General features: G+C 36.4%; 1 protein-coding gene across 4 annotated transcripts; it reads right to left on the bottom strand.

Moving 5' to 3' along the window:
- Positions 1–23,960: 23,960 nt before the first annotated feature.
- Positions 23,961–105,535, bottom strand: LOC149805763 (muscarinic acetylcholine receptor M1-like). 4 transcript variants are annotated; one of them, XM_089950433.1, is made up of 6 exons: positions 105,306–105,535; positions 104,307–104,439; positions 93,178–93,276; positions 62,523–62,708; positions 59,969–61,916; positions 23,961–24,687 (listed from the first exon to the last, which is right to left on the bottom strand). In XM_089950433.1, the coding sequence occupies exons 5-6, from the start codon at positions 61,878–61,880 to the stop codon at positions 24,521–24,523; spliced, it is 2,079 nt and encodes a 692-aa protein (XP_089806559.1). In that variant the 5' UTR covers positions 61,881–61,916; positions 62,523–62,708; positions 93,178–93,276; positions 104,307–104,439; positions 105,306–105,535; the 3' UTR covers positions 23,961–24,520. The 4 variants fall into 4 exon arrangements, with proteins under 4 accessions (XP_089806559.1, XP_089806558.1, XP_089806560.1 ...); XM_089950432.1 differs by lacking the exon at positions 104,307–104,439; XM_089950434.1 differs by lacking the exons at positions 93,178–93,276; positions 104,307–104,439; positions 105,306–105,535 and adding an exon at positions 76,652–76,770.
- Positions 105,536–107,185: the final 1,650 nt, after the last annotated feature.

Raw genomic sequence — 107,185 nt, 5'->3', positions numbered from 1 at the left:
GTGTGTTTCATGCATTTAAATTTATAATAATAAAGTTCTTCCAAAAATGTATTGTTTTATTTGTGTGAAAGATCTAACTTTTGTCTAGCCCACCTTGTTGGAATCTACCTTGTCAGTATACAAACAATAGAACTGCAAGTCTGCTTGGATACTAGCTTGCAACCCGTAGGGTATGGGTTTGAATCCAGCCTAAGCTGGGAAGAGTCACCCACCCCAGTATATATCTGAATGAAGCTCTTTACACCAATTGCCTGGGCACTGCATAACCTTGCATATGTTAATGTATCATTAGTTGCCAAACCAATCTGTCAGATTACATTTGCTGTATTAACTACAAGACCTAATAACAATTAGTATACAAATGTTTACAAATAGGGTGGGTGGGTAAACCTGCATTTAGTGGAATGTCAAGACATATTTCATTGCTTTTCAAGCCAGCGATTGCAAAGGCAGCAACAAGGGTAAATTCTGTGTTAGCTTTTATCAAGGTGTGTACAATTGAGGTTCACCATAGGTGAGATATTACATTTCACTCTGACCCAGTACAGGTGACACTACTTGCATTCCTGAGGTTATAGTGTAAATCAAAGTTGGCATAATTCAATCAAAGTTGGCATAATTCAATCAAAGTTGGCATAATTCAAAAGTAATGTAGATGCATTATGTGAACTGCACACAAGTCACAGCACATGATGCCAGTGACAGCAAAAGCAGTTGCACAAATTGAATGGTATTTCTTCAGCATTAATAGCATTGAAATGAAAGCATTTAAATCAAATTGGCATAAATTGAGTGTTACCTGTACTAATATTGACCCATTTGGTGTCGTTATTTTCACGTTTCAACTTCACTGTGCACGTTATGTAATTTTATTCTTCGAATTTTGTATCAAAAAGTTTTAATGAACCAGAAACCTAAGTTTTGCAGCAAGTTGCTACATTTTTTAAACTGTCCAATTTTGTTAGACATCTTTGACAATAGCTTGACATAACAATCACTTTGGCATCAGTACATGTGTCTATCCAGGCTTATGTCCTTGACAATACATGTGTTCATCCAGACCTTTGTCTTTGATTAAACTTTAAATGTTCAATGGTGGACTTTTTGCTGTTATTACCAGTAAGTTCAGTTAGTTGAAGAAAATAACAAGACTTCTACTAGACAGCACATATTGACTTTGGAGTGTTCCTTTCAAATCTACCAGGGGCAGAGGGATGTTTTTTGTTTTTTTACCCCTTCCATAATGCAGAACATATTATGTTTGATGAACATCCATTTGTCTGCTTCCCTTTTTGTTACAACTTTTATTTTGTGCAGTAACTTGAGTTCTCCACCAACTATAGTTAACCAAACCTTGGTAATGGCTTGCACTTTACATAAGGAAGAAGCCTATTGATTTCGGGGTTTAAAGTCAAGGGTCACTGTGCTTGGTTTCAATAGACCTTTTAGATCGGCTTTTTTCATACCCTGAGTGGCTGGCTTGCACTTTGGGTAAGGAAGAAACTTACTGATTTTGAGGATCAAAATATCAAAAGTGACGGTCATTGACCAAAAGAAGAAAAATGTCTTCTGCACTGATATTTTTTTCAGTTCTGTGCCACTTACCTTCATCAAAGTTTGTGGATGACTTGCACATAGGGTAATAAAGAAACCTATTGATTTTGGGGTCCAAAGGTCAATGGTCACTATCTCTGAAAAAAAGAAGTGGTTTTGCTTAGTAACTCTGTTCTAGACCATGTACCTTGTCCAGTGTTTGAGGAGGGCTTTCACTTAAGATTGGAAGATGCCTGTTGATTCAGTTGTCAGATGTGTCATTCATGATTTTCATTTTTATTTTAAATGGTCAGGTATGACACTTTGGGGTTTCTTTTGGTATAGTTCTCATTATTTTCTTTTAGTGGTACTCCAACAAAACAGTGGCATTCCCTTCTCTGGCAGTAGATTTAAATGGAATAACTCATAATCACTTGTAATAATCATCAGAAAAAGTTGTGAGTCCTCTACTTTTGTCAGCTGATTGTCAGTACCCACACATTTATCCTAAACAAACTCAAAACAAAGTTATTTGTTAATTGTAGCATGGACCGCTCCGGTGGCCTAGAGGTTAGAGCATCTGCCTCAGATGCAGGAGGTTGTGGGTTCGATCCCTGGCCGAGTCATACCAAAGACTTAAAAAAGTTGTACTGACAGCTGCCTCACTTGGTGCTCAGCATTAAGAGGTTAGTGTTATGACTGGTTGGCCTGGTGTCAGGATAATGTGATGACTGGGTGGGACATCATGCTTCATGTCTGCGGCATGATACCCCAGTGCTAGACATCACTATAAACTGTCACACTGCAGACATCTTAGCAATATGACTGAAAAATTGTTAAAGCTATGTGAAAATCTAAATCACACACTCCTACCCATATAACAAAATAGTTTTTAAAAATTTTTTAATTAGCAATTAGTAGGTATGTAAATATTACATATTTTTAGCAAGAATAATACTTTCTGCGCTTTTGATAATGTTTGCTTTATGGCTGTGTGAAATTGTCAGATCTTTCTTAGAAGAACCCAACATAAATGTTTTCATAACATGTTCCATTTATCATATTACCTTTATATATAAAGTCAAAATACCCCTCTTATAATTTTTACTGAAAATTAGCACTTTTGTTTTTGTTCACGTTCACTATTATATGTACACTATCCATGTCATATTTTTACATTGTTAGATGATACAAGTGTTACAGAAGCCTGGTTAAACATAGTGGATATTTACGATTTTTTAGTAGATGTAGGGAAATATTTGACATGTGAAGTGGAAACACCGTGTTGTCATGAGTGGCAATACAAAATATTTCCCCTTCATGAATGAACTACTACCTTTTATTGTATGATAGGCCATGAAACACTGGATTTTCTGAGAGAATTACTTTTGATATTTCATTGGAGTGCAAAAATAAAAAATTTCACTGACCATCAGTACACATGGTTAACATTATAACCATGAAATTCAAAGTTTTCTTTGACACTGTTGTGGTCAACCAGTATATATGGCCACCTCCCATTAAAGATGGCTCAAATAAATCAATGAAGGGATGAGTTTTTGTTAGCGTTCATATTTTTGTGTGCAAAAAATGACGGAACATAATTCGTCAATTGCTTCATCTCTCAGGATCGGCAACTTTAATATGTTTTACCAATTCAGGGGTATTCATACCATTGGGTGGAACTGGACACTCCAACTTCACATCATACTAGTTTGTTGGTAGGCGAATGTTTTATGTTCATGTGCATTTATGACTTGTGTCAACTTCCTCTTTCCATCTACACATCCTCTGCTTGAAACCATTGGAAAATCCATCTTTCTTTGCTATGCATCATTCTAGGAGCATATGTTATGCATTCGCTATGGACAACAGAATGAACACTTAAGCCAATCAGTCACAAGTACATGTATTTATATTTACACCCATGGTTAATGTCATACACATTGGTCACTGATGGGGGCTACTCATGGGCTAGAATCTGAATGTAAAAGACTGGTGCTAGGCTGATCCCAGCATTACAGTGTATTCTGGGCTGATCCCAGCTCACATAAAATCTTTGCCAGGCTGATCCCAGCATTATTGTGTATTCTGGGCTGATCCCAACTCAAGGATAATTGGTGCTAGGCTGATCCCAGCATTAAAGTGTAATCTGGGCTGGTCCCAGCTTCCATAGACTATGCTATGCTGATCCCAGCTCAAGTAAAATACGTGCTAGGCTGATTCCAGCATTCAAGTGTATTATGGGCTGATCCCAGCTTATTATATAAGTAGACTATGTGCTAGGTTGATCTCAGCATGCTAATCTATTCTGAGCTGATCCCATCTTAACTAAATCTATGCTATGCTGATCCCCGCATAAGAGCGTATTCTGGGTTGATCCCAGATTTGTGGAATAGAGCATGAAGAAAATATTTTTCTTTTTTAAAACTGTAAAAGAAATGTATTTAACAGGCATGACCTGTATGTTATTAGTGTAGCTTATGAGTATCTGACTGGGGAAAAATATCCTATCCCATGTTAGCCCCATGCACATGAACAATGTAAGGACACAACCCATGATATATTCATTAATGGGTGGTGATTGGGAGGGGGCAGGCCAGCACAAATCCATAAGAAAAATATGATGCCAAGACTCAAAATCCATTGTCTGTACCTTTGAAAAGCCAGAGAAGTGACTGATCATGTGGTACTCTGTATGATCATGCAATGTTACGTAAGATTGTCTAATTTGGTTGGCTCTTTGAATTCAGCTGCCAATTCCAACCAATAGGAATAGTTCTGTCATGCCCCCCACATGTAATCTATCAACAAGCCCCATGAAGGCATCAAGTAAGAGGCTAATAATAGTTTTTTGCATAATACCCTGTCTGCCTCTCAGTTTCAAGGTACATGTACAACACCCCCATCCAAGTGTTAGCCACTGACTAAGCCTTATAATTTGATATTACATCATCTTACCATACCACCATTTCTTCCATTAATGGTCATTATCAGACAAACCCCATTGCAAAACTGGCAATATGGACCTAAACTAACTCTCAAGATCATCATGTTGTGCATAAATTAAAATTTAATAAATTATCATATTATGCAAATGACATCATGTAATTGTGCTTTGTATAAGAACCATCATCTGCATAGACATCATTGTTGAATGGGGTGATAAGAAATTTAGGGAACAACAGCAACAGTAGTAAGATAAAGGAAAGTAACTTATTTTTTCCATCTTACTATTATTGTTCTCTAAATTATACAAAACAATGCATACACAACAACAGTAACTATATGCAACAAACACAGCAACAGCTATGCTTTATTTAAATTTGTTAAAATGCACTTATTTGCACAATTTTTTTTCTTTATATAAAAATAATCTTGTTTGTGGTTGTGATGATCACAGTGATGGTTGTTATTATTGTTATTGATAATGATAACAGTGAGGAAGATCATTTATATTTGTACAATGCTGGACTGAACTTTCTGTAAAAAGTCAAATATTAATTTTGGATTGCATAAAATATTCTTCATTTTTGTTAAGATTTTGTAAAGTAAAAAGCTATTTCTTTTGACACATTGTGCTTCAGAGATACATCTCATGATCCTGTTGAACGTACAACATGTAATTCATATACTTTTGTAACACAACTACATTAAATTATACGGTGTAATGCACAGACATGTACTCCTTTCAGTCACAAGAAACAAATTGCTAGAAGGTTGGTGGTCAGTAGTGTTCCGTTTTTTAACCTATGCATGTGACTGCATAGTAAGCTTTAGATCGTCAGGGTATAAATAGATATACTTATTATCAAATGTTTTTACTATCATTTCAATTCGAAAAATATTTCTAAAAAAATATATATCTATCCCATGAGACCTGACAGTATGTCTAGATTAACATTAAACTGTCCAATCAGACACAGCAAGTATTAGTCCAATGGTGTGAAATATCATGTGATTAAATTTCTAAAAATATTTAAGCAATTAAGCATAAAATAAAAAGAAAATATGCTTGCTACAAGTGAATAATGGATATATTTCATATCATGGATGATAAATTGAACTATTTGCATTCATGGATTTGCAACTCGTGAAAGTAGTTTTTCCCCATTGATGAAATGTATGTTATTTGCTATATCCTCTATATATCTACATCATAGATTTTCCCTTTCATATATCTTTGATGGCAAAAACCTTCAATTTGCATGGATTAGTTTCTCCATTATGTGTTAGTGAGATTAATGGCTGCATTACTACATTAACAAAAAGAAGTCAGAAGTTTATAATAATTGTAGGACAGTGAGGTTTTATAAATGTAGGTCGTTAAGTTTGAATTTGACACTAAGTACTGAAATAAGATAAATAAAAGGATGTTCCTAATGCCCTGACCTCAGTAGCATCCCCTACACATTGGCTAGAGCACTAAAAAACTGTGCTATGTATTATTAATCTTCATTTTTTACTATTTTATTCAATATAGAATACTTATTTGAATGAGAGCTTGTAACCAAAAGTGTTGTTTTTTTTAATGAAAAAAAAATGCTTATACCAGTATTCCCATTTTGTTTGACTAAAAAATATTTGTACCAGTATGCCCTTTTTGTTATGTTTGAAAAATTACTCCTTTATCCAAAAATGTGCCACTTTTGTAATAGAGGCCTCTACTGCATACCCCTCTGAAATTTGATGTTCACACAATTTTTTATATATGCTTAAGCATGCATTTTTATCTATACATATAAAAAGTTGGAGACTCTTTCCATCGCTCTATATATATATATATATATATATATATATATATATATATATATATATATATATATATATATATATATATATGAATACCAGGTTTATTGAAACTCGTATCCACACTTGAAATGCAAATATTTATTTTAGCAACTGATACAAGTCAAGTTCATTTTTCTTTATTTTGACAACTGTCTGTTTTGGGGCTTATTATCACAAAGTCAAAAGAGTATGCACTTCTTTTCTGATTATGTTCTCCAAAATACAGATATAAAAACCATGTGCTGCCAGACAAACTACAGATTAGATTTCCTAATATATTCTTTGCACCTGGTCGAATATTATCAATACCAAATTCAAAGTTGATTCTCATTGCCAGAAAGTACTGTAGTTTTGTCAAGCTAGTTTATACCCAAAACATACTTTTTTTTATTTTGATCTTTGAATTCATATTACTTTAAATCTGCCAGTTTCTACTCGTTGATGCTCTGTTAATCAATAGTACTGATCTGGAGTTTAAAACTTGGGTTGAACTGCTTTCTGACATCTTGAATACATACACATTTACATGGTTTATACATATCAAATTTTGTTATGGCTCCGGTAGCCTAGTGGTTAGAGTGCCCACCTGAGATGCAGGAGGTTGTGGGTTCGATCCCCGGCCGAGTCATACCAAAGACTTATAAAAATGGTACTAACAGCTGCCTCGCTTGGTGCTCAGCAATAAGAGGTTAGTGTTAGGACTGGTCGGCCTGGTGTCAGGGTAATATGACTGGCTGGGACTACATGTTTGCGGTATGATGCCCCAGTGCGAGAGATCACTATAAGTTGCCACACTGCAGACACCGTAGCGATATGACTGAAAATTGTTAAAGCTACGTTAAAAATCCAAATCACACACACACACATCAAAATTTTGTTACAAGACAGCAACTTTTCAGATATTGCATACAAAACAGAGATGCAATGGAATGGCATGCTTAAAGTGTTGGGTTAAAAAAAATACTCTGTAGAGTTTTATGAATAAACAATATATTTAAAAGAGGAACATACTTGAATATATTTAAAAGAGGAACATACTTGAATTTTGAGGACTGTTTAATAAATTTAAGTTTGTTTTTTTGTATGTAAATTTAAGGCATTCATCAAAACTTCTATTTGCTTCCATGATGCAACTTAAATCCACGATTATATATAATAATTCCCACTTTTCTAAAGTGTGCATCAACAGGAAAATCCTGTAACTCGTGTAAAATTTGATCTCAGTTTTTCTTGATAAAATTTTTTTAAGTCTTAGTATTAGAGCTTGGTTCATCGTCAGTGGTCATCTTGGTATATTCTTTGAGTCTGGATCAAAATAATGCAGTACCAAGATACATTGTATGTATGTATGTATGTATGTATGTATGTATGTATGGGTGGATGGATGGATAGAGGCATTGCTGTTAGGGAGATTTGGTGTAAAATCAAAATTGTCTCTAAGATCGTAATATTATCAGTCCATTTTTTTTGTTTGTTGCCATAGTAACCAAGCTATTGGTATAAATTCAGCAAATTAAATGATGGGCCAAAATACTTTTTATATATTTGAAATGTTTAAGAACAATGTTAGTACATCCTCGAAAATTATCAGCACAGAATATAAAGCCTTAACTTTATTGATTTTAATTGTTCAAATTTTAACACTTAACTGAAAGCAAAACACCTGGTGGGCCTATATTTGGTGCAACATGGATAATCCAAGCCAAATAATCAGAAAATCTCACTTTTCACTATCATAAATTGAAAAAATCAAAGCCTGACTGATATGGCAAGAAAGAAGAAAGCTTAATATAAATGACTACTAAGAATATCTAACTTTGTCATGCTTCTACACATTCTAGGCTGGATTTTTTTGCCATGGCAACCAATGATATCATCTTCCCCTGCATGCTGAAATAAAGTATACTCAATACCCATCCAGTATCAACAATAAATTTACCACTCTAAAGAAAATTAATATTGCACAAGAAATAGATGCTAAATTACTCAATGGATAAATCCTGCACAAATAAGAAAGTTAAACCTCCAGACTGATATGCAGTAAAGGGTTCAGAATTACTACTATCTGTAATCAGTAGTTTTTTCTTTAAAAAAAGAGATTCTGAAGTTGTGTGATGCCCGAAGAGAACTCAAAAACACCAGACACACAACAGGGGCAATGGAGTACCGAGAAATAAACAAGAATATCAGAAAAAACTTGAGCAAAGCAAAAGAAAATTGGATTGGACAAAAGTGCACAGAAATGGAGAACAGTCTGATAAAGAATAACAGCAAAAAGGCATTGCAAATTGTGAAAGACCTCACCAGACAGAAACAACCAAGGGTCAGTACCATTCAAGACAAAAATGGAAAATGCCTCACAGAAGCGAGTGACATTGCAGAAAGATGGACTGAGTATTGCAAAGAACTCTACAACCATCAGTCCACAGGAGACCCAGAGGTGCTTGAAGTTCCAAACTCCTCAAATGATGATGACTTCCCCATTCTCAAAGAAGAGGTGGAGTCAGCAATAAGAGCACTGAAGAATGGGAAGGCAGCTGGAGTAGACAACATCCCAGCTGAACTTATCAAGAATGGGGGAGAATCAGTGAAAGAGCTACTAACAAAAAAATCTGCAACAAGATCTGGCAGACAGGTGAATGGCCAACACAATGGACCCAGTCACTGATTATAACACTTCCCAAAAAAGGCAATCTCCAGCTGTGCCAAAATTACAGAACTATCAGTTTGATCAGCCATGCTAGTACGGTAATGCTGAAGATCATCTTGAACAGACTGAAACCACAAGCAGAAGAAATAATCGCTGAAGAACAGGCCGGGTTCTGGAGTGGAAGAAGCACAACAGAACAAATATTCAATCTCGGGGTTCAAAAAGTACTCGCAACACCAGCAAGACATCTATCATGTGTTCATAGATTTCAAAAAGGCCTTTGACAGAGTGTGGCATGAGGCATTGTGGGCCACAATGAAGAAGTATAACATGGGTCAAAAGTTAGCCAATACCATCAAGCAGTTGTATGCCAAGGCTACCAGTGCAGCAATTGCCCAAGGTTCTGTGGGGGACTGGTTCCAGACAACAATGGGAGTGCGTCAAGGCATTCTCCTGTCACCCACGCTTTTCAGCATCTACTTAGAGTGCATCATGAGTGAAGTCCTGGAATCACTGTGGGACAGTCAGCATTGGAGGGCGTAACATCACCAACCTCCGCTTTGCAGACGACATTGATGGGCTGGCAGGCAGTGAAGACGAGCTTGCCACCTTAGTGAAGAACCTGGATGAAACATCTTCCAGATTTGACATGGAGATAAGCGCTGATCAGACAAAGCTGATGACAAATAGTGGCAAACAAATCTCAGCCACGATTAAAGTCAGAGGACATGAACTGGAAACAGTGAGCCTGTTCAAATATCTTGGTTCCATAATCACTGAAGAGGGATCAAGAGCAGAAATTTTGTCAAGAGCAGCACAAACAATGGCAGCTATGTCAAAGCTAAGACCCATCTGGAGAGACAAGAATATGTCTGAAAACTAAAATCAGACTATTGCGAGCTCTAGTCATCTCAGTCTTTTTGTACTCATGTGAGGCATGGACCCTGACAGCAGAATTACAACGAAGAATCCAGTCACTTGAAATGAGATGCTACATAACCATCCTTGGCATCTCTTACATGGACCACATCACAAATGAAGAAGTGCATAACACCATCAGGCGCGAAGTAGGCCAATATGAGGACCTCCTCACCACCATCAAAAAGAGAAAGCTGAAATGGTATGGCCATGTCACTAAAGCCAACAGACTATCCACAACAGTCCTGCTGGGCAGCGTCCAGGGTGGCAGAAGGAGAGGTAGACAGAGAAAAATGTGGACTGACAACATTACAGAATGGACCAGGAAAAGTTTTGCGGAGACACAGGCATTGGCACATGATCGAGACAAGTGGAGGGAACTGGTCAGATGTTCAGCAGCACAGTGCCTCGACGACCACACTAGGTCATGAGACTGATGATGATGATGATGATGATGATGAAAGGCTAAAACATTTGGATTGCATGGATTTGCTCCTCTATTCTGTGTCAGTGTGATTAATGACTGCATTACTATAACAATAAAAAGTTAAGAAATTGTTACAAATTTAGATTGTACATTAATTTTATAACGCTTCAGATTGTGTGTTTTGTAAAATTAATGAAAGTTTTCATGCAAAAATGAAGAGATTTTTTATTTTTGTTAGCACAACATTGTGAGTTTAATTTTAAAGAGTTTAGCTGAAGTTTTTTTGTTGTTGCATGCATTTGAGAATTTTATGTATTGTCAGACTTGCCAAATTTCAATTGTCACTGCATTTCGATTGCAGTCAACACTAATCAACCCATAGTTTCTCCATTGTTTTCAGTCATGTTTATGATTCTGATGACAGTTAACATCACATCTTAAACAATTTTATACGTAATCAATATCTTTTCTTAAACAATCTGTACCATTTGTTGCTGAGTGTAACGTATATGATAATGTATGGGTGACACAGAATATCAGATAGCATTGTAAGTTCATTTAGTTAATAATGCTACAGTCACTTAATATTTGAAGTCTTACTTTCTTTTAGTTAATAATAATTATAATTATAATGTAGACTTAGTACAACACCTAATCTTTATAAGCTCTAAGCACTTTACAGTCTTTGAAAACACATAAAAATGTATACAACAACAAGTTTACGGAAACAAACACTATAAACTTAAAAAACTAAAACATACTGACAACATTTAAAGAAGTAAACAGCAAGTCTTTAAGTCTGTTCTTGTAGCCATAATAGGTGAATTCTGTGATCACTCATTAATGCAATCACAGTATACTTGTGTCTTAGATCTATGGGCAATTTATTCCATGTAGCTGGAACCTGGTATGCAAATGAACGTTGTCCATATGATTTTGTTTAAACAGTGGGAACAATGAGAACACGAGTGTCAGAAGAGGATCATAGCTTTTATGATGGGGTGTGCACATGGATGTTGTCAGATAGGTACCAGTATATTGAACTGGAGTCGATGAACGAAATGTAGCATAGTTAACAGATTTTGTGTTTGATTCTGGATTGAACAGGTAGCCAGTGGAGGTTACATAGGTGAGTGAGTGAGCTCAGTTCTTCATACTCCAAGGATAATCTGAACAGCTGTGTTTTGAAGTTTCTGTAGTAGATACTGAGTTGAACCATATAGAGGTGAATTTAAATAGTCTTGAAACTACTAAGGAGCACAAAAGTGTTCTAGTGGCATCAACCAAAAGAAAATTGCGAATGCAGCTGATGCTTCTCAGCTCCAGATATGCTGCCTTGCATATGTTCATGACATGTTGGTGTAATGAGAGTACTGTCGAGAGGGACAGCTAGGTTTTATACTGGCTGTTTGAATTTAATGTTGGTATAATTGCTGATACTTATTGTTTGAGGTAAAGGACGTGAATGAGAAAGTCTTTGCATGGTGATCAGGATGGCTTCAGTTTTATCATCATTCATGCACATCTTGTTACATGTCATCCCTGTTTTAACATCAGAAATGCACCTCTGTATGCCTTGGATTTTTGCTTCAACATAAGTTGGGCAGCAAGATTTGTATATTTGTGTTCATCAGCATACAATTGGTGAGGCATGAGATGTCGATATGCAACATTTGAGAGCGACTGAGTGTATAGAATGAAGAGAATGGGACCAAGAACATACCCTGTGGAACACAACAACATAGATTAGGTGGACTGGAATGCTTTACATTTACGACACAATTTGTGTAGTGTTGACTAAGTAGGATTTAAATCATAAGAAGGCTTTATTGTCACTACCATATACATGCTAGAGACAGTGAAGTAATATATTATGGTCTATTGTGTCAAATGCTGCAGACGAGTCAAGGAAGGTGACGACTATAATCTTTCCACTATCCAAAGCAAAGAGAAGGTCATTAACTACTCAGAAGGGCAGTTTCATTACTATGGGTAGGATGATATGTGGACTCCACATAGCTGAAAAGACAATTTGAATTCAGATGAAATACAAGTTGGGATAGAAGAACTTATTCTAGGATTTTTACATGAATGGGAGGTTTGAAACAGGATGATAGTTCTTTAAATAATTATGGTCAAGCATCAGTTTCTTCAACAGAGGCTTTACAATGAAAGTTTTGATTGGAATTCTCTGGATGAGAGAGATAACATCATTAACATCAGTTGGTGAAGGAAATATTGAATTTAAGCACTCGAGCAGCAGTGATGTTTGAATCAGATCGAGTTAATGCCTTTGGGGTGATTTTCATCGCAATTGTATGTACCAAATCCATAGAGACAGGTTCCAATGCTGTTGATAGTTGCCATTGACATTCTCTGTCTCAAATGTATGGTGATAACGAGTCATTTGAAATGGTGCTGGCAAGCTAATCTCTGATGGATTGTACTTTGTCATGGAAGAAATTTGTAATCAAGTCCAGAAGGTCAGCAGGAGACGATGTCATTGGAAGTCATGTACATTTATTCCTTGAAATTAGCTTGTTCAAAATCTTGAAGAGCTCTTTGGAGTTAGAACTGTCAGTGATCTTAGTACTTTAGTAGCCTGATTTTGCTGCATGAACTGTGACATTCTTCTTAGCAGCTTCATGGATCTGCTTACGAATAGTGATGCTGGTGGAAAGCAAATTTCCCTCAGCCTTACGGCGTTCTCTTTTAGCAGTGTGAAGCCTGTCCCTAACACTACTTATACCATGATATTCTGTACTTGGTTGCTGGGGTATATTTGTCAAGCAATAAAGCATTTATTAAGTTGTACTGTTGTCGGAGTTAACGAAGTTGTTAGGTCTGATGGATGTCATGCATCGGATCACACTTAGAGTACCACGATCAGAGCACAACTCCCCGCTGCTCTCTACCCTACACTGCCTATCCATTCGATCCAGAATCTAACACAAAATTTGTTCTCGGTGCTACGTTTCATTGACGGACTCTAGTCCAATATACCTATCCGACCTAACCCATGTGTACACACCAGCAAGATACTTACGCTCCTCTTCTGACAATTGTATACTCATTATTCCCACTATGAAAACAAAGTCATATGGACAGCGTTCTTTTGCATACCAGGGCCCAGCAACGTGGAATGAATTGCCCACTGAACTTAGACACAAAGACACAGTGATACCATTCAAGAGTGTTCTCATAACTCACTTATTTCGACTGCAGAACAAACTTAAAGACCTAATAATATTTCCTACCTTAAATATTCTCAGCATGTTTTTTATGTTTTCTAATTTCATGGTGTTTGCTTTTGTAATTATATCATTATATGTTTTTTTATCGTAAAGGTTTCTAATGTTGTAAAGTGCTTAGAGCTTCTAAAGATTAGGCTCTATACAAAGGCATTATTATTATTATTATTATTATTAGTTGAGTTCTGTTTATGATACAGAGGTTTCTCTTAGTAGCAGAGATGGAGGGTTAGGGACTGAGACATACGATGGCATATGATGATGAGGTGATCTTATGCAAGTTCATGGGTAACCAATTAAGACTTGAATAGTATCACGAGGTCTATGAAGAATCCAATCTAAAATGTGACCATGTTTATGGGTGGGTTGGCTAACTAACTGTTCTTGGTTGAAAATGTGAACAGAATCCTGTTTTGTTTATGTGTGAGGTTCCATGACAATCGGTGCGAAAGTTGAAATCTGCGAGAATAATCAGGTTGCCACCTATTTAATTTCCATACTCCAGGAGGTTAGGAAACTGTTCCAAAAAAAGAGATTCAGCCAACATGTTTTTTTCCACTCGGAAGAGGGTGGTAGAGACAGAAAAAATGGACTTTGTTCCATTGTGAGTGAGGCTTGGACCAGTTCATATGATGTGTGGTTGAAACTGAAAGTTGTTGTGTACTGGTAGTTAAGACATTGGATGATGGGGCTCTTTGCTATGACAGCAATTCAACCTCCACAGCAGTGGTATGGGAACAACTTTATGGAGTAACTAAAGGATGTTGTTAGATTAGCGTATTCTGGCTCATCACTTGAGTTTGTCAGCCATATTTCTGTTAGGAAAAATATATTGATGTCATGTCCGTTGATAAAGTTACATATTTCTGTGCACCTTTCCAGTGGTTGTACTGATTGGATGTTTAATAATGCAGTACAAAGTGGTTCCTCAGATATCAAGGTTTGTTGATAAATTGGGGTTAATTTCTGAAGAACATACATAAGGATAGACATATACATCTAACTAGATAAAGAAAGTAGTTCTAAAAGGTACTGCCAGTGTGGCAATAAAAATGGTATCGCCACTTTGGTAATGCAATATTTTTCACACTGAGTTTATGACAAATAGAATAAAGGACGTACTTTACATTGCATGGCTAAGTACTGTAATTTACTTTACATTTTTTTAAAAAAATTGTATATCAGGGTTATTGAACAGACTATTAAAAATGTTTTACTACCTGAATGAATCTCTCTCTCTCAGTTGGACAGTCAGCCTTTCAGTTTTACCTCCATTGATCTGAATCTGAGTGTGTGTGTGTGTGTGTGCATGCGCGCTATATTCTGATTGGAAGACAGAATACATACCCTGACTAAATTATGTCACTCTCTTAACCTCCAGATTAGTTTTGATCCATCTGAAGACTATAGCGGCCTGTTCATCCTTTGTAGCACTTATTTTCAACATCAGTCAAGATGTGCACCAATGTGGAGTTGTTGACTAACACTTCAAGCGTTCTGTTTGGATCCAGACAGCCTTATATATTGAAGTCATCATGGGCCATCACCAAGATCATAGACACTGCTATCTGGAAGAATGTACATTGAAAAGCAAGGGTGCTGTAATTAAATTTTGGTCTATGGACTTGCAATGCAGAGAGGCTTGTTATGAAGAATAGTGAAGTGGTACCACAGGTTTTAACCATCTTTGGTTAACCACCCCAATAGTATTTTTCAGGGCCACCCATTTCTCTCAGAAACAGAGATACTGCTCAGCTAGTGCCAAAAATCTGTTTTATACATGTATGTTTTTGTCTTTAGACTTCGATAACTAAAATGAAATCCCCATGGATATTTGTGAGTATGTGCGAGCATTCATATTCTCGTGTGTGATAGTATATATTTGTGTTATGTGTAAACACTCCCACCCTTTTTTCTGCTGAAACTCCATGTATGATAGAATATAAGTATGTTTGTGTTCATTGTGTGTGAATATTCTGAGCTTTTCTTTGGATAGTATGTATAGGTATTGGTCTGTAGATGAATGGGTGATGCCTAGTAGATGTGAGTACTTGTGAGTCAATCTGTGAGGCCATAATGACACATTTGAGGCTACCATAGCCCCCTGACTACTTACGCTTACATTGCTCTGTTTTTGTCTCTGCAGATTTGTATATATTGTTCTATTGAATTTTTCTCTGAAATAAGAATTTCATTATTTATTTGCATTGCAGTTTTTATTTTTATTTTACATCAATGAACAGTTGCATGATATTTGCTTAGACTTGAATATAAAAGGAATATCCATTATCAAATGATTTCTGTGTTATTTAAGTTTGTAAAACTATATTTTATTTGTTTCACAAACCTGTACACCATGCCCTGACAACTCGCGAGCCCTCTTATAACGCTGGGTCAGGCTTGGATCCTATTTATTTTTTAAGGTAGAAAATGTCCCCCAAAAATTATCCCTATTTTTTGAACTTGAAAGAAAAATCGCGACAAAAAATTTGTAACAGAAACGTTGATATATCGCTTGATTTGTGGTCGAAAACGGTAGATATGACCTGGAAACTTTAACATTTTGAAATTATCAACTTTGAATAAGAAGTCATAATTGGTTACATTTTCCTCCTAATTGACATTCTTAGTACACCGTAATTAAAGATATTCAAGGAAATTTTGATCAATGTAAATGTCACTTACACCTAGTGTATGCAGTACATTAATATTTAAATGCCAATTAAATAATTTTTATTAAGTGAAATTTGTGTTTTAATTCTATCTTTTAGTTTCACTTAAGCGTAATCATCATAAATGCAATGTGTATTTAAACGTAAAATGTGTCACTCCACCGTATCAGTTATGTTCGCAAGCGTTTCTCTGAGAACCTAATTGAGTGCCCACTGTATTTTGATAACTGACTTGTGGAAGTATTTGTTGTATTGTTGCTGTTGTTGTTGTAGCACAAGATAGGCTATACATGGCGGTCCGTATAAATGGTCGAGGAAGAACCCTGGAAACCTCCGGAAAGAACCACCGACCCACGAGAACCTACTGGCAAGCTTTCTCTCATAACCACATTAGCCGAATCCGAGACTCGAACTCACGCAGACATGTGAGATGGAGTGATCCGTAACGGTGATCGCTTTAGACCACTTGAATCAAATAAAGGAGGTGGATTTTTTTTTTTTTAAAGTTAAAAGGAACGTAAATCCAACATACTTAAAATCTAATGGCCCCGGTCGTATGTCAGGTAAATTCACTTCAATTGATTAATCGACCACTGTTATAAATTTTATTGTGCATGTAACACAAAATACCTTAAATTAACAGACTCTTTGATCAAAGATAGCAAGGCAACCAAGCAAAACGAAAACTTCGCAAAAATAAAGAGCTTGGTTTCATAGATACGGACCCTTGTGGGCAAGCGATTTTCTGAGAATTTCTGAACTGAAGCTTAGAAATATCATCAAGGATGATGAGAAGTTTCACTATTACTTTCAATGAAATCACAACATCAATACTGTTCTAATTGAACAATACAAAAATCGAGTTTTGATGTAGGCGATATTCTCACGATATAAATGTCGGTAGTTTTTGAAATAAAGGAATCTTGTTTGGTGGTATATCAACAGATAGTATAGTTTCCGACTACTCTGACTCCCTACTTGCTATATAATACCACTCAGAGAACCAGACTAATCAACAAAACAAAAAGCAGTGACGTAATACACGTTTTTGCGTACACGTGATCGTTGATGAAACCAGGTGGAACGATCTTTTCCATTTTCGAAATTTTGAAAGTAATTGTTATTTATACAGAATAACAAACGACTTCATTAGAAAAAGCGCGTTATTAACAAGTATCGACGTGATTGTAAAAAGAGGATTCAGTCATTAAACAGCCCAGTTCCCTACCCCACCCCACGGTTTTCTTGATGCACTAGCTGATTATTTCGATTTTTGGAGGTCCACGATAACTCGCGCCCTCGCTTATAATGTGGTCTATGTTTGTGGACCCCGTTGTGCGCGAGTTATCGGGGGGAGAGGTGTTAATGTAACAAAACCTCCTCACATCACATATGATGTTATGACAGTATACAAGACATAGGCATGTATCCCAACATCCAAACGGACTTCAAAACAATATCACTACCCTTGTATGTTCTTTATTGACTACATCTGTAATTACTTGCAATGTAATAAAAGCTTACATTAGTACTCATTTGCAATATGTTAACATCTTAAATAATTACGATATTGTGCTAACCTATGCTTTTAAAATAATGTATTCATCTCATTTCCTGAATTTCATTTGAAATCAGAATATTTGTAACTTACTCAAAGTATTAATTAGAGACATTATAAATGAGAAAGAACAGTATAATAATATATTATGCTTTATGTAGTATTCCTTCAAAATCTTGCATTAGACCTGATTGAAATGCAAGGAACATGTATTGTACAAATATTTAATATGGTTGAAATGGATATTTTGGTTTTTAACAATTTGTGATAAGAACAATGATCACTTTCTACATAAAACAATACGCCTCTATGTTTATGAACTTAATATCAGGATTGTTATTCAGGCAAACTAAAAGAAGTAATTACGTTGATTTGGGTCAGGGTTTTGAAGTTTCCTACGTGAATTTTACAGGTTACTATGTTTTAAGTAAACAAGGCGCATGAGATCATTCGAGAAGGTTATTTTCCTTTAGGCAATTGTTTTTTTTAAAGAAGTAGTTGTTGTTCTAGGGTTTAACGCCATTCTTCAGCACAAGATAGGCCTTACATGGCGGCCAGTATAACTGGTGGAGGAAGAACCCTAGAAAACCCAGGGAAGAACCACCAACCCACGAGAAGCTACTGGCAGGCTTTCCCACGTACACACGCTAGCCGAGCCTTGGACTCGAACCCACGCGGACAGAGGTGAGATGGCAGTGATCCGTAACAGTGAGCGCTTTAGACCACTCGGCCACTCAGGGCCCCTTAAAGAAGTAGAAAACTATATATATATATATATATATATATATATATATATATATATATATATATATATATATATATATAGTAACTGAGGATTCGTGCTTTAACGTCTAGCACTTTCAAGCTGTATTATGCTGTGACCAGTTTGAGGTGACTTTTATTTTCTTCAAATTATTGAATTCAAGTACGCCTTTCGAATCGACTTAAAGTCATCGGCACCGTGCCGATTAGGATATCGTCCACAGTTTTCAGCTCGTGAATCAAAATATGCATGTCAGATTTGGCTCCTCTCAAATACGATCTAATTTTACTGAGCACTTTCTGGTACGCCAGAAAAGCCGGCTTGGCTTTTGTTATTTTTTGTTGGTTTTCTTTTTTAGGCCACTATCGTGGGCTCCATGCGTTTGACCATCGTTTGTAAAGCTAGCCCAGCTCCCGATAAAATAAGCATGAATGGATTGATTGTGGATCACGCGAACACGATCCCGGACGCTGTCACGATGAGCGCCACCGTTGCTGTGATTTTCAACTGGCGTCGATAATGCTGATATGAACGCTTATACACGTAGGCCTTTGGGTGGTAATAACTGTAAAACGATTCGAGTTCGCGTCGGTCTTCATCTGGTAAATGTTCGTTGATGTGATTAAAATCGACAATAGGTTTTCACCTTATTCTTCTACATCGACTAAACTTTTCAGCAAAAGATACAGCTGAGGTAAGTGCGTTTTCAAGAATGTCAGGTGTTTACCAAAGCTTTCTTCGCTCAACTTGAGATCCTGAAGTGATTCTTCCGCTACCCACATTGGATGTCTATTTAAGCCTTTTATGATTTTTGTCATCTGACAGCTTGACAAGATCAGCTAATGTATCAGGAGTTGATACCTAGATACCTCTGTGACTCCACGACGTGCAATAATCTAAAATCGTCACCGGAATAAAGTATTTTTCGATGACATTTGGAAAGCCAAAGCGATTTTTTCCACATTGAGTTGGACCTTTTTGAAGTCCCTCACTGCTGAAAATATAAATCTTTGGTCTAGAGGGGCCCAGCGTGTTCAATATTTGTCTCGATAGTTTTCTCAATCATTTATTTTTTTCAAGCAGATCCGGGGTGACTTTTGGAGGGTTATCAAAATATCCACTAAAAGGATAATGGAATATGTCAGGTACAACGCTCAGAATTTTCTCAGTTTCATCCGGCAGAAAATGTTCAAGATAAGTGTACGCCGCTGAAACTTTGTCGATGCTCACCTCTCCATGCACGCTTTAAATGAGCACGTCAATCAAAGCATCCATGACATTATGTCCATTAAAAACCAATGGATCTGGAACCAACGGTTCAGAAGCTGAGAGGCTCTGGAGCCTGTATCAGAGATACCACATCATCGTCTGGAGCATTTCCAGGTCAATCGTCGAGCGACATCACTATCAAGATCGTTTCCATATCCTCGTAATCCAACCCAACCTGCTCTAATAATTCCGTTTGTTGTTAGCATCGTGCAGTTTTCGGTTTCCCTTAAAGTGCTTTCGCGACACTCCTTTATCCATATACTCATGGTCTTTTCGGTCTAAAATTTACGTCGTCTTACATGGTTGATTTCACGATTTATGAATGAAATTAAGGTAAATGAATAATTTCATCCACGATTTTACTCATCCGAGCAGATTATCTATCGTTACAAAAATAATATACGCTTTCAGCTTGTTAACCGCTTCCTGAAGCTGATGATGTCTCATTTCATCCACGGCCACAAAATGTTTGGCTACCGTAGATTGATCGCTATTGAAAGCTTATCTTGATCGGATTTAAGTAAATCACAAGCCTTTTTAAATTATTTGATGTTCTTCTGAGCCGCCTTGACATTGTCTTGCTCATTAACTGGCACGTACACATGATCTGAGGGGCCCCGAGTGGCCGAGTGGTCTAAAGCGCTCTCCGTTACGGAACACTGCCATCTCACCTCTGTCTGCGTGGGTTCGAGTCTCGGATTTGGCTAATGTGGGTATGTGAGAAGCTTGCCAGTAGCTTCTCGAGGGTCGGTGGTTCTTTCCGGGGTTTTCCCGGGTTCTTCCTCCACCATTAATACGGGCCGCCATGTATATGCTATCGTGTGCTGAAAAATGGCGTTAAACCCTACAACAACAACAACAACAATACATGCTCTGATGTAAATAATAGCTTTATTAAATCTCTTGCGATGCCTACTGTGACCGACATCGTTTATACAATACCGTGCACCGAAAACAACTGAACGTCCGGGATTGAATGGTTCAGCAGTGACACAATATATCCTGTATATATTGTATTGCAGCGATGGTGCCGTAAACGTAAATTCCTGAACTGTGCTTCCAACGATGTCGTGCTTACGTACAAAGTAGTACATGACGAGTTCGCGGGTTTTATTTAACTTCTAATCTCTAGCTGGTTAACCTTTCCGTGTTATTAGTACGTCCACATAAATTAAATTTCCACACTGAAAACTCAAACGGAGCTGTGATTGGCAGCCAGAAATTGCTGTACGCATCAAGAAGGATTCACTTGTTGACGTGATTGGAAGGATTGGCTTGTTTGCCAAAAGCGAAATAAGATGGCGTGGACGTTAAATATGCTGATGACCCACTGCCGGATGAATTCTGTTTTGCGTCCAGTGTTGGAAGTTAGTGAGAGTATTACACCCACATTATTTTTCACGCGGCGTGCATCCACGTAAAGATTGTTTCCTACATCAATTCCGCTTAGTGGTGTCGACGGTATGTAAATCTTATCGTAATCCATATTGAGATCGTCCGTCATGTATCCAACAGCACGTGCCAACGCATAATCAGTCACGTGTTATCCTGCGATGGCGTTCCCGTCGTCGGCAACCCAGTCACGGAAAATTGTCGCTTGGCAATATTTCAAGTCATGGTTCCTCCGTACAAGATCAATTTAGTATCACCAAACGATTTTACCTGAATGCCTGATATCGCTTGGGTGTCTTCGGGGATCGACAACGTCGTGGGGATCCCTGTCAGAGCCTTAATGGACATCGATGCATGGATGTTATCTAATATTCCGTCAACAACTAAGTTTCCAGAAATGGCTCCACCTGTTTTATCATGCTTATACGCGAATGCCAGTTCGAGATCTACTGCAGACACAGCATGCGTCGAGACCAGAAAGTGCTCGGTCACACCAGGACACGAACATCACCAACCTCAGCGCGAATACACACCGAAAAATCGAGACATGGAGCGAGGATGTGTACCTTCTTCCCCACAAAGCTTTCCTGAAAGTCCAGGGAAAAATTCAGCCTGCCACAGGTGTAAATTATGGAGCCGGAGATCAGATAACGCTGCAGAACAAAAGGGTTGTTGCTGTTCAAGCCGGTATAGTATCAGCTTAATTAACCGCTACTTACAACAGGCATGCACGATCCTGAAATTGATCGTCTTCAGCCATTATTATGTTAAGTCATGCGCCATCAGCATGTGGTGGTACAGAGATGTGGCCATGGGCGCGGCAATGAGTAGCGAATTTCGCACAAGTGCATCACCTTTAAACGCCGCATATCTGACTAAAACAGAAGCCTCTATTCTTTCTCGATCCGCAGTAGCTGATGATAATGTTTATACAATACAGTTGAAGCGATGATCACAGATGTCGCAGGATCCATTAATGTTAAGACTGCCATTGTCTCCGCGTTAGCATAGGCATACTGAAAATTACAATTAGGGTTTGCACATGGCGCACTCTCCCCGATCCGAGCAGGGAAATTTAAATGATGGCTCCTCTCAGTAGAACTTTGAAGTATGCTGCGATATCTGCATGGTGTTCAGAGGCGTCCGCAACACATACTGGAAAGAGGTTTTTCTGCGCAGTACATACACAAGGCTTCTAGAATGGTCGATATCGTGTTCACCTTGACATGGCTCGCGTTTTAAATGCCTAAAATCAGTATTTTGATTCTTCTGGTTTACCTCCTCCTGACGAGGTGAGTCGGTACCTAAAAACGGGTCACGAGAAACACCGTGACGTGTATAATTTAGTATATAGAATGTGGAACATCCTGGAAAAACAGCGTGGATGCCATTGTGCTGGAGCACGATATTTGTTACAGGAAACTAATCGACGACAAAGCTGAATGTGAAATCCGATGCCAGTGAGAATCAGTAGACAAAAAGCACGTTTGAGAAAGGATACACACCCTAATCGACCGAAGAAGTGTTTGTGGTAGATAAAATAAAGAAAACGATGCCGGTTACGTACACACTTAACGACATCTCAGGAGAGTCCATAGAGGGTTCTTTTTATAAGCAGGAATTACAGAAAGCAACCAGTATGTTTTCAGGATCGAAGTCATTTCGATAAAAGGTAAAAAAATATCTTGTCAGATGGTTTGGTTATCCTGACCAATTTAACTTCTGGATCCCGGCTCCAGTACCAGTGCCTCGCAGCTGATACGTTTTTGCCGGAAACGGGATTGCATTTCGCAGCCTGTTCTTGTAACCCCATCATCTAAAAAAAATACGCTTAAACACGTAATCGAACTTAATAAAGTTCACACAGTCCGGAAGTGGAGTACGCGTAACCAGGTTGGGCCACTGGCAAACTTGATCTCGTTGTGAAGCGGTCAAGTTAAAACTCTTGAGTTTATTCTGGAAGTGATATTGCTGTTTTTAATCGGTGCGTGGGTCTTTGATGATCATACACATTCTCCTCCACTGGTCTTCTTCGTACACATCCTGATCATCCTCCTTCTCCAAAACAATCATCTCTGGGATATAACTCAAATCCTTATTGGCCATCACAATCGCCGCATCAAAATGATTCAAAACATCATCTTAGTCATCCAACTATTCTGGAGAAGCTGATGACCATGTCCAAGGAGGTGGCGATGACGCCTCAGGAAACAAAGTTTCCTGAATCAAGGTTTTTTTAAACGAGGTTTCCTGAAACGAAGTTTCCAGATCCATGGTGTATACTAACGATAACCAGGCCCCCTTTTGCACAGAACACAAACCAACACCACCCTTTTATTTATTGTGCATGGTCCAGAATCCCCCATGGCACAAATCCCATGGGTTTCCTGATCTTGGACTAGAACAACCATTTTACTATAAAATAACATGGGTCTCCTATGTTTGGTCTAGAATCTCCATCAAAATAATCTACTAGCGCTAACTTTCCCTCCTTCCTGTTCGTGGACATGTTAATTGGTTTTGTAGTTGGTTCCGGTAAGTCCAGATATCAGTAAATATCTATGAAAGATCAAAGATTTATTTCAGTTTCTCCAGTTACCATCATCTCAAAGTTAGACTAAACGTAGTCTTTGAATGGACGCGGTGTAGGTTCTTGAAACTTCTTGTACAACACAACGTAAATTAAATAAAATGCATGCTTAAAACAAGTGACTCAGCATAATGTATATCATTTTTATTGACAGATATCAGTAATTTTTTCTTCCTTAAAGACTGACGCGAATGTGCAATTGTATTGTTGGTTTTAACATAACATACAAGAATAAGTTAATAATAATAATAATAATAATAATAATACACATTAACACATACAAAACCTACACCCACCCACGTAAATTTGGAAGTGCATTAAAAGAGGCAATGAGTATATTCTCCGAAAATCTAGAAATTAAACTCATAGCAACTACGTGAAATGTTAATAAATATTTCAGAAATAATGAAATCGATTGATATGTCTGTGAAAAATGGTCACTAATGATGCATATGTTATTTTCATAGCATTTGCTTAACGCATCACTGATTTTTTTTAAAGTGCGCATAATTTCGTAACTTTTGAAAAGCTTTCACCAATAAATTGTGTGTATGCGTGTGGGTACAGAGTTTCTCAGTCTAATTATGGAAATAAGAAAAGAAATTGTCAAAAGTATTCTGTTCAAAATAACTTCAAATACGTGTACATAGAAAGAATATTTCTTAAAAGACTCTCTACGTATTATTCACTTCGAGTGCCCTTGACATCATCGTTGGAAGCTTTGTGAATTACTAGAAGCCATATTGCCTCGCCTGATGTGTTTTTGCGTCCATTTACAGGTCAGAATCTTCCAGTAAGTTTTCCGGAAGTTGGCATTGCAAAGAGCGTAGCAAAGGGGATTAACTGTGCTGTTGATGTAGCATAACCAGTAACCTGCAACAGATACACGGTGGTAAGTAAATTCTTGACAAATATTTATATTATTGTATCTAATTTAGTTACGGTTTGATCATCTCGTCTAGAAATAACTAGGAATAAAATAAAACAGTACACAAATATAGCTGTGTGCATGTTTGTTGGCTCTTGTGCAAGACATATATGGTCTGACGATATTTTTCACTGCGTGATAGACTACGTGGCGGTAAGTATAACTGGTGGAGGGAAACCCCGGTAACAATTATAGACTCACGAGAGAGCGTAGGTACTAGGAAGCATCTATTACAACACGATGGTCGAGCCAAAGACTCGAACCCACGCAAACAGAGGTGACATGGCAGTGATTGGTAAAAGCGAGCGCTTTTAAGCACTCGGCCACCCTTAATACTTGTGTAAAACAAACAAAAATGACATAAATACACGGTGTAAGAAGATCGATAAACAAGTAGATTACTAGATAGCTGATGGTAAGCAATAATAGTCTTAAACCTTCAAACCCTCTTTCTAGAGAGCTAAGATTTCATGACAAATATAATTCTGAACTTAAATGAATTAATTTTGTACACATATGTCACTGAATTTTGCATACTTAATGTTTATTCACAATATCTAAACTAAATTGTGCTCAATTTCCATTTCCCCGTACAATTTTAGACGAAAGCGGTTTATTTACGTCCTATCTGTTTCAAAGTACTAAATTTGGTTTACCCTATGCCCCACGAGCAAAATTGCTTGTAATGATAAAACCGATAAACTTAAGCTCTCTGGCCGTAGATTGCATAATAGCCAGGGTACTTCTGACTTTCTGACTAGAGTTAAAAAGTAAAACACAAAAGGTTTTGCCTGGAAGCTGTCCACTTTACCGGAGCAATTTCATCGGCAGAGTTGTCTGAATTTGGAGGGGATATCTTAATTTGGCTTTCTGAATTTAGAAAGAGGTGTGACGATGGGTCTTGATTTGGAAGTATGATTTTGTATTCAGTATCACTATTTGAGCGAAAATCTATAGTTCAAACACCATAACTATTATATTGATCATTGTTTATTTGATGTTTGATTTTTAAACGTTAATCATCCGGGTGATATTTCCATAACTCAGTCATATTTGTTTTATTTGCATTAATCATGTTCATTACATGTTATGAGTTGTTCCAGTTAGGAATAGTATCATTTTCCTGAAATCATTTGTTTAGCTCGAAGTGCATTTTTGTGTGAAAGCAATTGTTGAAATTTATCCGCACGAGTTTGGTGTCAGATTTAATATTTGTTCATTAAAAACAATCATCTTGGGTCACGAAATTGCCTTTTGCGTCATCGCTGTAATATGATCACAACCCGGATTATGTCCTGTTACAATGTTTTTGCAGCAGCTATTTATTTATGGCCTTACTGCGTCTAATTCGTGCTTTCTCTAGGGATTTTTTAAAATCATTTTTTAAACAATAAAATCTTTTGTACGACGAGAATATTATTATAGATAATCTCAGACTGGCTTTAGATCATATTATGGAACGAATCATACAATTAATAGTTGCACTACATTTTATAACTCCCGCCCAACCTCACTTGCAAGGAACTATCTTTATTGATGTGATAAACATCGTAAAATTTCAGATTTATTCGTACATACAAGAGTAAACGAATCTTGAAGTCGTCGCTTTTAAAACCTTTTTCTAGCATTAGAACCTCAATACGCTACTGACAGGACTTTGATGCATAACTGTCCAGACAATCATTTTATTGATCTGCAAATTAATTGTTGTCTTCTTTCTGCCTAAAAGCTAATCGAACATCACGAATGTTCTTTCGTTGTAAAGCTGACACAGTAACACGCGCTGCCTTATGGGTCAAAGAGATAAAAAATTAGTATGTATATCGCTTTCAATTTTTTTATATCAATTTCAAAAGACTTTGTTTTTGCAAAAATATCCCTCAAGTTTTCCTTTTTATCAAGACACAGTCAGTAACTTTTAGCGCCTTAAGGATACCACAAGCAATGTAAAGAAGGCATTTAAAAATCGACTCTGGGCAAAATTTTAAAAATAAACAAGACCACAACACTAACGTAACTTAAGAAAAGCGGCAACCTAATAGAAATTCAAATTAGGATTCATCTTCCCAATATAGTCTTTTTTAAAAACATTGAAAGGTAGAGTTCGCATGTAATGTAAATTTTACTGCATTTTGCTTGGCAGGATTTTAATTTTTATTAGCATGCTTAATAGTTTGCTGAGCAGGTTTAGATCGTATTTCTATTGGCAGGTTTTAACATTTAGGCAAGGTGGGTTCTGACTTTGATTTCATTAGCTACTTTTGACTGTTTTAATGGTATTTTGCTGAGCAGCTTTCACCGTTTTCCTATTAAATTTACAAATTCTGTTTCAATTTACTGCTAGTTGTTATCTTTGCCATACTTAAAGTAAACTTTCATTTCAATTGACAACCATTTGCTGTTTAGACGATTACGAATGAAAGACTGTGTCGGAAGTTTCTAGCAATGTACTGAAACGTTATAAAGCACTTATCGATCTCTGAAATTGTTTCTGCTTCCTTGTTTCCAAAGAAGAACAGTTAGGATTGACCTGGTATTCGAGCAAATCTACCGCGACACAAAATCTCAGCAGGAAATGCTTGTTGAAAAATGAAACAATTAGTGTGAAAAACACAAGGATATGCAGATTTTACAAAACTCTTAAAAATACTTTGTTGATACAACAGACGAATTTGATTATCGAATATTTGAAAACTCATCAAAATAGGAGTTGTATTTTGGTCACCGGGCGTATAAATTTGGTAACCATTAACATATTTGTGAATAAAATGAATAAGAATAAAGTCAAGGTAAATATTTGATTGGATAATATGCTGAAAAGGCGAATTTATCGTTGTAAAGGTGTTCCTGTCTGACAGTACGTACATATTTTTAATGTATATTAATTTTAATGTACCATCTACCAGAAAAGGTTTATTACAAACCCGTCTCATTTACTCATGATTTCTTTTTGTAATCTATTATTGTAGTGTTTTGTATTGTAATGATTCATGTTCTATTCTATTCTGTTAGCATCTTATTTTATTTTGCCTTATTCCGCCCTATTATATTATATTCTAACGTATTCAATGCTATTTCAATATAATCTCTAATATTGACACATTCACTAAATAAATCAGCAAAACTAGTATGACTACACAGTTTGGTGCCAGAAAATGAATTCCTTTTTTAGTTTCAGCCTTAAAATTCCCGTGTCAGATTCTTTTGTGCCAAGGAGACCTAAATATAGTAGGGAGAGAATAAACAAGCTTTTAATAAGCAATTTGTATGATAGTCTAAAATGACCTGATATTTAAGTGTTTCATAGTATCTTTTAAATAGCTGAGGCAATTATGAGAGAGAGAGAGATATGATTATCAGAAACTATATTTTAATTAATCTGATGTTGAAATACATATAATCTTGAATCATGAAGCAAATTTATGGAAATCACAATCTTAACATGGTCGTGAGAGAGTTGCAGTGAAATATGCCAGCCGAATGTTGCATTTTTGACATAACGTTTCATCTCCTTTTACATAAATGTTTTTACTTCCCTTTAGGCGAAATTAATAATATATATGTTGGGGTTAATACTTAGACGAAGAAATACAAGTTCAGCAATCATTATTTGTTTTTTGCGAGTTTTTACCGACCAAAGGACAAAGTAATTCGGAGAATAAGATCTCCCAGTTTCGGTGCTAATCCTTAGCTTGATTTAAAAAAATAAATACCTATTGATGTTTTAGACAGGTAAACAATAATTCAGTTCTATTTCATCATTATCTACTTGCTTTTCATAGACAATACACGTGGTTAGAAGTGGAACTAAAAAAAGCTAAAATTTAATTTTGACCTTAGAAACCTAAGACGTGCCATTTTATTAGTGAAAGTACTGAACTGGTGGGGAAAAAATGCGGCTGACTGTTTTTGTAGGAACGTAAAGTCCTCAGAGCCAACAAGCCAGTACGATTAAAAATTCTTATATTCTCTGGCTGAATGGATTGTCACATGTTTCTTGTTGCCATTGCGAATATCACATTCCTTCCTTTGTGACTAAGTGAACTAGTCCACATCATTAACTTTGTCATCTCTACATTCTAATGGACGATAGAGCTTGTGTGATCCATTCACAAACGAATCGGATCTACCAAATGCTAAAGCGCCTAATACATGAGTGTGCATGGTACACTATACTATTTTTAGTAACACCTGTCATGCATTATGAAGTCGTGTAAATATTGAACGATTCTGACAATGTCAAGTTAACGTGTAAGAAATAGGTTTCTCGCATTTGTACATGTTGTGTGTTATTTAGTGTAAAACACAGGCGCAGGATAGTTATTTCTCAAAATCCTAAATGTGTATGATCTAGTGTGTAACTCTGACAAGCAGCAGAGAGGGTGAACAGACCTTTTGCTAGAACGTCATTTTTGAAAAAATAAAGCTTCCTACGAAAACAAAAAAATAAGGCCAATAACTCCAAATCAAAGCCTCTAACTTACGGAGCGTTTTTCTAATTGGGTTAGTTTATTTTGTTACTTTATTTTTGTGTTTTTTGTAAAGGTCTGCGTGTTTTCGTTTACCCGCCGGACGTTTTATTTAGGTTGCACCCTCTCTGCTGCTATAATTAAATGTCTTTCATCCAAAGATTGATCAAGTCCTATGCGATATCGCGATCAAGGATCCTGTAAATTTATTGTTTTAAATCAGTGTGGAGTAATTAAATCTTACTGATATAATAATGACACCGGGTACGGAGTCTTACACAGCTAGACTGGCTAGAGAAAGATTAAAAGCAATCAAAACATTTCTTCCTTTTCGTGATTTGTCAAACAAAAATTGCAAGAACGACAAGAAGCACAAGTTGAATTTGCGGAAAGTGCAGAATAGTTGTTTAAACCTATTACAGAGGTTACTGAAAGAGTTGCTTAAGCAACAGAAGAAAAAAAAAACAGTAGAAAGAACTAAACAAACAAAGTTTTTTTTTAAGAGATCTTCCAGCTGAAATAGCTGCTGCTCAACCACAACAAAAGCAACCTCCTCAACCACATTCGCAGCGATCTCCTCTATCACAACCTGAAGTTCAACCATAACCTGAAGTTCAACCACAACCTAAAGTTCAACCACAACCTTCTCCAAAATTTAGAACTAACATCACGTGAAATTTCAGCCTGAAGGTATTGCCGCCATTAAAGACCCAAAACAAGTACTTGATATTGCCGCGTTTGGATATCGTGAAAGAGAAAAATATGTAAAACTCAAATATGTTAAAACTTCGAAATTCTGAATTGCGGAAAAAAATGCTGGAAATAATTTTCCAGAAATAATTAATGAGATTTCTGATATTTGTCGACGATTGTTTACAGGCGGTTTCATCCACAGCAATGTTTATCGATCTCTCATCGATGAAATTGCTGATGATTTTCACAGTGATTAGATAAATGAGTAACAAATAAGATGATTACACATAATGCTCAACAAAGACAGATTATGGTCAGAGTTAAAATTTGCGATTACCAGTCTATAGAGCAATTTACGGTAATCAACTTGGTGATGATGTTGAAGGTTTATTTAGAAGGGTAGCCAAAAAACCAATACCGATAGTAAAACAACTATGAATGAAAGCTGTTGATTTTGTTCAGGAAAAAATTCCCGTAGCGATTAGTAATGTTGCCGGTAAAGCGTTTTCTGCAATCAAGGATAGATTATCACGTTTAGTACAACGAAAACACCAGCTACCAGTGACACTGGCCGGCACTGAGGATATGCCTGCCAAGACCAGTAAAATAATAAATCAGGCCGCAAATCAAAAGCTAGCAAAGATCACTGATGAAGTAGGAATATCCACGCCAAAGAAAAAAATGAGTACAAGTTTTTTTTCAGGAGGTCGTCTTCGTTTTAGACGATAATAAATATAATAAAAATGCTTATGCGTATATCCGATCCAGCGTTTGATGTGGACGCACCAGTCCTTAAAGATGAATCAGTGCGTGATTATCAGTTTTATTCTTATGACGCACGACAAACAGATCAGCGAGGAAGGATTGAAATGCATGTTCAAGATACAAGCAGATACTTTCTACTCGCTGAGGCTTTTATCGAGTAGAAGGTGAAGTTATAGAAACAGATTATACTGCATAGAAGCTAATTACAGCATCGGTTTTGTCAGTAATGGTATCATGGCGTTGTTTGACAGTGCTACGTATATGATTTATGGAGAAATATTGAAACGATTCAGAAAGACGTTGATGTTACTACAACTTAATAGGTTTAGCAAGATACTTTGATGATTATACAAGATCAGCTGGTCCGTCAATGATATTCGCTAAAGATGATTCTAACGACCCTGATTATAATCAATTTATAATAGCATGACCAAAAAACTTTGCTGGAACCGCAAATGCTGATGAGGAAACTATGATTATTTCTCCTAATCCAGATTTTAATATAGGATTTGCAAACTTCGATTTGCGTTGAAGGGTGAACGTAAAAGTTTTTCATGCGTAATTCCACTGTCACACATCTTTGGATTTTGCAGAAATGTTAGAAAAGTTATTTTTTTTAGCTAAACATACAGTTGTGCTTCTTAGAAAGGGTGATGATAATAATGCTATCTGGAGAGCTCCAGTAGTCGATGCTGGTAAAGTAATATTGACACAACTTTCATTGTGGATGCCGGTAATGACTCCAACAATTTGCTGAATAACAAAAAATACTTTCTTCTATGGATTCAGGTGGTAAATCGTTGTTTTCATGGTTAACAGTAACCACGAACAGTGTTCAAAGTAATATTAGTGGTTTATTTACATGGCATATATTATCCCAGCATGGTATTTCTGCACCAAAACATATCTTTATTACTTTTCAGAATTCTGAGCGATTAAACTCACAAAATCATAGTTATATGATATTTGACGATCTTGGAGTTAGTGAGGTTTCCTTAAAAATAAACGGACATCAAGAACCATCTGAAGATATATTATGGAATTTTGAAACTAATCATGTACCGTGTGCATATCTTCGTTTGACGACATTTATGGGACGTGATCAAAATATAGATACTGGTTCGCAAATATCACAGATAGATTTTATAAATCGGTATCCGATCTCTCACTTCTCTTTGGAACAACTTGATTTAAGTAGACAATCTGTTGCTGATGTCCATTTTCGAACTCGTCTAAACCCAGGCGGTGGTGTTAATTACAGAGCAATCGCCGTTTTACCCAGCGACAGATCAATGTGGCTTGAGGGTGCTGGTGGACCAATGAAAGTTATTGATGCCCCCGTAGAGAACATGTAATTAAATCGTTCATCATATTTATAATGTCATATCATCATGTCAATGTTAGTCTGACTCAAGATCAGATTAAAAGGCTTCAATCAAGTTCAGCAATGAACTGCGGAATAAAAATATCACTAAAAATGATCAGATCACAGGTGGTCAAAATAAATTATCACTAACTGAACGTCAACTTAAACATTTCAATAGCGCCAAACAATTAAAAACATGCGTTAAACTCAATCTTTCTTCTGGTGCGATTAAATACAATTACAACAGGTGGTATATTTCTACTTCTTGCAGTTATATCAGCGTTAATAGCCGCTGAAGCTCCAGTTGTTGCAAAAGCAGCTGCAATGGTCGCTATTGGAACTGCTGCTGGAATGGCATTAAAGAAAGCAGCAGGACAAGGATTTAAATGAGAGAGAGAGAAGTCTAAGATTTCCAGGAACCCATTATTAATACGGAAAAGATCTGAGACTTCCAGGAAGATTTTGTTAATCCGTCCAGTGTCAAATGTTCATTTACTTGATGCTGCTAAAAATTAAATATAAAAAAATTTCAGAGGTGTTTTTATGCGTGATGAATTACCAGACCAACCAAACAATGTTGAAACAGGTATCATTAATCTTGATAACACTGGTCAACAGTGAAATCATTACTGACTTGAAAAGGCCCTAATCTGTAGTATTTTGGTGTGCCGAACACGAATATAACCGTGAAAAATTTGTATTGGCTCTCGTTTTGAAGATATTCATATACCTCATTTTCTATGTTTCACTGTGTAAATTTCTCCAGTAGGACTGCAGCAACATCCGGAATAATGATGTAACATTGCATAATACCATCATGCTCACATCATCCACAGTTGATTGCATCATTTTCTGATGCAATGCAATACTAATGCCATGCGGCTGCTGAAGTAAGTTGACGTCAGCAGTGTACTATACATGTGTAGGCCTATTATACTAATGCCAGGCGGCTGCTGAAGCTGACGTAAGCAGTGTACTATATAAAGCCCAATCAGATAGGTTCAGCATTTAAAATATTTTAGACGTTGTGCGAGACAGTTCAAGCTACTGTTACATAAAACTTATTATTTTATCCATTTACGTACAATAAAGAACAGTAATGCCTCGAAAGTGTGTTAATACCGCGGACAATTTTTGCTATATTTGTGGGGAAGTGACATTTGCCAACCAGAAGAAAAGTATCAATTCTCAAGTGAAGAAGGCATATCATCTTTACTTCGGATGCAAGGTTGGTGACCAAGACAAGCCTTGGGCTCCGCATATATGCTGTGCTACATGTACAACACAGCTTTCACAGTGGTTGAATTGCAAAAGGTCATCAATGCCGTTTGCAGTCCCAATGGTGTGGAGAGAGCCAAGCAACCACCTAAATGACTGTTACTTCTGCTTGGTTCCTCCTCTTTCCGGCGGAATAACGAAGCGAAAGAAGTCGAGAATAGTCTACCCAAACATTCCGTCTGCATTGAGACCAGTTCCACATGGTGAGGGACTTCCTATTCCAGAACCTCCAGCAGAATATTCTCTTGATTCATCTGACGAAGACAAAGGTGAGTCGACCTGTTCTTCTCCTGGTCCATCAGCATGCAGTGATCCAGATTTTCACTGTGGTGCATCATCAACCCCACACAGAATAACACAGGAAGAACTAAATGACCTGATTCGTGATTTGGACTTATCAAAGAACAAGGCAGAATTGCTAGGATCAAGACTCCAACAATGGAATCTTCTAGAAGAAGATGTCACAATTACTGCATATCGAAAGCGCCACCAGCAATTGGAGCCTTTCTTCAGAAAGGAAAGTAATCTGATATTCTGTTCCGATATTGAGGGCCTCATGAATGCTTTAAAAATCACTCATGACCCACAAGAATGGAGACTATTTGTGGACTCTTCGAAACTGAGTCTCAAGGCTGTGCTTTTGCACAATGGAAACATTCTTCCATCTATTCCAGTAGCGTATGCTGTCCACATGAAAGAGACATACGATAACTTAAGGCAGCTACTGAATTCCATTGAGTATAACAAGTACAGCTGGCACCTCTGTGGTGATTTGAAGGTAGTTGCCCTTTTAATGGGACTGCAGCAAGGATATACAAAATACATGTGTTTCTTATGCGAGTGGGATAGCCGAGCAAGGGAAATGCACTACATGAGGAAGGAATGGACTCACAGGCAGAATGTAGCCATTGGAGAGAAGAATATCCAACACCCAGCTCTGGTTGAGGCTCAGAAAATCTTGCTACCACCCCTTCACATCAAACTAGGTTTGATGAAGAACTTCGTGAAAGCCATTGACCGGACTTTGCCAGCATTCCGATACCTGCATGAAAAATTCCCTCGACTCAGCGAAGCAAAGATTAAAGAGGGAGTTTTTGTGGGTCCTCAGATTCGAGAGCTTTTCAAAGATGACCGGTTCAACAACTTGCTGGAAGGTGACGCGAAACAAGCATGGAATGCTTTTCGCCTAGTTTCTACAAACTTCCTCGGAAATGTTAGGGCAGAAAACTATAAGGAACTAGTAGAAGACATGTTGATGAAGTATAAGAAACTTGGCTGCAATATGTCTCTAAAGATTCACTTCCTTCATTCCCATTTGGATTTCTTTCCTAGCAACTGTGGTATTGTTAGTGATGAACACGGCGAACGTTTTCATCAAGATATCGCAACAATGGAACAAAGATACCAGGGAAAATGGTCCACTACAATGCTGGCTGACTACTGCTGGACACTCCTCAGAGATGCTCCCGAACAGCTGTACAAGAGACAGGTGAAGAAATCTAAGTTGTAGTCAATGACTTGATTTTTTATAGGTAGGCTATTACAGTTGACCTTTTACTATTGGAATGCATTTCGTTATGTAAACATTAATTTCTTGCAGATTACAAAAAAACTAGAGCCAATTTTGCAATTTGACTGTCATATTCGTGTTCAGCACATAAAAATTGATAAGAATTGACTAATTTTATTTCAGTAACATGACTTTTGTAAAAATTTGTTGTCCAGTGTAACAGTTCTGGTCCTGGTACTCATTGGGTGGTATACGCAATTGATCCACGTGGAATTTTTTTGTGTGATTCGTATGCTTTGGCTCCACCGAAAGAATTTTTAAATTACGTAGACACATTAAAAACTCCAGTCTGGTATTGAACTTGACCAACACAAACAATAACCGATCCGCCAATATGCGGGCGTGAAGCCATTGCTGTACTCGACGCTGTATCAAAATCAACAGCACGAGTATACAAGTAGCCGTTAGTCGTTTTAAACAGATCTTAAAGTATAATGGTAGATATTTACGGAAGATCTTCTTCTATCAGAGACAAGAAAAAAAAGATGATATCGATCTGTCAAATTACGCGACTTAAGATGAACTTGCCGATATTATGAACCTCTCTGGAGTTGACCGAGATGAAGTTGTTACTTTTTCAGGATAAATACGGTGTTTTAAAGACGAGTAATATTAAATGGAATGACATAATTCGTAGAGTTCTCGGCGCTACCACCGATCATATTCCAGTATTTACTGACGGCGGTAGACTCAGAGACTCAAATATATCATTCGCAACTATTAGAAATGAAATTGGAGAAAGAGTTGTTAATCGTTTACGATCTACCAGCGATACAATGACAGGAGAACTTAGTATGAATGGAAATAAAATAGTTGTTTTGAGAGATTCAACATCTGATGAAGATGCCGCAACAAAACAATATGTAGACAATAACTATAATACAGTAGACAATAAATTAACCTCGCTGCGAGTTGAGTATGACGCTCGCGTAAGTATGTTTTTATATCTTCGTAGAAACTTCTAAAAACCAAATAAAGTCGCAGATGATTTCTTTGGAAGTCCTTGACTGTTAACGTGAATCTCGTTGATATTAACACAAAACTTGACGATATTAAAACAGCTATATCCGATACTGAAACGATTAGAAAAACTAGAAGATTTTATAAGTGGAATTCCTGACATCTTTAAAATATTTGAATCTGATTAAAATTCCCCACAAACAGATTATCAACGTGATATACACAGTGTCATCAGGATTCTCAACATGGTCACAGCAAAATAGCACTATTAACATACGCGGAAATTACTGGTGTGTACAGACTGTCCGTGTTTAGCGGTGCAAAATTTAGTATATTTACTACGTATATCTGGTGTCATTCAACCGATAATTTTTCTGGAACCCTGTCTGTTGTGTTAAATAAGGGGGACTAAGAAACATTTATGCTGGAATTATTTAAGATGGAATCATCTGATAAAAAGTTAACCGCAGCGACTTACTGGTGGTGTCTGGAATTTGTCGCTGAAACACCTCAGTTGATTACTGAATAAAATAGAATGAGCCTTCCAATCAATGTTCAGACTTTTAGGTACAATCAAGCAATTGAATGGCAAACAAAACTAAAAAATATCATTGACGAGTATACAGTAAAAGTAAAAAATATCGCAGATGTGTAGTTACCGTTGACATAATTGTTTATTCCGTATCTGCTGTTATTGCCGGAACCGGTGTATTATTATCAACAATAACAATGATGGCGCCAATTTGTGTTTCAACCGCAACCACAATTGCTGGTCTTCTTAAAATCATTGCAAGACAAAAAATGCACATGCACAAATGCAAAGTTGCATGATCATGTAGTAAAATTACACGCATCAACGCTAGAAATATTCCAAATTATCCTCGTTTTATCAGCAAGTCCTAACGATGGAAACATATCAGATTTTGAGCTCATGAATGTGATTAAAATCTAAAGAAAGTAATGGCTAGAATCACCGCCTGATTTAGAAAATCAGGATTAAGAATGTCAACTCCAAACGAATTATCGCAACAAACTGTCGTTAACACAACTCCACCAAAAATAACAATGACATCAGTGAGTTCAAACAATCCTGATTTAATATTAATTTTCTAACTGCGATTCAGGCGAAAGAAATAGCGCTAGCACAATTACGAGTATATCATAGTTGGCCAAATATCAGATCAAAATCATTCGGTGGATTACCAGAAAATAATTCGCTTGTATTTGGAAATAAAAATAAAGATGATGGAACTTCTGATTGGCAAGTTGTCGGCGTACCTACAGATAATTTCAAATTGAACAAGTCAATGACGAATTTCAACGCAAAATCAAATCTATAGAAGAAAATCGAAAATAGATATAACAGTTCACGAACCAACTTTATCAACTGCGATTGAAATATATTCGCAAGATTATGTTGTAGATATTTATCAATCACAAATCAGATATGTTTTAAGTTGGCCTTACAAATTCTACCAAAGTATAAAAGTCCACCTGAACCGAAATTAAATGAATTTCTCCCAGATACATTTTTGTTTCTAAAATATCCAGAATATCGAAAAGAATATCCGTGGATTAGTGGACATCATTATTTTGAATCTGATGAAAAGATTCTGGCCGACCAAAAGTTTTACATATTACCCAAAATGTTGGAGTTCCTTCTATCTTTCCAGAAGATTTATTAACTTTTTATGAAGCTCCTAACGAAGAATTTAGTAATTTATGTGCTAAAAGAATTAACAACGAACTTCAAATTATATTTAATACTCTACGAAATGTATTTGCTAGTATCATACAATGCTACAATAACGATGTAAAAATACCAATCATTGTGATCTTTCTAATGGTCTTCTCAGTACCCTACAAGGCTTTTCTTTTTGGCCGACATTCTTTCTGAATGTTTTTTTGTGGGGTACCCTTCAGTGAGATTCAGAGATCACATCACGCTACCGTTTATTTTTGGAGGCTCCACAAATTCTTTCATAGACATGCCACCAGCGAATCTTCTAAACGAAACAAAATTTTAGAATATTCAGAAGGTCGTCTATGCCTTTTAATTTCATGCACACACATCCAATATCAAATCCCGGGGAGAGTGCAAAACGCACTTGTTCGACGTGGTGAGGAGGTTACATGAAAATCCCTTGGGCTCTATAGAAAAACTGCGATTATCGTCACCGTCGATCACCGTCAGTCACGAAATTCTAACTCCGACCCGCAAGTATACGAATTAGCGACGCTAACAATGCGCTGTCTTCCAATTTTACAGATATGTGTTTTAGAAATTATTACCTATGCTGGATTGCTACAAATCATTATTATACAGTCCTGAGTAAAATTACAGCGTGGATTTATTTCTTTTTCTAAACACACTGTATACAATAATCGAACATTATATTTCTGCATTGACAAAGTCAAGGTTGAAATACGGGTATTTACCTAGAGATCTAAAAATAGCTTAGCTGTATTGTACATGTAACAGCGCGTATAACCACTGTTTCTACCTTAATTTTGTCCATAAGTTAGAAACCGTAAATATGCTTCTGATAGTTTGAACTATTTATACAGTTATGTTACTTCACTGATATTAATTATTACACAGATGGTTAATTAATTAATTGTGATGAGAACAAAATTAAGCACAATTGTGAGAGATATGCTATAGAGTTATATCCTTTCTTTGATGCCATTCTTAGTAACAAGCGAGGTAACTACTGAATTACTCTGCCGAAGAGAGACATAGTTATCTCACTTAAGTAATATAAGCTTCAGAATGATCACATAATTGTTATAGCACGATTATTCATCAGCACAAAATACCTACGCACACTGTGACTGGCAAAAAGGGATAAATCCTATTACGATATGTAATTACTCTCTTTTCCACGGGGACAATAGAAACCTCAGAATCATCAAATAAGTATTCTATCATGACATTAAATCCAGCATAAAATGAGTTATCTTCCTTCAACAATAATGAAAAATCGTCTTTTGTTTATGTTTCTTCGGAAAAGCCGATTTGGTTATATTATTTGCGACAGACTTTATTGAAGCACGATGAATATCAAAAAACTTGCCATCTGCAATTTTCGATTGAAATGTTATTTCCTTACTTATCTCTACATTTACTGATACAACTGATCTTGCACGCTTATTATTATAACCAGTATTTCCAAGTCTGCAATTCTGCCTTTGTGTAACAGTTCGCAAATTACATAAAATTTTTTTTTATCTCCATTAATATGATTGAGCACAAAACCCTTCTCGATTAAGCCGTTAAAACATTCAAAAATAAATATATGGAAAAAATAATGGTTCTTCCCAACAGTAAATCTTAGATAACCGAAATTATTAACATCGCCGACAAAAGTTTTTTTAGTCGACATTGCAATTGATAACATCACGGGATGATTCATAATTCGTTATGGTAGGATGTTTCACAAATTCGTTTTGCTTCATTTGTATAATAATATAATTTGTTTAAATGATTATTTGTCTAAATTATTAATTTTAAAATATAGCTAGATAATATTTTACATTTCTTATATAACTTTATCATTATTATCAGTATTATTTTTTCCCATAATATCTTTTGAGCTCTTTGTATTTTTTTTACAACCACATTGCGCACACAACTGTTTTTCTCCTCTAACTCCAACGCCACACTTCAAATATGGTTTTGGTCCTAAACACTCTCTCCTTACACTTTGTAAATGATATCCGCAGAATTTATATATATATATATATATATATATATATATATATATATATATATATATATATATATATATATACAATGATTCAATTTAAATATATTCTTGTCTTTTTTATAATATTGAAGAATTAACAGAGATTAAGATAAGCCGTCTAAAGATAAATTTAACCTTGAAACAATATCCCCTGACTTAGCGATGCAAGCTCTGTTTGATCCGATTAATAAAAGTTTGATTAATACTATTCAGGACGCCAAGAAAGAATTTAGTAAAGATGGTGCATCTCATGTGTGGTCGACGTTAAAATCATGCGCATCACCTATAGTATCGACGATGATATCAATGCTACAAAGAACGAGAAACGAGCAGCGACGATTATTAATTATCTCGACAATCGAAGATATTTTTTCAGAGTAAAGTTTATTTTGTTAGCAGAAACAAACAATAATACTTGGATTATCTGTGACAAACGTGACCATGTCCTTCATAATGAAAACAATGACCGTATTTAGTAGAAATTCCTAACCAGGAATGCTGACTGTTATTGACAATCCGTATTATGAACGAGTGTATCCAGCAACTGCTGTTATTTACGGAATGTATCCGATAAATGATAAACCCAATGTTAATAATCTAAAACCGATGAAATTTTCAAAAAATAAATTGTGTAGCTGAACGAGTAACGGAATATTTCACTAACGCGATGCGTCGAAACGGTTGAACGGATAAAGGACGTAAAATAATAAACGAGTGGGGAGAAATAGTTAAAGATACAGGAGCATCTGCCGAAGATGTCGCTGAGCTAGGAAAGAGATTAAAATTCCCGATAAATGTTAGAACAATAACTGGAGAGATTTTATACGAATCGATGTATAATCGAAAGGAGTCTCGATTGAAATTATTGATCATAATGTGCATGCGTGTGCTAATGTGGTAACAATATTTCCACGAAATCGAGCTGTTAAATTTTACCAAGGAGATATATTTGATTTTATTAACGAAACAAGTAAGAATGATTCTGTATCCATGTGGCTGTTTCAAAGTTCAGATAATGGAAATTATGATCAGTTTGTACGACATAATGGAGATATTTATCGTACAGAATCTCTCCATGGAGAAATGAAAACTCTTGCGTTGAAATATACCCATGACGATGCTGAACAATTACAGAGTAATTGATTTACCGTTCCGTCAGTTGCTGCTCATTTTGCTAGAGAGAAAAAAGCGTTGGAGACCAACACGATATGATTTTATTGAGTTGTGTCAACGGAGTTGTGTCAAATATGGACACGGTGGATTATGGAATACTAAATACGATTATAGGAATATTATTTCAGTTGATATGGTTACACGTTATCCGGGAAGTTTTCTTGGTATGGGAGGTGTTCTAAGTATTTTGAGCGATTTGGACATCCGGTAACAGGTTGATTCGGACCAGGCTTATTTGGTCCAAATTACGGGCTGATTCGGACCTGATGTTTGGCTGATTCGGACCATGTGACATATCAATAAGTTTCGTCTGAGATTTAAATGTGACACTTACATTTGTTTAAGACACGATATTTATCATTACTTCCCAGGTACGTTGAGCAGTTCAGATATACATTTAAGGAATCGATCATTAAATTGCATTTAAGGAATCGATCATTAAATTGTATGCAGATTGTTGGGGACAAACATCGGTAAAACAGTATAGGGCTTCATTTCAAAATAAAATGGGGACGTCTATTTTCAGCTCATTAGCAGCTATAACAGCTGTGAAATACGACTTATAAAAATGACTGCATTTTATTAGTTTAGAGTTCCGAAACCAGGAAAGAAAAGGAATTTTACTGGATACGCTGCCTTAGAACATTGAAACCATGCAGTTTAAATCAAGAAGACTAGAAAAAGAAAGCCATGAATAAATAAAATTTTCTTTTAAACAATTCTCTAAATTTGCTTAATAGCCTATAATTACTACTATAACAATGAAATATCCTAGATATAATTTGCGCTTACATACATTTACATAAAATAACAGATGTCGTAATGGCTTATCGATTTCTAGGTCAATAAAAATATTTTCCATTAGCCGCAACAAGTTGAAATAAACTAGTTGAAACAATATAAATTTAAATGTTTAATTCCTGTAGAAACAGCCATGTGAAGTTTTGCAAACATAACCGTTTTTCTGTTTTATTTGTTTGTCTTGTCTATGTTTTGTATTTGCCTTTGAAAAAGACTCAATAAGAGTCGAAAGTGCTCAAGCAAGTCAGATACTAGTTTTAGATAATGTATATATATATATATATATATATATATATATATATATATATATATATATATATATATATATATATATATATATATTCTTTATTTTGGTTGAAAGAATCTAAATGCTATAGTTAATATGGAATTTGTTCTGATTTCGGTTAGAAATTTGCTAACTATTGTCTTACGTAAATTTTAAAGCGGAATATTAACTTTTTATATTCTCTTAGTATGTCTGCAAAAACAGTAATAACTACTAAACTAAATAATGTGTGTGTTACACGGTTTTTCTTATAATAGTTCACATGGTCCAAATCAGCCCGTCATCTGGTCCGAATCAGCCCGTAATTTGGGCCGAAAGAAGCCCGTCATTAGGGCCGAATCAGCTATGGTCCGAATCAGCCAGAATGCAGATATCCCACAGACGAAATGACCAGAGCATTGATAAATGGACCATTACCGTATTTTGACCTGACTGAATTCGTTTGTATCGAGTCATTTAAATATGCCGAAGATCTTCATCCGTTTTGTTATGTCTGGTTTGGAAATCATTTTTCAGAAAAAATGTGGGTACCAACAGTATTATTACGGTATATGCTTGATGTAAAAATAATATTATCGTCGATTGTAAGTGAAGGAATTATATCCTATCGTCCGCAGAAAAAAGTTTGGTTACCACAACAAAATAAATATTCTGATGATGAAAATCATGATATAACTGATTTTGAAAATAAAATCACAAAATATCTTAGCAGAAAAATCATCGGTAAATTCACACAAGAGGATCATATGATCATAAACGACATTGTACAAGATTGATTATAGATGATGCTGAACTCGATTTTATAATTGCTGATACAGCGAATAGAAATACGTTTATAAGTCGAGAAAAAGTTTTCCTGACAAATGGAACTAAATTAGATACAATTGTGAGTTATATTGATGATTAGTCACCGCAGTTTACTCATTTAAGATCTTCAATGCTCGCGTACGTTTGGGTAAATTTATTATCAATGATAAATAGAGTTTCTGAGTTTGCTGTCAAAGTTGTTACGGATTCGTTTTATCTCAACAAGAATACAGGATTGCTATAACAACTACATATCGGCACTTCATGGGGTGAATGGAGAATAAAACAGCAAAATATACCTAATTATTCTAAATTCGCTGACTTTAAAATTAAGGGTATATATTGCCCAAAAAATCAAATATCAAAATTATCATCAGCACCATCTGCATTTGATCCTGTAGCTAGAATAATACAGTTATCTTAATGGGCAAGGAGTTTCTGGTAAAACAACTCGTGTGATTAAATTATTCTTGAAAAGTTGTTCAGAAATAGTTGTATTCTTGAACAGTTGTTCAGAAATAGTTGTATTAAAACCTACACACAGACCCGGAAGAGAAATTAAAGAAAGAAATATTAAATCATGCGCTTATAAATTCTTTCAATGAAAGGGATATAAATGGACTCCAGAACGAATGGGTGAGAAATATATTCCAAGAATTATTGTTTGGGATGAAATAAGCACCGTTTCATTAGAAACGTTAAAAATATTTCTTGATTGGTTATTGATGGAAAGTACTGCTGTAATAATGTGTGGCGATCATGGTCAACAACAGCCTTTTGTTGGATTGTCTCCACACGAATGGTTAAAGAATTTTGTGGATTATTATGAAGAAATAACTGATGATCATAGAGCACTTGATCCAGAATTAGGAGAATTTAAGAAATTAATCAGACTACAATCGAATACAATTCAATGTGAAATAATGCGTAAAATATTTCAGAAACTCCTATTAATAACTTTTGGAATTTATGCGGACCAAAATAATTTGATAGTGGCAAGTAGAAAAATGGTTCGTGATACACTTAAAAAAAATTATGTTACTTAAATATTTAAAATCTACATGTACCATTATGTTATCGACCAACATATACGCGACAATAGAATATCGACGTTGATATACCAGGATCGTCAGAAAAACAAAATCTTGTATTAAATGATATTGTTTTAGTTCCGGTCAGTGCTGCCGAGAGCGCGTTAACTCCTGACGCAGTCAGAGACAAAACTCCATGGACGCTAGGATACGCAATGACGATTCATTCATCACATGGATTAACCATCTCTAATATAAATGTTTGGATCGTCGATGATCGTATCGAATGGTCAGTCTTAGTTTATCTCGCAGTGTCTCGAATCAGAAGAATATCTCAGTTGCGGAGAATTGTTATAGACTTCACAGAAAATAATAATCAAACTGCCCTCAATGGCGATGATATAATAAGCATAAAGTTAGTTATAAACAATATGACAACAAAGAAAATAAGCGTGACTTTGATCTCGATGCTGAATTTATCATGACACTAAAACCACAATAGAATAATCATTGTGCGAGCTGTAACACTGTAATGTTGTGGCAATATTCAAAAAATAATCCAAGACAATTTGCCGTAGAATGAATTAAAGACAGTCACACACGCGAAAATATGATGCTGACCTGTCGAGTGTAATCGACGTCGAGGTGCTAGTTTACAAAAGTTAATGCGGTAGTAATTGTATGTCTTCAGGAATTACTTGTAATTGCTCGCGTACAAATCCACGTTGAGGAGCAGTTGAATCTAATCTGTAGATTGCAGGTCTATCCGTGGATCTTACCACGCTAGAAATGGTATGTGTTGTAATACTCCAAATAATATCAGTCGCTCGTTTTTATCACCTTCAAGCTCACTGGGTTCATATAAATACATGACAGTAACATTACATAATACTGTTTTTTTTTTTTGTAAAGTCATGTCGTTGTATTGGTATTTTTTTTTAATTTTATTTTTTTTTCCATTTTTTTTGTATTTTTTTTTTGTAATGGCATTATCGGGTTTCATAGAAGTTGCACGAGTAATTTCATTATTTAATGCAGCTATCACACTTGGTAATCTTGCACGTCATTCGCGAGATCTCGTATCTTTTTGAATTATTTCCTTTGCATATTGATATTCAAATAACCGATGAGCAAGTGTTCGATTTAATCATTTAACAATTGCCTGATCATGATGTATTGCGGTTTGCCCTTGTCTAATTTTGACGTTATGTTTTTTCATCCGAGATGATACTGCACCAAGAAATTCCTTGCCAGGATCAACCTGTAATAGTTGTGGCCATCGAAAAGGTCCTCGTTGATAAATTCGTTCAAAAGCAGAAGAAACTTCATTTGCTGTTTTAGTTACTAACGGCCCTGCTGCCTTATATCTACTTGCAATATCAACGACAGTCAACGCGTATTTGTATGTTAATTGACGTCTTCCAGTTTTAACAGTATGATGTAGTAAAAATAAAATATATGCTTCATGAACTTCATTAGGAGTGCTGATATCAAAATGTGCATGCTTAATTTTTTTTGGTGGTGGTAGATAAAATTCCCCATATTGCCTGTCGTGCTAACCATTTCGCAGCAACATAACGTTAACATTTAATGCATCAGCGAGTTTACTAATAGCTGCTCTATCTTTCCAATATCCTCTTGGGCTATAATAAATCAACTCCATTATTTCAATAATTGGTTGATTAATTACCGGTTCCAAATAATAATTTACTTTTCATCGCAGATCTTACCACCCAATTAGCTAATGATTCTCTGAAACATTTATTTTTTTTATAGAATTTAATGCTTGAATCAACTTCATATCAGCAATATGTCGTTGTTGCAGATTTTTATTTTTTTAAAGCTACATCATGAATATGACATGCTTTATCATTTGCGTTTACTGGATACTATCCATGTCTTGGTTGATCTCGCTCGTCAATTCGGATATCAAGTCTGGTTCCAGGACCACAATAATTATAGCCTAGAAGATGATTTTCTCCTGGGTATTGAGCCCATGGAGTTTGTGGTAATTTTCCTAATGAAGTAGTGATATCACCACCAATTTTCCTTGACTTGTGGAGATAAATATATATTTTTTGTACCACATTTCATTCACGTGCCAGTAGAATTTAAATCCGGTGTAGCAGGCCAAATTAACCCCTGCCCAGATTAAACCCGGGTATAGTTTGGCCCAGGCCAGAGCATACTCCGGGGGCTAAAGTGTCCTAGGCTAAACTATGCACGGGGGTGTAAAATAGCCCAGGCCAGACCATACCCCTTCAGGCCAGAATATGCCCCACTTGTATATTAAATTAATATTTACTTATCGTTCTGGTCTTTACTTGTAGCAGGAAAACATGAACAACAATCATCGCCGCCTTTTCTGAGCGTATTGAGGTATGTTTTAGCTTCAGCTTAAAGAAATAAGAATACCATTGTGATTTAAAAACTAGAACATATTTATGGGAGTGTTGGAAATATAATAGTTAATCAATACATTTGTACTGGAAGAATGTGAGGTATATATTGTATCATGATTCTTGATTCCTTCTTCAAGTTTTCCACAAAAAGCTCAAATTGTTGTGCATTGACACTACGACGATAGTGTACCACACGATTAACACTGTCTCTGGACATGAACAGTATATATATATATATATATATATATATATATATATATATATATATATATATATATATATATATATATATATATATAATCTTATCGTGTATATATATATACCTTGACAGACTACGAGTACGACTGAAACATGTCACTTAACTTACCTGACGAAGCTGAATCCTCAATAAAATGTTGAAAAATTAAGTAATTCTTGTATATATCGCTCAACACTATTGATATCATGGGGGTATAATTTGGCCTGAGGGTATGAATTGGCCTAGGCCATAATATACCCCATGGGTATAAATTTACCCAGGCCATAATATACCCGGGTATAATCTAGCCTAGGCCACTTTAACCCCAGGTCTACTCCGGACTGGGGGTACACTATTGCCTGTTACACCGTTAAATTTTAAATTAAAACTATATAGATGAAAAACGAACCCTTCCATTTTGCATTTTACTCGCATCTGAATTGCATATTAGCTTGCTATATGGGTTACTATAACTCTAATTGCAAAAGCAGAACCCCAGAAATTTTACAAAAGGTCGACAGAAACTTCACCAGTTATCGTATTAAAAAAACAATGCTGTTTCACTGGAAGTAACAACATCTTAATCATTATCTTGTAATTGTGGGAATAAAAACAGCAACCGAAAATCAATAACACAAAATAAAAAGCGCTTGCTCATCTAATATCTTACTAGGATATGACAGCTTGCATTATAATTTGAACAGTTGATTAACAAGGAAACGGTAGAAGAATTGATCACCGCCAGACTAGTTTACAGCAGCTAAGACGAGGAAACCGAATAGGTAGCTCGTCTATTGCATTGATGAACCCTGTAATACAATATGTCTATTTCCAGAAATTTGTCTTTCGAAGCAATCAGAAGCTTTTGTTCTATGAGTACAGATTTTAATGGTGTCCGTCATAACGAATTATTAACCGGTTCTTTTGACTCCCTTTGTACGTCGAGATCTGCATGGGCATTATGTTGGGCCTTCTTGGGAAAATAACTGTAATAACGAAATCACCCTTGAAGACCCAAGAGACTTAAGATGCCACTAAAGTTTTAATATACTAGAAAGGAGTCCATCTCAATGATCCCAATATTTTGAACAAATCTTTGTTTATACCTCTTTCATTGGTTGGATACAGACATAAAACAATTAAAGAGCGCAAAAATGCAAATCAACTATCTCGTCGCTCGCCGTTCATTATCTAAACGTTCACCATTTATCTTGGTTAAGTCTTGCATTCCTCGTATATGTTCACACTAAAGACTGTATCTGAAAATCTCTCTCTCTCTCTCTCTCCATTAAGGTTTTCAGCAGCCGGATTGGACAGTCCACTTTCTTCTGTTTACGCCAGTATGTACAGAAAGAAGCCCCGCCCATAAACACCATTTTTCCGACATTAGCCGAGAACTGTGTAAAATAAATTTGCAAGCTACACTGATATACTATTGGTTTACATCAACAATGATGGCGACCTGATCAGAACATGTTTAAAGTGAGTAATAATTAAATGCTATAAACGAAGGGAATAAATCGACTTCAGAAAAGGATTATATATGTGATTTACACGCATGCACACATTTACTAATATCGATAAAAATTATACGACAGGTCTAAATTTTATGTGATCAATTCATTTTGAGGAAACACGTGTTAGATACTTTTTTGAAACTATATTGAAAATGCTAGTTGCGTCAATAATTGTTGATTATAACATTCCTAAATTCCTAATTGATACTATTTGAAAGAAATTTTACCCCCCCCCCCCGCCCCTTTTCAGGTTTAGAAAAGATTGCTATGAACTTGTATCAACCCGAATCGATTTAATTCAGACGGCTATTGTAATACATTATACGGTACTCTCTCTCTCTCTCTCTCTCTCTCTCTCTCTCTCTCTCTCTCATTTTGCTTACCGCGTACCGCGACACAGTTTATCAGTTCAAAGTTCTCCATTTGGCCTAAAACATCAACCCTTGGGTTTTACCGAGATTATTGATCACAGTGTTCTGATCGACGTCATCTACAACGACGGTAACGACCTGGACAACATCCTCCAGAACATATGGTATGTTATATTCTACCCACAAGGCATGAACGATCTCCACCCTTTCAGATCATCCCCATGTTTTCTATTAAACTGGAAAAGTCGAGCATCCGTCAATCACAGAATTTTTAACCAACCGGAATCTAGCGCAACTTCCTCGTATTCGCATAAACAAAATCGTCAAACTCGATCAGCACAGATAGCCACCAGATCCAATTGGACCAGATCCAATTGGATTTGCCAGTGAAATTTTATAGGCAAGATTTCACTATTCATCTTCTTTACTGTATGTTAGGGTCACAGGTCAAGTGATCCCAGGCTGTGTTGTTTATGTAATTAGGAGAACTGGTTATCGTTCACGTGGGGAATCCAGCTATTCTTCCCTAGACGGTTACCCCAGGTTGAAGTTGGATGCTAGCATTCTCTCCTATTACTTATTCTCCTAACGTAATGTGATTGGGGAACGTATTCGAAGGAGAAAGCAAATTTGTAAGTAAATTATGTTTCTCCGAGAATACCTACCTAATCACATTACTTAAAAGCCTTCCAGATTCCGGTCATGCGAGCATCCTTGTTAAAACTAGAGACATCTAGCGGTGCTAATGAGAAGTAATATGCAACAGTTATTGTCCTTAGTCTATTTAAATAGACCGAAAAAGACGATTTTCGTAGGGCCGGATTCGCGAGCTAGTATGCTAATATTCCTATCGTAAGGTAAGTATTCTAGGGGAATCACAATTTGCTTAAAATATTTGCTTCCCCAGATTTCTACGTGTGTAGGATCGTGTTTTCCAATGTAGATCAACAAAGGTGAATAATGATGTATTTTAAGGTGTATTCACAATAATCGAGATAAACATTAATTGCAACATACTTACATCCTGGCAGCATGATTCTATGTTGCAGTTTGTATTTTATATTTCATAAAGCCGTATTTGATGTATTTTTTGGAAATATTCATCTTCGCAATATTTTTCTAAAAATATCTGGTTTATTCTTTGGAATAATAGCAGACTTTACCGATTATCTGTTCACAGTCGTATTGAAGTGTAGTCTTCATTACAGCTCTGCTTACGGTCATTACCTCCACGGTCTCAACCACTATGCTTTGAACGCTGATATATTTGAACGTCACTTACAGTTTAAACTGTCACCTATATCTACCCTTTTAAGGTGAGAAACTTTTAAATGCGTGTTTTATGTTTTTAAAAATGCATCAGTTTTGACTTCGCCCCATGTATCTTTTCCTTCGGAATTTTAAGAAATTCTAATCTCAGGATCAGAAATCTGATCGACACTTTGACAGTCTCGTGTCTGAGGCGAAATTCAGACCCTCCTGTTGACTTTTCCTATCACACCATTATTCTTCCACGGCGAAACCACTGTATTTACACAAACTTGAAATATCTCACCGCTTTCTGTCATCTCTTGAACACACTTTCGCAAAAAGATAAACGTTAAATATTGCACACACTTACGTCCTAAAATGAACCTTGAGTGTTTTGCACTGATTGACCTAGCTACTAGTATAGCTTATTTATTATATATTTAAGTCTGAAATATACAAACGTATTATAGGATTACATGATCATGGTAGGGTATTTATCGATGTGTAAAATTTACCTAATCACTCACAAAGTAAATAAATTCCGAAGGACTTTATGTTAACTTTGTGAGTGATTAGGTAAAATTTACACATCGATAAATACCCTACCATGATCATGTAATCCTTATAGTTCCAATTTTCTTCCCTTCTAACATCAGATCAGCAGATTTAACCAACAAAAACATTCACTTTTATGTACTTCGAAGTTTTCTTTCATTAGCCTCTTAACTGCAGTACAATACTTAGCCCTATCTTCGCTAGCCTAGATTCGTCGATTCTTTATACAGTGATACGGGGTAGAATGTCATTGCGGGTCATGCCAGTGATATACTGTTATGATCAATATTTTAATATGTAAAAAATGGTTGTTGCGGTTAAGCTAGGAATATTCCTTTTTTTAAAATTACGCTTGCATAAGGCACGTGTTGTTATAGCAACCTCGTTGTTACTTTCTACGCATTTCGATCTTTCAAAGGCAAAATCGTGTCCATTTTTAGTGACATCCCTTGGTTGATATGTGATCCTGACCTTTAATCACAGCTGCCGGAACATGTTGTCGAGGTGAAATGCAATAAATTCCGAAGAGTGGCTTCTAAAGCCTACCATATGCCTTCTTCGGCAAAAGGGATGAGTGTTGGAGTACAGGAAGGTCTGTGCAATTACATTGTTTTAACTTCTAATGGTCGATTTTAAGATGTGGCTTGACTTTTTTTTTCGGAAATGGGGCAATGCATAAATGACGTCATGCGATTTTGGCCTATTTTTGACCCCTATCCCCGTCGCCACACATTTTTTAAACAAATTCCTTCCCCTCGTCACACATCGTCACAAATATGTGACTCTCCTCCCCCTCCCCCAGGTGCGTGACGTCATTTATGGACGGTCCCAATCACAGGAATGGATGGGATGGAGCTTCTTGATATTATTATTAGGGAGTAAGGCGTTGATATAGATAAAACTTAACATCAAATGATTTGGTAACAGGGAATCAAAAGTAGGCCGCATAATTTATCGATGTGTAAAAAAATATCCAGATCAGTATCACGTGACCGTTTACATCCAATCAAAGCGTAGAAGACGCAGTCAGTTTTATTATAATTGGAATTATTGTTTTATAATATTTATTTGTTTTTCTCATGCCACTATTTTCACACGTGAAAAATATGTCCTTGTATTTTCACATGTGAAATATATATCCTTATTATATGTTCATTTTTGTGTCCGTTAACTTTACATTGTCAGAATCTAGCAGTATTTTACAATATTGAAAACCTTCATATTTCACGCACGTGAACCATGCGTGTGCCTAAAGATAGTGTAGTATATTAGGAACTACTTTGTAAACAAACTCATGTAGTAGATGCTTTAGGTTTTGGTTGATTAAATTTGTTTGTGAATGAACTAAAACAGCCGTTTCGTCAAATTGAAAGTATAGTTGACATAGTAAAATATATGGACGAGTTCATTGCGATTGAAACGAAACTTTCAAAGAAGCAAAAGAATAAACGTGATATTCGCATCGTTAACAACAAACATGAGACGCAGTAATTAAAAATACCGTTCTGATCATTGAAACATTTATGTAGGAGAATATTCATATATTTTCGCAAAAAGAATTATTAAAACTATGACGAGTGCTGTAGGGTTAAAAAAAAGCATAGAAAAACATATTGAGGCCAAGTGCTATTTCATATCTATCAGAGACGTACGATTTTACAAGTTTGTCAAAATATGATTCGAGAAAAAAGAATGCAACTGAAGGTTTTGGTAGGAAACTAAACATTTCAAAGCCATTAATCCAAGACGACGAGAATGTATCGTTTCCGCTGGGTAAATGGCGTGTCACACAATTTTCCCCGTGTAACTATTTTGATAGCTGGACTCCCTTTAACGGTGAGTTACACGTGACAGGGCATAAGTATATTTTCTCTGGCTTGTAATATTTATCAACATAGAAACATTGCCTTAGATTTTACTTATGAATCACGTACCTGTTGTTTTTTTTTTTTTTTTTTTTTTGTTTTTGTTTTTTTTTTAATCTCGTGAGATTAGGCACGAGTTTATATAAGTTTGCTCCTCAGCATTTGAAATCGGGAACTGCAAATTTGGGAATATCGGTGACAAGAAAACTGGAAAAGAAATTCCAGTAAACTCCAGCGTGTTTTGGTACGGCATGTAATGGCTGAATCGGTCTAGGTTTTTCGCTCCAGGAAGATGCACGTTTAATACAGCCCCCTTGAAACACTGGTTGTCGTTGTATTTTCGCTCTGATCCAACTCTGCCTTTTGGCTGTTTTGTCCGGCAGCAGCAACCACTGACCACTGATTGTACCTGGACGTGTTGAAGGTGAGTCCGGTCATCCCTACGAGTATCCAGCCCGTATCGTGGCACTGAAACGTTTCCACATCGTCCGCTACCTTTTTGTAAATCGATCATATGTCCATGTCTAATGCATTAAGAAGTGCACGCAAAACGAGCTTTTTTCTCCAAGTCGATAGAGGGTCTGAGCACCTTGGCAATCACGTCATACATTACGCCACGGTCGTTTCTGATTTACAAACATGCTCTGACAAGGCATTGATGTCATCTATCAACATCATAATGGTCAAATTTGACATGAAAATTTTGGTCAAATTCAGCCAAGGCCTCTGCTTTATTCCACAGCTCCATTGTGTATATCGTACACTTTTTCTTTAAATTAACGTTTAGTACAAGTTTAAAATTGGACGAACGTCGATATTTCTAAATGGTTTGATGCGAAGATGGTGATTGTCAGTAACGATCTGAGTTATATCCCAGTGATGATTCTTTTTTTGGAGGACCCAGACGAGCATGAGGAAGATCAGTGTAGAAGACGGTTCCACTGCCACTAAAGGCTAACAGGGGTGCGATAAACCTCCTTGTTTTGTCAAATGAGATGCAGAAAATACAGAAATTAGTCCTTTTCTAGCAGCGCCTTCTTGAGCTGCAGAAGCAGACTTGCGCTCAGTCAACATGAGCTCATCCAGTCCTTTTTAACCAGACAAGCTAAGTTTAATTAATATCAGCCATTTAAAATTATCCGCCGTAACAATTTTATTCTTTTGCTGCGGCTTCAGTCTTAATCCCACTGGCACGTACGACATGGTTTTTTATATAGCAAAACAGGTCCTATTACCTTGAAGACTTTTCCACGCCGACTATTACGATAGCTGTTTACTGAAGTCATAATCCTGAGTTTTTTTACGCGCACGGTGTGAAGTGGCAAATCTGCTTGTGTCAGTTCCGTCGAGTCTCTCCAGAGACTGTTCCGGACTCCGCAGCGAGATCCAGGGTAAGTAGTATCGTACTAAGCAGCTTGGGTGCAAACGTTTTGACGAACTGAACTATCGCGCTGTTAATAGAGCCACCGCTGTTGGTTCTGGTGGTTGTTTGCGCATTGTCATGTTGCATAAAAGTGGCTTAGACGTTTTTTTTTTACACCACTGATTGTCATTGGAACAACTTCGTTGTTACATGATTACATTCATCTTTTCGTCCAGCGTCACCAAACCGGTCCTAAGTCATAATCACGTAACACACGTAATCGTCAACTGGATCGCCAATGTTGTTCCTCGGTAACCGAGTGTAAATCTCAAGCATATGGATTTTTATACTATGGTGCTGCGATAATTAATAATTATCGTATAGTTGTTAAAAAAAATCACACCAGCAATAATTATTAAAAATCACACCGGCACCCCGAGATCACCATTATCTTTTCAAGCAGTATCCTGCCATGATGTGGCCAAGAGTCGGCATGGGTGGCACATTCGTAGACAATGAAGTCGCATGCAGTTTTCTCCCCAGGTCTTGTAAAATCTGCTCCGTTTGCTGGGAAAGCTTTGCTGCTGTTTTCTGAAGACAGTGATGTGCTGGAGCCGATAGCGACATTGTCCTGGGCAGCGGAGTTGCCTGGGGTGTAGTCGTTCCCGTAATTTTACTCGCAATTGTTTGGCCTCTTGTAATTTCCTTAGCAGAGGCGGCTCCCGTTGCTCAAGTTTCTGCGGCTTTGAGGGCAATAGGCGCTGAATTAGTAGCGATTCCAGGTAATGCCGATTTGCCGATCGAATGTAAGAAAATATGTGAATAAAAAGTTGTTGTATAATCGCCTTTTGTTTTATATTTTTTTTGGTTACGGCTCTATACGTGGAGACGTAAACTTGTCGAAGATGGCTTACGACGCTGCAACGTACACGTCTCTAAGACGCATTACGACGCATAAGAGGCTTTGCATCTCTATGCGGATTTACACCGCACGTGCAGGTAATAGGTGAATCTTTCATTGTTGTTGTCCACGTCATTTTCAGACTGATCCATGATGAAAGGATTAGGTCGGAATGGCATGAGCGATCCAGGCGGCACGTTAATCACAGTGGAGTAAATCACGTTTGATGCTCAACCGACAGACGATAACAAACCCGTGTCGATCGAACAGTTGAGCAGTAAACTGTTCACGTCGTTGAAATTCAAAGGTTAATCTCCGTCGTACACGCCGTTGGCAGATAATATTGTGCCAGCACTAAAAAGCATGATATATCCGCTCGAGTTAAGTATATAAAATCTCACCCGGTAACCTCAGGATAAAGTCATTCTTGTGCGCAAGCGGCTTGTCCGTTAACGCAATCGGCCTGGAAATTTACTCTTGCAGATATTGTGATCGTATATTGATGTGCTATGGCCCAATACGAAAACTCATTCTTGTTCGCGGTGACGTTAAAAATTTGTTCAATCAACTCTCCAGACGCATTATGGTCTAATTCAATGGGTGGGCTGCAACACAGTCGAACCTACCGAGCTCGAATCGAATAAATACGCGGTGAGGTGGAGGTGTGGGTGGGACTGGGGTGGATGGGGTGATGTTTAGGGTGGCAGGTGGTAACATGGTCCGGAGGGATGGTGGGTGAGTTAGGGTAGTGGGGTTAGCTGGTGTGCTATAAGGAAGCATCACTGCAGATGGATTGTTGAGATGCAATGGAGCTGCCGTTTTGTTTTTGCCTTTGCCACCCGTGCTACTGTTGCCGTGTGTACTCAAAGTGCGGTTCACGTTATAACACAGTTTAAGTATAGCGCTGAAATGCGGTGTAAGACTCGTGTTAATTGTGATCGTGTTGTGAAGTTTAGGTGGGTGGTGGATTCCCTCCTTTAAAATTATTTTACCTCCCCACCTTTTATTATTTACGCTAGGACAAAATTTGTCTTAACCTCTGTCCGGTCGTGTTCAGAAAATCCTCTATTTCTTTATCTTTACTCAGTTGACTCACTTTGTACAGAGCCTCCATAAGCAGCCTGTCCCAATCATCTCGCTGCTGTTCGACATCGGTCAGTTTCTTCAGCATCTGTATTTATTTAGCATCAGAGGGAGCTACAACATCTTTCTTTTTGTGGCAACCGGTTTAAACAGCTCGCTAAAACATCAACTTGCCCACTTTGTCAGAGAGGATCCGGTGAAGTAACACAGCCCGTTGAGCGGAAAATTTTTTGAACACGTCCTAGCGCTGTCGTTAAATGACGATTTCCTCAGACGAAATAAAACAAAGTCTGTGCATGCAGATCAACTACATTGATACCAGCACAGCTGATAATGGCAAGTAAATTTTGCAAAGACTTTTCGATATTCCCAGGAACAGTTTCCTCGTCGCGTAGAAACGTCCTGAAATCGTATTTACTTTCAGACGTCGCGGAGGTGTAACAATCCTTGAAATCTTACTCTGATATACAGCTGTAATGGTCTTTCGTGATCGAACTGATGTCACGATTGTCTAGCCCGAAACACAGCACAACGTTTTTCGACACGTGTTAATACGATTTCGTCGAGTAAATGATGTTGAAGTGCTTGTTACGCCACAGCGAAAAATACTTTCAGGTTTTATTTATGTTGTCTCGGTCGATCTTACTGTCGTCAAGCACGATAATTTTATGAAGCGGATGTGGATCTCAGTTTTAGGCATCGACCCAGCTCGAGATCCTCCACAGGCTGGATGCCATCCGGCTCGGTGATAGTAAAGACGTCCGTGGAGGACGGTGCAGTCGCCAGAGACCCGTTAAACTCGGATAGCCTTTTGTATTTGTCTTGTTGTGGATTCAACGTTTAAATCACCACGCGGTGGTAATTGAGCATGTTGTTCAGTAGCAGATGAAGTGGAAGACTTTTTCGCGATCCTTACGATCTACAATCATGTAACAGCAACAAGGTATCCAAAGATAATGCTGATGCTTTGTCGTCTTCGTATTGGTATCGCAATTAATGATGTTCATTTTTTTATATTAATCATATCCTACACTTCCTTCGACATGTTCGTGGGATCATTGGGGGACTCCCAGATAGAACTCGAGAAAAATCAATTGCACCGGGTACTTGATGCAGGATAAGTTACACATGAGCTTCCACAGCATTACCAACCTGGAAGACGTGGACTGTCTGTAGCAGGATTCAGATGCCTTCAGTTGGTCGCACGTGATGAGATTTATCCCAGGGGAAATCGTTTCTGACAAGGGGTGGGGGTGGCACCACGGAGAAAAATCTCAACATGGGAAGCAGGATTTTATACGGACTTTTTGCACCTGTCGCTGAACAGGCTCTCGCTGATTCTCAAGTTGTCACTGCAGATATCATGAGGTGGAGCTGTCTAAAAAATACGATAAAACCGGAGGGACAGTTTCAGGAAATGCCACTGTGACGGGAAATCTCATTGCAGGTCAAGTCACTGGTGATAACCGTGACTTCACCAGCTTTTGGTACCACCTCACAAAATTCTAGACGTGCTGAACAATAAACTGAATACAAGAACAATCATTATCTACCACTTCTTAACCTTGGACCGTTCCCCCTGGATCGACAGATATGTCAGAGGAGAGTACACTCCCTACATCGTTCAGACGTTTGCGGCAGGTTTTAGAATCAATAATGTTAGTTATCAATGGCTGGCGAAAATAAAAAATCAGTTTGTACAGAACGACGTCGATGGAAGGACAAACATTTTACGGACTTCCCGTTGCATGGCCTGTCACTGATAACACTGAAGCGATCTCTTATTCGCAATTAAACTCGTTTGGAGGTACTAAACTGTCCAGAACGGGGGTGAACTCACCGGAACTCTCACTATGGCGGCAGGAGCTAAACTCGTGGTGACAAATTATCCACCCTCAGTGAAAAACGAGGTGGCCTGGAAAGTGTATACAGATACGCGACGCGTCAGGAACAACAAGGGGCACACACCCCTACTCACGGGAAACACCGGACACCAATGTAGAGTTTACGTTTCGGCCTCGTCGGAATTCTCAGCGGACTTCGGAGCTTACCCTTTCTTATCGGCGTCTACTCCTTCTGTAGACGAATGGGTGACAGCTGTGGTCACTTTAATTTTTGGCTGCAATTACAGCTACTCAGTGGTAGCCATTTGGAAATTTCAAGTGGGCGGACGAAACAGTGGAGTAGAGCGAATTCCCACGTGAACACATTACGGAAGACGTGTCCTGCGACTCCAGAATCCACCGTGCTGAAGTTTTACTTCGCCGCCACCAGCTCGTGCACCAAGGACTCCACGCTTAGGTTTACAGCGCTCTCCGCGGAACCTCCTAATCCCGGCTTATCTCTGTCCATATTTTACCTCTGAGTTAATCTGAAGCCCACTAATATAGTTTAATCATGGCCGAGATCGTCCGAATGGCTATCGAGCTTTACCATTTATTATTTGATGACACCTACAGGCAGGACACCTCGTATGCTGAGGGTATAGACATTGGCGACAACAAACGATACTTACATATGTCACCATCGAAAATCGTAAGGATATTGAGGATGCCATCATAAATACTTACCTGCTTCACACTGACATTACTTTGCCACTATCGCTCGCAAAGGTATTGGTTATATGAACAGACCTCGTTTTACTTACAGATCAGAATAACCCTTCCCAGAGACCATTTTCTTCAATTGAAATGAACCTGTTTTTCAAGGATGGTCATGAACTGTAATCATACTATCTATGCCTTTTTGTATCATACCGAAAGCTGTATGCAGTACACATTTGGTATGCTATGCAATTCCTTAGCGATCTCAGCCACTGTTCTATAGGACACGCGGTACTAATTTTATGGAAAAATGGGAACTAGTCTGGAAACGGGCGAAGATGAAATAGGGTATATATGGGTTTGACTGGCCAAGATTGGTTGATAATGAAAGATACGTGTTAGTAAAAAGAATCTTTTGAGAGCTTATCATAGTTGTTACTGAAAATAAAATAGAGATATTATTTTATTTATGGAATTCCATTCCTTAACCATTCTTGACTTCGAAAAACTCTTCACCTTGGTGCGAAATTGAAAGCACGTTTCAAACACATGTATGTCCAGAAAATTCCGCGGCTCATATCCTTTTCTCTACACAGAAACCGTCATGCGTTTTTAAAATCATTGAGTTTGCATATATTTACTATGGGAACTGAATTAGTACCTTAAATCCTCTTATTGCATACGCACCAGTTGATAAATGTACGGAAGATTTCCATTGGTCAGACAAAACCATGTAATTAGGTCCAGATGAGTTTATTTGTGTATAAACTGTGATGAGAACTACTTTATACTTACTTATATAAATAGTCAAGTGCAAAGTAACTCGTGTGTAAACGCTGAATCAGAAGGAAAACACACGACATACCTTTAAAACGAAATAGAAATGGTGGACTTTTATTTTATTTAGAAAATTAAATACATTGATTCAAGAATCAAATAACAAACCTTTCTAGTTGTTCTGAAGATATATAATTATTGGACAATATTTGCAACAAAAGAAGGAAAGTCAATAATCTGCCAAGAAGAACATTTGGGGCTACCACACTTTCAATGCGGGTCGTGAAAAATGAATTTAAAACCATAAGCAGATGGATATAGGGATTGGAAGGAAGAGATTCAAAGACAAACATTATAACAATTGGATTCACATTCCTAGAATGTAAGACGCTAACCATGATAAGTATGGTGGGGATTGGGGATTGATCCCTCTACTCCCCCAGTATAACTGCTAGGGTTGCTATCTTCTATCTATAATAATTTACCGATAGTCTTAATTTCATTTGTAGGCAAACACTTTAGGTAGCGTAAACTGTTAATGAACGCGAAAATTGATTCACAGAAATGAAATTTGGTTTCTCACGTTTCAGGACAATAACGATTTGGCCAAGTCACAATGAACTCATGAAAGTATCCACTCCAAGAGTCATTCGTATGTACAACAAACAATACTTCCTTTGCTTTGAATATTGAACTTCCACTCATATCACATATGCCAATTTAGATAAAATACTAAAAAACAATATTGCCTTGCATTGTTAGAATTGTTAGTTCGATGCAGACGTATATATTACATTATAGATGGGCAATCCCCTGTTCTATTATTAGTTACGTAGCAGACGCAGTCAACAAGGATTCATAAGGCTCTAAAATTGACAGAAAATATCTTTAAAATAAAAATAAAATAAAATAATAAATTGCACTTTACGAGTGTAATGATGTCTTTATCTGAGTTGATCGAGGTATAAAACTGACAGTTTATACCACGATATAAACTGACAGTTTATACCACGATAAACTCAGGAGGAAAAAAAACACCATTAAACTTTTAATTAAACGTAATTTAAACTTTACACTGTAAACCTAACCTGTTAAGCTCTATCTTTATTTAAGTATGATGTTTTGCTGTTTGAAAGTTACACCAGTATACTCAAAATGCCATCGATCTTCGCTTTTCTTTCAATAATGTGAGATAAAGAATTCAGCTTACTGGAAAATTTAACTTGATTATGGGAATATGAGTTCTCGTCAAACATAATATTACTAAAGAAGTAAGAAAAAATGGTCCATGCGTATGGATCTGACGTGATGATATGTTGTTGTTGTTGTCATATCCAAAGTATGTGATGTTTTATTAAATGTGAATAACGTTACATTAATTTAAAAAAAATGATTGTATTTGTCGTACTTACCGACTGCATAAAGGGTTGGGTCGATACAGTGGTTGCAGAATGCTAAAACGATAGTAAATATGCTGTACGGCGTCCACGTAACGATGAAGGCTAATAATATTGCACTTAATGTTTTCGCTGCCTTTCTCTCCTGTCTTTTCTCTTGTGTTTTACTGTTTGCTTTTTGCTTTATTACTTTATTTGTTACTTTTGCTACGAGACGTGCTTGAGACGCAGATTTTGACGCGTCATAGGATCGAGTTCTTCTGCCTAAAGCCGGCGTCCCACTAGGCGGTGGTAGTGATGTATTTTTTTGTCGCTGCGAATAACCAATACTAGCCGTTTCTATACATTCCTTTGATACATATACACTTCCATCACCACACGCGTGTTTCCTTTCATTCTTGAAAGAAATAAAGGTTGCATCCTCAAATCTAATTTCATCATCAAACCTTACTTCCTGTGTTTTACTTTTAAACCCATTGGTGTTTTCTTGATACTGAATAAATCCACTGGACTCTTCTTCCTTATCTACGTCGTCATCGGAGTACATCTGAATAGAAGGTATTTCATCTGGGCTATCTCCGCTGTTGTTGGGAAGTTTTATTATAACAGTGTAGGTGGATTCTTTTGATTCGTTTGATCCATTTCTTCTAATTAGAGGAGCAATGCACGTGTCTGCAGCAGATAACAGATTACTTTGGCGACTGCCATATGCTGTTGCGTCCAGAGCTGGAGAAACTGGAGAAGAACTAATCAGATCGTTGGAACTTCCGGTTGTGCTTTTAAGTGACAGTTGTGGTGGTGTTTCTGTTGTATGATTTTTATAAACGCTTCCACGATAGCGGAATAATTTGTATGAATCACAATCGCCAGATGCTGACACTTGTGGATCGCTCGTGCTAGAGTCATCTGGCATAACAACATCCCTATCAATGATTCGACAACAACTACATCTATTCCAAAACGACCGTGGTTCCCTAGAGGATGTCTGGAACTCGAAATAATCATTATCAGTCGGAAAACCTGGAGTTCGTCGTATCGAGTTAACCTCTTCGTCGCTGGAAATTTCTGACTTTTTGCTGACCTTATATTTAGTTCCTTGTAGCATAGGTATTCTTTTCTCCCGTTTTCTCGTTTCTCTATAGATTTTGAAGTACAAAATGGTCATGATCGATACTGGAATGTAGAAGGCAGCTAAGGCTGTAACAATTGTTATAATTGCGTTTGTTGTCAGAAATTGTATGTAGCATTCTTTTTTGGGAACTGTTCTCTTCCCTTCTATGTATGGCCAGCCAAATATCCATGGCGTCCATAAAAGTATGGATATGGCCCATGCACAACCGATCATGATGGCCGCCTTCTTGGGAGTCCGATTTGCTCGATACGTAAGTGGCCTTGTTATGGACAAATATCTATCGAAACATATTATCAGGAGATTGGCTACGGAAGCATTGCTCATTGTATAATCCAATGAGAGCCATAAATCGCATAATATCGGCCCTAAAGGCCAATGTCCCATCAAGAGATAGACTGTATACAGTGGCATTGAAACCAGACCAATGAAGAAATCTGCTACCGCCAGGCTAAGTAAAAAGCAATTACTTATCGTCTGTAGTTGCTTATCAATTCTAAAAGCTATGATTACTAACAGATTGCCGCATACTGTGAAAATAGACAGAATTCCAACGACAATTGATATAAATATAATTTTTGTAGCGGAACGCGGAGATGTCAAATCTGACGACTCCGTAGTTTCATTGTTATTGAAAACTTCAGTTGAATTAAGTATCACAGTGGTTAATTCCGGTATTGAAAAAAAAACGGAAGTTACCCCATTCCACACATTTAACGTAGACTCAGTTTCACCGAGTTCAAATTTATCACCTACATACAAGTTCATTGTAATCGGAATGCTCCAATTTTCATCCATTGCCCATTGCGGTGGCCGTTTATCATTCCTCAGATGCTGTAAGAGAAAATGTTAATATTTACACTGTATGTTGTCATCTTTAGAATTTACGAGAACTGACTCCAAAGAACTAGTGACTGACATTTTCTTAATATGAAGAAAAGATTTTAAAGACAAAGTTATGAAGTATCCCGCGCAGTTGTATGATGTTGATTCCACGTATTAATTTGGAGGTTTGTGTTTATGTTATTGACAAGTTATATTTACAATTATGTAGAACAAAGTTAACTAACATTCGATAAACAATTATAATGAAGTCTTTTGTATACTTTACCATCAACGAGAATGGTCGTGTATCAGTGTTTGCTTTTTTCGGTATTAAAATAAAATATTGCTCGAGTGATCTCATTCCTTTTAATTGAAAGAACATTAATATTTGTTCAGCACAGTTCATTTTGCTAAATAAAACACAACGATAAACGACATGTATCTTATGACATAGGAACCTGTTGCTTTCTGGAAATGATATTAAGGACTTTTATTTAAGATAGGGTTTTATCGACATGCATTTATATTTGCTCTCATTTTCCAGCAACAGAAATAGAAACAGACCAACATACACAAACACACACACAACTGACTGGACTGAGTGAGAGAAAGTACCTTCAGAACAGCAATCCATCTGTACAGGACATGAACAGGGCAAATTCATTTAAATCAGGCTGTATTAGATACCTCTGTTATTAGTAATCGACGCAACTTATCACTGTATTTGATGACCACGTCTGCACACAATTTATTCCATTACTCGATACTTTGCAGGTACACTATTTTTGTACTGAATGATTTCTGAAAATAATTTATTATAACAATATTATTTTGGCACGAGACGACTTATATAAGGCGGTAAAGTCAACCAGATACAATTAATAATACATGTCAGATCAATTTGTCCGTTTCTTTAAAATTTTCAATCATAACGAACCTTACAGGTTTCAGATGTGTCTCGATCTAATTATAAAAAGCAAAGTGGTATAAGATACTAAATAAAATAGTAAGTGTATTCGCTCAATTACGTATAAACTCATTTATAAGTCAAATCTAACTGCAAACAACATAAAACCTAATCTGACGATGCATTATGCGCCGGCAGAATAAGGTCTTATGCAAATAGTACCTGACTGATTACTCCTAATAAACTGCACAAGTCCATGTATTTGCTTTATTACCTATGATACAAATCGGCGTCTGACATTTCGTCAAAATATTTGCTGTGGATATACTATAAGTAATAGTAGTAGCAGCGCTAGTAGTATACTACAAGTTTTCCATTTGAGCATAATCGGTCTTTGATAAATCATACTACTCGTTTTCCATTTGTGCATAATCGGTCTTTGATAAATCATACTACTCGTTTTCCATTTGAGCATAATCGGTCTTTGATAAATCATACTACTCGTGTTACTGTAGCCATCTGGAATATTAAAACTTCTACTCTATAAATACATTATTGCGAGTTTGACAACTTCAGTGAATTCCCTTGCCACTCTGTGTGTGTGTGTGTGTGTGTGTGTGTGTGTGTGTGTGCGTTGCGTGCGTGCGTGCGTGTGTGTGTGTGTGTGTGTGTGTGTGTGTGCTGGAAGTGATAACGTTACGAGTCTTTGCTCTTAAAATAATTAACAGAAAAAGAGCAACAAGCTTTGCAAAATTCAACAGATAATTTATTTCCCCTTTATACAGTGGTGAAAAGAACGAGAATGTATTGCGAATTAAATCCCATATTAATCATAGAAAAACAGACACAAATCCTAATAATTTAAAGACCTGCATAAAATTCAGTAGAAGTCCAAATTAAATCCAAAACTGAAATTGAAGATGTGTCTGTGGTAGCTCCTTGAGTGTTGATGTGCCAACAGTCTTTTGTTGAATCACAGTAATATAATTCCAGGTTTGAATTCACTATAAACGCTAGTCTCTATCCAAGATTTTTATCAAATGACTTTTTTGTTGTTGTGTTTCTAGAGAAAATAATTACTTGAATTCAGTAATTTGAGGAAAATAGATTCCAGCTCGAAATAATAATTAATAAATTAATTGTACTAGTACTTAAAGCACGAATAAAGAATCCTCTTAGTTACAAGGTTATTAATTTCCATCTTGACCTCACGTCACAATTAGCATTTTCTAAACAAATATATTACCTAATGGAAAATAACCTTTTAGAATGAACCTGATGTTTACAAAATAAAAGTAATAGTTATTATTAGAAACCAGAATCCAGACAATGTCAAATACACTAAGGAATTCCAAAATCTAGACCTCGACCCAAGTAAACACTTCTGTTAATAATGATTCTGTTTTTAAACCCAAACAAATAAATAAATAAATAAATAAATAAATAAATAAATAAATAAATAATAATAATAATAATAATAATAATACACTAATAGCTAAGTATTAGTTGTTTACGGAAAAAAGTAAATTCAGGTCAGACAGAAATGAACTTTGGACAAGGTCAAGTCAAACATACATTACAATAGCATGTAATGAAATATTTTAAAAGTATTTAAAAAAAACTTACAAACAATGCAAATTAAATAACAATACCTTTAAGGATAACTAATGGCGATAACGTGTTTGAATAACAACTTCTCATTTGCAGATTTGAGCTGTATGCCAGTTTACCACGGTATTTTTTTCTTCTCGGTCCTACGTACTACGGTGCTTTCTCTCTATACAGGTATGTCAGTAGTTTCCCTCAATAAAGTATGTTCCGAAATTTACCTGGAATCCTGTTACAACTTTCATTATGTTAACAGCGTAGTTTTAGTATTGTTAACAAAATATTTATTTTTCATTAAGAACAGTTGTATCTGTCACAGATTAATGGCAAATATTACAAATACTATTTTATTTATGATTCCAACTTTCGGAATAATTCCGGATTGAAAAGAAAAGAAAAGAAAAAAACGTTTTAGTTATTTTCTAGGGTATTTGTATGTGTTAAGAATTCTTTATTCATCCTACGATTTTCAGGAGCATAGTTGTTTTCTGTCTGAAAAATTCGTGATTTTTCAAGTCTACTCGATGTTTTTCGTTTGTTTAGTAAGTGTTTTGTATTTACGGTTCCTGTCTAATAAAGTTCGCGCCCGGGTGATGGCATCCCCATTAAAGTATCCCTGCCTATTATATCAAAATTATAGAAAATTGTAGCCTTCATTTATCAACACTTCCTATTATTATCAATAGGCTCTCTAGTTCCAGCTTGGTGTCGATCACAGTTACAGTTATAGTTTTTTTTGGACCAATTCATTAACATTAATCGACACTGCATGTTATTTGTAAAACATTACCAAATTGTTACTTCGGATAATCTAGCTTCTTTTTTCTCCAATATAGTTGTTCATTTGTACTTGCGTCTACACAACCGAGCAATCATGTCATTCATCTTCGAATAATAAACACTTACAGTGGTTATTCCAGTTATTAAATGCATATTTTTCAACAAGTTATCATATGGCTCTCAAGTCGGTGTCAACCTATCGATGATTGAAAAAAATGCTATAAAGAAAAAACACAGAATAATCAGTGGAATATGCCCACAATCCATTGAATGGCTTTCTTTCCAGATCTTACGTCACGACCGCTTCGGTGGCGTACGTGGTTAGAGCGTCCGCCTCAGATACAGGAGATAGCAGGTTCGAACCACGACCGAGTCGTACTAAAACCTCATGAAAATGATACCAGTACCTGCCTCGCTTGGCACTCAGCATTAAGAGGTTAGTGTTAGGACCTGTAGGCATGGTGTCAGGATAATGTGACTGGGTGGGACATCATGCTACATGTCTGCGGCATGGTACCATATTATTAGATATCACTATAAACTGCCTTACTGCAGACATACTGTAGCGATATGACTAAAATTGTTAAAGAACGTTAAAAACTACAATCAAATACACACCCCAGTTTTTATGCAGTTTGAAAATATGCTTTCCATGGAAAAAGTTTGATGTCAATATTTTTTATTTTGCGTTACATTTTCAAACGTATAGTCAAAATACCATAAGTCGTGACGCAACAGCATGAACTGGATCTGACTATGCGGAAAATTAACAAATTATCCATTTTAAATGAGGGAGCCTGAATAGTATAACTCCTTAATGTCATCCGATGCCTGTTCATTTTCAAAAATATAAAATAACATACACCATACAATAATCAAATTCGACATTTATTTCCATTTATCATGCCAATGTTACTCTGTTCTTATCAAGCACAAATTAACATTTCAAAGCGAGACTGTCTTGATTTGACATATCGATTAAATTCTCTCCGTCTCAGTTGGAATAAAAAAAAATCACTTCAGATAATTTAATAAATTCCAGAGCCGTAGCTTTGCAAAGTGTTATACACGTATCAGTGTTTTAAGTTCTGGGAATGGGCAAAACATACACAATTCTTTCTTCGGGGGAAACTTCTGATATCCACGATTTAATCTCAGATTCCTATACGTTCTCTTCGCATATTTTTCGCGTTTTTCTTTTTTTTTTAATTTTTTTTTTTGCATGCTCCATCTCAAAAGACCAGACCTTACAAAGAACTGCCTCTGTGTATTATTCAGTTAACGCAAGACAGATAAGATTTAATGAGTAAGCATCTTTACACATTTCTGTTGTCAGGGTAATTAATTAAAATTACAATTTCTACAAAAATTGTTGTAGTTGACGATTGTAAATTACAATTGCTTTAGTTACACTCAAATAATCAATTACAATTATTTTTTAAAATCCAAGTACAATTACAATTACGTCTATTCAGTCTATTACAATTCGCAGTTCTCATTGGTTAATTCACGGTGTGTGTGTGTGTGTGTGTGTGTGTGTGTGTGTGTGTTGGTTGGTTGGTTTTTTAAACGTAGCTTTAGCAATTTTCAGTCATATAACTACTATGGCAGTTTATAATGATGTCTAGCACTGAGGCATCATGCTGCAGACGTGTGGCATCATGTGCACCCATTCATATTATACTGACATCAGGCTGACCAGTCCTAACACTAACTTCAATGCTCACCGCCTAGTGAGGCAGCTGTACTATTTTTATAAGTCTTTGGTATGATCCGGCCGCGATTCATACCCGCGACATCCCGCATCAGAGGTGGACGCTCTAACCACTTAGGTCACCGCAGATTTTCTTCGCACTAAGGGTTCAACATAACACACTGAATACAATAATGTAAAGCTAATTTCACAAAAAGTTGTAAACTGTTCTTTTCTTGTCCTCTTTTAATCAACTTTATTCTAATGGTACTGTTATGTCGCAAGTAGTGAATTGTAATCATGAAAGATAGTAATTGTAATTTAAATGTAAGTATAACTTTGCATTACTTTTCCAGAATTTGTAATCAGCTATTTGTTTGATTACAATCACACTTTTTATTTGAAGTAATCAGTTACTTAAAAGGTCGATTGTGAAATTATTTAAAAAAAATACTCTTACCTACGTTCATTCGAAACTTCGGCCATAACGCGATTAAGGCTTTCTCTACAATGAAGAAATACGGGTGGGTGCGCGGTGGGTGGGGTGGTATAAAACAATGTTAAAATTGCAATGAATACGGATTTTTTAAACCTGTAAATAACGAAGCATCGTCGTCGCGATTCCCGGCATCTTCTATAACTGACTTTGTCAGCTGTAAATGAGAGTTTTTTTTTCCCTAACGATTTGAAAAGAAGAGTATAGCAAATTTGTTTATGTTTATGTATGGATGTATTTATGTATGACAGTAGGTAGGTAGGCAGGCAGGCAGGCAGGCAGGCATGCATGCATGCATGTATGTATGTATGTATGTATGTATGTATGTATGTATGTATGTATGCATGCATGTATGTATGTATGTATGTGTGCGTGTGTGTGTGTGTGTATATATGTATATCTTAGCTGGCTCTCACGATATATCAAATGTGCATCAATGAAAAGAATGCTGAGGCAATAATGTCAAAAATCTTTAAAATTATTAGGCCTAGTACTCTGTTCCGGTCATTTTTTGCAACAAATACGAGGTCAAAGCGAGATTATTGCTATTTTTATAGTAAGTTGTCCTGCCCCTCCGTGCGTACATCCACCTGTCTCTCCATCCATACCGCGAAGCTGGTTAGAATGATTGCCCAAACCCCTCATTGCTGAAAAATTCAGCTAGCATTTGTATACATATGCAAATGACCAGACTAGATTTTCATGTCTTTTCAGGAATAATTTTATGTTGTACCCCTTTTTTTCGAACTTTTTATACTTACAGGTTACTAAATTTTTATGGGAAAATATGAACCAGTTTTTCGAAACTATGCTGCACAAGGTTATATTTTCCCATACAGATGTAATTAAAATTTTATAATATAATCATCTTGCTTTTCTATTTAAGAACATAATACAAGAAACAAGTATTTATGGATTAAAGACACGACCTTAGTTAGGTTCAACAAATACACTCCGTTGTTTGCTACATGAGGGTAGTTTGTAACTCACGATGCTATTTGTAGACACACTTGCAGTGCGGAGAAATACTGAACGATTCTGACAATGTTAAGTTATGGGAGAAAAAAAAAGAGTTTATAATAATTATAATATAATTATATTATAATTTTTGAGCAGGTTTGAAAAACAATTTGAAATCAACTTTTCTCGGCATATCTGTTTTTAGATGTAGATGGCCAAACTGAATTTGGCTTTCCTCCTTTCCTTTACCAGTTTCCAATATCTTAGAGATGACATCATTAAGCAAAATGAAAACGACATAATAAAAACGAAAAATATATGCATAATGTTGTATTTATCTAGAGGTTACCAGTTTAAATTTTTATCCCGCTTTTAAAGTTTTCTCAATTATTGAAAGTAGATAATTTAGTGTGCAATGTTTTGCCAACGCAAATTGAGTCTCCTATGTAAATGATTTTGTAAGTTTCATCATATGTTCGGTCTTTCTGAACTCCTACGTTGGTCTGCCGTGGAAGCATGCATATTTTATAAAGTTCGTAAATATTAAGTTACTATTTTGTTTGATAGCCACTTAAGTAAGCACGCCTAAATGTAATACGGTAACCTCGTACATACCTCAAGAATGTTAGCAAAATTCCTGATGACTGTTCAGATTATACAGGTTGAGAAATGAAAGATGTTTGTTCTCATTTTGAATACTAGGAATCAAACGAAAAATAAATCACCTAAGAAAAGCAATAATTAACACAGCAGTCGTTAGACGACAAATTAATTCATCTTGACCTAATTAGAATTGCAGAGAAACCAACTCTTAAGTTTGTCTTTTTCTTGAAACGACAAATATATACGAATTACATTTTGATCAAGAGCTGTAATATAATAGTTACATACGATTCCGATACGTGACACTGAAAAAGTGATATTCGTGCAGTGTAAGACATTATTTTGGCCAGCTTGATCTTTATGAAACGATAAATTCTGAATGATTAAAGCATTCCAGATTTTTTTAAAGAGATATAGAGATAATCGAACTTGGCATTTGATTTTAAATACCTAAAAGGTTGTTAGCTGATATGGATAACGGAAAGGAAATGCGCTCAGTTTGCTTCTTTGCAATCCCGGGTTCGATCCTTTGTTAACTACTTCATTGGTATTGTCTTCAGATATATATGAGGTATGTGGTTTTGTCTGGTTTTGCTAGTTTTCTCCAGCTCAAAAATCATACTCCGAATTTATCTATTTTCTCGAGAGCTCGTGTGTTTGTGTGTGTGGGTGTGTCTGTGTCTGTGTTTTAGATTTTTTTAGGGTAACTATAAGACATTTTCACACATCGTTACGATGTCTGCAGTGTGGCAGTTTATAGTGATGTCTAACACTGGGGCATCATGCTGCAGAAATCTGCCATTATGTCACATTATCTTCACACCAGGCCCACAAGCCCTGAGACCAGCCTCTTAATGCTGAGCACCAAGCGAGGCAGCTGCTAGTACAATTTCTATGTCTTTGGTATGACTCGGGCAGGGTTCAAACCCGCGACCTCCTGCATCAGAGGTGGACGCTCTAACCACTTAGGCCACCGGAGTGATGGAAAGTTCGTCATAGAAAGTTGATAAAGTATGATTTTTGAGAGGTTTGTTGATTTGGTATTAACAGTATATCAGCACATGAAAGGTTATTTGTTCTAAGGCAATTGGAGTAAAATGCCTTTTCCAGAGTTACACCACAGCTTGGTGTTGGCATAATTTGAACCACCCACCTCACCCTAACCTCGACCTTTCTTGTCGCGATTTCGTGCATTAAATAAATTCAATGTGCGATGTTGTGTTACATAAGTAAAATTTAATTTTTTTTAAAAACCATGTCAGATTTAATGTACATGGTATTGCATACCGTGCCAGATATCATACATGTGGTATATTAAGTATCGTTTAATTTAATATTGCTTAGAAAACATACCAAAAGAAATGAAAATACGATGTACGTATTCAATATAATAAAAAGACATTTTTACTCCGTAAAAGACATTAGTTTGATTGGGCTTGCGTGTGTATGATTTCTACAGAATGTGTAGAGTGAGACAGGTATTTAGATATTAAAATATGTCGAATGTTTTGTCAGTCAGATCTCTAACACAAAACATACAGGCATCATAATGTTTAAAGGTCATCTGCAGACCATTTCAAGCAAAGGGACATATCTTAAGTTGAAATATCAACCAATCTTGAAATAATAGGTTACATCACAAATATCTCCCTGAACCATTGTGTGGTAATTAGAAACTGTATAATCTACACGCTGTGAAATTGCCAGGTATCTTTGACTTTCAGTCAAAATGCTTTAGCCTTAGGGTAAAATGTAGCGAAAAGAAGGCATTAAAGTTTTCAAGCATGTAGTTGTATAGTATACTAGACTTGACGCTTTCGAAACATATGTCATAAAAGGCAAATGCTCAAGGAAAACAGACACAAACCACCAGTTAACGCCAAAAAGTGAATCAAAACACTGCATCGTACAGCCAATAAGTATGATACAAACTATTTTTTAATCAAATCTTTGTATAAAGTAAACTCCAAGCAGGGCTGTCGTACGTTTCTGCTGAAGGAATCTGCACCCCATGACAGTTTCCAACTCCCCACCCCCACTCCCGCACACGAAAAATACCGCAAACGGTTAGTTTTCTAAAATGAGAATAATAACTAAACTTAGGTATCTAAGTACAAAGCTGGAGTCTTATTTATGTAAAATACGGAATAAAAGATGCTTCTCGAATGGCGCCTGTATAGCCCACCCCTAACAACTGCCCTGTTTGAAGATTCTGAAAGTGTAATGACTAGTTTACGCTTTTTTGTATTGCATGTTTTTAGTTAGTTTCATGTATGTTTTAATTTTTATGACAAACTTAATCTTTACTCACACTGGAACAAAGGTCAGTCAATTTTTTCTACCTCTTACGCCCTCCTCCTAGTAGAAAAAAACAAGCTGACTGAATCTCTCTTTTTGGAGCAGTTTCCGAATCTGCTGGAGTATGGAAATTCGTAGGTGGCAACCTGATTATTCTTGGAGATTTCAACTTTCACGTTGACTGTCACGGAAACCCAAACACGCTAAAACTCCTAGAATCCATTAATGTTCTCAACCTCAAACAGTCAGTTAACCAACCACCCATAAACATGGTCACATTTTAGATTGGATTCTTCATATACCTGATGATAATATTGTACGGTCCTCCCTGGTATCACACGAACTTTCATCAGATCACCTTTGCATTATATGCCATCTTAACCTATCAGTCCCTAACCCTCCACCTTTATCTGCTACTAAGAGAAACCTCCGTATGATAAATAGAACCAAACTAATACACGACATCCAAGCTAACCTAACAATTTGATTACCTCCTACATCAGAACAACTCGATATGTGCCTACGTTTATTGCTCGACAAAGATGCCCCCAGCCACCAAGTGCAGAGTATCAATTCAAACGTGTTTTCCGTGGTATAGCAATGTTAGGGACCAGCTTCGCACTGCCAAAAGAGACCGCCGTAAAGCTGAGAGGCTTTGACTTTCCACCAGACTCACTATTCATAAGCAAATCTATGAAGCCGCTAAGTAGAACGTCATAAATATAGTCCATGCAGCGAAATCAGCCCACTACAGTATTAAGATCATGGAAAGTTGCAGCTGCAAAGAGCTCTTCCAGATTACTAACAAGCTAATGTCAAGGAACAAATTGTACACCCCTTCCAACTACATTCTCTCCAGTCGACCTTCCGGACCTGTTTGCAAATTTCTTCCGTGACAAAGTACAAACCATTAGAGATAAGCTTGACATCACAATTTTAATTGACTCGTCGTCACCATACAGTTGGAATACAGAATTTCAGCGGCAATCATTAGCAGCATTTGAACCTGTCTCTGTGGATTTAGTGCCTACAATCGCGATGAAGGGTGCACCAAAGTCATGTGAACTTGATCCAATTCCAACATCACTGCTGCTTGAGAGCTTAGATCCAGTATTGCCTTCACTAACTGATGTTATTAATATCTCTCTCATCCGGGGAATTCCCATCATTTTTCAAAACTGCCGTTGTAAAGCCTCTGCTGAAAAACCCAACACTCGACCATAATGATAAAAATTCTTAGAAAAAGTGTTCTATCTCATCTGAATGCGAACAGTCTATTTAGCAATGTACACTATGCATATCGCCCTTGCCACAGTACTGAAACAACGCTTCTAAAAGTAATTAATTACATTCTCTCTGCTTTGAATAGCAGAAAGATTACAGTCCTCGCCCACTTGATTTGTCTGCAGCATTTGACACAATAGACCATGATATATTACTTCACCGTCTCCAGCATGTATTTGGCATTCATGATACAGCCTTACCGTGGTTCAAATCCTACTTGGTCAGCATGACACAAATTGTGTCCGCAAATGGAATACACTCCAGCCCAGTTGATATGTGTTGTGGTGTTCCCCAGCGGTCTGTCCTTGGACATGTTCTCTTCATTCTATACACTCAGCCACTCTCAAATGTCATAGATCATCATCCAGTATCTCGCCAATTGTACGCAGACGACACCCAAATATACAAATCTAGTCACCCAACTAAAGTTGATGCTACAATCCAAGGTGTAGAGAGGTGCATTTATGATGTGAAATCATGGATGACATGTAACAAGCTGCAGATAAATGATGATAAAACTGAGGCCATTCTGATCACAACACAAAGACTTTCTCATTCACATCATTTACCTCCAACATTAAATTCACACAGTCAGTACGAAACCTAGTTGTTACTCCGGACAGTACTCTCACATTGCACCAACATGTCATGAACATATGCAAGGCTGCATATCTTGAGCTGAGACGCATTAGCTCCATTCGCAAATATCTGCCACTAAAACACTCGTGTGTTCATTAGTACTTTCAAGACTGGGCTATTGTAACTCAATTCTGTCTGGTTCATCTCAATATCTACTCCAGAAACTTCACAAAGTTCAAAACACAGCTGCTCGGATCATCCTTAGAGTACCACGATCAGAGCACAGCTCCCCGCTGCTCTGTACCCTACACTGGAGCTATCCATTCGATCCAGAATCAAACACAAACTTTGCTCTCTATGCTACGTTTCACTGACGGACTCCAGTCCAACATACCTATCAGATCTCACCCATGTGTACACACCAGCAATATACTTATGCTCCTCTTCTGACAATTGTATATTCATTATTCCCACTGTGAAAACAAGTCATATGGACAACGTTATTTTGCATACCAGATCCCAGCAACGTGGAACAAACTGCCCACTGAACTTAGACACAAAGACTCAGAGATCACATTCAAGAGTGCTCTTAAAACTCACCTACTTCGACTACAAGAACAAACTTAAAGACCTAATAAAATTTCCTACCTTAGAAATTTTCATCATGTTTTTATGTTTTCTAATTTCATGGTGTGTGTTTTTTTTGTAATCATATCATTATATTCGTTTTTTATGTTATAGGTGCTGTCTAATGTTGTAAAGTGCTTAGAGCTTCTAAAGATTAGGCGCTATACAAAGCCCTCATTATTAATAGTAGTAGTATTACTATTATTATTATCCAATGCATTTGGATAGATAGCTTTGTTCATGTGTATGTGATTGGGCGCCAAGCAATATGTACTTATATTACTAGAGATGACTATTTGGTTTTGAGCAGAATTCCATTTGTACGGTAACAATATCATTATTTATGTCCGAGAACTAAATAAAGTTTTTAAGAGGTGTAATTCTCATCCAAAATCTTTGAACAAATTTTGTTCAGAATATGATAATAAAAATAACCATCTTTAACGAAAATAGAGGAAACAGTTGATTCAAACTACTTCATAAGTTATATAAACATGTACAGGTTGTACTACTCCATTTGCATGTAACGTTGCGAGTTAGAAATGGATGTTTGCTCCCTTTATGCAGACATGCTTACATTACTTTCCTTTTATGTGCTTTTTAAAATGCATACTTTTTTATACATTGTACGTACAAACGATAACAGTAGCTGTAGTAGCATTGGGGCTCACGGCATGTTATCACACTACTGGTTCCTCATTGAGTTCAAATATAAATAAAAGTAAACACTTCTGTCTCACATGGTGCAAGTCCACACATTCGACAAAATAGTGATCCACTTATCAGTGGATACTGGCAGTGTATGTAAAATTACATTAAAGAACTTAGCATCAAACAACAAGAAAGCAACTATGTCAGTCAATCATATATGAACAACCACACAACTACATAGTAAAAACACCGAAAATTATAAGGCACAAAAAGAAAATTAAACAAAAATATGTGATACTGGTATTTCTATTACGTAATCTTTACAGGGAATATAACAAAAAGCATTACTTGGCATATAAAACTGTGTGATGAGAATAAGAAGAGACCAATAATGATATTACTTCAACCACAAGGTCACACACACACACACACACACACACACACACATATATATATATATATATATATATATATATATATATATATATATATATATATATATATATATATATATATGTATATATATATATATATATATATATATATATATATATTTACACAAACATAGTGTCTACATACACTTTGTAATATATCTGCATATTCAGCGCATTTTGATCTGACTTAAATTGTTTACATAATCTGCTAACTTTGTTAAATCCTGCTACAAAAGGCCTACTTCTTTCTTTTTTGCTTTGTTTTCGTTTGTCTTTATAATTGATTTAAAAATTGGCATACTTTGCGCCATTGTTGCGCAAGTTTGTAATAAATATTAAGGGTATTTCATTATCACCACGAAAAATCTGTGCATAATTTCGGTGTTGACTTTGTGCACTGTATTATTGACGGTAATTTCCTTAATGATGATGCTGTTTTCTCAAATTTTGCTCCAACATTTCTGCACATAACACGATGAAATAACAGATATTGGTTCCCATTGTCCAAAGCTGTTTTAATGGTAAAATAAAACAAATATATATATATATATATATATATATATATATATATATATATATATATATATATATATATATATATATATATATATATATATATAAATATATATATATATATATATATATATATATATATATATATATATATATATATATATATATATATATATATATATATATGCATATGCATAATTTTATTTTCTCATATTGCCATACATGGCATTAATCTTCCTGGGTCTTCATATGGATCAAACAGTTTATACCTTTTATAATTCTAATCTATTCTATATTGTAACAAAAACTATGACATTGAATGCCTTTTTGTTATATTTGGGTGTACCTTGCTGTTTGGTTAATACATAAAGGACCCCGCCGTGAAATCCACATTCAACATCCCACATTAAGGACCCATATATTCAGGGATAATTGATTTCCAAAATAATATTATTAAATCTTTACCACATAATAATAAAAAGCTTGACGGTATATCAACCACATCATGAACTTTGATCAATTTTCATATTTTAGCTGTCTTCCCTCTGATCTGTGACATTTTATTAATTTTCATGTATTTGATCTAGTTCATCTTCAAAACATTTATCATCAATTAGAATATCAATATCAACGATTCCATTTATTACATAAAATATTTTGTCACTTAAAATGTCTTTAAAGTCAGTAAATTCATATCATAATTTATTAATTTGTCTAAATATGACTCCATTTCTATGTCAGTTTTCTTAGGGTTTTCTCCTTTAGCAGTATATTTAGTTCTGCTCTCACCATAAAACCGCCGGTTTCTTTGCTCTAATGGCTCAGCATTGTTTTGCCGGAGCCATAACATCTTGTATCGCTAAATCCTGACAAAACTTCTGTATAAGATGTTTGTCATTATAATAACGATATGTAAATAAGTGAATAAAATAAACTTACCAGTGTCCATTAGAAGATAATGACCACACATAAACTCATTTAAAACATCACTCAATAATGTGAGCTTGAAACATCATACGCGTGATATATATATATATATATATATATATATATATATATATATATATATATATATATATATATATATATATATATTTCACGCTTATGATGTTCGAACCAGATACAATCTTTAAAATAATTCCTGATCGTTATTTTTCACAAGTATCCAAATGATAAAAAAGCTGTTTACATTTCACTGAATGATATTAAACTGAGAAGTTATATTGTTTGCACATTCTTCAACACAGGAGGGAAAAGCCAGAAAAGAATATTAATTAAAATAACGCCATCCTCCAACAAATATTATCTTACTGATCGACGACTTGGTAGACAATGATTGTGTGTCTTTTCTCCTGCGGTTAACATGTTTATGGATTAGCAGTCAGATTTCTCACTAGCCTTTCAGAGGAATCGTGTGTCATGGATTCTGCCATTCCACTGCCTCCTGCCACTTAATTGGAAGAGCCCGTGGTTGATGGATTTTCCTCTTTATATCGGATCTGACGTGATATCGTTACTGCAGTCACTGGTTTCGCAGAGAATAATCGAAAAGAGCCACATATAATGTTGTGTGTTCATGTAAGATAAGGCGTTATGTATACAGAACATGAGTTGGGGGACATTGATTAACTAACCTTTCCTACATTCCGATATTTTTATATTGCTTTTTAAAGCTCAAATGTTCAGTAGTTGATACCTTTCAATTTTGAAATATCTTAATTTGTGGCATCTATTTTCACTTTGTTATATTTTTGCATGCTTATATATTGTATCTAAATGATTAAATTGCAGTTTCTTTCCTCCTTTTTACATATTAAATTACAACAAACCGTTTTATTACTATTTTGTCAAAATTTAAACTCTTCAAAGTAGCACAAGACTATTAAGTCTAAAGTTGGTAGACGGTTCCATTAATCACTTATATTCTCTTTTCAAATGTGAACGCAGCGCCTAAACACCATGAAACTATTTCGCCTGGGGTGTCATGTTTCTCCTTATCTCCTTCATGCTCTTTGTTATTCTATTGATTCATTTATCCTAATTTCTCGATATAACTGAGTCATTCCTATATTAGTAGCAATTGAATTACTAGTTGTTTGTTTTGGTTATTAGTAGAGAGATCTATTAAAGGGTAGATTACAATCGATGCAGTTATTGTTTTCATTGAGGAAAGGATTTATGTGGAGGTGTACCCTACAGAGAATGTATTTGTTGCTTGCTGACTTTTTTGGCTGCATTATTGTACAAGGTGTTTTTATATTTTGTGTGCACAAAATCAATTAGGTCGCTTTTACGATCTTGGCTTTCTTCGCATGAAGTTTGATTATACAGTTTGGTTCAGCTCTCATTATTCGTTTATAATTGTAAAATTTGTTTGTTTTGTTTGTTTGTTGGTAGAGAGTTGTTAACACTTTTTAAAGTATAATGATTTTAATCATGCGATATATCCTGTGATTTTCTACGGAATATATAAGTTCAGAAGATGACTTTGCAATGGCCTATAGCCGTCGTCTTGCCGTTGAGCTGTATTCTGGATCTTCCAGATCTTTACCATAGTAAGTAATCTGCACCATGTTCAGATTGTTATTTGTGCTTACGTCATATAAATTTGTAATGTGCTTGACATTTAATGTTTCGGTTATCATCGGAACTATTTCATAAATATTATATAATAATATATAAATGGTATTTTTACGTACAATAATGCCATATTCTCAGTGTTGCGAAAAGAAGTGTTTTACCTAAATTCTCGTATCTACTTGGGACATCAGCGTCTTCATATCTTCTACATTGATGATTGAAAGTGCATATAAAGAAAAGTAGAACAAAAAATATTTTTCACAAATATCAATAAAATCAGAAGTTTGTATTGGCGCAGATAAATTGAGGATTCAAACATCCAATGGAATAACATTTACTAAGACCTGCTTTTTGCACGTTTGAAGATAATAAATCCACATAAATTGCATTGCAAACGCCACCTATTCTGTTACTGTCATCAATCCATCGCTATCTCAACGCACATGCTAATTTTTGGAAATGTAATCATGAGCGAATGGAAACAGTTGTACCAATCGACGTATTTTAAGTGTTTCCACCAAAGACAAGACGCACTCGAGCAATGTTTAGTCCGCTTTCAGATATCAAAATTGCGTTACTTATCACCATCACTACATGCATATCTGCTTGTGCTCGTGAAAGTCTTTGAGACATTCGGAGACACAGTACTGTGAGTGTATAAAATAGATCCCACGCATTATTCTTATCTCCAGGAATGGTCTGGGACACGCTTCTTTCAAAGACAAAAGTTGAATTTGAGAGTCTCACAAGTAGTAAAGTATGGGGGGGGGGGAGGTTGTACCCCACCGGGCCTCATTTTATACTTGCTGCGGTGCTCGACGTTTTGGGACACTCCCCACCCCCTGCCTATTATCCATCCTTCTTTTAAATGGTTTCAGCAATAAGCATAATTTTGTTTACAGGGTATGGCAGCCCTAATGTGAAAACCGAGCACCGCAACATATACCCCCCTTTATCTTTACTTACTTATCCATCTAAATGGTTTTGGCTTCTTGGCGCGAAATCCTCAGTGTTTCAGCCTTTGTATTGATGTACGATTCATCATCAAGGCATATACAGATTAATCTTACCTGATAAGGCAGTCAAGTTCTAGCATCGAATAAAATTGAGAAACAATTGTCTTATCAACTCAGAATCTTTTAGCTCATCATCTAAAGTGATTTAGGTGTATTTGCCTTGTGAGTCATAGAGATTGTTTATTTTCTCTGACAAATCTTCAGTCAGATGAAGTATTGAAGAACTCTGAGTTACCTGTATTGATTATAGACCGTTTTGTTTTATTTTTCTTCTTGAAGTATGTTCCATACTTTTCATTCTTAAACAGTACAGTTACATGTTAAGAATCCTTTTCATTTTCAGATTACTATCTTCCAGTTATTTCGTTGTCCATTACTAAGATTCCTATTAAATTTAATGCTAAGTCAGAGCAATCACATGATCCTGAACGTATAGCTTAGATGGAACAAGGTCACTTGAGCATATCATCCTTTACACGCAACTCTTGTATAAAGTACAACATACTATATTTCTCACCTCTGAGATACGTTCACAGCTGATTCAGTAAGCTGCCTTCTTATTCTCGTATCTGGGCCCTAACTGTTTTCATGACTCTGTCAGCGTTATACCAACATCTGAGGCGACACCGGTGGCTGTCAGTTTCATCGGAATGTAGGTATTAGCTTTAGGACTCTTCCTAATAACGGCACTCCCTTTAAGTGCACTAAGTTTGTTATGACAGTAAAGATAGCCCGGGATCAGCTTATCCTTTTTTATCCTCTGGTATATTTTGAGAGAGTCAGCTAGAAACTTATGGTACTTACTAAATCCGGGGGCAGAGGAGATGCTGAAATTAGGATCTGTTTCAAGGTAACTATACGAGACGTCATCTCCGAAGCAAAGTTTGTTGGAATATCAACAATATCATTGACCATATCAATACAATCGTTATCAATCTCGCCGATGTAGCCAATGCTAATATCCTTACCACTAAAGTTTGTATGAGCTAAATACTGACGAACAATATCGTAAGCAGTTTTTAAGTACAACGAAACAATAACAGCACCAATAGCCATATTAACAGGCAGATTTATCTCATTACAAATAATTTTTTATTCTGGCAAATCTCCTCTTGTAAGGATTTTCTCAGCTTCTTTTTTTTGTCATTTTGAAAACGAATCTTTTTAACTCGATAATCCGAGACACTAGTGGATTCACTAACGTCTAGTTTAATGCTAATCTCGTTGACTTCGCTGATGTATTTATAAAACCTGTCTTTTTCTTCTTGCGTGATTCTTTTTTAAATTCAGCTTGTTTTTCTTTAGCGACACTGTATCCTAGTGACTTATTTAGATTTTATCTATCGGAAACTCATCCATTTTCTCGGCAAAACTTCAGCAGCGTATATTGCAGTAGTTTTTCTAGAATATCTTCATGGATATCAAGACCTTCACTAAGCTGACCTGCCCTCATACTAACAACTGATAAAAAAATTTCTTTCATATTCGGTCTGAATATTTTCGAAGCATAATTCATTTATTCTGCTGATCTGGTTGACGGATTCACTCTCCGTCCGCGATTTAATGCGGTGTCATATCAAGCGCTGTATCTTTGTTACCAGTCTTTTACAGCCCGGGTAAGTATCGTATTATAAATCTCTTGCAACTTTAACAATCGACCTCTCCGTCATTATATCTTTGCCTTAGATAAGATCGACGAGGGTAAAAATAGGAAAGATCGTTATGCCAGGGTGAACACCTTCTGCTTTGGTTCAGTAAATTTGACAATGATTAGACTTTGCTAGTGTGGTGGTGGTTGCCATGACGAACTTCTCCAGTGTTGATCCAGTGTGTACTCCGGTTGCCATATATAATATGGTAAAATTAGTTCTGTCATTCGATCCTTCTAATCGCCAGTCGTGCAGTCTGTTTATTTCCGTTAATCACCCTCGCAGCTGAAATTTCCTGATTGATTTTGCGATTGGGCATTGTATCTTAATCCCAAAATTTGTGTTAACAGTTTTTTTCATTCATTCTTCCCCACCGGATTTTCCATTACTGTTCCAAATGGAAGCCTGATTTGGATAATATCCTGGATACATTGACGATGCTTTAGCAACAAAACCTAAACGATTTTTATTAGTAGCATCAACATGGTGAGGAATGTACCTGACATTATTTCCAACATGTTTTGTTCCAAATGAAATAGAATCGACATGGGACGCATTCGTTAAGTCGGCGCCGTATAGTGGTTTGCATGTTGTTGTAATTTTATTTGATCCCATATCAAGAGCCAGTCATCGTGTCCCTAGCCTTTTTAACGACAGCATCTGTTTAGACTAAAGTTAGGAACAGCGTACTCATCGGTAAATTTGATATGCGGTTGCTGCCCATGTGAATCTCACCCTGCATTGTATCACCAGACTTATTTAGAGCATAATTTCTCAGGTACTTAACACTAGCGGCTAACGCGGAATCACCAGGTACATCCTGAGTCAGGCCAATGATTACTTTCTGTACCATGTTAATAGAGCCTGTCATTGCTGAGCCACGATGTGGAACGTATTTTATTAGTTTTGTTTCAACTTTAAAGCCAGCAGTGTCCAGAACATCACCTGGCGGTAACCCTGTTAGTCAGCCACCATTATAGAACGGGAGGTCTCCTACAAATCATCACTGGTTTTACTCACTTTCGGTGCGCTGACGATACTTATCTGTAGTAAACTCGCTGCTTGTGATAGGTTTGTTTTTCAGAGGAAATAATGATTCTAGGTTGATTATCTTCTTACCTTGAATATCGAGGTGTCATCCAATCATGTAACAGATTTCTTGACTTAGTCAACACTTGCTGTACCAGAACCATTACTGTCCACAATTAATTTTCCAAATTTTGTATAGTAGCTCATTTTTATTTTAGTAGCGCCGATAAAATTTAGTATTGTGTCAGTAATAATGAGTCAAATAATCAATTTTGACAAAGGCAAGAAAGAGCAGCACAATAATGATTTTCAAATTTTTTGTCACTACCTTATCGTTGGGAGAACTAGCTCGGGTCAAACAAATTTACTGATGAATTTACTGCTCAACGATAATCTAAACTTTGATAATTTGCACGTTTATACCGTTAACCCTGATCCACAAAAGTATCAGCTGCTGGCCGATTATAACGATGACATCCTTACCATAAAGTATCCTGACGATGTTTTACCGGACAAGGAACTTGACAACAGTGATCATAAGATTGTAGTCTTTGATGATATTCCACTGCAGCACAGTGAGATCAATAAAATTAAATCGAATTTATCGCTGTCATGAAACAAGCAAGGCAACGCTATAATCTTAACTCAGGGTTATTATAACGTCGACCATTTTATCAGAAGAAACACTGGCTGCTTTATGCTAATTTCTGGCTTCGATAACATCGATGTCCAGAATATGGCACGAGAACAATGCGGTTGTGTATAAAAATTTGCTGATCTTTATCGCTGAGCTAACAAGACTATTTCTTATTGGATCGTTTTACAACATATGTTTTGATGTTGTATCAACATGTATTTAAGTGAATATGATTAAATAATGGCAACTCAGAGCGACATACTAAAAACAATCGTAGAAGCTAGGGGGAAAAAAGAATATTTCCTGAAGGGCGGCTTGGACAACAGCAGACTGCAGGAGATAAACCTAGGGTTTTAACCAGTAACAGATGTTCTCACGGGAAATGAAGGACTGAAGGAATCTACCGTTGCTTAGCAAAAAGAAATGTCAGCCCAACCTACTAAGCAACAAAACGGCCTGGAAAGGCAAACAGAGAAAATAGGATGTATCATTACTGGAATCGAGGAAGAACGACCAAGGCAAATTTGGCCAGGACCTGCTACGGATGACACTGGTATACAAACTGAACCAGTTGGATAAGTGCGAGCCAAACCGGCTGTGGCTGAAACTGTTTATACAAGCTGAAGCTGGTCTGGAGATGAAGAAGCAGCGCGTCGGTTTCGTGAGCTTGAATAGAAAGATAATCTTTCCAAAGAAAGCCTGGACAAAAATTGTCCAATGCCGAAATTAACAATTTCTTTATTGCTATAGAGGGACTACAACTAAGCGAAGATACTGTTGATATAATTGGGAAACTGGAATCAAAACTCACCATATGACCAAAAGATCTTGGTAGAAAGGTCTCGTTTTTTATATTAGGACTGCTCCCCCTCCAAAATAGTAAGGTTACTTCCCCCCCCCCATACAAATTTGTGCCTAATTGCCGAGACCCTTTTAGAAAAGAATAGGAGGTGGGTGGGGTCCTAAAACATCGAGCACCGCAGCAAATATAAAATGAGGCCTGGTTGGGTAGAATCCTCCTTTAACTTTCTACTTCACAGACATAGATTAGCTCTTATTTATACGTGACAAAATTTCAATGGTGAGCTATAGATACGTTATAGCGATAATAATCCGCTCATGTACGCGTACGATCCTGCACATCCGAAAAGATTTATTATAATACCCTACAATAATAATCTCTACGAATGGGTAATTCTGACGGTCGGAGGTCGATCCCACAACTGTGGATATATTGATTATAACAGGGACAACAGGAGGTCTGTGAAGATGACCTACGGTTCGATGATGTGCTTCAACGTAGTCAGAATGAGTTATCCGCTTGCTTTCGGAAGCCTCGAGAATTACTCTCTCTCTCTCTCTCTCTCTCTCTCTCTCTCTCTCTCTCTCTCTCTCTCACACACACACACACACACACACACACACACACACAAACACATAGAACATTTTGTAAAGGTCCATAAAACGTGTCACCTTAATAATGATGACCTTACTAGATATTTGGGCAAAACAATACATGAATCAAGTGCCAAAACTTACAGACTCTACCGATCCTACAAGTCAGGTAAAATGTATCACAATGTCGAGTTAGGTGTAAAACTTTAAATATGCTACATTTAGGAGAGAAACATAAAAGTAACTTCAAAATAAACGCATGCAATCTCGGTTATCGGTTTTAGGCTTAAAGTTCTTCATTAAAGAGTTAATATCTATTATATTAAAAATATAGTAGGAAGCAACATTACGTCATAACATCTGCTCAATCAGTAATTGACCAAATCACGACACGCTGATATTTACCATTACAAAGTTTTAATTATACCAACGCGTGAATGACCGCAGGTTGCACAATGACATCCAACAACGCAAAATAAATAATTTACTTGTTTTTAAACGAAACGATCTTTTCGTGAAATTCGTAACATTGCGCAATTCGATTAGACTCTTAACCTTTTAAATATTTATCTTTTGTGACTAAAACACTCCATACATTAATGCTAAATTCACCACTTTAACTGATTTATCTTTGTCAACTACTGCTACTATAATCATTTTTGTAATGTTATCTTCATTACAGTATTCATTCGTTTAGTGATTTATTCTAGGTCGTCTAGTCAACCTAAGCGACAAACGTTTCTTGCACAACGTTATATAAAGATATCACACCTATTATTTAAACTGCTTTCCTCGCCAATTCTGCGTCGTTGTGGTTCCAAGATAATTCGTTACTCAGATAATTTACTAAATCTATATAATGCATTCACACGAAACAGCGATCGATCTGGTAGAATGATGCCACAATAGATTATATCCACAACTCTTTAAAAATACTACACTTATTTTTTTTAGTCCCAGGGCCAGTACAAAAAACAAAATAAAACACAACAAGCTGTCATGTTTCCAAAATATAGATAAATTATAAATTTATGTCACTAAAATATAAAGTCAAACAAAGAGAAAGAATTAAAAATAAATTACAGTACGTTATGAATTCCTATAATATTTCCTGAATGTACTATCAAATTAACAGTAATCTGGAAACGTTCCAAAAGTTTTCCGAATAAAGGTTCTGATGCACTTATGCGCTAGCACCACAGAGAAAGACTGTTCTAATTTCCAAAAGCTTTTACCTCAAGGTAAATCCAATGAAAGTAGAATATCATCAATGTCCTTGAATGTTTAATTTAATCCAACCAAATTATATAAATATCCACGTCCTTGAATGTTTTCAGAACGGTATTCATGTTTTAATTAAAAAATACCTGTTTTCCGCTGATCGGTTCAACGACCAATAAATAAATCTAAATCCTCTCGTAACTATTACAAAACTGGACTATACATGAAGAATGAAACGCTGATTCCTTTATATAGCCACTATATATGCATCAAATCAGCAAGTCTGAATCACTAAGATTCCAGATTTTAAAAAATGCTGTATTACGAAATCTCTTTAATAGTCATTATCTGACTTTATTTATTATTCATCTAATCAAAAACTAAGGTGGCCATGATATTCTTCTTAGATCGCATGATGTTGAAATCTCGGTTGCTCTTATCGAAGACTCCGTAGACACAAATACATTGTGAAAAGATGCAATGAGAGACCTTATCATAAACAGAAACCGAATTCAACTTGTTCAAAGAACTCATTGATGATGAAGCCGCAACAAAAGAATACACGGACATCAGCTTCAATGATGCCAAGGTGACAAATCTATATTGATAAATGCAGTAGGAAATGTTTATTCTGGCCCAATTAAATATCGATATGTTTCGTCACTGTGTCTATTTTATGCTGATAGATCATGGTATTATTTCTTATTGTGCACGCGTCTACTACCATATTGGAGATTATCTGTGCATATAAAATTCAAAATGAGTAGAACCCGTTTGGAATAACTCTGATTCTTCAAAGAAATGGAATCGTAGGCCAAAAAAATAATATATATATATATATATATATATATATATATATATATATATATATATATATATATATATATATATAAGAGGATATATTACCCATATCAATTTAAAATACAATGGGATTAAGCACGATTTTTAATATTTTGATGAAAAAGCAGATGCGATTAACTTTGTTGCTTTTACTCACTTGAAAAAATATTAGGAAAAGTTATTATTGCAAATATTTCAGTCTAGTTTTGAAACGGTCAAATCTAATTCTAATGCACAGTGTTGCACCAGATTGTTGTTCTCCGCCTGCAAATACTTCCGTATCTATCGCATGATCAGTGATATTCCTTTCACGGGATTGAAGAACATATTTTACTCACAATTACATCGAACTTATGCAGGAAATCATTATATTTGCAAACCTGTAAACTCTCGGCATCATCATCAGTTTAGACGGAGGGATTATCAAAAACATTCCATACGCAACATCAACATATCTCGCTCTGAGGCGTGTGCTAATGTGTTTCACTTTAATCAAGCCATGAATCTTGAGTCATAATCTTTTACCATTATATTTCATGCGCTCCATCAAAACGAATGTCGGTCAACAGCCAATATGGACTGCCTGAAAATAAGCATTGACTAACTTGAATGAATTTTTCAGTCAATAACTGGCAAATACTTAGACATGCGTAGAAAATATCATTTTTTAATTCTTTAATTCTGTGGCTGGCCTGTACTATAAAATGTGTGCATGTATGTACTTTTCCTATTAATAAATCAAGGTTATTCCTAAGTTCACGTAAACAGCTAATTAGGTCAAATTATGATATGAAATAGTCGCGTCTCTCAATGGTCTGTTTTCACTAATCACAGGAAGATTATTTGCAACAGTACCTCTTAAGACCATACTGAGTGTATATTTGCCATGTAAATTGTCCAACTATAGTGCTTGTTGTTTGATCGTCTGTTGTGCGAACGTGAAACGATAGCGTTATCAGAATTTCCAAATAACAAGATACCAACCACGATTCTTAAGTTAGTGAAAGCCACATGCATCAACAAAATCAATGATTTTAATACCAGGATTACCTGCTGACGTCACAATTGCATCACCGGCGTTGTTCTCACTAGATGTTTAAATCGAAAAATAAACATTTTCCTTTCCGTCGACAATTGCACTATGAATGAACTCCATGATAACATTGCTGACAACTCAGACTTGAACATTGGCAAGATAATCGGCATTGTTCCCAATTTTCCCCAAATTTCTCCAAGAAAGCTTCACATGGAACAGTAAAAACCTTGATGTATCTTGTGCACGCGTAATTCTTCTTTTTTTGTTGATGAATATCCTAAACATGTATGAATAACACTGAAAATCTTTATTACTTGGAGCATAAAGGGGAACCCATATCAAACGTGGGGTCTGATGTGTATTTGAGTACTTCATATCTGGTCACCTGGTTCTACTGGTGGTGAAAACACAAACCATATATTACCCTGAACAGTCTCGATCGTCGTTTTAGACCTGCTTTCCATAACTGCTACTGAGGGTATTACAGATTACTTTGATTTGAATCGTTCAGGTAATCCGGGCAATACCAATCTCTTGGTTTAAAAATCAACTTACGTAGAAATCGTTCGTCATCTTGAATATCTTCGGGCCAACCTAAGACTGATCTTACCGTCACTGCATGAACCAATAAGTGTTTCAATGAATCCATAAGATCCTTAAGGAGATACAGTCTACCAAGATATTTTCCTTCCTTTGTTGTTTATACCATTGCAGTCAGGCTTGAAATCTTCAATGTTTGCTCCTCAGGAGGCACAGTTCGGGCTCTGTCATATATTTGAGCTATGTCGTCTTTAAAACACTACAAAATTATCTGCATGTAGTTTGGCACGTTTTTCACCTTTGGTTCGATAAAAGTTAACAAGCTTTTCAAACCCCTGCCGTATAGGATCTTTATTATTAAAGCTCCATTGATGAATTACTGAATTATTCATGTCAGGTTCTTTTCAATGTAAATATGACTCCTATTCGCGGGTAGTTTATGCTTAAACTCGGTTAGTTGCATTGCATTAGGTAAAAAACCATCAAACAACAAAGGATTAATAAAAATAATTTTCACGTGCTGATTTTTAAAATCATTTTTTTAGGTCGAGTCTTTAAAATATTTATTGGCATGCGGGTCTTTTGTCTCGAGGAAACTCTCAGGTGTCTCTATAACATACTCTTGCATTCCCTCTTATGTTTTTTGTATTTGTGATAATTGTACTGGTGCACTTCTGATCGGACTAGGTCGTTGTTGTGTTCCCATGACTGCTACAGTGGTTTCTGGAACTTGTTTTGTTGTTTCATATTTTCATGGCCGTAGCTTTTATTTCACTCGTTGGCTTAATCAGCGGTGCAAATAGCCATTAAAAAGAAACTTCGAGGTCTTCTCGTGGCCTCGTCGATTGTGGAATAGAAAGCAGTCGTTTTGCAACTCACTGCTTTCTTAAAATCTTTAAGAATATCATAACACAATTATTGAACATCAACCGACAGTACAATCACAAGCAGGTTTATATGTTAACCATCTTAAAATCAAACTTAACTGCAATTAATCAAACATGACTAATAATCGATTCGCGAACAGTGTTTAGGAACAAAGGAACTATTTTGGAATGGTTTTGTCTTTGCTTATTCCTTGTTCGCATTGCCATTGGATACGCTTCTTTCTTTTTCTTTTTTAAAAAAACAATTCTGCTCAAAATTCAACTCGTGTTCATAAACGTAATGGTCGAGTGTGTGTGTGTGTGTGTGTGTGTGTGTGTGATTTAGATTTTTAACGTAGCTTTAACGATTTTCCAGTCACATCGCTAATGTCTGCAGTGTGGCAATTTAAAGTGATGTCTAGCTCTGGGGCATCATGCCGCAGACATGTAGCATGATGTCCCACCCAATCACATTACCCTGACACCAGGCCGACCAGTCCTACCAATAACCTATTAATGCTGAGCGCCTAGCGAGGCAGCTGTAAGTACCGTTTTTAAAACTCTTTGGTATGACTCGGCCGGGATTCGAAACCACGACCTCTCGCATCTGGGGCGTACGCTCTAACGACAAGGCCACCGGAGCGGTTCGTAATGGTCGGAATTCAATTACTGTAATTTGTGTTCGATGTTGAGTAAAGACCCTCACTATTATTTTAAAAAATGTCGTTGACGGTGATATCCAAGTGCATCAGCCAAATTACCAGCAACACTATGAACAAATATCTTGGTGAGAAACATATACCTGGTTGCTGTGTGCCTGTTACACGACTTGATGTACTACACGATCTTGTTTATAATACATCAAAATATATTCTCTAACGTCAACGCGTCGATAAAGATCTTTTTAATGATTTGATGCGTTTAATCCAACACTTGGTAAACGAATCCCTAGATAGATCATCAAACGCGGTATAAAGTCCAGAATTGTTTCAGGTGGTTTTTAAAGGTAAAATATAAATATTAAAACAAATAAATCAAAGAAACATGGTATGCTATTGCATTTTAGCAAAACTATACTACAATCTTCGTGATTATTGAAAGTTTACAACCGTTGTTGAAAAATCAGCAAGCGCTGTCAGCCATGGTTGGCTAAGCAAGCATTGTGTCAAATTTACCTACCGGTTGCAAAATGCATTTCACGTGATTCGTTTCATGTATAAATACCTAATGATATTCATCAAGCTTATCTCTTATTTTTTTCGTATCTGATCGTGTATATGATCGACCGGGTTATTGAGCATAAAATCATTTCCGCACATATAAATGCAATTTAACCATTGTCGATGTTACAATCAGATCTAAAGAAGCTGAACCATTAATATCTAAAGATTCTGGTTGTGTAGCTGATACATCATTGTTATGAAGGGTGACAAACTCATTTTACTACATTAGTACACACCAATGCAATGTTCCGTTGACCCAATCATATCTACTGTAATGTAATGAAAATATTATTCACTATAGATAATTATTCTATAGGTAGTAAGTATTATAGTAATAATGCTAGAGTTGACAATTAAAATTAATGGGAATGTAATTTATATTAACATTTAAATTATCTTCATTGCTCAAGGTATACCGTTTTCCATAGTGTACTAGGCTACCTGTGCAAATGATATCATTACGTCAAAATCAAAGAACGTGCTCTTGAATTTCTAGAAATGACTGGTTTCAAACTTTTTATCTGTTTCTAAGTCAGTTTTGTGGACAATTCATTGGTTTGAATCATTATACACTATTATAACTCTAGCTACCCGTTTCCTACAAAATAATTACCAACAATGTTATTACTCTCTCGCAGCGCTTAATTAACCTATAGACTTTTTCAGATACCATTCCTATTATATATTTGATGCCATTATGACCTCTAGAATTTAGTTTTATCGAGAAAAAAATAACAATAACGGTAAATGGTGTAGCTCCTTGGAAATAAATCACTTGTGCTGTCGATTTTAATGTAATTCTGGCTGGTTTTATGATTGGTGTCACTTCGTTATTTTCTGACGATTTAAAAATTAGTACTTTTGATTTGACAAGAATTATTGTTAGGCCTATGTAGTATAATAATACCGCTCGGGTCCGCCTCAAATGCGGGAGGTCGTCGATTCGGTCCCCGACCGAGTCATATCAAAGACTTACAAAAATGGTACTAACAGCTACCTTGCTTGCCGCTCAGCATTAAGATGTTATTGTTAGAACTGGTCAGCCTGGTGTCAGGATAATATGACTGGGTGGGACATCATGCTACATGTCTGCGGCATGTTGCCCCAGTGCTAGACATCACTATAAACTGCCACATTGCAGACATCGTAGCGATATGACTGAAAAAATTGTTAAAGCTACGTTAAAAATCCAAAGCACACACGCGCGTATATAGTTTACCGCATGCTACGTTTTACCCTTGCCCCCACGCTCTTCGGCATCTTCTTCGCAGTCCTGCTCAACTACGCCTTTGAGACATACAAAGAAGGGATCTACCTGCACACGCGATCAGACGGCAGACTGTTCAACCTGACACGACTGAAGGCAAAGAGCAAATTGCGTGAAGTCACCATCAGGGACATGCTCTTCGTTGACGATGCTGCTCTAGCCACCCACACTTAAGCTGAGCTACAGCGCCTGATGGACCGCTTTGCTAAAGCATGCGATGAGTTTGGGTTGATCATAAGCCTAAAGAAAACAAACGTGATGGTTCAGGACTCGGACTCCCCAAGCATCATCATCAACAACTACGAACTTGAGGTGGTCAGTCAGTTCATGTACCTCAGCTCTACCATCACCAACAACCTCTCGCAGGATGCTGAGCTCAACAAGCGGATCGGAAAGGCATCAACAACTCTCTCCAGGCTGTCACAGAGAGTGTGGAACAACTGCATGCTGACCCTGAACACCAAGGTCACAGTGTACCGTGCCTGCGTGCTAAGCACTCTCCTGTAAGCCAGTGAAACCTGGACTCCATACGCCTCACAAGAGAAAAGACTAAGCGCCTTTCACATGCGATGCCTCTGACGCATACTCGGGATCACTTGGAGCGATCGCGTAACAAACAACGAGATGCTTGAACGTGCCAAGATTCCCAGCATGGTCACACTCCTCTGCCAACGTCGCATCAGATGGCTGGGCCATATACGTCGGATGGATGACGGACGGATCCCCAAAGACATTCTTTATTCGAAACTCGCCCCTGGTAAAAGGTCGATCGGACGGCCACATCTCCGCTTCAAGGATGTCTGAAAGCGCAACTTGAAAGCCCTTGACATCGATGTCAACACCTGGGAAGAGCTCGCTCTAGAGAGATCAAGCTGGCGACATGCTCTGATCACTGGTCTGAAAGCCGGCGAGGACAAGCTACGCTTGCTAGCTGATGAAAAACGATCGCAGAGGAACAAGAAGCAGTTCCAACCAACACTAGACATAACCTTTAAGTGCAGCAAGTTCAGCAAGGACTGTCACTCCCGTGTTGGACTACATAGCCACAGCAGACGCTGCACAACCACCAACCAGGACATCTCTCATGGGCGCACTTCCATTGTCTCTCGAGACTAACGGATGCAAACAACATTTCTTAACCGTCTATATTCTGACACTCTATATTTTGATCGCGACCAGATACCATAAGGACTGAATATGTGTACCAGATACCATGAGGACTGAATATGTGTAAAGTAGGGCTGGGTACCACGAAAATGTTGGGTACCGCGGTATTTCTGAGCGTACCTCGACACGGGCTACGATATAACAGAGAATTCAGTTCTCTGAGGTCTGGCATGTTTTGTTTAATTTCAGTATAAGGTATATTGCTCTGATCGTTTGCGAAATAATTCCGTATAACATCTTCTATGTTATTTGGAACATGTATTAATTTCCTTCAGATCAGACACGAAAATATTTCATCTCAAAAGTAAATTAACCTCCGCCTCCAACCAATTCCCCACCAAAAATTAAATGACTAGTACCTATTAGCAGATGAATTTAAGGTGTAATTACAATATAATATATGAATTTAACATGTGTAGTTACAATATAAAAGCCTAAACTAAAATGGGATGAATTTAATATGTATAATTACAACATTAAAGCCTTAACTAAAATGTGATGAAAAGAGCACACTACAGCTGATACAGTGAACATCGTGCTCACATTAGAGAGCAAATTGATAAACATATGGATTGATGACACATTCTTTTTATTTTATGCTCAAACGTATTGGCTCGATAGAAGTAGTAGATTTCGAATTGGATCCCGTGTCATGTTAGCGATTTACCGTTTATGATCTGATATCTTTTGTGATTATTCGCATAGCAAATATAAAACTTTACATTATTCATCTTTCCAATTCGACGTAAGAAAATATATAATTTGAATCTGAGTCGTCTTAAATGGGGGATGCCCATATTGTCCACCCGGCCACGATAACGTTTAAGAATAACTTCGAATTTCACCGTTATCTTTTTATCGACGCAGCAGTGAAATTAATTATCTTATTTCCCTCCAGTGAATTATCACAATCGTTTTACTTGGAAAATCCAATGATTCACTTCCTAACATAAAAGAAATATGCTAATAATTAACTAAAACATTACATGTTTTATTTTATTTTTTTTCTTTCTTTCTTTCTTTTTTCTTTCCTATAGTCCAAAACGTAGATTTTGCCCTAATATATTTCACAACATTTTGTTTGGCCACCACTTTGGCACATGTCAAACATGTGATTAAAAGATCGAAACATAATTATATTTTCTCCATTGATTTGTCACCAATACAACTGTTTTGCAAAACGAAGATAATTGTTTTATCTATTTTGTTCTGAATAATGAAAGCACGCTTTTAATATCATTTAAGTCAAAACAATGCAGATTGTTACCAATCAATTATTATAACTTGACTTTCCTGGTGATGAGCAGCATGAATATTTACCTTTACCGAGTGTAACACGAACATCACGGAAAAGAAGCCAAGAACACCTACCTGGATGTTTCTGTGATATGGAAACCTGACACACTGGACAAGTTCAACGGCAGTGTTGATTTCAGAAGTGATGAAGACCACAAATGTAGGATTTAACGACTGCGAAAATAAAATCAAACAATGACGCAGATTAGAACTTCGAATTTGCATATGTGGTTGCAAGACAAATACTTGTTGAACAAAGTGAATGTACGCCTGAGATTGATTCTAAGTAGTACCGTCTTCCATTTGATGGATAATGCTAACGAGTAAAAAGACAAGCATCGACTTTACGTGCATCCTGTAGTTTTACTTAAAAAAGGGAAACGACACCAGTCAAACCAGGTATCTATTAGGACGAATGTAAGTGAGAGTCTGGACTCCGATTCAAGATCTTCTCTCCCAGCTGTTTGAATCCACGGGACAATTAGAAACCAAAAGCAGCCTCGGCATTTCATAGCACGATTATGCCGTTAAACATGTTTTGGGGGGCTTTGATTCACTCCTGACGCTCTCCTGACTAAGGCTGCATTGAGGAATATTTCCCCCCTATAAAACCGAGTTAACTTGGTGTGAAACTTCAGGTTATTCTGACAAATGATTTTATGTAAGAAAGATTACAGAAAAGATCTCATCATCTTTTTGTTTGAATTCATCTTACATATTTATGAAAGAAACCAAAACGATGTTACATAAGTGTTCGTTCGAATACAAATCATGAGTATATTGATAAACTGGCTAATTTAGGAATTATATTGGAGCAGGAACGCTGTAAATTACTTCAATACTTTCAGGAAGAAAAGACACGGAAATTCATTATTCGATATTGTATAAGGAAAGAAAGGCGTTTATATCAAATAGAGATAGTGGAACAAGTTATGTGGACGACATTCAAAAGTCAAGCAAACATAGAATCAATGTTGATGAAACAAATCAGCCAGGATTGAGGTGATTTCAATTCGAATCCTTGGAGAGTAACCAAAATGTTAATAATGAAATATTTTATTATAGAAGTGATGAAAAGTAATGCGCAGGGTCTTATTTATACACAGACAGCACTGTCGTTTAATTTTTTAAAATACACCAGCGAGTAATAACACATCAGTGCGGAAATACAAATCATGATAGTCACCAACGTTTTTGCAATCGAAAACAAACGAAACTTATTTGCATGTTCATTTGCTGCTGCTGACGAGTTTGTTATACGAGCTCAAATCCACTTCACTGGACAACGATTGTATTAAATTGTTGACGGGAACTAGTTTCGCGGGCTGGGTTACTATTGTCCATTTTGAGAAAGTTTTAAATTTCAGGTACAAGAGACTACTATTCAGATCGATGTAATCTTCGGTCTGTCCTTTGATTTCAAATTAATTGTCAGCTGAAATAGCCAAAGACGACATTGGATGAAATTCCAGCGATTCTTACATCGTCGTTTATTATGGTGAGTGACATTGCAAACATACTGAAGTTGGACTTATCGTTTAGGATCTGCTATATTTTGTGATTATTCACATATAAAATATGAAAAGATACAAAGTTCACCTTCCCGGTTCAATGCAAAATAACACTTTAAGAATTTTTTTAACGTCTTCAGTTTGCAATAATCTCAGTACATCTGTTTCAGGTAAGTAATCAAATACGTTCAGTTCTCTTACTGTTTTAAATCTAGCTTTCGTTGTGGATTTCGCCGTTAAACGTTGTTCGTTTTCCACTCACAGTTTGGAAATAATGAGATGAATGAATTCTACCAAAGCTACTTCCCACTGAGCTTCGTGATCCAATATTTATGGCCTAAGGTACATTGGCCCTAAAACAACACGTATGAGCAGAATGTGATGTTGCATACAATAGAGCAAAACTTCATCACTTATTGTCATGGGTCACTCCTTCAGGTGCACATCCGATGCTGCGATGTTTCGATTAACAAGACGTGTGTAATACGGCGATGTACTTGATAGTGTGTTGATATATAAAATATTTCCGCATAAGTTCTTTTAAATTCAAAAACATCAGTAAGATACAAATTAAAATTCACAAAGTTGAATATAAACTTGTCAGTGTTACAACATTCTCTATCGAAGTGCCCCAGGAACACTACGTAGACACTTTAATGTTATTTTAGTCTCGACACAATTCACTGTCTCTAAACATTCTCCATCGATGACTTGGTAAGGGTTATGAGGGTTATGAATGTAAATGCAACTGTCGGTGTCAAATTACAAGACTCAGTCTCCTAAACGTTTTAAGAGATCGAACAATTTTAAGCTAATATTGGCTGTCATATATGCTGCAATGATGCCATTTCCAAACGACGCAGGAGAAAACTCCGCTGTTTCCTCGTATTTGACTAGGATCCAAGTTTCACAAACGATTTCCACATGTGTTCAGTTTTCTTTTATCGTCCATCAGTTGAAATTAGCAGCTCGGATCTGCCAAATATTCCGTCTTGAGAAAGATCGGACGTTGTGCACGTTTTCCCCACAAACAATTAATCATAACTGTTGACAAACGATCGTCTTCCGTCATTATTTTCTACGTGTTGCAAAGTGATGCCTTTTATGCAATGCAACTGTTTTTTTAATGACTCAAGGATAGCCTTTTGCTTCTAGCTTTAGTTTGAAAATTCCTTAACCTAACCCAAAAAAATTATTGTATTGTAGTCCTCGTGATGTGGTAACATTTTTCGCAGACTTGTAATAAGTGGTATACAAGATCCAGAGCGCGAAACAAGTAGATGCTCTCCCAAGTCCTGTCAAAGCGCGTTTTCCCTATGTGTGGTCGAAAAACATGTATTGATTACATGTTTTAACTCACGTACGGCATATAGGAAATATTAGTTTCCCTTGCATTGATGTAAGAAGAGATGGTGCAAATGCATTGATATTCATTTTTTGCATTAGACGAAGTCTTTGTATTGATGAATGCGTTCCACGTCGATGTTTTCACTCAACATTTCCATGCATCTTGTAGAGAACTGGCAATATTTGTACACACAAGGATGCAACAAATACACATCGATATATTTGATTTTTCTCGTTGCGATTCGTCCACGTAGTGTAGCAAGCATGTGATATTCGTATGTTCGTCCTCCAAATAAACTCGCTTGGGTTCAAAGGCTCGATGTCCACCACGTCGTAAGTTCGACAATGTGTTTTAAGTCGGGATCGGTTCTTAAACATTGTGAGAATATGTCTACCACTCGATATCCTTGCTTTTGTAACCTCAAGGGTCGTTGGTATATTTGCTGGTAGACCTCTTCCAGTGTGAACTCTGAGAAATGACTATTCGGGTTTCGTTGAAACTTCTGGCATCCGTTGAATAAATTTCCATTGAACCCGTAGACGATCTGAGGGTCTTCTACCAGCCAACCACTGAAAGACTTCCAGTTATTTTTTCTCTCCCGTTTATAGCATGTTGTATCCAATAGTCTTCACTTTCGCATAATAAATGCAATCAACACAAAAGCCTTGGCGGAGTATGGACCGATATCAGACAGGAAAGTTTATATGTCGGCCAGTTAGCTTTCGGACATGAATTTCTTTCTGTACACTAATCATCACGCCTTAGCAATGGTAGAATCTTCCTTCAAAGGATCGATACCTCCGTCATCCAGAAACGATTGTAGAAATTTCCACAACAATGGCGTAAAATGTCCACATCGGATAGGCAATACTTTAACATTTGTTCCTCAGAATCAAAGGGGTAATGGACGCGTGAGCTTTGGCACCAGGTCTAGAATGCTTCTCCTTTTTTTGTGTTCATTACCGTCAAGGTCAAAATAATGAACGTCAGGTAACTGTAGGAGCACCACTTGTTCATTTGTTTCGGTTCTGAAAAAGTGTCGCAAAATAACATTTGGTCATTTCTGTCGTGCGACTCGATGGCATAGTAAAAAAACCTCTTGGAATTGTATCTGTCACATGTATGTATAGGTCTGACTCCATATCATGATAACTGGAAGGGGGCATTTTGGTACTTTAGCCTGAATAATATTTGAGAAAAAAAATATCGGTCGTATCACGAGAAATGGTGTGCCATTACGATAATAGTAACACTGGATGGATGTCCTCTTTGATCCATGTGTCCTCGGTAGGGTCTAGATCATTTGAAAGGAAACAAATTTGATGTCCTACTGGAATCATAATGCAATGGGGGCAGTGAAAAGAAAAAGATGTTTTAATGCACTTCTCGCAAACCTGATGAAGTATACAAAAATTAATGATGTGAATGTCAGTCATTTGCATAAATTCAAACTAGAAAAAGATGAAATCCACTTGTTTATTTTTCTTCTCGTCTTCCTTGATGTCTACCTGAAGTTCATTATCGCAGTCTTGGATGTAAGATGTAAGTCCACGATATGGTCACAGAAACGATATCATTTACAAAATGTGCTTTGGACTTGAACTTATTTCATGATGGTTGACGAAGATTCGCGTTGCAAATTGAGCAATGCATCCGTTCTTTTTCATAAATGCAAAACAACCAATGCCTATCTCTTCACAGTGTATGTCTTTGTTCGACTTGGTCACTTTTCTCACAATAATAATTGAATCATGTGAATCCAGTTATACTCTTGATTATGGTGTACTTTTCGTCCGGGGAATCGAGCCCTCGAAATAAGAGAACAACTTGAGAGTATACTTTTAACGTATTGCTTAGAGCCAAGGCGTCTTCATGATTTTGCATGTCAGGAATGCCACACGCTGTCTCTTTCGATATGCTTGCCTGCTGTAACAGGAATTCTGCTTATTTTCAATGCTCTTCCATGCTATTTTTTCATTCTTCCGTTTCGTTCTTGTTACAATATACGTTCGACCTATGACACGGGCTTGGAATATCTGGTCTTGGCAGCTGTTAATTTAGAGGATACTGCGTTTTGTACTGCGAAGTTCGTCCACCAATAACAATTTGCGTGCCCTGCTACATTTAAAAAGTGAAACGTGGGTCAATTGAAGTGTAGCTTTTACATCAGTCATGTTCAGTTCCTCATTATATTGCTGGACGTATTGATTTTTCTATGAATTTGTAGGGTGTTAATATTGTCAGCGTTCTGAACTTGAACTAGATGGGCTACTTCAGACTATTATTATGAATGGAGAATCTCAATCAATCGCCTTCTTTCGCTTATCATTGTCGTTTTAGTATCTCTGGAAAGGAATGCCAAAAAGTCGGTAATGAAGCCTTTTACTTTCTTGGGTGGTACTTCTGATTTGAGCTCTGTAACCCGTAGTTTTGATTCAGGTTCGCTAATGCCCTTTTCGAAATCACTACCACGGGCTTGAGATTCCATTTCAGTTCGCGTATGAGGTGTCGTTGTCTCCTGGCTTCGTCTTCTAGTTTCCTACTGGAATAGAGCGATCGTTTCATCTTGACTGCAAAATTTCATGTGACTACATTTTACACGCACTATGTCCCTATATATAGAGCGATTGTCTAACTCTAAGAGCATTCAGTCATGCATTCATTCGTTGATTCATCTTTCAAACTGTGAAGATGGAAAATTCAAAACAGATCGTGCTTCTGTCAGAAATGTGCAGAGAGTCATACGAAAGTATAATTCAGAAGGGTTTACTGCTCCTCACGATAAGAAAAGTCAAGATACTTGCTTTATCTGTTATCCTGATGTTAAATTAATTTTGAATATTTCCATAAACGCCTATCGTGTGTTACTTTCCCGTAGACCCCTATATGTAATCAAAAACTGGGTGCTGGATTGTATATATGGTGTTTTTGGACAATAATACCAAATTGTGTGCTGGAATGTAGATACACACAGAAGATACAGAAATAGATTTCATAAAAACTATGCGAGAAAAAAATGTCATTCAAAAATCAGATGCATATAAGGATATAATCAAACAATACTTTATATAGATTGATTGCATACATATATTCATAGAATTGTGATATGATTTTTAGGCGGCAATGATTAGTCAAAACATATTTGCTTTGATATGCGATTATAGTTGATTAAACTTGTTTTTCTTCATATACATTTGGTATGATTATAAGTAAAAATGTGTCATATCCAAGTAGTAGAACATATATTATGTAAGATCCAATATTATCACTCTTTCTTTCTTCTCTATCTCTATCAAATTTCCCTTTCTTCTCTGTCTTCAAAATCGTTATTCCCTTTTATGTAGTTCATTTTAACAATCCTTTTGTATTGATTATCACGACCTTGATATAAGTTTCTAAAAGACAAGTGCGCGGTAGTACAAAGATTAAAGCGGTGGCTATTTTGATTGAGTCGTACATTGACAGTACTGTTAATTGTATGGTACTTCGGAGGTTTCCGTCAGTACAAAACGTACGGAAATTCCCGAGTAATCTTTTTATCAATCAATGATATTAATGTTTTATTTTGTCCTGGCAAAATAATTTTAAAAATTGTTTCTTTTTGTTTCACTAGATAGTTCTATGAGTCATATAAATTTTGAATATTTCAAATAGAATTATATTTATCAGTGTTTATCAATCTATCTATATTCATAAGCAAATCTATGAAGTCGCTAAGAAGAATGTCACAAATATAGTCCATGCAGCGAAATCAGCCCACTACACTACTAAGATCATGGAAAGTTCCAGCTGCAATGAGCTCTTCGAGAGTACTAACAAGTTAATGTCAAGGAACAAATCGACCCCACTTCCAACTACCTTCTCTCCAGTCGACCTTCCGGACTTGTTTGCAAATTTCTTCCGTGACAAAGTACAAACCATTGGAGATAAGCTTGACAACACAATTTCAATTGACTCGTCGTCACCATACAGTTGGGATACAGAATTTGAGCGGAAAACTATTAGCAGCATTTGAACCTGTCTCTATGGATTTAGTACGTACAATGGTGATGAAGAGTGCACCAAAGTCATGTGAACTTGATCCAATTCCAACATCATTGCTGCTTGAGTGCTTAGATCCAGTATTGCCTTCACTAACTGATGTTATTAATACCTCTCTCTCATCTGGGGAATTCTCATCATTTTTCAAAACTGCCATTGTAAAGCCTCTGCTGAAGAAACCAACACTAGACCATAACGATTTAAAGAACTACCGCCCAGTTTCTAATCTCCCATTCATTTAAAAAATCTTAGAAAAGGTTATTCTATCCCAGCTTGTATCTCATCTAAATTCAAATAGTCTTTTTAGCAATGTACAATCTGCATATCGCCCTTGCCACAGTACTGAAACAACTCTTCTAAAAGTAGTTAATGACATTCTATCTGCGTTGGATAGCGGAAAGATTACAGTCCTCACCCTCCTTGATTTGTCTGCAGCATTTGACACAATAGACCATGATATATTACTTCACCGTCTCCAGCATGTATTTGACATTCATGATACAGCCTTACTGTGGTTCAAGTCCTACTTGGTCAACAGGACACAAATTGTATCTGCAAATGGAATACACTCCAGCCCAGTTGATCTATGTTGTGGTGTTCCACAAGGGTCTGTTCTTGGACCTGTTCTTTTCATTCTGTACACTCAGTCGCTCTCAAGTATCATAGATAATCACCCAGTGTCTCACCAAATGTATGCTGATGACACCCAAATATACAAATCTAGCAACCCAACTGAAGTTGATGCCACCATCCAAGGTGTAGAGAGGTGCATTTCTGATGTGAAATCGTGGATGACTTGTAACAAGCTGCAGATGAAAGATGATAAAACCGACGCCATTCAGATCATAACACAAAGATTTTCTCATTCACATCCTTTACCTCAAACAATAAATATCAGCAACCCCAACATTAAATTCACACAATCAGTACGAAACCTAGGTGTTACTCTGGATAGTACTCTCACATTGCACCAACATGTCATGAACATATGCAAGGCTGCATATCTTGAGCTGAGACACATCAGCTCAATTCGCAAATATCTTTCAGCTGATGCCACTAAAACACTTGTGTGTTCATTAGTACTTTCAAGACTGGACTATTGTAACTCAATTCTGTCTGGTTCATCTCAATATCTACTCCAGAAACTTCAAAAAGTTCAAAACACAGCTGCTCGGATCATACTTAGAGTACCACGATCAGAGCACACCTCCCCGCTGCTCTATACCCTACACTGGCTATCCACTCGATCCAGAATCAAACACAAAATTTGTTCTCTGTGCTACATTTCACTGTCGGACTCTAGTCCAACATACCTATCTGACCTCACCCATGTGTATATGCCAGCAAGATACTTACGCTCCTCTTCTGACAATCGTATACTCATTATTCCCACTGTTAAAACAAAGTCATATGGACAGCGTTCTTTTACATACCAGGGCCCAGCAACGTGGAATGAATTGCCCACTGAACTGAGACACAAAGACAAAGTGATCACATTCAAGAGGGCTCTCAAAACTCACTTATTTCGACTGCAAGAACTAACTTAAAGACCTAATAATGTTTCCTACCTGAAATATTCTCAGCATGTTTTTTATTTTTTAATGTTTTTCTAATTTCGTGTTGTTTGTTTTTGTAATATTATTATTATGTTTCTTATCTTATAGGTGTTGTCTAATATTGTAAAGCGCTTAGAGCTTCTAAAGATTAGGCGCTATACAAAGTCCTCATTATTGTTATTATTATTATTATTATCAAATTTCCCTTTCTTCTCTGTCTGCAAAATGGTTATTCCCTTTCATGTGGTTCATTTTAACAATCCTTTTGTATTGATTATCACGACCTTGATATAAGTTTCTAAAAGACGAGTGCGCGGTAGTACAAAGATTAAAGCGGTGGCTATTTTGATTGAGTCGTACATAGACAATACTGTTAATTGTATGGTACTTCTGAGGTTTCCGTCAGTACAAAACGTACGGAAATTCCCGAGTAAACTTTTTATCATTCGATGATATTAATGTTTTATTTTGTCCTGGCAAAATAATTTAAAAAATTGTTTCTTTTTGTTTTACTAAATAGTTCTATGAGTCATATAAATTTTGAATGTTTCAAATAGAATTATATTTACGATGTTTTAATATTTAACACGAGTCATGCATGATAAAGTAGTAGACAAATGGAATATTTAGAAAGCTAATCGAGCCAAATCAGAAATTTGACAATTTTCTTGTTCAGAAGGTCATTTTTAGTTATTTACCCGCGCGTGTTAATGTATTAGGAACATGTATTCGTTTGTAAAACTACTAATTTTCGGAACAACAGTTGTTTTATGTTCGAAGTTTACGTCATTCACAAGTCTATTAAATAGTTTTTTGTATGTTCAGTGTGCTTTATAATTTACTGGCCCAAGCTAAAATCCTTTCCCGGTGTTGGCATCGTACTCCATTGCCTATTATAGCAATGGTGTAGCTAGTAAATTGACGGCTTTTATTTCAGCACTTCCTATTTTCATCAACAAGCTCTCTAATGTCGGCGTAATTTCTTTCACCGGGTTTCACGATAATTAATTTTTATTTCAAACAGTATAAGGAGGATAATATGGCGCTATTTATCCATCTTTTGACAGGAGGCTTTTTTGAAGAAAATCATTTATAATATCTTTCAGAAATGGAATTATCATTTGCATGTTTCATATCTGTGAATTTTCTCGCAACATCCGTTGTTGAATGAATATGAACGCACATAAACTTATAAAGCCCCCAATTACATGTAACACCTACTTAAATTGGGCTCTATCCATCCTTGGAAGTCTAAACTTATAAAGCCCCCAATTACATGTAACACCTACTTAAACTGAGCTCTATCCATCCTTGGAAGTCTAAACTTATAAAGCCCCCAATTACATGTAACACCTACTTAAATTGGGCTCTATCCATCCTTGGAAGTCTAAACTTATAAAGCCCCCAATTACATGTAAAAACCTACTTAAATTGAGCTCTATCCATCCTTGGAAGTCTAAAAGTCCTAAGAATACTTCCCAAATTATGATTTCAAATCTGAGCAAAAGGCATACATACATACATACATACATACATACATACATACATACAGACACAGATTGACAGTAACAGTTATGTTCATAGATATAGATAGATACGTGTGCGTGTGGTTTGGCAGATGTTGGGAGTCGAACAGAATCTATCTATAACCCAGTCAAATAGTTTGATCCCTGGAGGAACAAATGCTAGTTGCAATGCTTTCCGTTACTTGTTTAGAGTGTAGCAAGGATGTTTAATGATATAAAAACTACAACTGTGTATGATTCCAATTCTTTTCAAAATCATTTCCCTTTCAAATTACAATGAAATTTGCAAATGCTTCAGAAGTTTTTAATTTTCTAAGAAACATGCTGAATATACGTGAAAGTGTGTAATGCTTATCTGTTGATAAATTAACAAACCAGAGCGCGTGTCGTACACTTCCAATATCTTTAAGTTTTCGCAGTAAGATCCAGTACATTTGCAACACTATGAGAATTATATTGATGAAATGTCGGAATATTTATCTAAGACGGCAAACTCAAGGCAGTATAAGAGCACTCTGAGATAATTATCGATCAAGTGATCGCGAGGCTAGTTTGACGAATGGTATTACAGAAATCAGAACATCCTATAGTTATTTCGGTTCCTTATTCAAAATATAATTTAGGGTCACTGACTGAGATCATTTCTTAAAATGAAGCCAATCATAACTAGGATTTTGATGTTCATAATTGTTTTCTTTTCGCTGTCAAAAAAATAACCACGTGAGATTTACAAATTAATTTGTTTCCTTTTGTTTGTTCATTGCCCCTTTCTTTCAACTAATTGTGCATGAAAGACTATAAAGAATAATGCCAAATCTGCCTTTAATATAATCATTGAACCAAAAGTTTTTCCATCCAAAGAAAAGCTGGTGTCCTTTTTGGGAGACGGTAATTTCAAGGTCCAAATAATCTGCTGTAATGAATAGCAGTTAATCTAAACTGCTTAAATAGCTGCTTATCTAAAGTGTGTGTATATATATATATATATATATATATATATATATATATATAGAGAGAGAGAGAGAGAGAGAGAGAGAGAGAGAGAGAGAGAGAGAGAGAGGTTCTGAAAATTTACAAACTTTAGGCCTGTACAAATTTTGTGTATAGCTTTCGCCGTTGATGAGCAGATTGGCATGCAAATAAACTGTTCCTATCGAGACAAATACTATATACTTAACTGTGAAGTCTAGTGACTTAGTGGCGAAATAATTCTCATACTTACGATATACTTAACTGTGAATTCTAGAGACTTAGTGGCGAAATAATTCTCATAAGTTTGCATTCCTTTCACATGTGAAAGACATATTCCAACATTCCATGCGCCGCTTTATTGTGCGTGCCTTCAAACGTTGTACCTGCAACAACAACAACAACAACGTACCTTATGAGATAGTTTTCTAATGCTTTTTCGTTTAAGCTGAATCTTTATATCGTTAAAATATACAGGTAGCCATCTCAGTGTCACTGCAAGAAAAATGCGGATAAACAAGAAAAAGGAAAGTATAATTGAATTTTAAATGAATATTGCTCCATTACAGTGAGTAACGAGAATTCATGCCTTCCTCCGCAAACAAAATTCTGGGAATTTTGGGCTCTCACTTGGCCTGCCCAACCCCACCCCGCCACTGTTCCATTAGAAACATCCATGTAACAAATATAAGGCAGATCTATAAAGACAAAACTACTTATGAAACGGTAATGGGAAACAATGGAACCATGTTTTTTTTTTTGGAAACCCAAAGAGGAAAAACTATCCGCTGGTTGCCCCCCACCCCACTTTATCGCCAAAACCCCTCCTCAGTGTAATCGACGAATAAATTTAGTGGGAATATTTTCATATATTCCTCTATTGTGTATGATTTCCGCTTACTGAACAACTGAACCAGTCTTGTCTTATTAACACTATCAATTACATAAGTTAACTCTTTTAAGCTCAGGAGTAATGTAATTTTAAGTTAAAATCCATTTTCAACCTACGTACCTCTCTGAAATCTCTACGTGATAAATATAAGGTTGTTTGCAGTTGTAGAGTGACAGCAAAGGAAAAAAAGATTTTTCTGAACCTCAGAGAAGAAAATCGACTGATTGTAGTAACCATTGAAACTAAAGCTAGAATAATTCTTTAGATTACTTAACTGAACATCATATGTTATTACATTATTGATAGAAGTGTAAGCCAACTAGATGACCATGCATATGACTTTATACAAAACTTACTTACCGATCAAATCTTTATTTTTACAGATGTCAGATTTTGATGGACGAATGAATACAGTGTGGATATTAGCAATCTCCAGTGCACCATTGACATAGCAGGGTACACATAACCCAAAACGTAATACGTGTTAACTGTATCTTGTAAAACGATTTTCCCAAACACCATGCTAGAGGTAACTAAAATATATAATTTGACTGGTTCCATCCAATGCTCGATAGGCGATTAACATTTTACTCACCTCTTCTCACGAAGTAAGCACACAATAAAAAGAAAAGATTTATCACCTAATGTTTTCTCTCTTCACGGATCGGAAGCCTTACAAGTATACTCAGTGTTGAAAAGCACAGGTAGCTACCAACGGCACATTTATCGTTGTCAGGCATTGAAATGCTTAACTCTCACCATTTCATTGAATGAGAAATATAAATATGGTATCAAAAGCTACTTTTTGTAACAATTGCAGGTTTTCAAATGGTGTAAAATAAGTAAAGTTTGTGTATGCTTTAGATATGGAACATCATAATGTTTGCTCAGCGCGTGAGCTACTCATAGTTTTCTTTGTGCGGTTGTACCTCTTCCAAATTAAGCATTTATCGTAATTCTATGAAGAAGTAATATTCATTTAATCAGTAAGAAAACATTATCGGTATCAGATTAATGTGTGTTTTCACCTATTATAACATAGATCGTGTATTTCCCCTCTTTTCAAATTAAACATGATGTTTTGCATCCGATTTAACTTAAATGGTCTAATTTTCCCCATATTTGTAAAACGAGTTATTAATCTTAAAACATTTAGCAATTTTCCACGTTTAAATGCAACTTGGTCTGTTTTCTCAACAGTTTTGCACTCCTGTTCGTCAGTTTTTGTTTCATATAGACTTTTTCTGACTGACACGATCCAGTACAATTTGACTAGACTGTGATTATCTTTTTCATTTTTAAATAATTATGTGGAATCATCAAATAATAAATCACACATGCTTGGCTACGAACATTATCATATAGTTACCAACTTAGTTCGGAAAACACCTGTTACTACATTCTGTCCCTTTCATTCTGGACATCAATTTCTTTGACATGGGTGCTTTTTCATATTTTCGGTTTGAGTAGTGTTACTTCTGATTGGAATTGCCCTGTTTCTAATCAATATCATCATTAAATGATGTCAGTAATGTGTCACGCCCGTGAATGCCATTAATTGGTTTGAATGTCAGTTGCAGGCCTCGTTTTAACATTTTAATTAGATTCTGCTTTATATCTGCATACATCTATTAATTTCAATTATACTTTCTAAAAATATAGTAATAGAATGGTAGGCTTCTATCAACATCTTATTGAAAAGTTCAATTTGTTCGATTAAGTTAGGTGTGATAAAGCTTTCCAAAAACAATTAAACACTTCTTTTTGTAAGTTTGATAAAATGCTACTGATGTTCTTAAAACAGTAATAGATTAATCGATTCCAACCTACTTGTGTCTTTTTTTTTTGGTATCTATCTATCCTTTTGTGTCTACCTTTTTGTCACTACATGCTTTCATGCACAACGTTGGTATTGTAACATGATGCAATGACATTGCATTGGCGTTCTAACTTGCCATGTTTTATTTTTTTTGTTGTTGAATATATCTTTTAAAAAATTGTTTGCAATTTATCCAGGTTCTTTATTCTATCTGGTCGTCTATAGAAGCAATCTGATGTTTTGAACATTTGATGTTGATTACCCCGCACAAAGAATTTTGAAAGAAAAATGTTTACTGACAAGAGTAAATAGTATAGAATGTAATAGGGTTTACGAATAAATAGTTGGAATATATACAAACCATCAGGCATTAAAATTAGGTCAATGTGACATAGTGTTTGACAAGTTTGCGATAATTTTA

Source organism: Sinohyriopsis cumingii, chromosome 2 (genome assembly GCF_028554795.1).
Source record: "Sinohyriopsis cumingii isolate HCF-2022 chromosome 2, ASM2855479v2, whole genome shotgun sequence".
Lineage (NCBI taxonomy): Eukaryota > Metazoa > Mollusca > Bivalvia > Unionida > Unionidae > Sinohyriopsis > Sinohyriopsis cumingii.
Note: the sequence above shows the minus strand (reverse complement) of the source record. Positions and strands in the feature narration are given on the sequence as shown.

What these genes read in the sequence shown, in the direction of transcription:
- LOC149805763 (XM_089950433.1), bottom strand. Translation starts at nt 61,880, where the DNA reads ATGGATGAAAATTGGAGCATTCCGATTACAATGAACTTGTATGTAGGT. An exon ending in CCCAACCCTTTATGCAGTCG is followed by an intron (nt 24,688 to 59,968) that starts GTAAGTACGACA and finishes TATCTGTTGCAG; the next exon opens with GTTACTGGTTATGCTACATC.